Source organism: Vipera ursinii, assembly GCF_947247035.1.
Source record: "Vipera ursinii genome assembly, chromosome: 4".
Classification (NCBI taxonomy): Eukaryota; Metazoa; Chordata; class Lepidosauria; order Squamata; family Viperidae; genus Vipera; species Vipera ursinii.
The window spans coordinates 65041899-65186077 of record NC_139514.1 but is presented as its reverse complement, the minus strand read 5'-3'; the positions used below and the strand labels follow the sequence as shown (position 1 = coordinate 65186077).

Here is a 144179-nt window from a genome sequence, read left to right as displayed (position 1 = left end):
TTTAAATTAAACAATTCTTAAGAATGAAATATTCTTAATTTGGACTTTACTTTTACTGTTTGGACTGTTGTGTGTTTTGAAAAATAGATTATTTAGAATCTAGTTATGTTGCACTTCAGTCTTTAAATAATTAACCTAGTATATACATAACTATATATGATGTTTTCCATGGTGAGCTTAACATCAATAACAACATTTATTAAAAAGGCTAAAATAATTTCTGGTGGTATTATCTGTACATTAAAATTTTGTTTAGTCACAATCTTTCAAAAGATGTTACATATGTGCATAAGCGTAGTCAGTAGCATATGCCTTTTTAAAAATATCAAACATGCAAAGAAACAAAAAGAAGTCTAAAATATCTGTATTACATCCAGAAATGCCAACTTTGCAACCAATATTTCTCATCCATAACTATGGCACCCTAAGGATACCTGCATACATGCAAATGCTTCTCTGGGATTGCTTTTTCCTTGCAGTAACAGATTGCTGGGAAATACCAAACATGGCCTTGAGAATTCCAATGTTTGTTACAAATTTTTCTGGATGTGGTTGGAAAGAGGCTGTTTGGCGCCGGAGACCACTGCCACGAGGAACACAGCTCCGGGTCGGGGTTCGGAGCAGTTCCGGGTGGGGGCTCAGCACGGGGGGCAACTATGGGGAGGGGAATCCCCACAGCAGCTGTGGGGAGGGGAATCCCTGCAGCATGTGGCTCCGAGCCGCAGGGGTGGGGGTGCAAAGGACGAGCGGCGACGCCGTAGCCAGACACAGGCATCGCTCCCAGTGACAGCACCTCTGAGTTCCGGCACCTTTTTTTTTTTTAGAAAAAAAGCACTGAGTATAGGAGAGGGCAACCAAGCAAACAGGGGCTCAAACTTTGGTTTTAAGAAAAGACTAGAATGGATAGATGGAATTTGTCAAATAATAAATAACATTTAATCTTATCTTGCATTCTTAGAGAAGATAAAGACTAAAAGGGTACCACTTTTACATAATACTTTCTCGCTTTTTTTGTTGAACTATTAAAAACTATCAGGGCCTAGACAGGTAAAGACAGCCTCAAATTGATCTAATATTCTGATGAATGCATGGAAATATCTATGTAGGGGGGGGTGTCAAAAAGTACAAAAATAGTTTTCATTTCTTTTCTTTTTCCTTTATAAGAGCTGATGAAACTAATCTGGTGATATTCTGGTGATTTCCACCGGGTATGACCCAGATTTGATCCTGGTGCATAAGAGAAATATAGGAGACTACCTGGACTGTAGACTACAATGGACAGTTAAAAGGAAATTGCAAAGCCTTCAGAAAGTACAGGATTAAAAAAAATGTTAACTCACAGCCTGGAGCACTATTTACTCTTTCCTGCAAAGTTTATTTACACAAAACCCTATTAATTTGATTCAGTTAACTGCTTATAAGTCGATATAAGTGGCCTTCACCCAAGCCTATATAAGTTTCTACCAGACTGCTTAAGAGTTTGACCATTTTTCCTTTTCTACTTTATTACCAGGTCAAACAGAGAAAACAAGAGTGACAAGGTCAAGTGGATAAAGGAGAAGTTTGAGAATACCAAGAGCTGATCCTAATGCAATTTGAAATAGGACGAGGCTGGCTTAACTGTCTCCAGTCTAACTGAAGTTCTAGTAAATCACCTCGTTACCCATATATGTTATTGAAATATTAATGCAGGCATGACACCAATACAAATTTCCAGAATTTTCACATTGATACTGAAAAATGCTGAAAAATAATAATTGTTGTGAGAAACCACTAATTTCAAGTCATATTATCTAAAACTACCTGAAAAAGAGGAACATTACAAGCAGGGTCTCCTATTTCCAAGTTTCCCAGGAAATTCAGGATACATGGTTAATGGTATATAAAATCACTGAATTATGGATAGATAATTCCACTATCTAGTTGCTCTCAGAGTTGGAAAAAAATTCCTAATATTCAATTAGAATTGGTCTTCCTGTATTTATTCAGTGCTCTATATTCCAGAATAGAGAACAAGTTAGGGACTTCTGTGTGACAGCTCTTCAGGTACTTAAAAAGCTGCATACTATGCTTTCTTTATTCTCTTTTATTTACTATTTGTTGGAAGAATAAAATAAACTAGTCAGACAGCATGAAATAATGAAACATTGGAAAGCAGTTGCCAAGATTTCCAGTTGCCAAGATCTCCAGTTGAGGATTATTATTTTCAGTGATGCAAATTGTGAGAATAATAGATGTGTGGCTGGCTGGAGTCACAGTGATCTATATACCACTGCTAGGAAGAATGAGGTTAATCAGAAAGGGAGTGAGATGGTCATTTGGCCTTGGCCTCAAGCTCAAAAGGGAAAGAGGGTTAAATGCAGACTTTCTATGCTTTTGTTTTCAAAGTATTTAAATTCATTTTTGAAAGCCACCCACTAGAGCTAAACTAGACTTGCAGCTAGTTTCTCTGCAACTCATTCCAAGAAGTTGATAAATATGACCTTGACAGCAGCTTATCTCTTCCTTATGACTCCTGTCAGAACAGAATTGTCTTTAGTTATTCTCTGCCGTTTTTGCTTCCTATTTGACAATACAGTTTGATGTATTTGTTTCAGTTTTAATATGATGCAAACAGTCAATATTCCCCTGCTTCCAGTCTTCCCAAATGTTTATGTCTAGATTTCTTCATAACAGCCCGAATATTAAAAATAAAATGCTATGAATATGAAGAAAAATATGTTAGGTCCAGAACATGTTTGATGATACTTTCAGAGTGGTGAAAGTAGGGCTATACCATCTTGGAGAAAAAGTCTAAAGACTCTACAAGCTAAGGAAAAAGAACAGGATGGAAGAAGTAATGTGGAAGTTGCATGCAAGTTCCTTATCATCATCTAAGCCTGACAGGAATAATATTTCTCCCTGTAGGTAACTTTACCTTTAAAATCTAGCATAATCAGAAGCTACAGGACCCATTTCCTGGTTTTAATTTTTAATACATCATACCCTTTTCATAACAAAGTGGAAAATACTGTTATTTTAAAAGGGCTATCTTATTCTGTAGTCATATTCGTGTTGTAATTTAAATCAGGGACAGGAAACCAGTTTATCTATTCTTTTTGTGGCTAATACAAGTGATTGGAGCTACTCATAGCTGATTTGACCTTTTAAGTTGATTACGTTTATAATCTAAGATTTAACGTAGCATTTGCCTGGTTTTCTTCTTACTAGACAGCAACAGAAAATTGCACAGTGAATGGGGGGGAGGGATATTGGCTATAACTGTGGCTGCCATCTTCACTTTTTTGTAAGTCCCTTCCCCCCCACATACACACACACACACACACACACACACACACACACACACACTGATTACCAATGTTTAGGACCTTTGCTAATTGTTGAGATATTCTAAAAGATTTCTAAAGCGTGGGAAAAAAAGGGGAGGCACTTGGGAACACAGGTAACTTATACATTCCAGATTTAAGTGGTTTTTTTTTCTCTTCTTAGAATTCTGGTCTGAGGAAGGGGTGTGGATGTTAAATTTAATGCCCACTCTTGCAGTTTCTGCTTGCAAATTTTTTACTCGAAAGAGGAGAGATTAATTGTTCGACAATCTTTTTTGGAAAACTTTTAGTTTTAGTTAGACCTATATATTCATCACCCAAAAGAAATTACTCTGAATTGTTTTGCTTAGATTTGTAAGTTTTAACCTACTTAATGGAAATTTACTTCCATCTGATTGGAATCTGATTAAATTGGAATTTGACTAACTTTATATTAAAAGCAATACTTGAGTTTGATATAAAACTATTTCAGTGGCTCAGAATGTCTCATTGTGTATCTTTTGTGGAGGTTTTTTTTGTTATTTTTTATGTTTTTGTATCTGTGTGGAGGGTGATATCTGGGAGAATTGGGGGAATTGTGGTTCTGTCCTTGTTTGGAACAGGACAGGAGTTGAGAAGATTTTTAGGATTGTGAATGGCTATGTTGTTTTGACTAACGATTTGTATGCTAAATTGTTAGAAAAAGAGGCAGCCAGCAGCATTTTTGTCTAAAGTTGACATTTGTGGAGTCTTGGTGTTCAGTGTGGGTATTTTTTTTAAAAAATCAGAAAATCGAAAGGAGTTAAACACTTGTTCATAGATGACTTTATGCCTTACAGCAAGCTCTGAAGTTGTTAATAAGGGAGAAAGGAGAACATATACACTGACTCCAAGTGTGCTTATGGAGTCTTAAATATTTTGGAGAAGAGAAATGTAGAGGATTCATTAATAGTAAAGGGACACAGTTGGGTCATGTAAAGTTGATAGTGGAAGTAGAAAAAACAGAAGTTAGGCAGGAGTGGCAGAAGAGAAGGGAAGGAATGGATAATAGAAGGAAGAAACAGGAAAGTTGTTTTTAAGTTGGTTTGCACAGACTTGTGAATTGCATGCATTAAAATTGTTGGAAGCAGGGAGAATGCTACTAATGGGGTCAGCTCAAACGTGTGAATTGTATGCCTTCACACAAGCCTTGGAATGTTGAAGGAACAAGAATGTACTATAGAAATATGGAAAGAGAGAAACATGGGAAGTAGAAGAAAGCAAGAGGTGGATGTTGCATGATGGGAAATGGATATTGAAAAGACAGAAAGAAAAGAAAAAAGAAAGCAATAGCTAGAACACAGAAGCAGCCACTAACAAGGGGTAGCAAGGGGTAGCAAGGGATAAATGCTGATGGTACTAAGCAATGAACACTCAACACCTCGTAGGATGTGTAATAAATGAAAGACTGGTTTCCTTTATCAGAAACTTCTGGGATTTTTGCCATGAAGAATGTGAATTTCAAATTGTGTTGAAAAAGTGGAAATATCTGTATGGTATTTGTCATTCCATTCTTCGTTCACTGTTTCTCTCATTCCTACAATAGAAACTGTGATGCAACTATTAAAAAAATAAAAGTTTGGTTGTATTTATATTTTAGTTAAACAAATCTGTGATAAATACAAGTAAATAAAAAGCTTTGCAAAATTTGGCGGTGAGGCCATTTGAATATAGGCCTCAATTGGAAAGCTGTCTTTGTCCCTTTCAAATGATGTATGAGAGGCTTTTGTTACATGAAGGTTCAAGAATGTCAGTGAGGAAGAGAACAAAAGTTACTCAATATTTAATTTGGCACAGGTTTTGTCTCCTATCTCAGTACAGGCTGCCCTACCACCTGTCTCTGCCTATTGTTGTTCCTGGAGAGTGGGTTCAGGTGAAAAGAACTGTCACCTAGAAATACCAGTCCTGAGTGGTCTCAACCATGCCAAGTCCTCCTGATTTAAGGAATCAAGGCATGAGTCCATGGAAAGTCCCATCAGTCCCTCTCCAGTGACAAGCTCCACAGCTGGATGGCCTGAAAATGAAATTTCAACCTGCCTCACCTGTTAAACTGTTTCCATCTAAGTACGAGAAAAACATCAATGGATTGGACTACCCTGGAAATCGTGTTCCTGGAACCTGGACTATGTATTGCAATATTTTTCTGCTGCTACTGTTGTTTCCCTCGTACCTTCTTTGGTAGAAGGAAGGACCATGGGCCCAATATTTTATGGAAGAAAAGGGAGTTGTGTTTATAACAAGACTACACATTCCACTTGCAAAGGAGCAACAGAGTCACTTGTTATGCTCCTGTCAATACAGTGCAGCTTTACCAACAACTTTAAATCTGGACATATGGAGGAACATACAGACATTACCTTTTGGGGAAGAATAACACGAGACTTATGGACAAGTGCCAGATTATTTTTTTTTGATGCATGTAAAGCTATTGACTGTAATCAAGCTAAATGGACTAAGTGTGGAGACAGGCCTACTCATTAAATGCCAAATATATTGGCACATCCTACCCAACCTGGCATAATCAGAGGATTCCTGCAACCCATTGTGCTTCAAGATAACCAGACCAATGGATTTCTCAGCATCATTTGAACTTGCTATCAATTGAACCAGATACAAATATGGGTCCAAGTTGATCGTCCTGAACTGGAAACCACAACTGAGATTCCCTCAGTATTAAAGACACTTTTTTATTGATCTGGCCCAAAAGAATTTTTTCATTTTTAAATGTGAAGCTTGACAGAACATCACTTCTTATTTTCATTTGACTTGGAAAGAAAAGGACTGTCCAACCAAATGTTGTATTTCATCATTGTGGCCCTAAATTGTATTATTAGACCCCAGTCCGACATTACACATAACAAATATGTCAAAGAAGTCACTGACAAAATGCAAAAGTTGACTCATGTCCCTGTCCAGACATGGACAAGAGCACTGGATGTTGGAGGACGGTTTTTGGGACTGTTTGATAATTGGAAAAAGATATTGTTCATTGTGGTTTAAGCCTTAGGAGGGTTGTTGAGTTTATCATGCCTCATCCCATTTATTTAGAGAATTGTTAGATCCACTCAATCCGGACCAACTTTTGCTGCCACTCCTATCTATAATGATAAACCAGCTAAAGTGATGATTTTGAAACCTTTACCTTCTTTACCCCTCTTCAAGAGTCCCTAAACCTATTCGGCTTTTATATTAAAAAAGGAGGAATGAAGGGATTTTATTATGCTATTGATATTAATAGTGATACTTTGTAATCATCTTTGTTTATGTGCAAGCAGCTTTGTAGGTGCTTTATATTGGGAAATTAGTTATATAAAAGCAAATGTTTCATGCTTTAGGTACAGGGGATTGCTTACATGAAAAGAGCATGGTAAGGGGAGGGGGAAAGGAGTTATGGTAGAGCCTGGGTGGCTGTGTATGAATCATCATCTAGGAATTATTTTTCTGTACCTTTTGGTTCCTAGTACCAAAACCAGATCTCTTTGTTCTGGAAAGGTATAAAAGGTGGAAGACATCTTTCCTGGTTGTTGCCTTCATCTCTCTACCAGCCACGAAGAGAGATGTGGCCACCCAACTCTATTTTGATCAAAATAAAAGTTGTTTGCTTGCTGAAACCTCGGCTCAGGAGTTTCTTTTGGCTCTTTTAAATTTCTGGGTAATGCTGGGGCAATTGTGAGGCTAAGTGTAAAACCTTACATATGTGTGTATTTAAATGATGGTCACAAATAACAATCAAATTAAAAATATTATTACCCAATTAGACTTTTTAAAAAAATTCATACTTATTTTATTATGTAGCAACCATAAGCAAATCTCTGCACAGCCTAAGTTGAAATTAGAGCTTCAGTTTGTATATTTTAGTTGTTATTATTTAGAATGTGGGGAACTATCTGATAGCATTTTACCACCATATTCAAAGTACCACATTTGTTTATACCACAGGACAGGTATTATAATAAAATGAGCTTTATACTCCGAAGCTGGAAGCTATATTAACATTCCAGCTAATAGCTGTTATTTATAACATGTAGTCCTCAACTTACAACCACAGTGTAGTCTTGAATTGCAGTAGTAAAGTGTTGCTGTCATTGAGGAACCACATGACCAAGCTTGATTTTACTACCATATTTATTACAGTCATAAAATGAGTCACTCACTCAAGCAAATCACATGGTCATTAAGTGTGGTCAGCAAATCTAGCATATCCAATGGATTTTTTTTTCCAGAAACAGAAAAAAGTACCAAATTCAGGTCACATGACCACAGGATGTTTCAACAAGTCATAAATGTGACCCAGTTGCCAACCACCAAAATGCAACATGTGAGTGTGGAGGGGTGCAGCAGTTTCAAGGACAGGTTTTTAAAGTCTGTCATAACTTTGAACAGCTGTTAAGCAACCAATCATAAGTCAAGAGCTTACCTATATAGGGAACATTCAAAACACTTTCCCAAACTGCATAATGGAAGGAAATGCAGTTGTTTCCCAAATTGCAAACTGTGGTACCAATAGCTTGCCTGGAATTTAGTAGATGACAAATTGGTACTCTTCTGTGAACAAGATTTCTGTACATGAGCTTCTGCTCCCTTAACCTTAATTTAAAATCCATTAAACAGATTTGAATTAACCTATGGAAGATTCTAAGGTTTGACATGGAATGCATTTCAGAACAGACACATTTTCATATGGAGAATAGCCACAGAATTAAAGTTCCATAACTGAAAAGTAGAACTCCTGTCTGTGTTCTGTCTGGCAGAAACTTGGATTATATCTAAAGATAATTGCCTTTAGCAGAAAGTGCATTTATTCACAAATCCATATTTAGAATTCACATTTTCCTGAGTACCCTTTATTCTTCTAAGTTACATATTCACAATACCTGGCAAGATCTGGAGCAAAGTATTATTACATCTCTAGTAATAATAAGTGATCAAACAAGATAAGTGTATACAATACTCCAACTTACAGAAACTGAAACACTGAAAGGACAAAGTAATTATTTGATATAGCCAAGATTGTGTTAGAAAGTGGCTTTACGTAGAGTCCTACATACTATAGGAGAAAGTTTCATCCTCTTTTTAGTCCTCCCTTAATTTCCTAAAGCAATTGAGCTTCAGAAGTTTCAAAAAGTTGAGTAGGTCAATATAACATTTCATATATAAGCAGTGGTGGCATTCAAATATGTGAACAACCGGTTCTCTGTGTGGATGCCACTTCCAGAAGTCCATTCTGGGCCTGGGCAACAAAAAATTATCTACCGGTTCTACTGAACTGGTGCAAATTGGTTGAATCTCACCATTGTATATAATCCATTTGATTTTGCCAAATATCATCTTCAAGCTATATATAATTATAATGCCTTTATTGATTAGCCCTTGGGCCATATCAAAGTGCATAGTTCCAGCAACAAATTGTTACTAAAATTTGATAAAGGCAATTTAAAATGGAATTTGATAAAATACAATGTAAAATGGAATTAAAATAAAATACAATTTAAGATGAAATAGTAATAAAATACAATCTAAAATGAAATTGTAATAATGTATAATAATTTAAGATATAGATAAAATATGATAACATTATATTTCAGAGTCGCCCTTGCATTCTACCCCAATCAGTTCCACATATGCAGATCTCAACCGGAACATTTTGTTTAAGTACTGTGCTACGTTAAATGTTATTTTCAAGTTATTTTCAGGGTATGTGTAATTCTTGTCCTTACCTCCCAAAATTTGGATATTACCCTTAAAAATTAAGGAGACTAGGAGCAGGCCAGTGGCATTACTTTTACAGTCTCTCAAGAGCCACTGAGGATGGTTATCAAAGAACTCCCCTGGGATTCCGTTCTTCTGGGCAAGCTCATACAGAGACGGACCCAGTCTAGCGTTCAGATCTCCTAATAATACCACTATGGACTGAGGGTACAGTATAGATATATCTTCTAGGATAACTTCCAAGCCCATCCAATATTCGGAATTATAGTGCTGGGATGTGCTTGGAGGAATATACACATTTACCAATATTAACTCAAACTGGTCATATTCAAATTTGACAACTAGAAAGTGCGGATACTTATCTTTGTTATATAATTTCTCTCCCTGCCATTGCAACTCTTGCTTTATAAGAATGCATAGCCCACCAGAGGGTCTCCCTTTGTTCTTTGGGCTGGGGAGGCCCATCCCTGAAAGCCTGGCAGTTGTACTGGTTTGTCCACTTCGGTTAGCCAGGTTTCTTGAAAGGCTATTATGTCAAATCTAGAGAGAAAGCTCATTAGTCCACTATCAACCATCCCTTTCCAACCAGCTACGTTCCAGGTCATCAACTGTATGGGGTTCTCAGAAGCAAGGTGGTCTGGCTTGGTTGATTGGCTAGATGGTAAAAATGCCAGATGTCAACTTGACATTGGAGCTGGGTCGATATCATCTATGCTTCCCATATAAACACACTTGTTGTGAGGTTTGATATTTCTCCTCGTGGGTTGCAGAAGTTGTTGTTGCTCCTCTATATCTCAGTTGCCAGTGTGCCTCTGCTCTTGCTCCAAGAATGATTTTTTTCCAATGGGCAGGTACTCTGGCTTAAGTCTATAAATGTAGATTTATGTCCATTTTTGGAGGGGCATAGCTGAGGATTCATCTTGTGGAACAATGTTGTGGGAACTTCTAAATCAAATGAGGATGGAAGCTGGATTATATCATTAGTGTTTGTCAGCTTAGGGGGCACTGTGTGATGAAGCTCTTTGTCTCTCAGTTGTTTCTCAGAGGCTGGGTCAGTCAGTGCAGTTACCCCACTGTCAGCCTGTGTGACAGTACCTTTTTTACTGTTGAGGTAAAGGCAGATTAAGAACTAAAGAGATTCTTGTTACAGGTGAAGAAGGAGAGTGCAAAACTTGGGTAGAAACTTAACATTAAGAAAACCAAGATCATGGCATCTGGCCCTCTCAATTCCTGGCAAATAGATGGGGAAGAAATGGAGGTAGTGACAGATTTTATTTTCCTGGGCTCCAAGATCACTGCAGATGGGGACTGTAGCCAAGAAATTAAAAGACGCTTGCTCCTGGGGAGGAAAGCCATGGCAAATCTAGACAGCACACTAAAAAGCAGAGACATCACCCTGTCAACAAAAGTGCGTATAGTCAAGGCTATGGTCTTCCCAGTTGCAACGTATGGCAGTGAAAGTTGGACCATAAGAAAGGCTGAGCGCCAAAGAATTGAGGCCTTTGAACTGTGGTGCTGGAGAAGACTCCTGCGAGTCCCTTGGACCGCAAGGCGATCAAACCGGTCAGTCCTAGAGGAGATCAATCCTGACTGCTCTTTAGAAGGCCAGATCCTGAAGCTAAAACTCAAGTACTTTGGCCACCTAATGAGAAGGAAGGACTCACTGGAGAAGAGCCTAATGCTGGGAAAGATCGAGGGCAAGAGAAGAAGGGGACGACAGAGAATGAGGTGGCTGGATGGAGTCACTGAAGCAGTAGGCGTGAGCTTAAATGGACTCCAGAAGATGGTAGAGGACAGGAAGGCCTGGAGGAATGTTGTCCATAGGGTCGCGATGGGTCGGACACGACTTCGCAGCTAACAACAACAAAGGCAGATTGTTGATTAAATATATTGTCACAAGTTTGTGTGGTTAGTGGAGCCAAATTAAATAGAGGCTTTGCTGTAGATTGAGTTGTTGTCAGTGCCTCTTTTAGGTCATCCAATCTTTGAATGATGTTAACTTGCTCAGGTTCTGGCAATGCACTGAATAGGTCAATCAACATTTCTTCTGGCACATCCTCAGCAGTTCCTGCAGCTGTGGGTAACACAGTTTGTATATTGCTTCTTTGCTTTCTCAGGATCAGTTCGGTTGCAGCAGCCTCAGGCTTAGTAGTGTGAGGGCTGTTGCAGCCTGGATTTAAAGTGACAGTTCCCTCTTGGTGATGGTGTTTCAGGAGTGGGCACACTTTTTCTGAGCAAAAGACCCTTATTGGAAATATTGAGAAGGTGCTCAGAAAGGGCTTCATTCTGAAGAGCATGGAGGGAATTGTGGGCTGCTTGAACGATAGGAGAATTCTCATACATTGCGTTCTTGCTGGTAGCCACTCTGCATGTAGTAGATCTATCAGAGTGAATTCACAGCGGAGCAGCTGGCTGAGGGACAGCCTAATAGCTTCTCTATTACTCCAATGCCCTCTATTTACTCTCTTGTCATAAATTTGCAAAGTAACCTGGTTAGTTTGCAGACTGTAGTTATATTGGTCATCTCTTAGGCCTTTACCTGATTGTTTTCTCTATGGGTGTTCAAATTTTTGGGAGGAAAACAAGGTCCTTCTCTAGTTTCATTTTCTGAGTTAGCCATCCCATTTCTATCCATGGTTATCCTCCCAAATCCTTCTACAGTATTTGGGTGGCTTCTAACAAACTTTGCAAAAGATTCTTTCAGGCAGTTGACCTTATTTATGACAATTGACAAAAGATCATATATTGCATTTACAGTTTGAGCTCTAAGCAAACATTGTGTGGAGAGGAAGTCTGTCACATTTTCTCCCTTTAAATTTGTTACATCTCCCTCCTGTGCAAAGAAGGCTGCTGCTGGGCTCCAAGGAGGGGAGCCACTTTCCGAGAGGGAGGAGGACAGCTCTACACGCTGTTTGCTCTCCAGTTCAGTTTGTAAGTCCCATTCCGATGAGTCACATAAATTAAATTTATCTGATAAGGTGCCTGAGAATGAGTTACTTACTGGAACAGACAGTCTGTTTGCAATATAATCTTCCATTTTCTGCTGCTTCAAAGGCTTGGATAAACTCTCTGCTGCAGAGTGCTGTCTCTTTCTTCTTTTCCCTATTCAAGTTTGTTAAAACAGGCTTAAAAATAAGTTTAAAACTAGGTTTTAAAAGGTTAAAATGGGTTAAAAATGGGTTTAAAAGGTTAAAAGGGGGTAGGTTAAAAATACAATATTAAAAGAGGTTAAAAAGTTAAAAATAAAGTAAAATAAAATAAAACTTTTACTTTTGGAGGAGCTCTTTACAGCCTTTGCTGCCTGTCCACCATCTTGACTCCTCCCATATAATTGTGATAATAAATGTATGCTCTGTAAAGCTTTATCAACATATAAATAAAAGTTAGTCATTTACCATAATCAACTTGTCCAGTATATTCAGCAAGCAGGTAGCCTTTCTTTTCAATCATTGAAATTGGAAAGGACAGCTCCTTATTTAATTATCTTTCTTTTAAAAGGACACCAAATTTAGTCAAAGCTTGGCTTGATGTTGAAGGCAGGTTATTATAAAATAATTTGAACTGATAAGTAACTGAAGAGGTCAGGGCATAAAGAACATATTTTAAAATGAAGCAATGCACTTGCAATTTACAGATTGATGTTCCTGTGCATTTCTCCAAAGATTACACTCACAGCATGCATTGATTTCTTTTTCAGTCATTCTGTGATAAGATCTTCACTGAAGGATGTGAATCCTGTGAAAGATCCAAAGCATTTTAGCCATCTGATCTGTTCTGGGTCCAGTTAGTGAAAAATCAGGTTTTCTGTAGATGTCAGTCTGCATTTGGAATATATTGAATCTTTAGTTAACCCAGTTGACCATTATTAAACCATGCTATTATGAAAGAGAGGCAAATGTCCAGGAGCTACTAACAAGGAGCTCTGCCAAGCATCTAATCTCTCAAGCTAATTCTGCAGAATTATTATTATTATTATTATTATTATTATTATTATTATTATTATTATTATTATTATTATACTATTAGATGATTTAATTGAATTCTTTTTCCCTCAATCTATGTAAAATTTATGACATGATTACAGAACTATTTTGTCATTACTTCCTTGCATACTTTTTGTAATGTCCTAATCTTGCTATAGGTTTGGTAGTTTCTGGTGATCTCCTTTCCAGCTACTAACCTGGATCCAATCCTGTTTAAATGGAATTACCAGTTAGATGCTTGTCCATTAAGTTAATAGGAGTTTGACACAAATAATACTTTATTGCTTTTCATCTGTAACTCATCTAACAGAGATATTAAAAATGCACTTGAAACAAGATAAAAAGGTAAAGGTTTCCCCTGCCAGTCATGTCTGTCTCTAGGAGGTGGTGTACACATCCAATTCACAGTCAGAGTGTTGTCCAAAAATGGTCATGTAGCTAGCGTGACCATATGCCGAAGGCACATGGAGTGCTGTTACCTTCCCACTAAATGTGGTTTATCTACTTGCATTTACATGCTTTTGAACTGCTAAGTTGGCAAGAACTGGAGCAAGTAAAGGAAGCTCACTGTCACGCAGTACTTAAGTCTCAAACTCCCAACCTTCCAGTCAAGAAGCCCAGCATCTTGTTTGTTTGTTTGTTTGTTTGTTTTATTCGATTTGTATACCGCCCTTCTCCCTAGGGACTCAGGGCGGTTCACAGGGCATATATAAATAACGATACAAAAGTTAAAAGAAAATTAAACCAATGCCCAGTTAAAAAACAATAATACAATACTAAAAACACCAATTTAAAAACCCATAATCCCCCATCAGGCCAGACCAGCTAATTCAAATAAGTGGGTCTTCAGGCCGCAACGGAAGGTTCGGAGATCAGATGTCATCCGGAGCTCCACCGGCAGTTGGTTCCATAACTGCTCAGCTACTGCACCCCTACTTGAAACAAACTGAACTGTAGTTCTGTAATGCAAATTCTACCACTGTGTGACTCCAGAATTTCCAGATATATTCACTAGATATTCCATAGGATAAAATAGTGTAACATCTCTGTCAAGAACAATAATAATTACAGAATAATAACAAAAATATTACCATAGACTGAAATAGATTTTGGCATTTGGTGACTCTTCTAACAGATTATGTGATCGAAAAAGTAATGTATGAAATGACCCTCAAAAGCTGAACCTCAGAAGAGAAAGTAATAATCCCAAGAATTTGCCTAAATTGTAGTTATTAATCCACCTGAGAGCAGAATATGCTTTTTATTAACTTAAAAAAGTGTTAACTAGGACAGTGAGTTTAGGTTTATGCCTCAAACATTTTCTGCATTATTTCATGCATGGGCTAATTCAGCACTACCCACTGCATGATGATTGATTGCCTTTAATAAGTGCTCAACTGAATAAAGTGTACAGAATCTGGTCCATATCTCTGCACCTGTCATTGCTCAAGCTTCATTACACTGAATACTATCCAAAGAAGCATCTCAATTAATCATTCTCATGTATTAGGAATTATTCATTAATTTAGTAAATTGCCCCAAGCCTTAGCATAATCAGTCATGTCAAAGTCTTCAAAATTACAAACCAAAATGTTAAACACAAGCAGCCTGTCTTGAACTGATTTGTCATCTATGGATATTACTCATGACTGGACAGGTAATACTTCATATAAAAGCTGGGATAAAAAATTTGTCAAATTAATTGTCCAGATTTCCTTTCTAAATGTACTGCTCCATCATTCAGATGTCTTAAGATCCAAATAATATTGCGCTCTGAACTCTGAGTGGCTAACAGAAAAGACCTGTGAAGGAGACTAAACATTAACATCTAAATTTGCCCACAAATACTGCAAAGCAGAATTCTTCCTTATTGACAACTGATTATCCAAAATATTAAAATTTGTTTATGGTGGCAGATAAACTTGCATGAATTGGCATATACCTACATTCATCTTCTCCAAAATTCTATGGGCAGCATAAAGACATAATTTCTTGATCTCCTACTTTGCTAAGTGTCTCTTGTCAGTTTTATATAGAATTAAATGAGGCTGAACTTAGTGTAGTCTCATGGAAGTAAATTGTACTAAAAGAGATGAGGAATTCAGGTTATATGAATCCATACACAAAGTGACTTATTCCATGGCTCTGTAGTAAATGTACATTTCAGAAATTAGCTGTTTATAAGATGTTGTCCTTCTGAATGATAGGATGCATTTCCTATCAACTTCCATGTGTCAAATTAAGTACTTAAATACTTGTTTTGGGTAAAGCAGACATGTCAAACTTGCGACGTTACGTGACATATCAGAGACTTTTTGCCATTGCCAGAAATGGGGTGGACGCAGCTTCCATATGATGAAACCGGCCCACGGGCCAGCAGTTTGACACACCTGGTAAAGTGACTAAATGCAACATCATTAATATGGGAGATAATGAGAAAGAGCTTAGGAAAAATGTTACTGGCATCAGCATGAACAAGGCATTCGTATCAGATCAATAGTTCATAGAAGAGGCAGATGTATGTTAATCTCAAAAATAGCCAATTTCAAAGTTACACATAATTTCTTGCATGGCTTCTCTTTTGCATCAACCACAAAACTGTTTAAAGGCTCCAATATAACTGGTTCCGCTACTTTTTTAGCTAGCGTATTTCCTATTATTTGAGATAGAGCATGATCAAATCAAACTAAAACTTGTAATTATAAGTACAATTATGCTGTTTCTAGGAACAGTAAACTATTTTTTTAAATTTTATCAATATTAACTTTTTCAAGTAGATACAAATACTGAGATAATAATGACAAAATTGACGAGAATAATATAGGTTAATATATTGATAAAATTGTGTGCAAGATTGCCTGAGAGAGGGAGAGGAGAGGAGAAGAGAGGAGAGGGAGAAGAGAGAGAGAGAGAGAAAGAGAAAGAGAGATGAACAAAAGTTATTTTCAAGCAAATGAAATTAAGATAATGAGCAATTTTAGCAAACAAACAGTGTTTCCCTTTTCATAATATCTCAACTTAGTTTAGCCTTAAAGTAAAAGGTAAAAGTTCCCCCACACATGCGTGCTAGTTGTTTCCGACTCTAGGGGCCGGTGCTCATCTCCGTTTCAAAGCCGAAGAGCCAGCGCTTGTCCGAGGACGTCTCCGTGGTCATGTGGCCGGCATGACTAGACACCAAAGGCGCACAGAACGCTGTTACCTTCCCACCGTAGTGGTCCCTATTTTTCTACTTGCATTTTTACGTGCTTTCGAACTGCTAGGTGGGCAGAAGCTGGGACGAGTAACAGGCGCTCACTCTGCTATGCGGGGATTTGATCCACCAAACTGCCGACCTTCTGATCGACAAGCTCAGTGTCCTAAGGTCAAATACACCATGAGAATGAATGAAAGATATTCCTCACTTCAATGCCTTGTTGACAGTATTTTAAGACCTCTACACCAGCAGAGATTTATACAAGCTATGTCTAATCTAAAAGCCTATCTAAACAAGCTTATATACTATAAAACAGGGGATAATGGAGAAACAGGGTCAGCAGATGTACACATAATCTATGTTTTCAAAATAGCTCCTACAAATTATCAAAAAATATGTGCCAGGCTTTATAAAAATTCAAAAATGATAAAACAGATATGAACACTAATTCAGTCATTGCCTTGCGAGTGAATGTGGAAATCCCATGAAAGTAGAAATAAATCCTTTTTCACTGGTCATTCATTTCAGTAGAGTGTGCAAAATAAAAGTAATTATAGATTTTTACCCATTTGTTAAATGCACAAAAGTGCCTACTGAACCAATTTTTGAAAGTAAGGTTAGTCTAAACTTCTTAGTCTAAACTTCTTAAGTGGCAAATCTGGAATGAACCCACCCAGATCTCTCTTTTATATAAACTAAATTTAGGTAATTAAAAGAACAGAAAGAAGCTTCACCCAATGTAATTATGCTAAACTCAAACTAACAGATTAAGGAATTCACAAAATCTCAGATGCCCTCTTAATTGCAGCAGAGTTACAAGCACTTTCAGCCAACTAAAGGCTGGATGGTAAACAAACTGGAATATTTATTCTTTGCAGAAAAACTGCCAAGGCCAAACACAGAGGGTGACAGCTGTACTTGACACCATTTCTCCCATCTGCCATAAACATGACAAATTAACTGACATTTAAAGCTAGGATAAGGGGGAGAAATGTCTTGGAAAGCCATACAAAAATAAGTCATTCACTGTCTTTTTGAACATTGTGTGTGTATACATGCACACAAACATAGACTTAAATAAAAATACCATCTTTAAGTTCTGAGAAAAATGGACTTCTCTAACTGATTCTCCCTTATTGAAACCAAGGGACCAAATTCAGCAAATTTGAGCAACCTTTCTATTATTAACTTTCCTTTGTAAACTAAACAGTGAATCAAACTGCACATTTTTTTAAAAAAAAAGGTCCAGACATAAAAGTCATTGCATTGTCTAGAATATAACCCATTTTTGGCAAGCATGGCACAGCATGATTCCAATATGGGGCCTAATCTAGGAACAAATCATTTTCTTCAATTTGAAGCACTTGATGTGGTGGAGGACAGGTATTTATAGATCACGAGAAAACTGTTTGGTACCAGTACTTCATCTGTTCCCATGGTCTAACCCAGAGGTCTCCATACTTGGCAACTTTAAGACTTGTGGACTTCAACTCCCAGAATTCCTTAGTCATTATGCTGGCTGAGGAATTCTGAGAATTGAAGACCACAAGTCTTAAATTGTCAACTTTGGAGAATCCTGTTCTATCTAAATTCCCAGTAAACTGCCTTTTTTAAACTCTCTGAATATGTAGGGATACTGATACATTGATTTTTCCAAAATGCATCTATTTTTAACCATTTTAGCTTTTTTCTGTTCAGATTTTTCTGTTGTAACTTATTAAAATGCAACCTAGCCCAAACATTTTCTTTACTCAATATTCCCAACTTTGTATGCTAATTTTTATAAACATTTCTGGTCTACAGTTATTGATAATGGCAGAGTAGAAATAGTAGAGTTAGTTATCCCCATTTCTTTATTTGATATCATTTCTTTTGGTTTATCACATATTCCATTATTATATTTTACTCTATCCCATGTCCTGTCCAAGAGGAGAACAGGCAGAAATGCCAACTGTAGTTTTGTGCATGTCAATATATGCACCACACATTTCCTGTGTTACACCATGAGTTATTCCATGGTTATTCAACTTTATATTTGAAATGTTTTGCACAATGGCCTCAAACGTTTGCTTCCAGCTCTGGTCTTTTACACTTGACTATATATTTATGATGACTAGTTGTCCTATGCCTTGAAAAATGTCTGGGACCCAAATAATGTTTTCTTGTTATCATCCTTCCTGGCAACAAAGCCAGCCCTCTGTCATTATCTCAGAGTTGTCTACAACTTCTGCTCCTAGCAAGTATAGTAATTTATTTTCACCCTGAAACCAGAAGGTCTTCCTCAATGTATTAGATTTCACTTTTAGAAAGTGATCTCAGTCAAAATGTGGCATAACAATTGCCCTATTCAGGAGTTCAAGAACTACCGGTAGTGTGACGAGGAAAGAATCAACTGAAGGGTGACAGCATTCTGTATGTGCATGTGAATATTCCTTAGAGTGAAAATCTAAAGTGAATAATGACTAATTAAGCAGGCTTTATAATATAATAGAAAGAGTATTTATGTATGGAAATGCATTAAGATAAGCAAAGATCAGAATCTAGCTAGCTACATCCTACCAGGAGGAGAATCAGAGAACATATTTTTTTTGTATGTATATATATGCACACACCTGTGTGTGACTGGAAAAAAGGCAGGAGAAAGTGGAAGTAACTGCATAGTACCAGTCCCTTAAACAAAGAACAGGTAGCGCCAAGAGACGACACTCAGTAAATCCCAAGGAAGCATTGCACTGCTTTCTTGTGGTCAATAGATGAGAAAGTACCAAAGGGACAGGACCACTGAATTCCCATATTCAACAAAATGGGGGTGTGCATTCACAGACTTCATCCTTTCATATCACACCATGTACTGGAATACAGATACCTGCAATAGTCTCCTCTGTAGTATCTGAAACCCACCCATCTAAATCAAGGTGCAAGGGAAAAGCCAACCTCTTAAATAGTGCTTAAAGATGGATCAAGTTATATTGTTCTAAAGGGCAGGTACCATAAAAGAGTTGGCCAAAATTAGTACCACCAACTTTGCATTCAGACTTTTTCTACAACAGAAGAAATTTTCAGCAGCTTACATCCATCAGTACAGAATAGTAATACATCCATGGTACATGCAAATAAAACAAAGTGACATTATAAATACTATCAATAATCATGTCAACTCATACATCAAAGCCTTCCTTTAAAAGCTCACTTTTTAATAGATTACAAAAAGCTGATAGTGTAGGGGCAGATTAATTTCCTGGGGGAAAGCTGTTCCAAAGGATAGTCAAATCATGGCTGCAAAACTCATTCTCAATTATTGGAGGTGGGAGACCACTAGCAAATTTTCCCAAGATATCTTTATCAGGCAGCAGAGGAAGTAATCCTGCAAGTATTGTCTGCCATACCATACACAGTTTGCTTTCTAAATGTAACCAGATCTATCTGCCAAATCAAGAGCCTTCCAGATAGTTTGACCCAAACCCTCATGGTTTCTTGACCATTGGGCATGCTGTGTAATTCACAATTATGTTAGAAGAAAATGTCAAGGAATTGTGTAGCATCTGTCCAGATGAAGTCAGAGAAACACAAACTTGTAGTTTCTTTATTTACTTACAACAGTCTTTGTCATCATCCAGAAAGAAAGAACACAAGATATTTATCAACATTGGGATATCATGAGATAAATTAAACAGTATACACAACACAGAGAAGAAAAAGTTGGGGACAAAGAGAAACTCTCCCTTTATACTTATGGCAACCAATCATAGCATAGCTTGCCTCATGTATGAGTCAGCACTCTCTAGCTAATCAACTACAACTGTGTGTTCTGGTCTGTGGTACTTGTTACTGTTCCAGCTACTAAATTCAGTATCCTGACAGAAAAGATTAAAAGCAGAAAGCTGATTATCTACTACAAGGAATAATGTACTATGTTGGGCAGGAGGGAGAATCGAGGTTGAGAAATGTGAACCTTGACTTTAAAAAAATCCAAAATGCTTTTAAATCAGCCCTTCCTAACCTGGTATTGCCTAGATGTCATACATTATATATCCATTAGAAATAGCAATTTATAATGTTGCCTTATTTATCAGTGCAAACTGCACACTTAACTATTTGTATATGCAAGTAGAATCATAGTGATGGGAAAGGATAATCTTTCCCCACTTCCCTGGAAGTTTAATAGGATGAGATCATTTCCAGGGTTTGATAAGTAGCTTCCATAGATGATGACAATATTAATAAAACAGCTAAATATTTTCCCAGGTCACACAATGCTGTGTTTCTAGGCAGCTCCATGTTGCCATAGCTGCATGTTAGTTGAAAATGTTAAACAGTCAGTGTACAATTTAAACAAAACATATCACAACATGGCCAGTAGTGGATCATTGATTCACAGAAAACTGTGGGAAAAGACTAAGCTCATCCTCAAACTTCTCTGTTGACACTCTGTTGACACAATATGGCTTTCTACTTTTCACTTATGCTTATGAGACTAACTCATTTCACAGTTGAGCATTCAGAAAGAGCTATTTGGCCATCTCCTATCCCTCAACCTTATAAATAAAAGCATTTGGCTTTAAGATGGGTTTTAAAAAACATGATTGTTGATTTTCAGTAATATTTTGAGTAGGAAAAGCCATTACACCATTTTATCACCACACTAAAAGGTGATTTTATTTGCCCTGAGATGGAATGTTTATATAGTGCAACAAAATCATATGATCCTCAGGCTGCTGTCCTGTAAATCTTAATTGAATCCCAAGGTGGGAAACTTTAGATATAAACATTGTTCTGTATGTTATAGTAATTAAGGCAAAGACCTATGCACCTTTAAAAAAGCAGTTAATTCATTGTAGCCTGAACTTATGTGCATAAGAACTTATTTCATCAGATGCAACCATTATAAGCTAATCAAAACAGCATACATTCTTTGCACCAAGGAATAACAGAATTTGCTAAAGAGGGGATTAGTGAAGTACCACTTTTAAAGCCCTACAGCTAAAGCAGAGAGAAAGAGCTAATGCTCAAGGAAGGACCAGAAAAGAAGCCAGGGATTTAATATTCTTCACGCGTGTAATATATTTCTTGGAGCTAAATTATGTTGACTGAGTGGGATGTGTGCTTAATAAAGAGCATCAGGGTGAAAACCAATATCTGTCAGATCAAGCTTGAATAAAATAGTGGTCTAAGATTACTTAGATGTTACTGAAAGACATTTGTGGAAAAGATATCAGCAATATTAAAGAAAAACAATATCTTGTTATATGGGGAAACTTGATGCTCTCTGAGCTTGGTTGTTTTCTTGCAGACATTTCATTACCCAAATATAGGGGAACTGTTTTGAACCTCTTTTTACGAACCAGGGAAAGGGGAAAGAATCCACATTTATAAGTAATATAATCTTGTAATATGGAAATCTTCTCCTAGATATTGAAGTAAATTGATTGTCTATAGAACAAATTGCATGTGTCATGTAGCCCATTTATCAGAGCTTCTATAATTGCTCAGGGTTTAGAATAATTGGTTTTGTTTATCAGTGAAGGTTAAAATGCCTAAACAAAAAGGGTATCTGTGTAGATTTACTGTAGAATTGGCTCCCCTCTAATATCAATTACATAATGAATATTAAACAATACAAAAATCAAGGGCAGATTGGATTATCTGTTATGCTCTTAGAATTAAAAAATTGCATGTCTTTACACTATTTATTATATTCCTGTAACTTGAAAGTAAATATTATTTGCACTACAAATTTGAATTGAACTGATTTCACTTTTTCACTTGACATTCTGACAATTTTTCTAGATCAAAGAACCCCCGAAGAGAAATATATATACAGTATATATCATTCTCCAGATAGTTCATGAACTTTCATTCTTTTTCCTATAATTTTATTGTTTTTAATTAAAAAATAAAAAACGAACAAAAAGCTAATAGTGAAGAAAGAAAATAAAAAAGAAGTCAGGATATGGAAATAGCAGCTAGAAGTGCAAAAAGATAGAAAATATAGAAAGAAACGAAAATACATTTTAAAAAAGAACATATATAAGTAAAACTTGAGTTCATCTCTTGTTCTACAATTACAATGTACCCTCCATTTTTTATAATCTATAGAAATTACTGATAGTCAAATCCATATGTAACGATTTCATTTTTTTCTACTTTGCCCAAAAATCAAAAAGGGGCTTCCAACTGTATTAAATGTAGCCACTGTCTTTTATCTAATTAGAGCCATTAGTTTCATCATCACAGCCAATTCTGTCAGCATTTCTTCATTGTACGGATCATCAAATCCCTCCTATATTTGGGCATGTAGAAGTCTTGCCACTGTTCTCTTATATTAAGAACAAAACACCATGTAATTTTCCAGCCTTTTGTCCATCAGCCCTAACAAAAATGTTTCTGGTCTGAATTTTATATTTATCTTCAAAAAATGTTGAGTTAATCTATGTATTTCAATCCAATCACTTTTAGCTTTTTTACAAGTCCACCAAAGGTGGTGTTAGGTCCATTCTTGGTATTTACAAATAGTTCATTAATTTTCTTGAGAGAATTTTCTAAATCTATCATAAATAAGAATTTAAGAATATTCTTCTAGCAATTTTCTTGTTGAAACAGAAAACAAAATGATTTAGGAATGAAGCAAATTTATTTCCATTAACACAGTACCTGGCACAATATACTTTAGTTAGGCTCAGCAATTCTACCCTGTATGGAAAAGAGCCCCAGAACATGGCTGAGGTTTTACTTGAACATTTCTATCATTAGAATAAGGCAGCAAGGCAACAGATTTTAGATATTAAGAAATACATGCAAATTCTTAATTATTTGATTTGTTAGTACTATATTTTTACTTCTAAGGGAACACATCTATGGAATTTTCTACCTACTATCCTATAAAAATTTGGCTGCATTTTGACACTGTGCAATTTGCATAGGATGTAATGGTACCAGGAATCACTCCAATTTAGTCACAAATTTCAGAGCTGTCTCTGTCACTGTCTTAAGAGGAAACTTTAACTCCTATTCAGTATCTCATTAATAATAACGAGTCAATAATTATGAGTCTCAATAATTAAAATAAATTGAAATTTGTTCCAAAGAAACAGCTAGCACAAGCATTAAAATAACAATATTGTATCAAATATAAACACCATGTCATTGCAAGAAACAGAATAATTAATGTACAAAACAGCTGCAGTTATAACCAAGAACCTGGGATACAAAATCAACAAACAGGGGAAAAAGCCAAATGGCTCGAATTGCAAATTATAAGCAGAATCTCCAGTTTCAATCCAATCAGAAAAGTTTCTAGCAATCCATCAGTGAAGAGACTACAGTGAATCAGGCAACAGCTGACAAGGAAGAAACTGTACAGTTCTGGGCAAAGCTATGGGATAACCAAAAGAAATACAAGAACACAGTTTGATTAAAGGAGGTGGATAAGAATAAAAATAAGTCTGAAATGAAAGAACCTGTAATACAGCAGAAATTGTGGAGAAAAGGGCAAGAAAGATCAAGAATTGGTCAGCACCAGGTGAAAATGAACTACACGATTTTTTGTTCAAACAGATGACTGGTCTACACCCACTTGTCACCAAACAGTTGAACAACATACTGCAAGGAGGTGAAAATGAAGAGTGGCTAACGTCTGGTGAAACCTACCTGATAATGAAAGATCCAGCAAAAGCGACAGCACAGATAACCACAGAACAATTATCTGCTTACCAACAACTTTCAAGTTACTAACTGGTATGGTAGCTGATGTGGTCCAATAGCATCTAGTTGAAAACTAGCTCTTTCCACCAGAGCAGAAAGGGAACTACCTAAAGAGCAGAGGAAGAAGAGATCAACTCCTAATTGACAAGATGATTCTGGAAAACTGCAAGAAAAGGAAGACCAACCTGAATGTGGCATGGATTGACTACAAAAAGGCATTTGACTCCCTGCCACATCATTGGATAATCAAGTGCCTAGAAATGACAGGAGTCAGTAGAAACATCAGAAGTTTTGTGCAAAGATAGATGGCACAATGGTACACACAGTTGCTGGTCAATGTTGATAGATTGGGAGAGGTTAATAGCAACAGAGGAATGTGGTGAGACTATAAAATGGAGAAAGTAATAGAAAATGAAGAAGCTAAAGTGCTCTGGGACTTTAGAATTCAAACTAACAGACACTTACTACATAATACCCAGACTTAATTGTCAATAAAACAAAAAAGTCTGGATAATGGACATGGCAATACCTGGAGATAGCAGAATACAAAAGAAAGAACTGGAGAACATAACAAAATACAAAGACCTGCAAATAGAAATAGAATGACTGTGGCAAAAGAAAGCAAAGTATAGAATAATAGGTACATTGTTTGGGTGTAATTCCAAACAACTGAAGCATTACTTGAACACCATCGGCTTTGACAAATTCACCATCAGATGATTGCAAAAGGCAGTTTTATTTGGAACTTCTTACATTCAGCAACAATATATATAACACCATCAAACATCTACATCTGCCTATCCCAGGTCCTTGGGAAGGACTCAATAGATGGACAACAATGCAAAATCCAGTCTGAACATCTGGCTGACTGTGCAAAGAACCATAATAAATCAATTATATCAATAATCAATAACATCAATATATCAGTAATATCAATATCAGCATCTCATCATCATTTTCAGAATCTTTATAAATTGACATTTGAGGCAAAACTGTCTATATTCGACATTATAGCTCACTTTTTATTCACACCGTGATGCGTCTCAAAGCATATGCTTTTTAAAAAAATCTTCTCTATCAACATGACAGATATTCTACCAACATGAGCTGATATTCTAAAGCACGATGTAAAATCATTTTATCTCTGTAACATTTCCATTCAATTTTCTATATACATTACTATGCTTTCACTCTATTTTATAAGGGAAAATAGCTCTGATTTGCAATAGAAAAGATAGTACTGCTTTAGCAAAAAGGGTGTAACTACTGATTACTTTCTTCCTAAGAAGATCCATATTATTCCTTTAATGTTGATTTATATTTGTAGGAAATGCTATTTCATGCATTATTTTAAAAGTGTAGATTTTATTAAATTGACTGCATGAATATATAACTGTAGCAAAATATCTTTTCTGTGCCATCTTTTTGATTAAAAAATCTATTAAGGGTGATAAACTCCATTCTTCAAGGTCAAATATTAATTTTCACAATCAGTCATATTGAATTATTTAATCAAGGTATCTATAGATGATACTTCTTTTTATTTGATCTGCTCAAAGTAGACATCCAACAAGCCCTTGCTTTTAATTATTCATAGAATCTATAAAAAGGTGGTTTGAGCATTGCTAAGTTAAGACCCAATTCCTCTGTCCCAGGTTATACAGTACCAGCAATGTATTGGCATATTTAAAACAGTTATGTTTCCCTAACTTTGCATCCATCAGATATGTCAAGGCTAAATTTCCAGAATGCAAACATTTTTACTTTCCATTAAAGAATTTGGCTAATCTTATTTTATTTTTAAGCACCAAATAGTTAATGATATGGTATCTTATAAAAGCATCTGTTTTCACATAGCATATGGGGAGGGTAGCAGGATGGAGATTGAATAAAAAGCTAAGTTCCATGCTTTCATCAGAACTCCTGGGCTTCTGTCATTTGGAACAAGATCCCTGCCATCATTTTAACACTGAGAGTTTTTAGTGTTTGAAGCAACATCCTGCAGAGAACAGAAAGTACTTACTTAGATGTACATCCCTGTCCCTGGTAATCTAAAAACTATAAGGCTATCAGCGCATGTAACATAGATGTATGTTTGGACAAGAATATCAACCTTGCTGTCAAGCAAAATCAAGCTTTTAATAGCAGGTGCCACACAAAGTGCACTAACCAAATAGGTGGTAAGACAATAGGGGAACTCAGGCACCACACAGGTTATGTAGAAAGCAAACACAGGGTCAGTCATAAAGGACTGAAATGTCTATGCACCAATGCAGAGTATGAACAGCAAACAGGGTGAACTAGAAATTCAGGTTAATGAGGGCAGATATGATATTGTCTCCATTACGGAAACATGGTGGGATGAAACCCACAAATGGAACACACAGCTAGAGGGATTTTAATTATTCAAAAGAAAGAGACCAAATAAAAGAGGAGGTGCTCTCTGTATAAGAAATAACTACATCTCTACAGAAATAGAGCACAACAATGATGAAAATTGTAAACTTGAATGCATTTGGGTCAATATAAAAGGGAGAAAAAGTGATATTGTCATAGGTGTATAATATAAGCCACCCAACCAAACAGAGGTAATAGATGAACTTTTTGCTAGTCAGCTAACTAAGGTATGTAGGAAGCACATCACAATAGTAATGGGGGACTTTAACTACCCTGACATCAACTGGGAGACAAACTCTGCACCAAGTGGAAGATCAAACAGATTTTTCCCTATTTTACTACTTCTATAATCTAGCTTTTCATCTACAATTGCATTAAAATCTCCTATTAAGCAGATATTTTCGTATTCCGTTTCCACTATTTTCTTATGTAGTTTTTGGAAAAATTCTTCTTGTTTATTATTCGGTGCATAAATTGCTAACATCAATGTCTCTTTTTGGTTTATCATTATTTCTACCATTAGTATTCTTCCTTCTTCGTCTGAGTAGATTTGTTTGGGATTTATTGTTTCTTTAATATATAGAGCTACTCCTCTTTTTTTGTTGTGCTAATGAAAAATAAAGTTTCCCATTTTTCGGGTATTCCAAGAATTTATAATGTTGTCTTTTAATATGTGTTTCTTGAAGACAGACTATATTCATTTTTAGGTCTTGTAGTTATGTAAAAAAAAATCCTTTTTAAGGGGGAGTTCAATCCATTTATATTCATTGAAAGAATTCCATTGTCCTTCTCCATCTTCAATTATATTTAGGTTTTATTCTCCTAGTTGTTCTTATCGGTCTCTGTTCTTTCCCTTTTGCTCCTTCTTGATTTATATTTTCTGTTTCTTCTTCTTCCCTTTGCTTAGCCACCCATTCTATTGCTATCTCTTCCTGTTTTCTCGGTTCCCATTCTGGTTGGAATTCTCAATTTCCTTCTTCGAGGAAAGCTCTATATCTGTCATGAAATTCCATTGCTTTAAAGACAGAGCCCACTCTGTATCTTTTTGTATCCCAGTTGATTAGTATCCCCTACGGCATCAGCCATCTAAAATTTACTCCTTTCTTGATTAATTCTTTGGTTAGAAATTGATATTCTCTTCATGCGTCCCTTATCCTCCTAGGTATCTGCTTCAATACTACAATTTCTTTTTCCTTGTATTGCAATGGATCATCTCTCACTCTTCTCAATATCTCATCTCCTATTGATCTTTTAACAAATTTAACATGTACCTCTCTAGGGACTTTATTTCTTCTTGCATAGCTTGAACTAACTCTGAATGTTTGATCTATCTGTCCCTCCATTTCCTGTTTCCCAACTTCCAACGCTCCAGCCAACAGTTCTATCGTCAAATCAGCAAGGTCTTCTTCCTTGTTTTCCATTATGTTCTGAAATCTTAAAAAAATAGGATGCCTTTTCCATTTCCAAAACCTCTACTGAGTCTTATAATTCTTTATTTGCCTGCATCAGTCTTTGGTTTTTGTCTTTTATTTCTTCCAACTTTTGGTCAGTTTCTACTGACTTGTCTTCTATTGTCTGAATCCTTTGCTCATTCTTTGTAATCTTCTGCTGAAAGTTTTCTAGTTGGGATTTCAAGTCGTGGATTTCTTCCTTCATTTTGTCAAAATTCTCTTTTGTCTCTTCGTAAGAATCTCTATTCTTATAGACACCTGCTATTAAGACAGGTTGAAGCTATCTAAGGTTTTCTGACATTAATCCAATGGTAAAACCAAAAAGGATTCTCATCCAAATAATCGATAGCATATAGAAGAATATTCTATAGAAGTCAATGATCTGTGGGATCTGCTGTAGGATCTCTATCCCCTCCAGATTCTATTATGCTCTGAGTTTTAATTGTTATTTATCCTATAGTTATTAAAAACACCGTCTCTGAACATTGGACTCATTTTGGAAAAGGATTCAGGGATGGGAACATTAACCTTATATAATACTGAATGGAGTAGTATTAATGTTCATAGTGCAGATCAAACAGTTAATTTAACATCTCCTGGTACCCAATCTCTATTCCACATTTCCCACTGGTTTCCTTATTCCCTGACTAATTTCATTCTTTATTCTATCCCCTCTCCCACCCTTTTGTTTACAAAGGAGGAAAACAAGGGAGGAATAGAATGTAAAACTGACCAGGGTAGTTAAGACTGGAATGGGAATGAATTTGCTCCACATTGAACAAAGGGAGAATCTGACATCAGCCCTGACAGCCTTCTGAAAGGGGGGGAGAGAGAGAAAAAATGGGGGGTTTAAAGTCACAGTGTTCTTTTTAAAAATTCCTACCACAAGAATATTAAGCTCTGGATATAACTTTTAAAAAAGCATTTTGCAATTAGCAGCCCTGACTCATAAACCAGGATTTGCCAGCCCAGCTGTCCTTCTCTCACATTTCAGGGAGTAATTTGTAGGGAAGGGAGAGAAAAAACAGCCAGGAGCCCACCTATTGTTGTCCTGAAACTATTCTTTGTTAAGCTGTCTGTGTGGGCAGCAGCACTGAGTGGCCTTGTTGCCAAAGCAGTGAGGTAGGCTGTGAATGCAGTACTGTACTTTATACACTGTCAAAGACAGGAGGGAAGCATATTGTTGCTTCTGTGCCGATGGGTTCCTAAGGCTGAAGAGTGCAATTTTATCACTGTCAGATATAGATCTAGCTTTTTAAGATAAGGTTATTTATTAATTATTTATTTTATTAATTTAATTTATATACCGCCCTTCTCCCGAAGGACTCAGGGCGGTGAACAGGGCAATACATAATAAAAAACAAGATACAAAAATTAAAAAGTAATTAAACAGCAATGCCCGTAATAAATTAATACAGGCAAGCTCTTAATTCTGATCCTTCTGTTCCTCTTCCTTCTTAAATCAGGATTTGCATATATGAGGCAGAACAGGCTGTATGCACATTTATTATCAACTGGTGCTTCTAACTAGTGGAGCTCACATGGCTAGTAATATATGTAAGGTAAAGGTAAAGGTTCCCCCGCACATGCGTGCTAGTCGTTTCCGACTCTAGGGGCCGGTGCTCATCTCCGTTTCAAAGCCGAAGAGCCAGCGCTTGTCCAAGGACGTCTCCGTGGTCATGTGGCCGGCATGACTAGACGCCAAAGGCGCACGGAACGCTGTTACCTTCCCACCGTAGTGGTCCCTATTTTTCTACTTGCATTTTTACGTGCTTTCGAACTGCTAGGTGGGCAGAAGCTGGGACGAGTAACAGGCGCTCACTCTGTTACGCGGCACTCGGGATTTGATCCACCAAACTGTCGACCTTCTGCTCAACAAGCTCAGTGTCCTAACCCACTGAGCCACCGCGTCCCTTCTAGTAATATATGTAGCTTTACCCTAATCTATAACACAATGCTTAATAATGCATTGTCCTTATTTATTTCTCCAATTCTTTTTAAAGCAGCTTCAGGGGTTTTGTTTAATAACAAAAGGGATTTAAAAAATTAAATTTATACATTCCTGTTAGAGAGGGAAAACATTATTTTCCTTCTCTTTTGGATAATAAAATAGTAGTGGGATTTCAGAATTTCACTGTAGACTTCTTCTGGGGTGCAGAGAAATTTCCTGTAGATCTTCAGAATCAAAATGAAAAAATAATATTATTACAATGTTCCATAATGCCTACCTAAATTTGTTAAGTAGGCAGCAAGTCCTCAATTTACAACAGTTTATTGACCATTCGAAGTTACAACGGCATTGAAAAAAGTGACATGATCATTTTTCACATTTACCACCTTTGCAGCATCCACATGGTCACATGATTTACATTCGGATGCTTGACAACTGGTTCATATTTATTATACTTTTTTTATTATTCCATTTATATCCCGCCCTTCTCCGAAGACTCAGGGCGGCTTACAAGCTTAGCAGTAAGCTTAGCTTACAACTTGCAGTATCCTGGGATCAGGTGATCACCTTTTGCAACCTTCTGACAAGCAAAGTCAACAAAAATAAGAAGCAGCAAAAATAAGAAGGCATGGGACATTTATTAGTTTGATCTAGGGCTAAACATCTTTTGAATTTAATATTTTTAATTTTCCATTTGGATCAGCTGAGGATATGATGATCATTTTCAGTCTAAGACGCAATTTCATTTAATTTTCTGCAGCAATCAGGAAGGTAAAATTCCTTCATTCAGAAGTCTATATTTGAATCGGTAAGAAACCCTTTAAAGAAAGATTTCTCCCGAATAAAAGTAAAAAATAAATTTACTTCTCATCTCTAAATCTGGCTGATGCAGTGAAAATTGCATTTGACACCAAAAAAAAACCAGTAGACATCCATGCACCTCTGCAAATATTCTCCAAACCTCAATTTTAGCATTATGTGAAAAATCACCAGATCAGAATGAATTTCATAATTCTTCCCTTACAAGCTGGTGAAATATAGCTCTGTGTATTCTGGGGACAAATTAAATATTTTGGTCAAAAGCCCCATTCTGTGCTGCCTCCCACAGAACAGTGATGCTGTTAGATTTAAGTGAGAAAAGTAAATTAAAGGAGATTGATTAAATCTGTGCAGGAAAACAAAGCAAATTAAATATACTAGTCAAATTCAAGATAACCCCACCATCATTCTGATAAAGTGAAATGGAAAAACAGGCTCTTGAATATCTCCAAATGAGTCTCATGTACAGACACCATCCTCTTCCTAAAATTAGAACATCAAATAATGCTATTCCAGCAGTATTGTAAAGCCAACTGGAAACATGTAGGCAGCCAATCTATAACATGGTGATTCCTTTCAAATCTCAATGACCCTCATGTAAAACCCTCATTGGATTTCAATGTTTAAGAGTTTTGCAATGCTGAGAAGATTGAGATTCTGCTGGAGGGTTCATTGTCTGAGTCAGAGGACAACAGCAAGATTGAACACTCAAGCCCTAAATATAGAACACATTGTCCTTACCCAAAGGCATCCTGAGCTTCTTCCTTGTCTGTCTTTTGCTGCATGATGAAAAGTCATCAGGTCAGAGGTCATAGTGTCATATGTAAGCTCCTCACAGCAGTGGCACTGCCTAACATGTCATTCCTGCATGTGTCTGTGTAGTTGGCTCTTCTGTTTCTCAGTGTCTATATGGATATGTAAGGAGTTGAAAGACAAATCATCTTAGCAAATCAGGACCTTTGAGAGAATACTGAATTATTTGTGTCAAAAGTAAGATTGTCACAAAATGGTTGGCTAAGAGACTGTCTTGCTTGAAAGCTTCTAATAGATGACCTGCTAAGAGAAGCAATAGCCAAACTGGAGATGTGCAACTTAATTGTTTGGAGTACCACATCAGGTTTATGTATTCATTTATTTTTCAAATGTCTAAGTCGCCCAACTCCAAAACTTCAGAAATTTAACATATAAAAACAGCAAAAATTGAAACAATCCCCAAAGACAGCATCATTCAAAAAAATTCAACAAATTTAGGTAGGCATTATGGAACATTGTAAATCAGTCTCCCACCCACCACAGAAATAAAAATAGATACAGTAAAAGGATCCTCTAATCATCTATTGAATGTATGAGGAGAGATATACTGTTTTATCCCAAAGGTGCTTTTTCAAAAAGCTTCTTGGATGAGAAGCAAAACGTCTTCAAAGAAAAACAAGGAAATCCAATTGCCTCTTGAAAAAGCACCTTTGGAACAACCATGACCTGGATGACTGAGAATCTCCATAGATATCTACTATTTTAATGCTCTTTTAAAGGGCAGATTCTCATGTATGTCAAGGGCTACATTCCAAAAGTAGGCTAGATCAAAGTTCATGGGAGAGAGAGGTGGGGAAATTTAAAGGATGAAATGTGCATCCTATTTGTCCTTTAAATCCATCCAAGTGCCATTACCTTCCATTCCTCTTTTGAAGTCTGAGAAAAATGTTACTTATTACTCTGTTCCTCTATTTGCATATTGTAATATTATATAAGGTTGAAACCTCTTGCATGTTATTAAACCTACACATTTGCTGCCACAAGCAGAATTTATTTACTTATTAAATTTATATGCCGCCCATCGCACTTTGCAAACCAAATCTGGGCAGTTGATTTCTATAAATGGAAAGGAACAGATATGGTACTGTAATCATTATGAGGGATAAATAGTGTGTAGCTGGTATCTTGAATTTGAAAGAGCTTAATGCTACTAGCACAAGGGTCTGCTGACCACTAAAAAGGCAATGACATTACTAAACTATACTGCTCAAAAAAATAAAGGGAACACTTAAACAACACAATGTACTGTATTTAATAGTAGGATGTCTTATCTTGTGTTCCCTTTATTTTTTTGAGCAGTATATATTAATTTTTAAGGAATTGACAGATATTTGCAAAATATATTTCCATATTTTACTATTTATTTATTAAATTTTTATGTCACCCATCTCACCTATAAGATAACTTTGGGCAGATTGCAGATTATAAAAGAGAAATAATTAAAATATATTAAAATATTAAAAACTATGCAGATTGAAATTTGAGAACTACACAAAATCCAAAACTAAAAGTTGACAGTCGTGAAGTAAATAATAATAAGTGAATGGTGAAGTCAGATTCATTTAACAACTGCATTACTAACTTAACAACTGCAATGATTCACTTAACAGCTGTGGCAAAAACAGGACAAACCTCACTTAACAACTGTCTTGCTTAGCAATGGAGATTTTGGGCTCAGTTATGGCTGTAAGGTGATGCACCTGTATTCAACATACGGTAATTTTAAACATTAATATTTTATTGACCAACAGTTTTTAGAATTACAATTGAGATTCCCAGTCTAATTATCAATTGAAAAAAGGGGCGACTACTTGTCTCCATTTGATTGAAATTCTCCAAAGCTTAGATGTTAAATATATTTTCATTTTTTAAAAAAATCAGTCTGTTTCTGATTCATTTTGGCATGATCCTAATTTACAAGTTATCTGAAGCTAATGGATCTTCATGTAGAAGAATCCTTACTCAAGTCCAGCTATTCTACAACATTGTCTCACAGTTGATCTAGTGTAATATGGAGGGGGACATGTGATAATAGTGCAGTAAGATATGGTGATAAAGTAACTAACCTAGCAAGATTCAAATTCAGGTTTTATTTATTTTATTTTATTTTTTTATTACATTTATATCCTGCCCTTCTCCGAAGACTCAGGGCGGCTTTACAAGCTTAGCAGTTGTCCTAAGGCTTCCTAAGCCAGCCAGGGTAGCTCACTGGGTAAGAAATTTCTGGGACATAATGTCTCAGAGTTATTGTTGTAGGGATAAAATTAAGAGAGAGTTTGTTACATAAGCCATTTGAACTACTGAAAAAAGTCAGGATGTAACTTCAAGAGACCACTCATCCCTTGGCTGTTTCTTGAAGGACAAAGCACCCTAGCATGTACTCTTTAAATAGCCAGCTAGTCTACCACCTCTGACGGCTAGGATTAAAAAAAAAGATTGCTAGTGTGCCCAACCTTTGCAGATGAAATGATAGAAAGGGGAAGCATCATTTTGCATTCAATTGGGGAAAGGTGCCTTCGAGTCAGTGTTGAATGCTGGTGACTACATTGACTAATCCCTGCAGGGTTTTTGGCAAGGTTTTTCAGAAGTTTTATTTTGCCAATGCTTCCTTCCTAGGATTGAAAAGGAATGATTAATCCCAAGTCACCCAGCAGGCTTTGTGCATTGTCTTATGTCTAAGGATATTTATCCATGTAGTATGGTTATATTACTATTATCCTTCTCATCTTTTCTACCACCTTCTCTTATTGGTATCTTTATGATTATATTACTTTGTTGTTTGTATGTACAGTGAGAGTTATACACTGGAGACAAATTCCTTGAGTTTCCAATCACACTTGGCCAATAACATATTCTATTCTATTCTATTCTATTCTATTCTATTCTATTCTATTCTATTCTATTCTATTCTATTCTATTCTATTCTATTCTATTCTATTCTATTCTTAGCCTGATGTCTTAACCGCTTCATTAAACTGGTTCTCTGTATTTAATTTAGTCTGCAAGATATTTGGAACAATCTTGTCCTGTTCACTATGTTACATGAGAACTTGGAAAAGGAGACAAGCTTAGTTACAAAGAAAGTATTCAGATTTATTCCGATTGCAAGTAGTAATTGGAAAGGGATTGTATGTTGAATGCATTAGACCAAGGGCATTTTGAATGGTTGATTAGCCATGTAATCTAAATTACTACAGCATGTGCAGCATAAGCACCAATCATAAAGATGTTTTAAAAACATTTCAGATAGCCCATATATTCTACTCAAAGACATCTGCAGTAATTATGCCATATACAAGACAATTATTTGTATCTTGGATTTAGTGAAATAAAATGCTTTTAAATGTACAAAAATATAACCTTGAATGTTCATATTTCCTTTCTATTGCAATGAATTATAAAATGTAATCTTATTCAGGTTTATATTGGTGCAAAGCATTCTATTCTGGGTTTGTGGTTCATATGCTAAAGAAATCCATGCAGACTTTTATCAGACTAATAAATATTTTTGAAGGAAATAAGTTCAGAATTCTACTGCAGAGCTGTATGAACAAATTAATAGTTACAGAGAGACATACACAAACAAAAAAAACCTCTTTCTTAATGACACAAATATCTGAAAACTGGACTTGACCACCTATGGTCCTATGTAAAACCATTTTGCCAAATGTAAAAGAAAGTTTCATGTATCTAAGATATTGGTGAGATACTTTAGAACTTGGTCCTTGGTGTCCTCTTAAACTGCTGCTGCACAATAATCCCACAAGTTCCTTTAAAGTCTTTTATTATTTTTACCAAGAATTTCGATCTTCAGTTTTGCCTGACATATAGATTTCATTACCTAGCTTTTTGCTTACTGTAAATTATGTGAACCTTCACCAAATTTTTATGCTAGATCAATAGCAATATTTTTAGTAACTCGGCAGTGTTGAGAGCAAAATGCAATTTTAATTGTTTATGTAGTCTGTCTTTTAAAAATCAGTCCAGCAACACTATGTTTGTGATAAGTAGTTGTTTCGTTGCTTCCCCCAAGCACCCAGATCGTTGTTCTGCGTGCTACTTTCATCTTTTAGAAATACTGCAGTGTCTTACTAAGTCATGATTTTGGCTGTTTTGTGAAGTGTCACTGTGAATTTGGAGCTCCTATTTGCCCTATTAACCATGCTAGAAGGGGTAGATGACTTGATCTTAAGTAACTACATATCTTTAAAAAGCAAATAAAAATGTTCTTTAACAAAGCTGAAAATGGCCACTTAGGAATTTTAAGAGAAAGATGCCTTAAATGCAATGTGTGCTAAAAAATATATTCAGTAACAAGAGCAGGCACAAGGCATAAAGGAACCCCTTTGTCTGTAATGGTGTTTTTCAGATTTGGCAATTTTAAGACATGTGGACTTCAACTCCAAAATTCCCAGTCCTGGTCTAGCATGTAATTGCACTTTAAGGCTATCTGCCAAACTCTCTTTCTAGGCCTATTCCTGAAGATAAATATAATGACAGAAATAAGGAAGGGGGCTCAACTTTACAAACCCTTCAAAAGTGTATTCGGTATGTCAAGGTTAAATTGCTAAGATGCTTGCTAACCTCTGTCGCTACTCAATTTGCCATAGAAACACAGGGGAGGTAGAGCCTGGAAAAGAAATGGGAGTGTCAAGAAGCCGTCCGCTTCTTCTGCAGGAAAACTAGAGTTGATTTTGCTTCTTCAGTACCAAGATGTGCATTCAATAACGTTTATCTTTTATGGCATTTCAAAGCTGTAAAGATTCCTCAATGTTGAATTCCTAGTGCAGCCTACTCAGAGGATTCTAAGAGGACTGTAGTGTAACGATGTCAGAAGGAGAGAAGAAGACTGAGACTGTGGCCAAGCTGGGGCTGCCCCCTCCTTGAGAAGCATCAGTAGCAACCCAGCTGGACTATGGGGTGCAATTGGTGGTGATGCAGTCCAAGGTCAGAGCGGAAAAGACAGGGCAGCCACATGTCTGCAAAGAGGGAGCCCTGGCAGGACCCCTCTATGCTGGGAAAAAGACCCAATGGGTGGGCAGTGAGATGGAATTCTCCTAGAGCCCATTGGGGGTTGCAATAACCCAGGAAAGTGAGTGGAAGACCAAAAGAGCTGTGCACTGGGAGGAATCAACAGAGTGGAAGCCTCTAAACACCTCCCTCAGTCCTTCGGTGGAGCATTTGCAGGAGAGGTTTGGAGAATTGGATGTGCGAGGAGTAGAATGGGTGAGAACCCCAGGTTGGGGGGGGTGACACCAGGTCTGGAGGTGTGAAGAGCAGAACACATGAGGTCTCCAGGCTGAGGGGCAGTATTGAGGATGGCTTAAGTAGTGGCTTCATCCCCTTCCCCAATTCAGCCAGCAGGGGAGCAGCTGGGACCTTGCTGGTAGCTGTCAGGTGACACCCCCCCCCATGATTCCTGCAGTGGGGGAATCTGCAGCCCACACTGCCCCACAGGTTGTGGGGGTGCTGCCTGGCTTTCTGCTGGTTCGAGATGACCACCAAGTTCACCAAGTTGGATTTAAGAGAGGCATACTATCATGTGAGGATCAGGAGGTGGACGAATGGAAGACTGCTTTTAACTGTCCCTTGGGTTGCTATCAGTTCATGGTGATGCCTTTTGGAGTACAGGGAGCATCAGAAGTGTTCATGCAGTTAATAAATGAGGGGCTGCATGATCATCTGTACAAAGGGGTGCTGGTCTTCCTGAATAATATTCTCATCTACTCTGAGACAATGGAGGAGCACATGGAACTAGTGAGGGAAGTGCTATAGAAGCTACTGAGGGCTAAGCTCTATGTCAAACTATCCAAGTGCAATTTCCACAAAAGTAGCTTGGATTATTTAGGGTATTGCATATTAAGCAAGGGGGTGGAGATGGACTCTGGGAAAGTGACAGCCATATTAGAGTGGGAAACCCCCCTGAACCCGGAGGCAACTACAGAGCTTTCTGGGATCTGCCAACTTCTACTGACAATTCATCCCCTCCTATTACAGAGCCATTAAAAATGGGAGGGGAAGGGCTGAAGCCCAAAGCGAGCCAGCCACTCAGCTGGACTATGGACTGTCAACCAGCTTTTGAAAAACTCAAGGGGCTTTTTGCAGCTGAGCCAACTCTTAAGCACCCAGACCCAACAGTGCACTTCATAATCCAAGCAGATGCTAGCAGTAGGGGCTTTCCTGCTTCAAAACAACCAAGAAGGGAAACTCTAGCCATTTGCCTACACCTCTTGGAAGTTAAATGATACTGAAAGGCAATGGCAGTGTGGGAGAAGGAGTCTTATGCGGTCCATTGGGCGTTGCTTACATGGAGACAATTCCTGGAGGTTAGCAAAATCCCTTTCAAAGTGTGGATGGACCATAAGAATTTGGAGGCCCTGAAGGCCCTGAAAATTGTCCCCCAAGCAAGTCTAGTAGGCTCAGTACTTCACTCGGTTTAACTTTACCCTTCGGTACCTGCCAGGGGGAAAAAATACTTGGCAGATGCACTGTCATGCCTACCACAATACAAGAGCTCAAGGGAGTAAATAGTTAACTCAATCATTCCTTCAGGGTAGCTAGTGGTGTAAGACTCCATGAGGCCAATTCTACCAGCTCTCCCTCAGCCAGCTGATAATGAGATCACTCAAAAGCTGAGGGAAGCTCTGGAGGAGGATGACTGGTTTAGGAATTATAAAGGAAACATGACAATGAAAGAGGGTCTGGCTTGGGAGGGTCCCAAATTATATGTGCCACTCAACCTGAGGACCCTGATTTTGCAAAGGTGTCACAGCGTGAAGCCAGCAGGCCATTTTGGCTTTGTGAAGACCCTCCACTTAGTCAAGAGAGAAAATTGTTTTATATTTGTCTAGTCTCAGTACATACATTTCAACATTTTGTCCAAAAATATATTTTTTTAAAAAATCTGTGTTGTATTTTTTTCCAAATCTTCTGAAAACTAAAAAAGAAAGCTACATAAATCTTTGATATAATGTCTTGTGAAGCATTACTCCCTCACATCCTGGACATAAACTGTTTCAACCCCTTCCCTCAGGATGCAGCTATAGAGCATTGCATGCCAAAACAACTAGACACAAGAAAGTTTTTTCTCTCATGCCATCACTCTGCTAAACACCTAATTCCCACAGTACTGTCTTATATCCAGGGCTTTTTTTCTCATAGAACGCTCAGAACAGAGTTCCGGCACCTTTTTTGGATGGAACCTTGTAGGGTAGGCAAGGCGGGTTGTATGGCATGTGTGAGTTCCGGCACCTTTTTCTTTTACAAAAAAAGCACTGCTTATATCTAAGGATACCCATGTAGTATGACTGTATTCCTATTATCCTTCACATCTTTTTTATTACCTTCTCCTATTGGTATCTTATGATTATATTACTTTGTTGTTTACATGTACAATGAGAGCTTAAGCACCGGAGACAAATTCTTTGTATGTCCAATCACACTTGGCCAATAAAGTATTCTATTCCATTCCATTTGATTATAAAAATAGTAAAACGCATGTTTTAAAAATGTTACTAAGTAATTGTTCTTTTTTTTAAAATCAGTACCAGTTTATATAAAAATAAGTCCATAAATCATATCTACTGTATACCTGGTCATTGACTGTAGCTCAGAGTGATATTTTCAGTTGGAGGCATTCTAGATATACATAAAATAGCAAATGGTTTCCTGCAGGTAGATTCAATTAACTTGCTAACTGTAATAATAAACCAAAAAGAAATAAAAGAAAGATATCCTGCCATTTTCATAGTTTTCATTAAGAAATTATAACCCTGTTAATAGCTGGAATAACAATGTTGAAAGCATGGCTTTCCCAAGATGTCCAGACAAATTTCAGAATCATTAAAATGGGATATAAAAAGTCATTCTGAAACTGAAGTAAAGATTATAAACTACGCTTCTTATATTTATAGAACTTGGCCAGGGTGGATGTTTCTTTCTTCACTGCTGATAAGGATACAGCATTTTCAATTAGCAGAAAAGACTAAACCATATGGCATGTAGAAATCTGTTCTCCAACATCAGTCTCTGCTCCACTCCAACCCTTTTGTCTGCTGTCCAAAAAGGAATATGAATTGCAGTTATAACTTCAAATAAAAATATCTATTTTAAAAGGTCTCAATGGGAGCATAACCTAACACTTAACTTTAGAGATGGACTATCAAAACAATGACAACTGTCTTGTTATTTGTCTTCAATCATTCCTTGATGGGTTATGCAGATTGTCTAAATGGATTCTGCTGTATATAACAGAATCACTCTAATCCATTTTCTAATTCCATGTAATCACGCTTTTTTTCTTCCTGATTAAAATGACAGCCAGATAAGCAAAAAAAACGGGAGTACACAATTTTGTATTTGAGCTATTAAACTATTGTTAGCTCTCCAAGATAGACCAAACCTGGAAACCAAGGATGCTGAAACTAATACACTTTTACTGGTCACTAGACATGACTAATGAAAGTCATGTCTGAGACACTTTCTCAAATTTTATTTCTACTCCAGATTCAAAATTCTTTTACCTGACTGTTGTATTGTTTGTGGCTCCCTCCCATTCCTCAGGCTATTCTTCTTCCCATTACATCTATCAAGTTTGCAAAATATAAGTGACTTCTTAGAAAATATATCTAGCTTACAACTCATATAGACAAAGCTTTTTCTTTTCATTCATTCATACTTTCCATATTTGTGTTGCTGATCTGAAATTCTTTCAGATGAACATATTTTAATCCACCAACTGAATCAAAATTGTAACAAATATTTCCTTCTGTTGTGGTTAATATGTTGCTCTACCTTGAAATTTGTTATCTAAATACAATTCATCTGGAATGATCCTTTGGATTAAACGTCTTTTTTTGCTGCTGCTGTTGCTCCTTGTCATAAACTCTCTGATGTTGGACATTGGAGCTAGATTAGCAGATAATGTTTGAGAACAAAATTAATTTTGCCATTCCTTTCTATTTCAAAACCCCATTTTATAAGCCATAGTGGAGATCCATTGATAAAGAAAATCATTGTTCTTTGATAGCATTTTTATTATCTTCATAAAAGTAGATAATAATTTCAGATATGTACAGCCAATGTATTCTTAAATATAAGGTATTAATTCTTTGATGTCCAAGAACTTACAAATTGTGTTTTTTAATAAAAATTGTATATATAATAGCCACGTGACCCTTTGAAACAGGGCTAGGGGACATAGAATTGGAGGTCCATGTAAACCTCAGCCTAATTTCTTGTGGAACTTGGCCCACTTTACAAATACTAATTACTTTACAGAAGATGGGGGTTTTTTTGGTTCTAGTTTTCACCACTATTGGATCTGACACTTTTGATGTGCCAGCAAGTAGAGCCCACCAGGAAATAGCTCTAAATAGAATTAAATCAAGCTTCTCATCACAGATTTATAAAGGTGATCAGCCTGTAGGAATTTTCAAAAGCAGACTGTTTTCTTTTTCATTGTAGCTTTGAAAACTGCTTTCTTTTTTTCTTTTCTTTTCTTTTTTTTTTGTTTCATTGGGCTGTAGCCATAAAACAACTGTTAACAAGGGACAGGTTTACATCCACACACACATGCATAATATCACAAGCTATATACAAACACAGACACTTATTTATATGTAAAATCAATATAAAGCAAAGATCATTTGGATTAATTTATTTTGTGTTATGTGATACATAGAAAACTGTAAAATACTTCAAGTCTTTTAATTGAAGTTCTTTTTCTTTTTTTTAATTCAAGAACTGTGGAAGCAAAGAGCAGTGTTGAAATTTTACAGAAGGAAGAAAGCAAGAGGTCTAAAGAGAATAAAGATAACTTTCTACAGCAACTTACAAGATGTAGCAGAAATTCAAGGTAAGAGAATACTTTTCTTCTGAATAAAACATGACTTGAGAGTTTACAATTTTTCTCAGGGTGAAAACGTTCAGGCACAGGAAATGAGCAACTTCTGACTGAATGTTGAAACCGGCAGTTACCTCCAATTTGGTTGCCATGTTCTTAAAATATACAGACAAATTAAAAGACACCAAAGAGCTTTTCATTCACAACTCAGCAACCAAACTACAAAAGCCACCATATATCTCAGATTCTATATAAGAGAAAGAAACTGGAACACAAACATAGTATTCTGGTGAGCTAGTATATGCTCTGAGGACTCTTGAGTTTCTGAATCAATTTCAATGCACCAGGCTTCCTGCTCTATATTAATTCAAGTGCACCAGGTCAAAGCGAGCTGGCTAAGAATCCTGGGAGATTTAATTTGTCTTATTTTGACCACAAAATAAAAACAGATTTAAGAATATTTTCTGAATATATATTTTAAATCAACTCCTCATAGCTATTCACTTTACATTATTAAATCATTGATTGCCCAGGACCTCTTTTTATTTATATGTTGTTTTTCTTTTGATCTATAAGCTGTCCAGAGTAATCAACCTGTCAGTTGGACTTAAAATTGAATGAAAGAATCAATCAAACAAACAATCTGTCAGAAAGATCAGTAACTTAGAGGATCTTATACATCTGTGTTAGAGCAGAGATCTTTCTGGAAATCTATATTAAAGATTCAGACTAGGCTATATCAAAACCTAGTATACACTGTTATTGTGAAGAAAAGTCATAGGGGTTTAGATCTTCAATTACAGTATTTCTTTAGACCACTTAGGTGTAAAGTTGTCTCACAGAGGTAAACAAAGCCAGAGATGGTAATTAGAGATGGTTGTTTAAACAACAAAGGCATGTTAAGAGCCTGTGTAAAAAATAGACTAATTTCCAAGTTTAGCAGTTTGGATTCACATCAAGCAAATAAACTCTTCAGAAATTTAAACTGAATGGTTTTAAGATAGGTCTGAGAGCAACGGCATAGGTTAGATGATTTATACTGTTGCAGGTTATAATTGCTGCAAGGATGTGGTTGTTGTCATTTCGTGTTATGGTGCATAAAATGGCACTTTGGATTTTCATGGAAACTTCTCTTGGCTGTTTATCCCAAGATACTGATGCTGAAAAAGAAACCTCAAGGTATTTAAATGCTCTATGCTCATACCATTGATTTGCAAGGAATGATTATCTGTCATAGCATCTCTAGAGAACAAGACCATTTATTCTGATGAAGTTTTCTGTACGGTAGGGAGAAGTGCCCTGAGGCTTATTTTTCTGTATCATCATAATGTAAAAAAGAATGATTTCATCATCTTCATACAGGAAGATTGAAACAGGTCTATTTACTAACTAGGATGGGTAGAATTCAGATCCTCATGGGGTTTGCATTTATGTTCCATTCTGGAATCAAAATTTATAAAATTAATTACTAGGCCTATGAACTCAAATCAGATGGTTTCTTAACTATTGGCTTCTTGTGGTGATCACAGATATTTTTGCCATCCTTTCAGCAGAACTGTCCAATTGAATAAAATCCTTAAGCTCATTTTCCCCACAATAAGAAAGTCCTTACACTGTACACTCACTACAACCCTATTAGGGAAACAAGCTAAGGATAGTTATTTGCCCAAAGCCACACTGAATGGTCTTCTATGAACATTGCTGATGTATTCCAGTGATGGTTTAAAACAGGGGTGTCAAACTGCCGGCCCGCAGGCCAGATGCATCATAGCAAAACCACTCCCACCCCATTGCCGGCAATAGCAAAAAAGTTGCGATACATCGCGACACATCAAGTAACCTTGCAAGTTTGGCACCCCGGTTTAAAATTAGTATCCCTGCAAGCATAACTAAAGCAGCTGAGTATCACAATCTATAATATTTTATGAGCAATGAGAATGAGGGTTGATATTTGAGGAAACCAAAACACAATTTAGTTTACCGTATTTTCCGGCGTATAAGACGACCCCCTACATTTCCTGTTAAATTATAGGGTTTGGGCTATACTCGCTTTTTAAGACTACCCCTCTTCCAATGCACACCAAATAAAAATTAAAAAACATCAGATTTGATTTTAATATGGTAATTTTAATTCAAATGCTTATGACATGCAGGTACTTAGTAGGAAAACTGTCACTTATAAACATAAGGCTGTTTGTCATCAAACATGTAAACATAAAACAGTGCAAGTGGATTAAACTTTTCCTAATTCACTCTAAAGCTTTCCCTGTGCAGACCAAATGGGAGATCCGCTCCAGGTTTTCCAGCCAGCCCACCCAGTTCCTGAGTCAAATGTGTCCTTAGAGCTAAGCAGCTGCTCTGGCTGCTGCATTCCCCACCTGCCTTTCAAGTTGGAATAGACTGCAGCTGCTCTTCAACTTTAGAAGGAAAGACGCCCAGACCCCAGCCTGTAAAAAATCACAGACTGCAGCTTCTTCTTCAATTGGTCCCGCTTTCCCTGCGCAGACCAAATGGGAGATCCGCTCCAGGTTTTCCAGCCAGCCTGTCCCTAAAGTTTCAGCACCCGGCGTAGAAGACGACCCCTGACTTTTGAGAAGATTTTCATGGGTTAAAAAGTCGTCTTATACGCCAGAAAATACGGTAATTTTCACAAGTCCCTTGGGTGCATATTATTTGACGTTGGGGTAAATACTGAAGAAAAAGTAAAAATTGGCAGGAGTACCATTGTTCTATTCTTGATGATCAGCCATCTCAGTAGCTACTATGTATTTTTTCTAAATTACGTATCAGTTACAGCCAATACAGAACTGAATTTTTCTTGTAATCCTGATGCATCTATTTTAGATAAATTAGTCTATCTAAATGCATAGTTGTTTTCATACAAACGTATGTCCTCCTATAAAGCATTTTCCTTCAGCCCTCATACTCATGCCTGTTTAATAAACATCTTCCACAATGGATTGACTTTCAAACAAACCAGTTAATTCAATACTCTTTTATAACTTTATAGGGAAAAACTCTTAAAATATAATATGAATGTTCAAAATATTCTGGTCTTTTAAGAACAACTGTTAACTTCCCATATAATAGGATATTTAAAATAAATATAAAAATAAGGCAAACTTATTACTTGGTGTAATATTGTTTCAGTTAAAATGCTCTTTGAGAATAAATCATGAGTCATCAGATTGACTCATAGTCAGCAGTTATTTGCCCCAACCCAAAATGCTGAACACATATAAAGTAAACAACTTATAAGAAGAGAGGTTCTAAGACAGCCGTTCTCCAACTTTGCATACCACAAGATATTTGATGATAAATCAACTTCTATGAGTGCCCCCTCATAAACAAAATAAATATTCTCATCTGGATGGTTTGGGCAAAAATTAATATGCAACTTATTTTTAGTAATTAAAGTTTAATCTATGAATCCAGGAAATGGTCAAATTTTGCAGTACTGCACCTGTACACTTTGGACTTGCAGAAGCAAAATAACAAACAAAGTTCAGAGTAATCTTGACTGTGTTCCCACTTGTCTGCATAAATCTAATAGGTTTATTTTTATTGTGACCCTCCCTCTAAGTTGCTTGTTTGACATGATTTGTCATAAGGCATTCTTAATTAATTTACATTTTGCTTTGCATAAAGTCAAAGTTTGCCCTGCTTATTAATAGGATTAGGGATAATTATCAAAATAAGAAATTTTAAAGCTTATTATTATCGATTTCCTGAAATCAAGAAAAGGAAATTCACTCTACAGAAAATAAGTCAATAAATTATCTCCTAAATCAAAGAACAGAGAAATCTACCATTGGCTTATATCAATTCAGATTCTTTGATACTGATTATCACTGACAATTCAAAATGTCAGGTAGTAAGCAATACTAGACAGAATAATGTTCTTTTGTTACTGTTGTTTAGTCTAACAAATAATGCATAACATTTTTGCAGGATTACAAAGTGAAGAAATCTGCCCAAAGGTAGAAAAAAAAATCCAATATGAAAATATAAAAAGACACAAGGACAGGAAAGAAAGGCAACGGCTACACTTATTGAAAAAAGAGTTTCATAAATTAAAGATAGAACCATAATTTCAAAGTATCTGCACTGGAATGGAGGCCAGGAAGGGGGTGCTGCTGCCTGGGGCCCCAGAGGATGGGACCTCTGCCCCTCCATCCCTCTTCATGGCTCTTCAGCTTGGCTCTGCGGGTGGCACATGGGTGCAGGGCAGCCACTGCTCCTGACCTGGCCTAAGGGAAGAGGGAACAGTTGCTGTGTTGTGTTGCCTTCAGTTGTTCTGGAAGCTTCATCACTGGAGGCTTTCAAAAGAGACTGGACTGCCATCAGTCAGAAATGGTATAGGGACTCCTGCTTGGACCAGATGACCTTCAAGATCCCTTCCAACTCTCTCTTTCTAATCTTTCACAACATGGAGATTTTATGAAGTGAACCCAGGATCCTGGGAATACAGTTTGTGTACTTTACTACTGACAGTGCTTTTTTTGTAAAAGAAAAAGGTGCCGGAACTCACCCATGTCATACAACCCTCCTTGCCTACCCTACAAGGTTCCATCCAAAAAAGGTACCGGAACTCCGTTCTAAGCGTTCTATGAGAAAAAAAGCCCTGACTACTGATAAAGGGTATATTTTGGAGACATTTATTCAGGAAGGATTGAAGCCAGCTAAGACCATGGTTAGGCCGTTTTGCTACTCCAACTAGCCTTTGCAACTCCTGTCTTATAGAAAAAAAAGATTTTAAGGATGGATTTTCTATATCTTCAGAGCAGTTTGCATTTATATAACTGACAAGTTGAGGATTAATGTTTTTGGTTAACTTTAATTTTAGATCTTCAGTTTCCTTTAAGTATCTTCTTTGTCTCTTGATCACAATATAGCTACTTCTTGGTGTGTTCACCATTCTACTTAATATCCCTATTTGTTGTCTGGTCTAATGACCATGGATACATACTGTCAGGGCTTTTTTTCTCATAGAATGCTCAGAACAGCGTTCTGGCATCTTTTTTGGGGGGGGAGCTTTTCAACAAGCTGTGCAGCAATTCCTATTGGCTTTTGAAAGCCAATAGGAATTGCTGCTGGGCCCGCCAAAAGACCCAGCCAGCAAACTTTGCACAGGCAAGTTGTCTGCAGCGAAGGCTACTTGTCAGGAACTTTGCACCTCTCCCTGCTGCCCAACTACACCATCTCAACTAGGTAAGTAAGAGAGGGCAAGGAGTGGGAGGTGAGTTCTGTGGAGTCCATGTGCACTCCTTCCTTGTGCTCACCTGTCAGCCAGGCTGGTGGCCTACCCGGAGCTGGACCTGGGGGGTGGTTAGCATGCATCTCTGAACTACGTCCACGTTGGTCTTTCCCAGCTGTGTCTTGTGTGATGAAACCCAGACACAGAGCTGTAGCTGGCATCGTTGCTAGCAGGGGAGCTGAACCCCAGGGGCTGGGGAGGGGGCTCAGGGAGGCAGCTCGGGGTGGCTGTGTCAGACACCTCGCAGCCCTGCAGCCCATAAATAGCCAACATGTCTGGGAAGTCCCCCAGCAGGTGCTGAAGGCCAGTGTCCAGCTTCCTTGGCACGGTGGTGAAGGCAAGGGCTTGGTGTGCTGTAGACCAGGCTGCTGCAGGGTGCCACCACAGTCCCCATCATTCAGCCGCTGCCCAGGGCCAGCCCCAGCTGGCCGGAAGTCCTGTGGAGTGTGTTGGCCTAGCTGGCGCAGGCGGGCGTCCATCCAAGGGGCACCAACGGCCCTGGCAGGCAAGCAGGGGAGTGTCTGCCAGGCTCCTGGCCAGGCCAGGTCTTCCTTCCCAGCTGCTACTTGTAGTCCAGATAATTGAGCATATGGCGCACCTGGAGCCACTTGGCATCATCGAGGAAGGGCTGCTTCTGGGTGGTGTTGAGGTGCTGCCAGGCGGTGCCCAGCCACTTGGAGAGCTCTGCGTTGTGCAGTAGGGGCTGCTGTTGCACGATCCACCACCGCTGCGCGCACAACCAAACCATGAAGGCATTCATGGGCCGCTTCACCTTCTCCGGCCAGGCTGTCCAGGGCGGTGGTGGCGGGGCTGGGGCTGGCGGGAACAGGCTGCCACCCAGCAGCTGGCGGGCACCTCTGGGGTGTAGAAGCCCACGATCATCTTCCCACCCATCGGGGAGGGCCCAACTAGAGAGCCCCTATAGGTCCCTCGGCTGGAGCAGCCGGCAGCAAGCGAGCTGCAGAATGTGGGTCCCAATTTCTACTTTCCAAGGTCAAGAAGACAGTGAAAAACAAACTAGGTCTTGCCTTTCTCAGCAGTGCGGGTTGATCCCTTTCCATCGTCCCACCCTTCCGTTCCTCACACAGCCTGTTACTCAACCCCAAAGAGCTGCTGCCCAGCACATTAGATCACAATAAATTACTGGTTGACCTCTACTTTCTGGAGTGTTCAGTTTAATTATATAAATAAATATATAAATAAAATTATATAAATAAAAGATTAACAAGATAAGAGTTCCAGAACCTTTTTTGTTTTAGAAAAAAAGCCCTGCATACTATATAGGAGCTTTTGGCTGCCCTGTACTGACATTTCTCTGATAGACGCTCACTAGTTTCTTGTTCTTGAATATATTAATCTCCTTAGTGTCTCTACTTCATTGGCATCTGTGATTCAAAGCTGTCTGTGAGATCCATTATTTTCTGCTCCTGGTTATGAAAGAAACATTTTTTTTCTCTTTTGATCTAGATTCCAGGGTAACGGAAGACTTTTCTAGGAATTTTACATCTCTATTGAGAAGATCTGTGACTTCTCGACTTTTATTTTATTCTTCACAATATATAATTATATCATCAATAGACTTTAAAATATAAGCCTGTTATTTATCATATATCTGGTAAATAAACAATGATTTGTTTGCCTGGCATGACTCATTAAACAACATTTTACTCAGCCTTTCATTCTAAGCTTTGGTGCTCATCTGAAGACAAATTTTTCAAGGTTCTTTGAATTCTGGTTGCTGTTGCATGTATATGTTTCTCCCAAAGTCCCCCTTATAAGAAAAGGGTTTTTTTATTTATAATTATGTGCTAAATGTTATGTCAGTAGCTTTGTTGCAAAGAAGGTTCCTTTGAAGCGGGACATTCGGGTGCAATTATTGGCTAATGTTGTTAAGGCGGGAAAACCCGGGCTTGGGATTGGATACAGTTCAAACAGCTCGAGTATATAAGCCGGAGTTATTTTGACAGTTGGCAGTTGACATATGTGTATTAATAAAGCCTTATTGCTGTTAACCCTCACTGAGTCATTCGTCTGTCTGGACCAAACAACTGGCGACGAAGGTGGGATAGACGGCGGACTAGTGAAGGATCGGCGACAAACAGCTGCGCGTAAGGCGGTAAATTTAAAAAAATTCACAGTCAACCGCAATGGCGCAAATTGGTTCTTTAAAAGAATTCGACCCAAACTACCCAGAGGACTGGGAAGAATATGTGGGACAGGTCGAAGGGTTTTTGCTCGTGAACGGCATAACCGACGACCGAAAAAAGGCGGCTGCCTTACTAACTATTTGCGGCACACCTGTGTACCGGGTTGCCGTGGGACTTTGTCAACCATTGCTGGTATCAAGCATTTCGTATGCTGATTTACTGGCCAAATTAAAGGTACATTTTACGCCGAAAAGATCAGAACTCTTTTGGCGGCGCATTTTCGAAAAACGAAATCAGAGACCGGGCGAGTCAATAACCAAATTCGTTGCTGCAGTTAGAGAAGCAGCGTTACGATGTAAATATGACAATTTAGAAATAAGGATCCGTGATAGAGTGGTGCTGGGCTTGCGAGACGAGCAGTTACAAAATAGAATTATCGCTAAGCCCACCGGCGACTTGCAAGAAGTCCTCGATGAACTTTTGACGTATGAATCCACTGGGTATCGCGACCCCCCCCCGCAATAGCATGGCTGCTTCTTCCGAAATAAACCAAGAAAGCCTTGTGGACAGTGGGGAGGTGGACCAACAATGGGAAGCCGACATAGCCGAAGTCACCAGAAGGTTTGGGAAAATGGCGGCAAAACCATCCCACAGCGAAGGACCAGAACCGAGTCGCCGATTCCAAACAACAACACCACAACGACAACCAACAACACCACAGCGACAACCGAGAGATATTCCAGCAAGACCGCGCGACAGCGACAACAGATGTGGAAGCTGCGGGGGCAACCATCCCCGAGCAACATGCAGATTCCGCTCTGCTAGATGCAGATTGTGCGGAAAGACCGGCCACATACAAGCCATTTGCAGGGGTCGTGCACGCGACAATCGTCTACACGAAATCGACGTCTGGGCTGAAGGTAAGGTAACCCCTTACTATAGTGGCAAGGAGACCCCTAGACCTTGGGCACAATACCCCAACCGCGGGGAGGCGGCGCGAGTCAATCACATAGGGAAGGGAAAAATAAACCATATTTTGGGACCAAAATTAAAAATCTTACTCCAGTTGCAAGGAATTCCTTGCAAAATGGAAATTGATTCTGGGGCCTCAGTGTCCATAATTTCTAGCGAGACCCTTAAACAGATTGAACTTAAAAGTGGTCGCAAAGTTCCACTTAGTTCAACCAAAATTCAATTGGCAGATTTCCAAAAAACCCCAATAAAAATTAAGGGAAAAGTTACCCTTAAAGTTAAATATAAGGGGTTTAATGGATTCTTAGACTTAATAGTCACAGAAGGCCATAGAACTAGTTTAATAGGCCTTAACTGGTTCCCTGCCCTGGGAATTTGGGTCGGGGGAATAAACACCGTTAATAATAATAACACCCTCAAATCTGTCTGCGATGAATTCAGACGTATTTGATGGGTCTTTGGGTAAATATAAAGGGCCCCCAATTAATTTTAATTTAGACCCAGCAGTTAAACCCATCAGGCTTAAGGCCCGACGGGTGCCTTTCTCCCTTAAGCAAAAAATCGAGGCCGAGCTCGATAAGCTTGTAGGCCAAGGCGTTCTAGAACCAGTCGAGGGTGGCTTGTGGGAGACGCCAATCGTCACAACCCTTAAACCTAATGGGGATGTGAGGATTTGCGCTGATTACAAAGCCACCCTGAACCTCGGAATGAAAAAGCATGCTTACCCGGTCCCGACGGTGAAGCAGGTCCTCGCCACGATACAGGACGGCGCCATATTTGCCAAGTTAGACTTGGCGCAGGCGTATTTGCAACTTACTGTTTCCAGGGAAGCTGCTGAAGCTCAAACTATTGTTACCCACAAGGGGGCGTTCCAAGTCCACAGACTGCAATTCGGTATTGCAGCAGCTCCAGGCATCTTCCAGGAGGTGATGGAGAGGACCTTAAAGGGCATACCTGGTGTATGCCCTTACTTTGATGATGTTCTAATAGCTGGAAGAAATGAAGGAATTTTAGCTGAGCGTCTGGAACAGGTATTGGGAAGATTTAGGGGGGCTGGACTTAAATTAAAAAGGGAAAAATGCTGTATAGGAGTTAAATCCACAGAATTCTTAGGATTTAGAATAGATAAAAATGGAATTCACCCTACAGCTGATAAAATTAAGGCAATTAAATTGGTACCAGAACCAAAAAACAAGGCTGAATTACAAGCCTTTTTAGGATTAGTCAATTTCTATCATACATTCTTGCCACATAAAGCTGCCATCGCGGAACCATTACACAGACTATTAGATAGAAAAACCCCATGGCAGTGGCAAGAAAAACATAGAGTCAGTTTTCAAACCTTAAAAGATATTCTATCAAGCCAATCCACAGTTATTCATTTTATTGAGAACCAACCGATCTATTTAGCTTGTGATGCTTCACCTTATGGTGTGGGGGCTGTTATCAGCCACATGGATAGTCAGGGCATTCAAAAGCCAATTGCATACTATTCCAGGACGCTTACTAAAGCTGAACGGAATTATGCACAAATTGATAGAGAAGCATTAGCTATTGTGGCAGGAGTAAAAAAGTTCCATGATTACCTTTATGGTAGGAACTTTACCATACTCACTGACCACAAACCATTATTGGGACTGTTTACCACTGATAAGCAGACACCCCAAATAATGTCTCCCAGAATGCTGAGGTGGTCAATTTTCCTCTCAGCATATTTATTTTCACTGCAACATAGACCTGGTAAGGAAATGGGCCATGCGGATGCCCTTAGCAGACTGCCTTTAACCAACACCGAGGAGGACCCTGCCCCAGTAGGACAAATTATGTCATTACAGGAAATTCCTGAATGCCCCTTAACAGCTAGAGAAATAGCTGAGGCTACTAAAAAAGATCATATTCTCAAAAGGATTATGACCTGGGTACTAGGGGGTTGGCCAAGTACTAACCCTGATTCCAAGTACATCCCATATTTTAGGAGGAAGAATGAACTATCATCCCATTTGGGGTGTATATTGTGGGGTAACCGTGCTGAACTTCACAGAAATACAATTCTAACTGAATTACATGAAGGTCACCCCGGGATGGTTCGAATGAAGGCATTAGCCAGAAGTCATCTGTGGTGGCCAGGGCTTGATAAAGATATTGAAGAATGCGTTTCTGGGTGTTATCTGTGTCAGCGTTCTAGACCAAAGCTGGCACACGCACACACACATAAGTGGGAATTGGCCAGGAATCCTTGGTCTAGGATTCACATTGATTTTGCAGGGCCATTTCAAGGCCTAACCTTCCTAGTTGTGGTGGACAGCTTCTCTCGGTGGCTGGAGGTAGTGCCTGTTAATTCAATGTCATCTGGTAGAACAATACAGGTTTTAAGGGGCCTCTTTGCCACTCATGGGTTACCTGATGTGATTGTACCTGATAATGGGCCCCAATTCACCTCTGCTGAATTTCAGGGTTTCCTCAGGGCCAACTCGATTAGACACGCAACATCAGCACCTTTCCACCCGTCCACCAATGGCTTGGCTGAACGCAACGTGAGAACCACCAAAGACACCTTGAAGTGAATCATCCGTGGCGACTGGCACCGAAGACTGGCAGACTTTTTGTTGACTCAACACACAACCCCTTGCACGGCTACCGGAAAAAGCCCTGCGGAAATGAGGTGGGGCAAACGGCTAACCACTAAACTAGACAGGTTACATCCTGACAAACTACCCTCAAGTGCTGAACCTGACATCCCAAACAGGTCCTTCAACATTGGAGTCTTAGTTTGGGCCAGAAACTACGGACAGGGGGACAAATGGGTTCCTGGGGTAGTCACTGACATACTGGGGCCGTTGTCTTACACCATTGACGGGGAAGGGAATAGAGTAAGTAAAAGACATATTGATCAAGGAAGAGGGCTGCCGGAAGTATGCCAGTCGATGGGGGTCAAAACGTACACGGGGGCGATACTGCATCTTGGCTTAATCAAAACAATTTGCCAGTTAGTGGAGAAGTGGAAACTCAAACCAGTGCGGCTGCAGCAAACCCACAACATTGTCAAATTGATTGGGAGCTGTCCCCTATGAACAGGCCAGCAGTACCTGAGCAACAACAACAGACACAACAGCAATCACAATCTGTTAGTAGTGAAGCTTCAGAGCCTGTAACTCAAAATTCCAGACCCATAAATATCAGCCAGTCAATCAGACAGTCAGTTAATAATGACATAAGTAGCCAACCCAATAGATACCCATCTAGGGTCCATAGGCCACCCAAATACTTGAGAGATTACGTCAACAAATAACTTCAACTGGGGGGGAAGGGGTGTTATGTCAGTAGCTTTGTTGCAAAGAAGGTTCCTTTGAAGCGGGAGATTCGGGTGCAATTATTGGCTAATGTTGTTAAGGCGGGAAAACCCGGGCTTGGGATTGGATACAGTTCAAACAGCTCGAGTATATAAGCCGGAGTTATTTTGACAGTTGGCAGTTGACATATGTGTATTAATAAAGCCTTATTGCTGTTAACCCTCACTGAGTCATTCGTCTGTCTGGACCAAACACTAAAGAAGAACTCTTCTTGAAGCGCCAATGCCAATGATTGGTTTAATTGACATATATTTCATTACTGGTCCAAATGTGTCATTCAACTCTGCCAAATTTTGGCGAATTTCCCCCAAGTAACGCTAAAAAAAAGTACGCATTGAATGATTCCTTCTGCATCTCCCTTAATAACCCATGTTTTATTCTTGTGGAAGATTCAATCACTTCAGTGCTTCTAGGCAGTTATCAATGTCTGACGTTCCTTCTATATGTTGCCTTGTAGCCTTATGTTCTCCTCCTCTGTGAGAGAGTTGCTTCAAGGGTGATTTGAAAATACGTGGGGGGGGGAGTTTCTGTTAAAAAAAGTTATTTGCCAAATATTAAAGATATCTGCAAACCTTTAAATAATGTGATCCCTTCACATTTTTTTATTTGTTAAAAATATAGGGTTTTTACATGAAAAATGTTTTTCTTAAAATCCAATTTCCATAGAATACCACCACCACCACCCTTACTCAGTCGCCCATTTTCCCATTTCAGCATCCTTCCATATAAGGAACTTCCTTACCGAGGCCTCCAGCTTTTCCTACAATACATTTAAGTAAAGAAAGGCTATCCTTGGAATGAATGAATATCCTTGGTCATTACCTATAAAGCCCTACATGGCTTGGGTCCGGGGTATTTGAGGGAACACCTGCTGCCAGCATCAAGTGCCCTTCGTCCAGTGCGCTCCCACAGGGAGGGTCTGCTCAGGGTCCCACCAGTAAGAGATTGCCGGCGGGTAACACCCAGGGATAGGGCCTTCTCAGTGGGGGCGCCTGCCCTGTGGAACCAGCTGCCAGTGGAGCTGAGGACTGCCCCCGACCTCCGTTCATTCCGCCGGGGCCTGAAGACCTGGCTCTTCGAGCTCTCTGGCCCAGGCTGAGGATTAATTTATTTTAACTGGGGTTTTATTTGCACAGGGTTAAGTTTAATCTTTTTAAAACTGGTTTTAACTTTTGTATTGTTGGTTTTTAATTCCCTGTAAACTGCCCTGAGTCCTCAGGGAAAGGGCGGTATATAAATGTAATAAATAAATAAATAAATAAATAAATAAATACCTTACCTCATTTTCTTGTGTAAGCTACTTCAAGGCTGTGAACAGGGCAGAATTAGAAGGCCAACAAAATCTTACAAAACAAAATGAAACATGGTTTCAGAGTCTTAATAAAACTTAAATGTTCTAATAAAATGTTTCATATAAAATGTTCTAACATTTCATTTCTTTACAGACTTTGTGATTGTATCAAAAATAGTACTGCATATATTTTGCATCCTACTACAGACAATAGGACACAGTAGATGCAAGACAAGAAGAGGTAACAAAACCATTACAGAACAGATTTTTAAGTCCAGAGTAAGGGTGAAGTGTGAGAAAAAGGCTTAGAATACTTCATCTTACTTACACTCTACCAAATTTTTCAACTGAATTACTTTGATAGGCTTCCAAGATCTACTACCTTACTCTCCTAGCACTAACGATCTTTCCAGGTGTACTTTTTTTCTGAGATGCCCGCCTTACAGGGCTTGATAACATCCTATAACAATAGCTTCCTCACTTCTGAAATTTCATTTGCTATTTTTCTCTTTAATTAAATAGGCATATATACCTTGGACTCTAACCCTATACTTTGTTTTCCATTTGTTTTGACCTGTTCCATAGTTCAAATGTTGTGTTTTTGTCTTTTGCAAGGTCGCATTGCTTCTTTCAAAAGTCAACAGTGATTCAAAGGTGTGTGTGCATACGTGCACACACATTCACACACAATCAGCAGTTATAGAAACAGCAGTCAAGAAACACAGCACAGACTAGTACTTAGTAGAGTAAGCAATGAGGAACACATCAGATGCTGTGTAGTACTTATACATACATAAAGTAAGTATAAGTATTATTATGTCATGGGCTCTGATGAGCAGGAATGAAGACACGCAGTTGAGTACAGAGAAATTCATTCTTTATTTAAGCAGAAACTGTACTGAGGATTTGGAGTCACCCTGCCTCAATATATAGCCAGACCTGGTAGCAACCAATTGGATTGAACCCCTGTTTGCCACCCAAAGTTGACCAATTGCAGGACTGTAGACGTCCTGTGTGGGTTGCTGGAGAACTGTTAGTTCTCCAGCAACGCACGTGGTGATATTCCAAAAGCCTAGTACATAACAAATATAATCATGTAGGCAACAGTAATTTACTCCTTTTGCTGCATATGCATTCTCAATAAGGAATCATATTTAGATCCCACTGCTTTTCTGTTTGCAGAATGCCATTTGTTTTGCTTCTTTATGGTTTCTTTTGGCCTTTGTTCTTCCAAATGTTTACTAGCCAGACAGTAGTTAGTATTTTCTTTGGGAAAGGCCATCTTCAATTGTTCTGTCATTCAGAATCGCAATAGGGTCAGCACTTCCTCCTAAATTACAGGTAATCTAAATTCTGTGACCAATACTATTACAGTATTAAGGAAAATAAAATGTGATGCAATTGTAGTTCAAACACAGAAGATAAATAGAAATATAATTTGATTCTATTTCTAAACTTGACAGTTTCTAACATGATTCTACAAGCTTATTTTGAACAGAAAAGATAATAGATATACACATATTAGCTTGCAACGTGTTTTGAATGTTAGGTTCAAAGTGAAAGTAATCAAGAGTAGAACAAGCAAGGATTTATGAATGCTGTATTTTCCCCAATTCCAGTCACATGGCTGTCAGTTCAGAAAGTGTGTCCTCATTCACAGATTTGAATTTCTTTCAGAAAAATGACTGTCAGCAAGCAGGACTGAAAATATATAGAAAAAAGGTGTACAAATGCATTCAAAATCTAATGGATACATAAAAATATCATGCACATTTATTCTAGCATACATTTTTCTATGAAAAATCACAAAGGTTTAGACGTAATATCCAATCTTGCTGTTCGAATGTGGGAAACGTATGTGATAATATTCTGTGTTTTGTGAAGACTTATGTTAATTTATGTTATGTTAACTATGGAACTTAGAAATGTCTATAGTAGTGGAATCTTTGTTTTGAGCATTCCTAGAAGAATATTTAATTATATTATCAGGCCCTTGAATGCTATGTTTTTCATAACTGTTTTGTTTCAAAGTGGAAACTAAATACCATAATGTTTTCAACTATCAATAGAGTGGACAGATCTCCTGGTGGTCCAATAACTACTTATTATTTGGACTACACTTCTCCCTTCAAGAAGCAAATAGAGATATAGAAAAGCTATAGAATCTTATAGTTGCTTTTTTTTTAAAAAAAAGTAAAAAATATTTATTACATTTTACGTAGATATTTTTTTCTTTTAAAACAACTATTGCCATCTATGGTATTTGTATTAGTCACTCACCTCACTGACCAGAAATGAGCATAGGAACAGTGAGGGATAACCTACTTATTGAAGCATGATCTACTTTACAAGAGGTATGAGAGCCCTCATTCCATTTTTATGTGTTAATTGCATGCTGAATAAGACTAAAAGGTGTGAATTCACCACATTTATCATCCATGGGTGTTAGCTTTATAGCTTTAAGTCTGCTATCAGCATCTCACATACCTTTTAAAAGCATTGGTGTGGAACCTCATCTACAGTAAAAACTTGCACATGGCTCAGCTTAACAGAAAGATTAAAATAATAGCCATTATGTTCTTTCTCAAATGCTCTCTGTCAGTACAATTAGAGGATTTTCTAGCAGAACATGTATAGATAAAAAGTCTAAATTCATGCACATATCATAAAAGCACATGGGACAGAGGTAAAGCTAAAACTTCATTTTTTATAGTTTTTTTTATTTAAAGATTTATTACCTAACATTTTTTCATCTGATTCAAACAAATAAAGCAAACATCAAGGTCGCTAACAATATTATCATGTAGTTGAGCAATGGCAATTATATCATATATTCTTACTTACAGACATTGGCTCCACTCGGATTATAGTCACAGCCTACCTGTGTTTTTTCATTGGTTTATTGTGACTATAAACAATATCTTCATGAATGCTACATTAAACTCTGGGGAGGAAGAACCAGAGCAATATGTTCGAAACACACAACGGATTTCAAATTAACAACTTACTCTTCCTTCAACCTACTTCCCAACGTGTAGTTTATTCACAGACTTATCAGTTAGAATACAGCATTATCCCAGTGTCATAATACCTAGAAAAGAATTGCTTAACTGGAGTGCATGACTTTGTTTATATGCCAAGTTAAAAAGTGGAAGGTAATCATATATCATGTGAGCAGGTTAGCTTAGCAAAAGAAAGGCAACATATATTGTTTGGGGAAGGGAAATGTATTTCAGTGTGTGTTCTAGTAACTTTTTAAATGATCTATTAAAAAGTAAATTGAAGATAGGAAAAGTACTGAAGCACCATGTTAAAAATTGGAGCTCAAACTTCAATTCAAGAATATGTCTCTTCTAAAACACTGACATTTATTTAACAGCAGTTGTGGGATTCAGGCACAAAAAATTACTGATTTCCTTCTGGGAATAGCTTTAGGTGCAATTCCAGATGGTAAAATAGTAATTGTATTATCTGATGTGTAGGAAAGGAGAATATTAGTTATTTCTACAAGGAAACTGGTGACATACAGTATACAGGTAAATCATGTTTATTAGCAACCATTTACAATTGTGAAGCATTCTAAAATTCTGTTGGCACAAAATAACAAATTTTCAACTGCAAAAGTTTGGGTTTAAAAATGCAAAATTAAAGGTGATACAAGAATGCCTTTGCAAGGAACAACTACCACTACCATCGTTAAAACTGTCTTCTTCTTTCCAGTAATGTCACCAGGAAGCTAACTGTGGTCCACTGACTGGTCTGGATGTTGAATTGCCCTCCAAATATCATAATATGGATCCTACATTGCATACCATAGACTTCTACATTGGTGTTCACAACTCACAAATTTAGCTCCCAAATTGCATGTGACATAATTCAGCAAAATATACTGCAACTTCTATTAAGGACATCAGTTTAAAGTGGATGACATTTCCCTTTTTTAAAAAATATATCATTCAAATATACAGGTAGTTCTTGACTTACAGCCACAATTGAGCTCAAAATTTATATTGCTAAGTGAGACAGTTGATAAGTGAATTTTGCCCCATTTTACGACAAAACAAAACACTACTTTGTTTGTCAGAAGGTCACAAAAGGTGATCACATGAACCCAGGACACTGCAACTATCATAAATGCATACCAGTTGTCAAATATCTGAATTCTGAATGCAGGGACGAATATAATTTTTTTAATCTGTTTTTAACTTTTGTACCTTTGTTTTTTAATCACCCTGTAAACCGCCCTGAGTCCTTCGGGAAAGGGCGGTATATAAATGTAATAAATAATAAATAAATTCTGATCACATGACCATGGGGATACTGTGATGGTTATAAGTGCAAAGATTGGTTGTAAGTCACTTTTTTCAATGTCATTGTAACTTCAAACAGTCCCTAAATGATAAGTTGAACTGGCATCTCCAGAACAGCTAGTTGATGGAGACAAATTTGACATATATGTATGCATGTATAGTTTTCTTAATGAAATAATGTATCTGGAAATGCCCAATGTGCACCAAATAAAATTATGATATTTATCACCTATTCCAATACTTCTTAATTAAAAGATAACTCGGCATCTGAAGATTACAATCTATTTTTCTTATTTTTTTTCACTTGCCCAATTGTTACTTTACAATACTGGTTCATTAAAGCTTGGGATGAGCTACATTTTGCTCTCTTACAAATAAGTCTTTCCATATGTAATAGGGAAGACATAAGTTAGAATGCAAATTCCAGCTGCACAAGCTTCTATGAAATCTCACTCTGTTCAAAAATATCTGCACACAGATGTTCATCAAAGTAAACCAAGTGAACTTCCTTGTGCCTATAGAAATGTGCATATAGTAAAAATGGAACTAGCCCTGCATATTTACTTTCACATAAGACAATGTGCCACAATGTGCCACAAACACCATCCTTTTCTCGGAGCACTATTTTCATAATGTATAGGTTGACATTGCAGAATTCTGCTCAAAACTAACTGAATGAAGCAGCAACTATTTGCATATAAAAATGTGCAATGCTGCTCCAAATAGTGAAATCTAGATTCAGTCATTATCATCATCTCCATGGCTTACAGAACTAGTGATAAGAACAGCCTCTGATATCTCAGAGCTGTCCTCTGCCAAAACAGACAATATTGAGCTGGAGAGATAACCATTATAAGGCAAATCCTGTGTAATCTCAGCATATTTCTGGTTTAAAATTGACTTGAATTATAATTCAAGCCAATAACTATTTCTATTCCTGACAACAAAGGCAATTACCTTAGAAATTCATAACCATGCCTACCATGATAATTAACAACAGCATAATCAGCACTTCATTTAAACAGTCTTTTTATTTAAAGCACATTTAACCAAAACAACATCCTAAATTCATGATCATCTCAGACAGAAAAAAACAATATGCTTGACTTTTATGACTTTTTTCCCCAAATACGAATCTATTCATGATATGAAACTTATAAAGGTACATCAGCACAGAGTAGATAATGGAAATTAATTTGAAATAATTATGTACATTGATGCATAAATATCTAGAGTTGAACATCAGAGCCTATTTAAACCGCTGTTGAATAGGTGTAAGAAATCATTTACTGAAAGGTTTACTCTTTTTTCAGTGCAAAAGGAGAAAGTTTTGATGTCCATATAGGCAGACTTTTTTTTTAATCAAAGGTTGCAATGAGTGTTGGATTTTAAATACAGTAAGTTGCATTTCCATCTGCTGAAACAAACCTATATTAACCTATTTGATAATCATCATTCTATCATTTGTTGACAACAGTGGTTCCTAACATTGAAGAACTCCTAGGAAGAAATGACAGATGAGGCCAACTTGTCCACAAGAACAAGTGTGGGAAAGATATAAAATTATCTTTTCTATTTTTCCCCAATGTCTTTTCTCTCATTTTCTAAAGGCATTCTATTTTATTTCATGTCTATTTTTGTCCTGTGTTTTCCCCCTTCTCTCATCACACTTCATAATAACTTTCATAACTAAAATTCTATCTGTAGACATAAAAGCTCAGACCTCAATTATTAAAAGTAACAAAGTATACATCTTTTTTAAAAAAAGAAAAATGATTTTTTACAATAACAATCCTTAGTGCCTAGTGTACAGCATGTTGCCTTGGTTGATATATTTTGGGAAAAAATAGTAGTTAATTAACAGTCAATAATAATTAATTTTTGTAATTCCATAATTAGTATATTAATAGTATATTTCTTTGATCTTCCCTTCTCCCAATAGTATTCTCCTTCTTCAATCTTAAATAAATATAATTCTTAATATTTTCAGTGCATAAATGGTTAAATAAACATTTTTTAATGTTTGTACAAATAATATCCATGCATGACATTTTTTTCTTATCAACTTGTGTTGTTTTTATAAAAATCATCTTATTAGTTCACCCTATATCCTATTTTCATAACTCTTATTTAAGCTTAATTTCCCCTTAATATTCAAACAATTCTTATCAGTCATAATTTTCTCAATATTAATTATCTAAATATCCAGATTTTCCATTTAGATACACTATCCTAATGTTTTCATATTTCATGCATTATAAAAATACTATACTGCTTATCTATCTTATGACATCTACCTATAACATCTTCTCTGGTCAGTTTATATTTCACTTATATTTGTAAAAGTTAATTTGTTAAATCACTATATATCCTGTCAAAGTTCTTATTTAAGCTTAATTTCCCCTCAGTATTTCAGTCCTAATTAGTCCTAATTCTCTTCAATTTAATTTACCTTTAAATTTCAAACTTTTCATTCACATACATCATCCCAATATTTTTACATTTTATATATTTTGAAAAATACTATATTACTTATATCTCTTATCCCTTTTATTGTAAGACCCCTTTATTTCCAAAGCTATCTGTTCTTTTAACTGTATTCAAACAGGTGTTTGCTCATGTAATACTCCATCTGGTAGGGTGAGTCAAATCTCTTGAATCTGTCTTTGGCCTTCTTCTTTTGCCAAGTAGTTTTCCAAGTTGATATATTCCAATTGCCGGGAAGTTCTTGCATTTTTGTAAGTATTGTGGGGAGTGGAGAAGACAGGATGTATCTCCCAAACTCTAATGGTTTTCCTGGGAGTTCTACAGTCCATTTTGTTAAATCTTCTTTCTTATCCTCAGGTTTATTTTGACATTCTGATGAATAAAATATCTTTTCCATTTTTATTGTTATGTCAAAGTCTTGTAGGTTTTTTCCTGTTTGTGTTAAATTATAATTCTCTTCATTTGTAGCTTCACTGGTTAAATCATTTTCTTCTAGTTTATGTTATGTTATCTGATTTGTTTGTTCATTCTTTACCATCATTTTCAGAGTGATTTTTGATTGTGGGTTTAGATTAGAGATGTGCTCATTTATGTTGTCAAAGTTGTTTTTGATCTCCTCATGGTTTGAATCTATTGTCATTTGTATCTGTCATAGCATTACATACATTTCCTCATGGAAAGTATTTGTCTTATCTTGAAATGTTGCTTCTGGAGGTCTTTGATATTCCAGGCTAGGTCCTTCAGGAGTAAGTATTAAATGTGGTTTTCTGTCATTTTTTGGATAAGTATGCAATATCCATGTTGTCTCCCCCTTTCAAATAGTCCTTCATAAGTGCCATAGTCTCTATAATTAGCCTTATAAAACCAGCCAAACCCAGAATCCAAACAGCCCAATTTTGTATAGTTCTTATCTTTATATATAGTTTTTATAATCCACTGTATTTCAATTGTCAAGGCATCAGTAAAATCAGTATTTTATAACAGTTCTTTTATTCAGGGGTCAATTGTCAACCAATGGCAGAAAGTGAAGAGGAACTAAATAGCCTCTTGTTGCAAGTGAAGAAGGAGAGTGCAAAACTTGGGTTGAAACTAAACATTAAGAAAACCAAGATCATGGCATCCAGCCCTCTCAATTCCTGGCAAATAGATGGGGAAGAAATGGAGGTAGTGACAGATTTTATTTTCCTGGGCTCCAACATCACTGCAGATGGGGACTGTAGCCAAGAAATTAAAAGACGCTTGCTCCTCGGGAGGAAAGCATTGGCAAATCTAGACAGCACACTAAAAAGCAGAGACATCAACCTGTCAACAAAAGTGCGTATAGTCAAGGCTATGGTCTTCCCAGTTGCAATGTATGGCAGTGAAACTTGGACCATAAGAAAGGCTGAGCACCAAAGAATTGAGGCCTTTGAACTATGGTGCTGGAGAAGACTCCTGCGAGTCCCTTGGACTGCAAGGCGATCAAACCATTCAGTCCTAGAGGAGATCCACCCTGACTGCTCTTTAGAAGGCCAGATCCTGAAGTTGAAACTCAAATACTTTGGCCACCTAATGAGAAGGAAGGACTCACTGGAGAAGAGCCTAATGCTGGGAAAGATTGAGGGCAATAAAAGAAGGGGACGACAGAGAATGAGGTGGCTGGATGGAGTCACTGAAGCAGTAGGCGTGAGCTTAAATGGACTCCAGAAGATGGTAGAGGACAGGAAGGCCTGGAGGAATGTTGTCCATAGGGTCGCAATGGGTCGGACATGACTTCGCAACTAACAACAACAAAATTTCAATTCAGTATATTTAGCCACCTTGAGTCCTTCCTGTAAGTTCCCCCCAAAAAAGATTACCCCAGAGTCAAAGTTTTTCTTTTTCTGTAAACAATTCTTGAGTTTAGACAACACTCAGAGTATTTCTTTTCCTTCACACACTTTTTAATCTTATGGCTGGCCCAGTATGTATTCTTTCTTTGTTCCCACGAGCTGTCTTCTGAGGTTTATTAAAGTTCAAGGGAACAGATTATTCTTTGTTTCTGGGAGTCTTGCCAATTTCTGAGTCAGTGTTGTTAATGTTCTATGTTCTAGTTCTCCACTATGTGTCAGTAGTTGTTTGTTTTCCAGCTTTTTCAGACAAAAATATTACTATTATTATTGTTGTTGTTGTTGTTGTTGTAGTTTCATCAAAACCCTTTAAAGTATAATCTTAGCAGTTTTTTTAATTTCTAGATTTATCCAGACTGTAGTATTTTAACTTTGATTTCAATATATTTCTTTCACCCTTAAAAGTTATTTCCCCACTTCCATCTATAAGAGAGTGGGGGTATAGTCCCCTGCCTTCACTTTCGGAGGTTTTCTTACTTTGGGGACCTTTCCCAAGGACTTAGTTACAGAGTAGAGGAGAGAAGATTGATACTCTCACCAATTCCAAGCACACTGTTCACTGTTGTTCTGGTTCGTGCTCTTGGACTTTCGCTGCAAGTAGCTTGGGATAGACGCTGTGTGCAGCTAGCCTTTCTCCTGTCAGGTTAGACGGCTTCCCCTGGATTGAATGGAATGACCGCTGTCATTCCATGATCATTGGGGCACCCCTCTTTCTTTGTCACCTCTCTGGGACAACGTCAGACCCATTTAGGGTCCACTGGCAGGGCAAAATCAGACATGGGGTGTGGAGTACTGCAATCCCGCGGCCATGCACTACAGCACAAAAACCAGAAGTCCACAAAGTATAAATCTTTATTTGATAGAAAGCCGTATTGAACTCAGGAGATTATATGATGAAAAAAATATGCTTTTAATTGTCCTGCACCCAATTTGTGAATGACTGCTACTTCTTATATGTCTAGTCATGGTTTGAATACAGTTACATAGATTTCACAGGTTCTCACACTTTATTAGTACCTTATTCAGTAAAGAGAATACATAAAACATATGATACTTCGTTATCAGTTCAGTGGGATGCTATCCATTTCTCAGAGAAATGATAAAATGAAGTGAAACATAATTCAGATTAATAATACATTCAAGCAATCACTTCAACAAATTCAGGCACATGTAAACATTGGTCTGGCATATACTACAGTACCATTTAGGGAGGATGATTCAGTGCTATGTGATTTGCATCTTCATTGTTCAAGGGCACCTTTTGTCATGTAGAGGTTCACCTGAAAAGAAAGGTGCTTTTTCAAAAGGAAACTGGACTGTCTTTGTTTTTTTTTTCCTTTAAGATGTTTTGCTTCTCATCCAAAAAACTTTTTTCAGTTCTGACTGAATGGTGTGGAATGGAAGAATTTATATTCTTTTCAGTCATCTGATTGTTAGCACTTTCTCTGAGAGTCATTGAGGCCACTTGGGGATTTACAGTATCTGTGCCCTCAGAGTCACCTGAATCAGAGTTCAAATGGATGTGGAACCATTGGAACTGCTGAAAGGACTGTGCTGATAAGATAAGAGGTGTCATATCCCTCAATGTATTTGACCCCTCTTTCAAACCAGTGGTCTTTCCTGTCCAAAATGTGGACTTTGCTGCCTTCAAGACAGTAACCTTTGTCTTTCAAATGTTTTTGCTGAATCTTGTCCTTTGTCTTTCAAATGGATTGCTGAATCTTGTCCTGATGGGTTTGTTCTCCTGTGTTGTGCCATGCATTTGTGAAGTGATTGTTTTGTTGCATCAATGTATAGATCTGCACGTGTTTTACTGCATTGTACTTCATATATCACATTGCTCAGTTTGTGTTTGGGTATCTTATCATTGGGGTGGACAAGTTTCTGCCTTAGTGTATATTCTTGGATTTAAGGTGTGTGTATATATTGTATTGGTTGAAAATCCTCCCAAGCTTTTCAGATATTCCTGCAATGTATGGAATGACAACATTGCTTCATTTGTTGTTCTCTTTTTTGTCTGTTATGGAGAAGCTCTTGTTGGGTCCTTTTCTGGATCTGATGAAGCCCAGTTGGGATAGCCATAGGTTCTGAGAGCTTCCTTGATGTATTTTAGTTCTTTTCTTTTCCTTCTTTACTGGTAGGCAAATCTTCAGCCCAGTGGTGTAGGGTTCTGATCAGTCCCATTTTGTGCTCCACTGAGTGGTGAGAATCAAAATGTAAATACTGATCTTTGGGGGGGGGGGGTTCTGTAAATTTCAGTGTTAAAGCTTCTGTCTTCCTTAAGGTGTACTGCACAGTCCAGGAAAGCCAGACTATTTTCTTCAACATCCTTCTATGTGAACTTCATGTATCGGTCCACAGAGTTGATGTGTTGGTGAAGGCTTCCTCTTCGTGTGTTTTAATGTTGACCCAAGTATCATCCACATATCTATACTAGTGAGTGGGTGGAATTCCTGTAAAGGAGTTTAGGGCTTTGGTTTCTATCTCTTCCATGTAGAGATTGGCCACAATGGGGGACACAGGTGAACCCATGGCACAGTCTTGTTTTTGTCTGTAGAAACCTTCATTGTATTTAAAATAGGTAGTGATCAGGCAGAGGTCCAGCATGGCACATATGTGATCTGGACTGAGGTTGGTTCTATTGCCTAATGTGCTGTCTTGTAGCAGTTGTCTCTTCACTAACGTGATAGCTTCAGTTGTTGGAATGCAGGTGAAGAGTGAATTCACATCCTAAGAAACCATAGCCTCATCTGGATCCAATTTTATTTTCCAAAACTTGCTGATAACATCCTATGAGTTGATGATATAATGGGTGGTGTTGCTGACCAGAGGAGCTAATAAGGTTGATAGATGTTTTGCAATGTTGTAGGTGATGGAGAGGATGCTGCTGACAATTAGTCTGAGTGGAGTTCCCTCTTTGTGGGTTTTGTAGAATCCATATATCCATGGAGTAGCTTCCTCAGGGTAAAGACAGTAGTACTGTGGCTTGTGAATTGCATTATCCTTCAGTAGTTGTTGCAGGAAATTGATTACCTTTTTCTTATAACTACTGATAGGATTTATCTTCAGAGTCTCATATGTAGCCCTGTCCCCCCCCCCAAGTGGCCTCAACAACTCCCAGAAAGAGTACTAATGACCAGATGACTGCAAGGAGTATAAATCCTTCCATTCCTCACCATTCAGTCAGAAATGAAGAAGCTTCTTGGGTGAGAAGTGAGATGTCTTCAAGGAAAAAACAAAGTAAGTCCAGTTGCCTTTTGAAAAAGTTCTTTTGGAACAACCATGACCTGTATGACTGAGAATCTCCATCATCACCTGCAAAGAAACTTTCTTCATATTTTTAAAACTCATTGCAGAAACCACATCCCATGCCAATCTCCAGCAATAGGGATGAAATATGGGATGCATTTTTCAGGACATTTGTCTACTGGAGTGGATAACTATTCTGTACAAGTCTAGTCATTTGTAACACCCTTCTTAGTGAAGTATATATGTATACATGACTGAAAATTTTTTCTCTCCCCTCTAGAACATACAGTATTCAATCACAACATGATGGAATGGCAAGAGGAGTAGATCAAGATTGTTTTGAGATTAAAGTGGATAAATCCGCATTTATGTATATCCAGAAGATCAAAAGGTTTGTTATCTACCATTCCCAGACTGGCAAATGTAGTGTAACATGATAGAACCTTTCATAGAATCATAGGGCTAGAAGAGATCTTGGAGGTCTTCTAGTCCAATACCCTGCCCAAGGCAGGAGACCTTATTGCATCTCAGACAAATGGCTGTCCAAACTTTTTTTGAAGACCTCCAACAATAGAGTACCCACAACTCTGGGAGGTAAGCTGTTCCACTGATTAATTGTTCTTATTGTCAGGAAATTTCTCCTTAGTTACAGATTGAAAGTTTCAACAAGAAAGAAGATGGGCAAGAACTATAAATTGCTTGTCTGTTGGGGGTGAGTAGTTAATTAATATAAGAAGGGAAAATACAGCTAGAGAAATATGGAAATGTTTAGAGAGATTTAAACTTTAACCAGGAAAATTTATCTGCTTCAGAAACATTACGGATGGGGTTACAAAAGTCCCAGGATATGCAGGTACAGTTGAATTTGATGCTGGAGACAGGTGTGCAAAAGAATGGGGGAGGAAATGAAAGATAATTGCATAATGCTTTGTTGTTGGCTTCCTTAGGGAAATATATACCTCTTTGATAAATGCTCTAGAGATGAGACCAGAATGTGAACTTACACTAGACTGCGTAAGAGGCAAGCTGATTGACAAATGTCAAAGGAAGAGCGAGAACACAGAAAATAGACAAAAAGAGAGATGATAGCTCTCCTGACTGAGGCACCAGAGGGAAAAAGACAGAGCTTGGTAAGTTTGTGCTGCAACAAAGGACTCCCAAAGAAAGACTGCTAAATCTGGAAGGCTGAGTATTGCAGTGTACTGGAAGAAATGACACAGTAAAAGCCACCGCTAACGCACCAAAAAGAGATGATACTCAATAAACAGCAACTATACTAAAAACTTCCTCATGAAGCACAAGATAAAAGAAGAAACTAACTATGGCAGCAGTGAGCAGCAGATTATGGACCAAGGCAGTGACCTTCTAAAGTAACAAAACAGAGGAGAATATTTAAACTATAACTAAAGAAACAAAACATAAGCAAGCACCAGATTACAGGACCCAGGGAAAAATGGTGTGGCAGACAGAAAAGATAATTAGCCTACAAACAAGGTGAAAAGCATGCTGAAAAAACCCAACAGGTTCTGAGACAGCTGGTAATTTAGTCAGCAAACTGGAAAAGAAAATTATGCACTATAGATTATGGATTAAAGCATGAGATCTGAGTTTGCAATAAGAAAGTGAATCAAGAAGCTTAATGTTATAAAGCACAAAGATTTTTTTCCAACTCAACAGTTGCATTAGAAGACAATCCCGACTCCAATGTATTTATGATCTACTTATTGTGCAACAATAATTGACATAGGTAAATATAGGTATATCATATATTCTAGCATATCAGATGGAAAATCTAGTAGGAGGTCACATGGTACTTGATAAGAATAAGGGAAAGGTAGATATCTGAAGCCACCAACGTTTGTGGAAATGTACCCCCAGTGTAATTATCAGATCTGCCTTTGCGATGTTCTCACAGCCAGTCCAATTAGGATCTTGAGGACCAGTCTCCATGTTGCATTGCAAGCACATGACTAACTCAGACAGAAGCCTGGCGACACCAGAAAAACTGGTAATTTATATTATTCAGATCTGTGTCCTACTGTATAGTGCCCAAGCTACCAAACATCTTATTTTTAATCCCTTTGGCTGGCTCTCTTTTATTTTTAATGTTGGGGAGGAGTGGGAAATCATATGAAATTCATTGCTCCAAAACTAATATGGTAATTAAATATCTCTAAAATTGTATATTGGTGTGTGTGTTGGGGGGGTGTTTTATAATTTAACAAGCATGCAAACCTTCTCATTTAAAAATAATTTCAAAACATGAAGAAACATATTTTGCTTGATAGGATAGATCCTAAGGTTTTATTTCTCTAATAAATGTAATATATGACTTTTTTTTTGGGGGGGGGAATAATTACAAGACCTTTTTAAAAATGTCCCAAAGATGCTTTTTCAAGAGGCAACTGGACTGTCTTTGTATTTCCTTGAAGATGTTTCACTTCTTATCCAAGAAGTTACTTCATTTCTGGATGACTGAGAATCTCCATAGACGAAGAAAATAAATATTTTGCTTGATTGGATAGATTAAAACAGGGGTGTCAAACTGCCAGCCCGTGGACCAGTTTCATCATACCAAAGCCGTGTCCACCCCATTGCTGGCATTGCAAAAAGAGTCACGATACATTGTGACACGTCACGTGACATGGCAAGTTTGACACCTGTGGATTAAAATGTTTTATTTCTTTGATAAATGGCATATATACCTTTTGGAAAGTATGCTACTAGTTAAATTCCACAAACAAGAAGGTAGCCATTTCGCCACTAACAATTTCAAGAGCTGTCCTTTCCATTCTATCAGCAAAAAAGCCACTGACACCACAGGATTCTGGATGATTTGCATCACCATTTGGAGGATCACATAACTTCCTTGTTTTGAAATGCATTAACTGTTTCTTTCAATTCACTTCAAAATGTAGATTTTTTAATAAATGTTTTATTAATTTTCTATTTTCACATATAAGTGCTCAATAGACAACATGGTGACTGAGTCCATTAGTAATTCTGTGGTACGTATAAGCACCCCTTATTCAAAATTTTTAACATATTCTTATTTCCCTTTTCATACCAAGATATAATATTCTGATTACAATTCCTAGCTATTTAGTTATAATAATACTTCTATTTCTAACAATCTATTCTTAACCATATTCATACCTCTAATTAATAATATGGCATCCCCTCTAATAGGGCAAAGCTTATGTTTCCTTCAATCTTACTCTAGCTTTCTTTCTTTGCCAACTAAATTTCCAAGTCAGTGCATTTGGATCAATAAATAATTCTTCCTCTATTTTTGTATATTTTATTTGGAAGAAGAGAAACAAATTGGTTAAAGTGTTTTTGGAAGAGATAGCCCGTTGGTATTCATTAAACCACCTCCCTCCTTCTCCAGTTCCCCACAGTTCTGTTAACAACTTTATCTTCCATTCCATCAGCTCTCCTTTCTTGTCATCCAGTATGTTCTGAAACCTTGGTTTATAAAATGACTTTTCTGTTTCCAGTATTATTGTTGTGTGTTCTGAATTTTCATTTATCTGAGTCTGGTCATTAGTTTCTTCCTTTAGATTGTCAATGTTTGTGTCAGCATTCTCTAGTTTTCCTTCTATTTTCTGGATTGCTGGTTCCCACTTTGTAGTTATTTTCTGAGTTTGTAGATTTAGGTTAGAAAATTGTTCTTTTATCTGTGTTATTATTAACCTGCTCACAAGCTAAAGTAATTATTTTTTGTATAAATTTCATCATGGACAGAATTTCTTTCGTGTTTCATCAGTATTTTCTTGGTGATATGGCAAGTTAAGGCTACTGGGAACAGATGTTAAAGATGATGTTTTACTATTTAATGCTGAATATGGAACATCCATTTTATTTTTTTAATATATTTTTATAAGTAGTCTTTATAGATTTATCCAACCAACTGTCTGCTCCTGAGTCTTCCCTAGGGAGATATAAGTAAAATTCATTTTTTTCTGTCCAGTAAGAAATATATCCTTTCTGTCCAGGGAGAAAAAAAAACACTGAAGGTTGTTTAACGATCAAGATTTATAATCCAAAGTGTTCCATATGTTTCTTCTACAAGAAAATAATACCACAATACAGTTCTGAACAAACAGGAGGGCTACAGCCCCCTCTCTCAATCAACGAGCGTTCCCTTCTTGCTTGCTGCCTCTATGAGGTGACTTTCAACCCTTTCCAGGGTCCCCCAACAGGGCGAAACCAAACATGAATGACGGAGCCCCATCTTCCTGTGTCTGCATCACTGCGAGTCAAAACCAGAAGTCAAAATGTAGATTGTTATTTTTATACCCTAAATCAGGAGTGTCAAACTGGCAGGCTACAGGCCAGATGCGTCACACACAGGCCTGATGGGCATCTGAATTAAATTCACCCTGTCCATTTTAGTTCACTGATTCCTAAGATGTCGATGTTCAGTCTTGTCATCTCTTGTTTGACCACGTCCAGCTTTCCTTGATTCATGGATCTTACATTCCAGGTTCCTATGGAGAAAAATCTTTACAGCATCGGACTTTCCTTTCACCACCAGATACATCCATAGCTGAGCGTCCTTTCGGCTTTGGACCAGTCGCTTCATTCTTTCTGGCGCTACTAGTACTAGCCCTCTGCTCTTTCCCAGTAGAATATTGGACACCTTCTGACCTGAGGGGCTCATCTTCCAGCGTCATATCTTTTTTCCTTTTGGTACTGTCCATGGGGTTTTCATGGCAAAGATACTGGAGTGGGTTGCCATTTCCTTTTCCAGTGGATCACGTTTTGTCAGAACTCTCTGCTATGACCTGTCTGTCTTAGGGGGCCCTGCATGGCATAGCTCATAGCTTCATTGAATTACGCAAGCCCCTTTGCCACAACAAGGCAGTAATCCATGAAGGGGCTATCATAGTACTTTTGTGTTAAGCTAGTAGTATTGGAAATGAAATATCCATTCCAAAATGATAAGGATGTTTTTTATAGAATGCACTGCATATCTTATTCTTTTGCTTTTTCTGATTCACAAATGCATGTTCAAGTAATTGAACAGTCACTGTGCAGTTTATTTAATGATTCAGTATATTTGATAACAAGGTGCATTTTGTTAGACACATAGAATCATATTTTGCATCTCTGTGATCTAAGCAATCCAGAAACATATACAGATTCAATTTAAATCTGAAATGAAGCATTTTGTAATACTTTTCTATAGAGAATTGCATATTATCTCAATTAAAAAATTATTTTAATTTTAATTTGTTTAACAGTCATTTTATTATGAATTTAATGAAATCAGTTATTGTTCACAATACAGTATTTAAGCTCATTTGGATTTACTTTCAGCTAGATATCAACAACATAATGCATAACTAATAAATAGTGGGGGGGGTTCAAGACCAAAATAGTCACCTGTGGTTATTTTAAGGTAATTATGGGATTTAGTGAAACATTAATAAAATTGCTAAAAATATGATAACTGTCTTGAAAATCTTTTAGTAGATCATCAAGATAAACTGTTGATTAATTTATTTCTTATATTTTAGCAGCCGCAACAGTTACAAGAACAAATTACTGAATATGCCTAATATGGAGCAGAGAAAGGAATCTGTCCCTTTGGGAATCTTTAACTTTTCAACCACACACTGTCAAAATCTACAAATTTTCTCAAACAAGTAGGGTAAGAAATAGTGTATGTCTTTAATGTATCATCTTTTGAATCAAATTCCCAGAACGCATGAAAATGCATTCTTTGTAACTGTGCTTACCCTGAAAACTACACAGTAAGATCTGAATTACAGATCTCTTTAATCTGAAGTCCTAATCTAGGAAAATAAAACAGAGGGGATTTTTTTTCTCCAAATAGGAAAACCGTATCCACAAATTCAATTGTCATTTATCTTTTCTCGAAGTATGTATGTACGTATATCCTGCTTTTATTATCTTTACAAATAACTCAAAAGAGTGAGCATACTGACTACTCCTTCCTCCTCCTATTTCAAGGCTTTTCAACCTTTTCACCCATTGTACCACTTTTAGGATATGGCAACATCCGATCACCACCAGTCACCTAGCAAGGTGTCAAAAACTTAATGACAAAAAAAAGAAAACAGTGATGAAGTACAGGTAGTCCTCAACTTACAACAGTTTGCTAAGTGACTGTTTGAAGTTACAATGGCACTGAAAAAAGTGCCTCGCAAGCCACAGCCAAGCAAGACACCTGCCTGCCCGCCCAGCGGTGCTCTTCCTCCTGTCTGAGGTTTTCATTGTTGTGAACATTTCTGTTGAGGATTGGCAGTGGGGATGGGGTAGGGGGTATTTGGTTTTTATTTTCCCCCTCTGCTGGGTGCTTGCAGCAGGTTTTAATCACTTCACATGACCCTGGGACACTGTGACCATCATAAATATGAATCAGTTGCCAAGCATCTGAATGTAAATCACAAGACCCTGGAGACACTGCAACATTCCAGCTGATTGGTGCTTCTTCTGGGCTCAGAAGCGCCAGGATCACTGGAACCTGGTGCTGATCCTGGCACTTCTGCTGAGCCCTGACAGCCCTGCAGCTCCAGCCATCTCTGACTCTGGCTTGTGCGGTGCTGCCACCGGTTCAGCTCATTCCTCTCCCCTGCTACCACTTTTCTAGGATGGTTGCGTACCACCTGCCAGGTGCAAATGTACCACAGGTGGTACCCGTACCACTGGTTGAAAAGCCCTGTCCTATTTCCCCCACAAAAACCCTATGAGATAGGTTGGGCTGAGAAAGAGTGACTGGCCCAAGGTCACCTAGCTGGTTTCATGCCTAAAATGCAACTAGGACTCACAGTCTCCTGGTTTCTAGCTGGATACTTTCCCAAACTGACTCTCATTAACCTACTACGGAGCCCTACAACAGAGCAACTACAGAATTATTTCACTCTTTATTTTGCTACTAATTTCTCTTTCTTACTTATCTTCCCTCAAAAAATGTGGACATTTAAAGTGATCAATACCAGTGGTATGCCATATCAATCATACCTGTTCTACATATTTAGGTGAGGGTGACATAAGGGCTGCCCAAACTGGCTCCAGAGAATTTGAAAAAACCATGCCCCTCAAGACCCCCTCTCCCTCCAGGCCTAAGTCAAATAAGGTGGCTAATGATTATTCCTCGTAAGAAAATCAAGGAGACATTCTAATCATCATGAGAATAAGTGAAGGCTACAGCTATTCAATCTGGGCCATAAAATTCCAGATTACCCACAAAATGGCAGCAAAGAGAGAGGTTTGGTGCCTTCTAGTGGTTGTGTGAAATTATCAGCCCAGATGGAGCAGTCCTGATGGGTGATATTTTTCATAGCTATCAAATGTCAGTATCCTTATAGGATTTTGAATCTTTGAAATCAAATAATAAAATTTCTCAGTAATACAATGAAAAATGATAAGAGAATGAAAGTGTAAAAATTATATTGTGTTCTTTGATATCACCTCTTACATTTCATATCAATAATGAATTGATTTCAGCTTGCATGATGTTGTCTGTCAGTCTCTTTGCTAGAATCCAAGGTTACTAACTGAATCCAGATAGCCAAAAAAAACCTATTTAATACAGTAGAACTAGATGCTGAGTGCAAGTACTAAGAGAAGGGTTGCTAGAAGAGATCATAAAATTATCGGATTCTGTTATATAAGAAAGGACTACTTATATACCAACAAATTACCATCACATATTCCTAATACCTTCCACTCAGCCTTCAAATAGCCCAAGAAAAGCATTTCAAACAAATGAATGGTAAAGGAACCACTGCAGAGACATCCATACAATTGATTATTTTGCCACACATACACACACATGCTTGATGTCTTTGACCAGAGGCTATGAGCCACAAAGACAGAATCCAACTCACTGTGAACTATGTACTTCCTTGCAGCCCAAGCTGAAAATGGATCTCATTGCTATGGTCCCTACCTAACCCCATGTTCTTCCTTTATGCTTGCAGTTTGTCAACCAAGCTATTTTTAGACATGGTTTAGTGCTAGTTCAGAAGAACATTTGATCTGTGAGAAACTGCTTGACTTGAAAATCACAACAATTGAGTACAAGCATCTTACCTATTACAAGCATCTACCTACACTTATTAAGTCCCACTCCACTCCATGTAAGAAGGAGTTATTAGTGGCTGATTTCCCTTCAACGGATGATGTTCAGAGAGAATCCAATGATCACTTTCATTAACTTGTCCCAAATAACAGGATAGCACCAGTTGCTGGACCTGTTACCATAGCACAGTATGGTTTGGTAAAGCAGATAGTAATTTTTATGTTTGACATTCTTTTTGCTGCCTAAAGAATTGGGGGGAGGTACTTTAATGTAGCCATTTGGTGATACCATCGAGAAGAGCAAGCAAGCAAAAAGAAACAGCAACTTCACCCTGGTTCTAATTTGCTTTAGTTCTCATCCAGAATATGGGGAGAATGAGAAACATCTAACACCTCTTCTTGTTCACTTCCTCATTTGTGGTATACCCATTATCTCATAAACCTGTTTAGAAGCAACCAACCTATAATCTTACTAAGACAATGCTCATTATATGGGCAAATGATTCTGTAGCCCAAGTAAAAATGACCATGTCAGACTCTTATAATGGCATCCACAGGAAGGATCAATATCAACAAGATGGAGTATCACATTGTAAGCTGAGACACACATTCAAAAGGTGTAGGGCTCACATCATAACTGTCCATCTCCTGCAGACATTGCTGTGTATTTCCCAGAGACTGGAGAAAAGAGTGCATGCTAACAGCAGCCTAAACTGGCCCATACGAGCTGGACAAATCTGACTCCTGATGGCAACAGCAAGGAGATTAGGAATAAAACTTGCCAGATCATATCCACAAACATGAGAACAGGAAAAAATAATTTTAAACTGCTATGGGTTGGGACTGAGACAAAGACAATGTCATTGGGACATTGCATTAAAAAAAAACCAATTGCTGAGGCATGTAGTGATGCGCTTGATAGTCCCCTGTCACATGTCTTCAGTGAATTTGTTATCTCTGCCATGTTACTGCAAGGGTAGGGGTCTTCAACCTTGGCCCTTTTATGACTTATGGACTTCAACTCCCAGAATTCCTCAGCCAGCATGCCTGGCTGAGGAATTCTGGGAGTTGAAATCCACAAGTCATAAAAGGGCCAAGGTTGAATACCCCTGCTCAAGGGTAGTAAAGGTGAAATAAGAACATTGCCCACTTTTATATTTTCATATCTTTTTTTCCTTCCCTTGATCTCTGTGCTATGATGGACAGAGCTGAGCAAGTATTTGTTAGTAGGAGTGGTTGATGCTACTTTTGCCTGACCAATATCTCCCTCTCTGGCAAGTTCTACTCTATCTGCTCATTCAGGTAGAACTGAATCAAGGAAGATTACCTAGAGCAGGGGTAGGGAACCTTGGCTCTTTTATGACTTGTGGACTTCAGTATCCAGAATTCCTGAACCAGCCGTGCTGACTCAGGAATTCTGGGAGTTGAAGTCCATAAGTCATAAAAGAGCCAAGGTTCCCTACCCCTGACATAGAGCAAAGAAATGCAAACCGTGATTGCTTTATCTCAGCATGATGAATAATGCTTCTTCCTTTCCAGTTTCTCTTTTTGGAAGGACAGATGAGAGAATTGGATTTGCAGCTACTGTCCAGGGAAACTGCTCATTGCATAAAATGGTTGTGCACCTGCTTATTCTTGCTACTAGGATAGGATTTGGGGGAAAACCCCTCTAGGGCCACTAGAGAGATCAAAGTGGCAGCTGGCACACTCTTCATTTCAAACAAGCTGCTGCTGAACTTTCTGTTCTTAGAGAGATAGAATTTCTATTCTAACTTGTCTACTAGTTTGCTTACTCCTCTCTTGCTTGAGATGGTTGGGCTACTCACCCTTTCTCTTACTTGGACTGACTTGGAAGTAACATCTCACTAAGATATATTTCAGGAATTCCCTCAATGTGGAATTGTCTGCAAGATACTACACCAGCTTTCCTCTTTGTATCAAAGAGTTACAAATCAACCATTGGCTGTTAACATACACATAATTCTGTTGTGAGAAGGATTGATCTAGGCTCCTCTATCCAGATAAAAGATACTCTGCCCAAAAAATCTTTGATCAGGATTGTTGCACTGATTGGAGATGTTGTCCAATTTATCTGGAGGCTGTACTGCCTTCAGTCTCAAGCAGCGTTTCTCATGACAGCTTGAAGATGAGTGGATTACAGCTCCCAGAATTCCCAAGCCAGCATATTGTTGTTCCACATATTGTTGTTCCATATATCTTCAATTTGCCAAGTTTGGGAAATACTCACTTGGAGGGTACCTGTAAAAGCCCACCCTGTCTGGCAGGTTTTTCAATAAAAGCTTTCCTTACCTCATTTCAGTGATGGGATTCAGCCAGTTCGCACCAATTCAGCAGAACCAGAAGCTACTTTTTTGTTGCCCAGGCCCAGAATGGACTTCCAGAAGTGGCATCCACACAGAGAACGGGCATCCATATTTGAATCCCACCACTGCCTCATTTCCTGGAGGATAATAGTTTCTCAGCCTGCTCTCCACTATTCCTTTCCTATATTAATCCCCACTCACCTGTTTCTCTTAGAGATGTTTATATTGTTAGTATTATTGTTGATTTAATCTTCAATTCAATTCACAGTCTGGGACTGGTAAAAATTTAACAGTTCAAATCCTCACCAAGGACCTAAGAACTATTAAGGTAGCAACTGAGTATATAGGCAGTTCCAAGTAGGGTGGGTTTTTTTGCAAAATTAGGATATTCAGGACTAATAAGTTCAAAATTTCCATGTATCCACAACAGCCCTTTGGGTATTGTTGCTAGGGCTCCTATTAGTATTGGTACAATCATTGATTTCTTCCTCCACAATCACTCAACTTCAATTTGCAGATCACAGTCTTTTGCTGTTGTTTTTTCAGTCTGTTTCTCTTTAAATCATGTATCCCCTGATATTGCAATATCAATGAACCAGATTTTTTCTTTTCCACAATAGTGATGTCAGGCGTGATGTGTGTTTGGATTCAAAAGTCCCACAGGATCTTGACTTGCTCATTTTCAAGAAGTTTGTCAATTTGGTGTTCCCAAATTGCATTCGAACCCTAATTTCTGGCAAAGCTTCCAAATATAATTTTGGCAACTCGATCATGACATTGCAGATAATCAATCTGTGAGATTTTGCTGGAGTCACTGATAAGAAGATCCACTGTTTCATCTTTCTTGTTGCATAAGCAACATTTGCTGTTGTTGCTGATATGTTGAATTTTTGCTTTCATGGAATTGGTCTGCAAGTCTTGTTCTTGGGCAGCCAAAATGAAGCCTTCAGTTTCTTTTTTTCAGACAGCTCCATGTTACCTCTGAATCTACCTTTCCTTCAATGCTCTTCAGGTATTCTTTTTCCAGTTAAAAACCAGTCAATGCTCTTCAGGTATTCTTTTTCCAGTTAAAAACCCAATGCTTAATTGTTTCCATTCTATATTCTGCTTTCAAACTTATTGATTTCAAGAGGTTTCTCTTGCTCACCTGATTCAGTAGAGGCTATTTTGCTTTTTTAATGTATTCATTTAAGCTGTGTCCCTCCTCTTCCACAGTTTATTTCACCTGTAAGAGTCCTCTGCCACTCTGAAATCTTGGCAAATACAATCGATCAATTTTTGGATGCAGAGCATGGTGCATTGTCATTAGTTTTCTTGTCTTTCAATCCAAGCTATCAAGTTCTAGCTGAGTCCAATCAATTATTCCAGCCGAGTATCATATTACAGGCACTGTCCAGGTGTTAATTACCTTTATGATATTTCGTCCACTCAGCTTTGATCTCAAGATTTTCTGGAATTGCTTTATTTAGTTGAAGTAGCTTCCTTGACTTGATCGTGCAACAGGTCAGAAGCTCCTAAGTACTTGTACCCCTCTTCTGGTGTTACTGCTTTTACAGCTCTTCCTTATCAAGTCTGAATCCATCATCTTCAACAATTTTTCCTACCTTAACAGCAATTGTTGCACATTTGTCAATGATAAATTGGATTTCAGTGTCTCTGCTAAACTCCTCAGTGCTTTTCAGTAGTGAGCTCAATTCAGCTTTTGTTTTTCCAAACAGCTTTAAATCATCCATATAGAGCAAATGGGAAATTTTCAACCCTTTCTTAGCCAATTCATAGCCAGAGTTTGTTTTGTTCGAAATGCTTGTTCATGGTGCCATCAAAAGTATAAACAACAGAGGTGACAGTGAGTCACCTTGGAAGATACCTCATTTGATTTCAACTTTATCATGTTCTTCTCCATAGGCCAGGGGTCAGCAACCTGAAACAGTGAAAAAGCCACTCGGAACCGGTTCCCTCACAAAAGGAAAAACGGGGAGCCGCAAAAAATGTGTGCGCATGTGCGTACATGCGTGCATGTGCAGAACAGGGTTTGACTGAAGAGTGGAGCCAAGGTGAGATATTCACCTACTGTGCATATTTGAATTGATTGAAGGTTTTTAGTCCCACTTTTTTTTTGGACTGCACATGGCAGAGGACTGGGAGCCGCAGGAGACGGCTGAAAGAGCCGCATGCGGCTCCGGAGCCGCAGGTTGCAGACCTGTGCCATACGCCATCAGCTTAGTTTGCCATAACTTCATGGAAGTTTTCAGGAATTTCTGGGTGTTGCTGCTAATTCCAAAAATGTCTAAGCATTCCCATTGTGCTTCTTGTTGTTTTCCCACAAGTTCTTCCAAAATTTCAGAGTATTTTTTTTCCTTAGGTTTTTCCCTTGTGGTAGCACCACGTCCACTTTCAAGAAATGGTGCTGGTTCTTTCAAAATTGTGAATTTTGCTGAAACTGCATTATTTGTTTATCATATCGCTTATTTTTTCTGCAATAGCTATAATTCTTTGTTTCAGCTCTTCAACCACAGCTGCAATTTCCTTGTTTTCCAGATCATATCTTGTTGTCAGGCTAATTCTGATTTTTTTTTATTCTTCAGATTTCCTTGTCTCAAATTCTTCAACTTACTTAAATGCAATTGAATTTTCTTTATTTTTAACTCCAGTTGGATTTTCTACTTCGGTTTTCCCTTCTTAATTGCTTTATTCTTTTCAATTTTCAAGCCCAATTCTTTAGTAGTAACATAAGCTGCTGCATACATTAGCTGGTTTGTTTGAATTAATGTTTCTGTTGGAATAGTCTGGACAGCTTCATTCACATTCTTCAATACTTTAGACAAGCTTCTCTTACTAGAATAGAATAGAGCTGAAAGGGAGATTGGAGGTCTTCTAGTCCAGCCCCCTGCTTAAACAGGAGAACCTATACTGTCTCAGACAGCTGAACATCTAGTCTTTTCTTTAAAATCTCCAGTGATGGAGCACCCACAATTTCTGGAGGCAAGGTGTTCCACTGGTTGATTGTCCTCACTGTCAGGAAGTTTCTCCTTAATTCCAGGTTGCTTTTCTCTTTGATCAGTTTCCAACCATTGTTTCTCATCCTTCCCTCTAGTGCTTTGGTGAACAACCTGGCCCCCTCTGCCTTGTGGCAGCCCCTCAGGTACTGGAACACTGCTATCATGTCTCCCCTATGTCTTCTTTTCTTTAGACTAGTCAAACCCAAGTCCCGTTGTATGTTTTAGTCTCCAGGCCTTTTATCATCTTAGTTGCTCTTCTCTGAATTTTTTCCAAACACTCAACATCTTTTTTGTGATATGGTGACCAAAATTGGCTGCAGTATTTCAGGTATGGTCTTACTAGGGTTTTATAAAGCGGTACTAATACTTTGCATGATCTTGATTCTATGCCTCTGTTTATACAACCCAGGATTGTATTAGCTTTTTTGGTTGCTGCTGCACACTTCTGGCTCATAGTCAAGTGATCGTCCACTAGGACTCCAAGGTCCCTCTCACAGTTTTTAAGCCAGGTCTCACCCAATCTGTATTTGTACCTTTGGTTTTTCCTGCCTAGATGTAACACTTTGCTTTTCTCCACACTGAAACTCATTTTGTTGCATAGGGCCCATTGTTCAAGTTTGTCAAGATCTTTTTGGGTCCTGAGTTTGTCTTCTGGGGTGTTGGCTACTCCTGACAGTTTGGTGTCATCTGCATATTTAATGAGTTCCCCTTCAATTTCCTCATCTAAATCATTTATGAAGATATTGAAGAGTACTGGGCCTAAGATGGAACTTTGTCATACCCTTGTGGTACTAGCTTGATTCAGTTTAGGCAATCAAATTCTTTCCATTTTTTCCATCTGAGTCTTAATTTTCTACTTAATTTGGCACAGTTGTTGGTTCTTCAACATCTAATCCAGTTTTTGCTCCTCATCTGCTTCTCTGATTTCCTTCCTTTTTTCCACTACATGTTGCTCCACTTCTAAATTATCTCTATTATCAGTCACAAGCCTTGATCTTGCGCTGCTCTCCTTGGAATCTCTTGCTATTCTGCATTAGTGAATAGCTTGTGCTTCAAAATAACATGCCTCTGGCCCATAAGTCTTTGGTCTTTGATTTCTATATCCAGGTGATTCTTCAAATCTTGAACATGCATTTTTGAAATCCACGTTTTGTTAGTTCAGATCAATATAAGCTTCCATAATTGAGTAATTATCTTCCTTTGTTCAGTTTTTTTGCTTTTTTCATTCGTCTTACAGTCTCCTGTCAACTCCATGCCCTGGTTGCCTAGCAGAGGGAGCTGAGCTCTGTAGCATATTTTTCACTGAACACCCAGTATTTACCGTGAGTCTTGTTCATCCAGGCAACACTCAATCTGGCATAGAATTCACTTGACTTGTTTTCACCATAGTTAAATGGGTTGGGAGCAAGTTTAGTCAGAGCACACAAGCCCCACCACCACGACAAGATAAAGCTCCTTAGGGTTGTTGTTGTTGATTTAATCTTCAATTCAATTCACAGTCTGAGACTGGTAAAAATTTAACAGTTCAAATCCTCACCAAGGACCTAAGAGCTATTAAGATAGCATCTGAGTATACAGGCAGTTCTAAGTAGGGTGGCTTTTTGCAAAATCAGGATATTTAGGACCAATAAGTTCAAAATTTCCATGTATCCATGCAGCCCTTTGGGTATTGTTGCAAGGACTCCTATTAGTATTGATACAACCACCTTATTTCTTCCTCCACAATCGCTCAACTTCAATTTGCAAATCACAATATTTTGTTATTTTTTTCTAGCTGTTTCTCTTCAAATCATGCATCCCCTGCTATTGCAAAATCAATGAACCAGATTATTTTTTTACAAATTTTATTGATTTTCTAATATTACATTCACATATTTTCAATCACATAGAAAATAACTTTCTTACATATATCCATAGTCTTTAGTTTACACATATTCGAGTTGTTTTAACATACAATCTTTTAGACAATCAATGACCTAATAGATTTTTCAATTTTAATTTCCACTAACATTTAGATTTAATGTTTGATATTTATCATTACCAAGATTTTTAGTATACTCCCAATTCATCTATCACCATTCCTCACAAAATCTAATATTCAAAATACACATCCCATTTACTTTTCTCGCCCTCTATGTCAACAAATTAAGGATACAATATATCCTTCCTTTTTGCTAATTTTTAGTTGCTTTTAAGTAGTAATCAAAATTTCTTTTTATTTCAATACTTCCTCTCTTCCTCTTTGTATCTGCTATCTCTTGCTTAAACTGATAATTTTCATTTTTAATACTCCATATAGACCTATTTATTACTTTCAACCATAGGTTTTTAGCTTGTCTACATTATTCACCTTTACATGACCATTATGCACAAATCAATATTCAAATTAGCTATTAATATTTATACTGCTAAATTTTAATGACCAAATTTTTTTCTTTATCTCAGTTCATAACAATGTCTTGTGTTCAACATACACATCTTATCTATTTAAGTACATTATGTTTCAGATTTCAGTAAGATGGTTGAAACTCCATTCTTCTTGAGTCTTATTCTGGCTTTCTTCCTTTGCCAAATCATCTTCCATGTCCTTGTTTTTGGGTCATCGAACCAATCTCCTTGTAATATCATGTATATTAATTGTTATTGGCAAAACCATCCGATCGCCATTTTTTTAGAAGACTTGTAGGTCCAGTGGGTTGTCTCTTTGTTCTTCCATATCAACATAGTTGTTCTGAATTGTTTGTCTTCTCATTCAACTGTTCTTTTTCTAGATCCTTTAGTTCCTTCTGAGTTGTATAAGAAACCTTTTCCTTTTTCCAAGTTGTCAATGTCTTATCTGGATTTTCAAATATCAATATTTGTTTAATAGTAGATTCTTCTGTCATCGTACCTGAATCTTTCATTTTTTCTATTGTATTTTGTATAGATGATTCTCTAGTTGTGGTCAAAGTTTGGTCTTTCATATCTGGGCTGTCTTCTTGTTCCTTCACATAGCCTCTTAGTATTTCATTGGTTGTGGTAAGAATTTGGATTAGTGTTTCCAACATAGCAAGAGTTTGTTGATCTTCATCCATAAATAAATTTTGTTCCTGGTCTTCTTCCATATTGGTATTTTACGCTAAAGGCTTTACACTTAGAAAATCCAAAAGACAGAATTTTTTTTCTAGGTAGGGAACACAAAGCCTTTCACAGCTATTGTTTCAAAGTTCCCAAGTTTATGTATCTTATCTATTTCTCTGGGCAGTCAGCCAGGCCCCTGTTAAAGTTTCCCTGAGTTCCAAAGTTGTCTTAATCTTTTCAGTTTTTCTTTTTTCTTTTAATAAGAAAGAATCCAGATTTCCAACAGAAGTAGACAATGAAAAATAGGAAATAAAAAATCTTTCAATCCATATGCTTTGAGAAATAAAGTTCCAATTGGGATTCAGTTACTTTTTCAACGTTTAAAATGCTCCTGGGTATTTAGTTGCAGCTCTTTCTGGAGGGAGGGCAAAAGTCCCCCTTCCTTCACCACAGGGGGGAAAATGCTTAGCAGCTTAAGGAGGTACAGAAAGTAATTAGGGTGTAAAAGAGGTAGATCTCACCCAGTCTCTTCCACGCTGCTTTAAAAGTTGCATGGTGGAAAATGTGACTTTGGCTGTTCACAGCCTAAGGACGAGCCATAATGGCCGGTCCTTTCATCTGCTGGTTTGGAGGGATCACCAGGTCTAACGGGAGAGTTGCAGCTCTCCCGCAATCCAGCAAGCGCCCCTCCTTGCTGGTCGCCTCTTCGGGGCAACTTTCAGGACCCCCAGCAATGCGAAACTGGAGGGGGGGGAGAGCAAGTCTCCCAGCTGTCCATAGCAGCTGCGTGACAAACCACAAACCGGAAGCTTGAACCAGATTTTTTTCTTTTCCACAACAGTGATGTCAGGTGTGGTGTCTGTTTGGATCCGAAAGTCCCACAGGATCTTGACTTGCTCATTTTCAAGAAGTTTGTCAATTTGGTGTTCCCAGTAATTTTTGCGGCATTCAAAATAAATAAAAACACAAATAAAAGTAAAAATAAAAATAATACAGACAAAAATGTGAAATCACAGCTACCAGTTCTTTAGCTAGTGTTTGCCTTCACGCACACTGAGTTCTTCTCCAGAACATGGGATGTCACAATTTTTCTTTTCAACTAGTTTTTATTATTATGGTTCATTGCAGAATCAGCCAGATGTTTAGATTTAGCATTTTTATCCACCTATTGGTCCTTTCCCAAGGACATGGGATATTGTTTGGTGTTGGTGGTGGTGGTGGTGGTAGTAGTAGTAGTAGTAGTAGTAGTAGTAGTAGTAGTACTTGTTTGATAATTCTTAAGCCCCCGTTTCTACTGCATTGCTTTTGGACCCCTGCACGCGCAAAAGCGCCCATCTACACAAAGACTAACTGCCATTCTCCGTCCGCCTGGTAGCACCTTTTTGGTTGGAGGAAAAGGGGGGGGATTTTAAGGCAAGCTCCGGGCAAACGGTTAAGGGCACCGGCTTCTGTGCGGCGTCACCTTGTTAATGGGCATGTGCAAAGTATTCGCACATGCCCATTTAGGCAAGAGATTGAGCAGTTTTTGCTCTCCCACCAGCAAGACCGCTGAAGCCGCGTCGCACCGAGAGAGCCAGGCAGACAGAATCAGTGCGAAAAGAGGAGGGGGGGTGGGGGTGGGAAGCAGCAGACACACAGACGGAGCGAGCGAGAGAAGCAAGTGGGAGGGAAGTCAGGAAGGGGAAATCGTGGAATTGCCGAGACGTTTCTGATCCCCGGCATTTGAACCGCCGGATCCTGACTATGCGTTGACAAAGGAAGAGCAATCGCTTGAAACCAATGAAATACACAAAACTGTATCTCTGCGCTGCTCCGGTCGGGAAACAATGGGAGCCACGTTCGCCTGCGTACGGATAAGTCCATCTCTCTCAAACGGGCTTCTTCGGGGACTCCTGCAAAGGTGAGACTCGAAAACTTTGCCATGCCTTAGGAATCGGTTGAGTGTTCGCTCTCCTCTTTTCCTGGGTGATCTTCCGACGCTGATGGGCAGCAGCTAGTTCGCTTGGATGGGACGTGCTGGCGGCGCTGACATGGATCTCACCTGAAGAAAGATCTGGTCGTGTTTTTTTTAAAGTAATAACAATTACAGCCATCCCAGTTGCGGGATAGGTTCCTTGAAACTGCAACGCCGAGCGAACAAGAAGCTCCGATTTAGGGATTTGGGCATTGGCCATCGGTAATTGGCAGTCAACAACCGGGACTTCCAGCTAAGTTGCTCACATTGTGGAAGGGGGTGGGGGGGGTGGGGTTGTCTTGTCTTATTTAATATTAATTCGGTGCGACCCTCTAGATCACATCTAGAGGCTGGGAAAATGGGGCGAGAAGGCTTTCCTTCGCCTGGTCGCCTGTTCTGAGCCACCTGGGCATCGACAGGTCAACAACTGTCATGAGAAAGCCGGCAAAGAAACTGCCCCTGAACTCCGGCGGCAGCCTTAGCGGCGACGGGGGCTTTAAAAAGGCGAACCTCTTACCACTTTCGGGGTTTTGACTGAGGAAGAAGCGAGTCTCTTTCCTGGCCTCAATTAGAGGCGCGGGCGGGGGAGGAAAACCATTCATTCAGTTCTGCGGGTCTGTAGTCAGCCGTAGCCCCCTCGTCTCCTGGGGAGCTTGCAAGCCAGCGACGGCCACCGAAATCGCCAGCCTCCGAAAGACCCGGGCTCCCAAAGCTTAATTCTATGGGTGGCATTTTTAAAATAACATTGGCATTTTTATCCCCTCCCCATCTCTACCCCTGAACGCTCCGTTCTGTGCGGGCTGCTTAACTGAGTTAGTCAGCAAGTGTGTCTATCGACACTCCCCCCCCCCCGCGCGCGCCTACACACACACACACACACACACACACACTTCTGTATTCCCCCATATCTTTCCTGGGTAAACAATTCTCACCCACCCACTTGCTTTGGCAGAAAGAGCTGCCACCATAAAAAGCGGAGAAAAGAAATAGGGGTTGCCATCACTAAGATCTTGGCTTCCTCGCTGGCCAATCCTCTTTTCTTTTCCCCCCCCCTCCCCCGCCCCCTGCGCGCTATTTTTTTTTTTTTTTTTTTGGCTCCCGCCGTCTCCCTTTCGGAATCTCTTGTTGTTGTTTAAAGTCAGACAATGAGGCGCCGGGAAACTCCCTTCGGCAGCCTGGAGGTAGGCAAAGAGCTTTAGCACCCACCGCGCAGAAAGGGGGGAGGGGGGAGGGCGGGTTGCCTACTCGGTCAATTTCAGCCCGCAGGGGAAGCTGCTCCCGCCTGCCTGGGCTCCCCGATGGTTTTGCCTGGGCTCTGGGAGAGCTTCAGATTCCGTCGTGCGCACCTCGCCCTCCTGAGCTGCTTCTGCACTAGAATGTTGCGGCAGGTCTTGCACAGGGGGCTGAGAACGTCTTTCGCTAGACTCGGCCACTTCGTCGCCAGCCACCCGGTCTTCTTCGCCTCTGCGCCCGTGCTCATCTCCATCTTGCTGGGGGCCAGTTTCAGCAAGTACCAGATCGAGGAGAGCGTGGAGCACCTGCTGGCCCCCAAACACAGCCTGGCCAAGATCGAGAGGAACCTGGTCAATAGCCTCTTCCCGGTGAACCGGTCCAAGCACCGGCTCTATTCCGCCCTGCAGACCCCAGGGAGATACGGCAGAGTCATCATCACATCCTTTGTCAAGGCGAACATGCTGGACCAACATCACACCGATTTGATCTTAAAGGTAAGGGATTAGCCATTCCTGATGAGTCACCCCCTTCTCTCCACCCCGTTGCTGAAATCCTTTCTTGCCTTCCTGCATGGATTCTTAAAAATGTGTAGAGGTATCTCGCTAGTGGAGTAGCAGTCATATCTATGCCTGTTCGTGTAACCTCTGCTCTGGTCTGCAGTTCATAGTTCTGCAACAGTTGGGCTAACTATGGTTTGCAGAGGAGAATACCTGCACAGATTCCCTCTCCTTTTCAGAGGTGATAAGGGGGGGGGCGGTTGTGAATGAAAGAATGGCACTTCTCTCTCTCTCCCTCCCTCCCCCCCTCCCTCTCCCTCTCGTCCCTAACAAATTGAGTTAGTGACAACCACTTTTGCTAATTTGGAGTTCAACCTAAACTTCAACATTGATGGATAACACTTGTAGGTAACTCTTACCTTACTCAAGACCATCCTTTGATTACAGTGGCTATGCAAGTTAATTGAAAATTAAATGCAGGGGCCGTTTTATTTCCAAAAATATTTCTTTTATCAACATTCTAGTCATTTTAAAAATTGCTGCATGCTACTTTCACATACACAAATAATACAAGATTTGAAATCAGAAGAAATTGATTGTTTTTATAGTTTCTTTGTGTAGATATTTAGTGTGTAATGTAATGCAGCAAATTTTAGTCAGTTGTTCCTGAACTGTATAAAAGGTCCTCTCTATTGCAATATTTTTGTCAATATTTAGTTTGTTGTCTATTTTACAACTGTGTCATACTTTTCAGTACAGGTTTGAGATAAAAACATGAAAAAATGTGTGGATGGAATCAAGATGAATGAAGTTGATGAAAAGGAATTCTTTTGAGTGTGTTTGTGTGTGTAATATACATATATACACATACATACACATACACATACATACATACATACACATACAAAGAGAGAGAGAGAGAGATGGCTTTGAGCCTCCATATTTACTTTTTAGCATTAAATAACATTTTGATAAACTTTGGTGACATACTGCAAAGTAATCACAAACATTTGGACCTTTAGTATCTCTTGCAATGAGAAAATACATATTCATAGAGTCCTGCCAGTTCCACTAAAAGAACTTGCAATGGAATCCATGATATCAGCTTTTACTGATCTCTTTCTTTCACACACACAGAAACACACTGATGTAGCAGTTATAGCCAATGTCACATGGAAATAAATTGTCAACTAGGAAAACCCTCAGAAATATCAGTGCTTATATTTACTCTGAAAGATACTGCAAACAGATGTAGTAATGATTGATTTGGGGGGGGGGTGTGCTATCTCTAGAAACCATAACTACAATTGTAGCAATAACTATCTTTTTTCAAATAAACAAAATATAATTAAAAACAAAATTGTAATAACATTAATTATTGAAAAGAGAATTGATTAGTTGAGCCTAGTATAATATTCAACTTAATCTAAAATAGCTGTTGTTACTAAAATAACAGTCAACTATGCACCATTATTATTTCAATACCATCACCTCTTATACATTGAAGCCATCAGGTACATTAAATGTTATCTCTTGTTCTGTAGTCTTAATTGTCCAAAAGATTGGTTTAATTGCTCCTTTACTGGATTAGTGCCATGTTCTGCCAAATGTATGGCCTAAGTCTTTGAAAGATGCTGTAGATTGGACTTAAGCAAGCAGAGACAGAAAAAAATACTGTTCTTGATAAGTTGTAACAGTATGATACTGAATTGTGCAGTAAAAGAACATAGCAAAGAAAGATATGAACTAAAATTATAATAACTAATGCTATTAACTGGAGAGTAAGCCATGTAGAACAAAGTAGAATTTATTTCCAAATAACACGCATAGGGTTGTGCTACACTTGTAGCGATTCACATTATTTTTTTAGCACATCAGTGAAAAAAGATTCCTTCAGAAAAGATGGTCCAAATAGAAATTTATTGACTATAATATTAAGTTTAAATATAGCTGTCCACTCTATATTTAATATATTTGTATTTAGTTTATATTCCAATAGTCAACAGCCGTTTTCCCCTTTTTATCAATTTTCATGTCAAAAGAATTGACATTGGCACCAATGGTAGTGTAACCAAAATATTTGAATGTATCTGGAATATCTCAATTGTAAAAGGTGGAAAAAAGGTGGTAAATTTAGTTTACCAAAACCTGAAGTTACTAATGTTTCGCTCCCTCCCCCACTCTCCCCAGTATTTTAAATTTCAGAAGGAAAACTTCATCTCCCGACTTTTTAGATGTCAAGCCATTGTGTTTTCATCCGATTGACAAATTGTGCTATTGGTCCTATAGTTTTGCTTCAGGTCTGTTTCCTGTCAATGGATGTTAGTCTTGGGACATAAGAAAGAACTATTTTTGAAGTAATGAATCAGACTTGGCAGAGAAGTGAAAATGCATGAAAACACAAGCTAGACTATATCAGCCATTGAAAGCTCTCCCAGATAAAGGTAGATCTCAGATACTAAATGTTACACCTGCTGCTTATCCTCCAGTGTCAAATAAAAGGCAGTTCTGGAACTGTGGTTGTTAATTTTTGACTTCATTTTAAGTATTTCCAAGTATCAATTGCCAATTGTTTGAAGATGCAAGAGTAAAGAAATTCTTTTGCATTTATTTTGGTTTTGGGTATAAGTTAATGTAATTAATTTTTAAATGTTCATACAGCAATATAATATTGAGATACATTTTACACCTCCACTTGCAGATGTTTTGGGGCAACTTCTTGGCAGCTGATTCCATTTTTTGTCAGGCAAAATGCTAAAAAAAAGACACTGATTTTTGGGCAAATCTATCAAGTTACCATTTCTCCTGACAGAGCATTGTTCTAATACCATAGTTAAAACAATTGAGTTTGTTAATGAATGGCCATATTTCTTATTACAGATAGTCCTTGACTTATGACTATTTAACCATTTTTTGAAGTTTCAGAAAAAGTGACTTACGACCTTTCCTCGAACTTATGACCATTGAACTCCCCTCACAGTCATGTGATCATAATTCAGGCATTTGGCAACCAATTCACACAGTGGTTGCGTCATCTTGCAGTCATGTGATTGCGATTTACAAACTTCTGACAAGCAAAGTCGATTGCAGAAAACAATTACTTAATGACTGTATGATTCACTTAACAACCATGGGAAAAATGGTTGTAAAATCAATGCCAGTCATATAAGTTTCATTCACAATTGTTTACATAAGTCTGCTACCATTGTATGCATACTTACTCAGAGGTCTCATTGTGTTAAGCAGAATCTATTCCTTACTTATTAATTAGGGTGTACAATAATACATTTATTTTAAAAAATGGAATCTCAATAGAATTTATGAGCAGTAGCTTCCTAATGGAACCAAACAAGTTAGAAGGAAACTTTTTGTTGTTTTTGTTAGATGCAACTATTGTATGCTCAGTAAGGGTGAGGGGGCAGTTTTGTTTGTTTCTTGTTTGAAATGCATTTTAGGGTATTAGCATAACAACAAAGCATAAAAGGAAGTATAATCACCCCAAACAATAAGAGATATAATTTGACAACAGTACTTTGAAAGTAATTACCTTGTGTACCACCTGTCTGTCTGTCTATCAGGTTTATAATGTTTATTTTGCTTTCCTATGGATCTAAAAGCAAATAAATATTTTCACCCTTAAAAAAACCTAGATGAAGTTTGTTCTACCAGGTGGTCTGCAGATATGTTGAATATCAATTTCCATTATTAGCCTTCCAGCATTAACAAGAGTCACCTGCCATTAGGATCCCTTTGTTGGATTAGAAATCTTTATCAAAAGATGAAAGCAAACATATTGTCTATGGGAGGTGTATTAAATCTGTTCAATTGATTGTGCTGATTTTGGATCTTCTATCAAAGGTTAAAACCAAAATTAAAACAAGAACCCAATATTTACGGTAAGACTGAGCAGTTTAGTATCAAATATAGGGTGGATTCTTTACAACCCACAACAGTAAATTCACTTTTCAAAGCAGTGTTTTGTTTTCCTTTGCTTATTTACACACTTGTGTATTACTACCATGATTCATTTTAGCTGCTATTAAGAAGGGTATCGCAACCTTAGTATTTTTAGACAGTCCATTAGACAATACAATATTCATACATGACACAAAACCAAACTAATTTAATATGTTGTTATAAATAATTTGATTCAAGTGAGTAAACACGTATATAACAACTGGGTCTTTTTGGGGGGAAAATATTGCTAGACCAGAGTGAATAAACTGATGCTCAGTCTAGACAAGAGACAATTATTGGACTGTGCTGAAAAGAAAGTAGATTTTTTCCCCCATGAATGAAGACATACACTTCCTGTCTCAAAACAACACTTTTGCACTTTGAGTTATCTTCCTCATCTCCAACTTTATTATGAAACCAGCAGTTCAGAATACAAAAGCCTTGGTGGAGCAGTGGGCTAATGCCTCATTAAGTAACACCAGCTGCCTGCAATTAGTGCAGGTTTGAGTCCCACCAGTCTCAAGGTTGACTCAGCCTTCCATCCTTCCGAGGTAGGTAAAATGAGGACCCAGATTGTTGGGGGCAATAAGCTAAGCTAAGCTGACTTTGTAAAAATGCTGCTGGGGTGTGTGTGAAAGCCCTAATAAGCACGCATATACATAGAATGAAGGCTATTGCTAAGCACATTGATTTGTGCTTCTTAGATTGTAAGCCGCCCTGAGTCTTCGGAGAAGGGCAAGATATAAATGGGATTTTTTTAAAAAAAAAAAAGTTAGGGCATTAAGACCTGTTTCTTAGTGTATCCCAGATAATGCACAATGAACGTGCTAAATACAAAGCATCTTTTTATTACAAGGAAGAGTATAGGATCTCCACTTTAATTCAAAAGGTATTGGAGAACTGCAGCAAATGTGAATAGGCAGAGAATATTATATTCCCATGGTCTTTTCATCATAAAAGTACAGTCCAAATTTCTGGATGCTGGAATAAATGTTTAGTCGCAGTGGGCAAATTAAAATTAAATTTATAAGTTATAGCAATGATAAGCATGTTGGAGAAAGGGAAAATTACTCTGAGGAATATTGGGAAATCCCTATTTGTCACTCAGGTCAAGGTAATGTAGGAAATAAATGGAGACACCTGAGATAAAACAAAGTGAAAAAGGAGCTTCTTGAATGTTTTCTCCTATCAGTAAGCAAGCCCCATCCTGCTGCAAGATCTTTGGGAATCAGAGGTGTTTCACTTGATCTACTCTAGCCTGTGTATAAAAAAAATGTGGTACCTCATAAAATGACTGGCATATTCTCCTGTTGACCAGAGATGGATGGTGATGTTCAGTCTAAATTCTCAACCTATAATCCTCAGAATACCACCCTGAGATCTGCTGCAGGATGCTGTTCTGGCATTTATGAATGGTCCAAGATACTTTGCTGCCCAGGAGAGGAGAGCTGAATTCCACTCAAATCAAGATGGCAGAGAAGTTATTTTGGCACATGAACAGATAATTCCACAAGTACCTCTGGCAGTAAAAAAAAATCAATTAACTTGTTTTTGTCATTACAAGATGTTCATCTAAGATGGTTGATTCCATTAATCAATCATCTTCCTCAGAGTAACCTTTTTATACCTAGAATTCATCTTTAATCCAAGAATTTCTGAACAATTTTTTCATATTCATATTTATCACATATTTACTAGAATTAGATCCCAATCTACTTGCTATAGGCCAGAAATTTTAAGGAAAACAGCTTGGCAATACTGTACTTCCTGTGTTTTTGGCAACATATATATGTTTCAGTTTCATATATGTATATATATATATATATATATATATATATATATATATATATATATATATATATATATATATATATATATATATATATATATATATATATATACACAGAATTATTAACCACCTGAATTTGAACACCCATTTTTCATGCACTCAAGTGGGTCTGGGTAACAGCCTTTGCTGGCGTATAAATATGTGATGCAAATCTTTTTTCACACTTAATTGACATGAATGAATTGCACTTCACCCATGGAGACTTCACAATATAAAACAGATTTCTTGAGATATTATGTAGCCAACGAACCTTTGCCTTGAGAAAAATGTCTAAAAGATTTCTTGGGAATTATGCGTCCTCTTTCTTTTCATTATTATTAGCATTAATATTAAAATCTCAGTCCTGCTGTTCCTGAAGCCAGATCATTTATACATCATTTATACAACTGATTAACAAAAATAATTTTATGATTGTTCACAGGAACCTTTTAAAACAGTCAATATAATACATGGAAGAGAATAAAATGGTACAATAGATAACATTAAAATACTAACTTCATCTTAGACATTTAAATCATGTAAAGGAAATGTTAAAACCTTAATCAGTTATGAAAAACCTTCTAAACTGTGTTGTGCGCACTCCACAATTGGATTCTAAAAACTAAAATTTCTGTTTAGTAGCCATTCACCTTTACTGAATTAATAGAAACACCCATAGAATAATTTCTGTGGATCTTAAGAATTGAATAAAAATTTGTATAAATTTGGATCTTAAATGTCTACAGGAAGTGACAACCATCAGATAACCTGGTATTACATTTTTATGAGTTAGGAGGCCATGTAAATATGATACATAAATAAATAAATAAAATCAGTTAAGAATGGAAATTGGTGACTAGCAGATGTTACTCAACTACTGTCAGCAGCTCCAATCATTAAGGACTTTGGCAATTGTAGTTTTATCAACATCTCAGTGACAAGTTCCTCATCCTACTAAGGTTTAAAACAGGTTTTGTGACCTGGAATGCACTTTTTCTTATATATTTAATAGCTGTAATAGCTATTAGGATATCAGCAAATAGGACAGTATCATGCCAACATAAGGGACTTTTTTGCCTTTTCATCTTGTCTTTTGAAGCAGTGCTTATTTTATTTGTTTTCCCCATTGAAAATTGTTGAATGCAGAAGATCTAAGGTCCAATTTTCAGTATCTTTGCAAAAGGGATTGAAACTCAGTCAGTGTTAACTATACTGTGCTTAGTGGCCAATAATATGACATAATGTAAAGCTCCAGGCAATGTGATTAATGGCCATGTTTGATGAAGATAATGGATGTTTGATTTTGTAACTAATCATATTTGGAAAGTACTAACCAATATAACAAAGCACTCTGAAATTTAGGATTATAAATGCCTAAAATCATTTTTACACTGTGCTCTAAAAGAACTACAAAAAACCATCAAGCCATGCATATGCATATTTATACATATACAATATATTTAATGTATTGGAACATTTAATATATACTATACTGTAGATTGTGCCACATTTGGCAAGTGTCAGCATGAAAGTTTTGACAAACCTAAATGAATTTTGCGAATCATCACAAGTCTAGGCTATCACATTTAGGTAATACCATAGTCATTGCTTACCAATAGCTATGAATTTTCAAATATTCACAACATAAGGTTGCCCCGCACATGCATGCTAGTCGTTTCCGACTCTAGGGGCCGGTGCTCATCTCCGTTTCAAAGCCGAAGAGCCAGCGCTTGTCCGAGGACGTCTCCGTGGTCATGTGGCCGGCATGACTAGACGCCAAAGGCGCACGGAACGCTGATACCTTCCCACCGTAGTGGTCCCTATTTTTCTACTTGCATTTTTACGTGCTTTCGAACTACTAGGTTGGCAGAAGCTGGGACGAGTAACAGGCGCTCACTCTACTACACGGCACTCGGGATTCGACCCGCCAAACTGCCGACCTTCAGATCGACAAGCTCAGCGTCCTAACCCACTGAGCCACCGTGTCCCTATTCACAACATAGTTTATGCTTATCCAGACTTTTAAACATTTAAAGTAACTATTAGATGGTGATGCACCTAACAGGAGCAAACGTGGCCATCCAAAAATAGGACTGTAATATCTACATATTCAGAACAATACAGCTGTGTATATCCTTCTAGTTTGTAGTTTAGAAGGAGCAGATTTTAAAAAAAAACCTGTAAGGGTCCAAGATACATGGATGTAGAGGTAAACTCTACAGATTAAAGAAAGAAAGAAAATGCACCTTTATTTCAGTTTTTCCACTTTCCAAATATACATTCACTCCACTAGAGCTGAAAATGTTCAGATTATGGACTACCAGTCATTAACCCTTCTGTTATGCTTATCATAGCAGGAAAAAGCTTCAGGAAGTAGCACGGCGAAACAAGTCCTTTTCATCTTTTTTTTTACTAAGACTTTTTTCTACTCCACACATAAGTACATAGCTGAATAGAATTGTACTTCATTTCCAGATTGTCTGTAATTTTGCAATGGATTCTTTGATTGTAGCATTGGAGTAGATTTTTTAATATATTGCAGGTACTAGATATCCATACAGAATCAGATTTGTGCAAAGTCACTATTACAATAATCAGTGGATTTGTTGAACTGTAACACACTCCCTGTAAAATTGAAGCAATCAATCTATAATATATTCTCGTCATCTTATCAGTCACTTTTTGCATCCAGGTGTTTGCAAACCACCAGGGCAGAGTCGGAAAAATAGATTTGTTTTGAAACAACCTCTTAAATTTTGCTTCTGGGACTTGTGCCATTGACATTTGCAACATTTTCCCCCTCAAAGCCCTGAGGAGATAATTTTTCTGTTTAATGAGAGAACCTAAAGTCTTTCGGTAACAATTCTCATATAATGACATGGCTCCAGGGGGCTCCAGCTTCATGAAGAAAAATGTGTTCCATCATGAGAGTTTTTAACCCTGCCCACATAGAGCATCCTCTTTAGTTCTTCTAAGCACAGGTTGCTCTTTGTCCTTGGCCTCAAAGTCAGTCTGTAAACAACTAGAGGCAAAATTTATAGTTCCACAGGACTGTCACAAGTGTCAGGCTGTCATATCGGCAATGTTTTTCTATTCTTGTCAGATTACTCACACTGCTGGAGCTAAATAAATCCATCACCCCTAATTTTATATAGTGATCTATTTATTGCCACATGTCTAATGACACAGCATAATTTAGAGTAACAATGTACCATATTTCCCTGCAAAATGTTTTACACAAAGGACCTCAAAGCAAAAGCAAAAATGAACATACTTAAATCTCAAGTACAGATAAACTAAAAGAATGAGGACTGACAAGCTGTTTTTGAAATACAGAAAATATTTCCCATTCTACACTATTAGTGAAATTACCATAGAATAGTTCTATATTCATCATTAATAGCAGCTTTAATCATAACTGGGTCTTAATCCCAGACTTCTTAATTCTATACTTTAAATTTGGGAATTAGGATATAGCTTTAACTGTGCAATTAGTCTAGGACTACAAGATATGTGTTTCCTGTCCTCTGTTAAGTTTCCAGATATTTGGAAACACTTCAATGGACCTTGTTTCTTCTTTTCTTCTCATCGAACCTTTAGACCTAACTCAGTCACTGTCTTGGTGTTTTCAGAGAGAAAACATAAATAGAAACTTTTTTTTGCTTTTTCACTCTTGTTTCTTTATAGCCAGTCAGATGAACACATGGTAATAGTAAGATGAACAATACATTTGATAAGCTGATGCTTTAATGCTTGTAAAGTAGATGGCATCATGAGCTAATTTACAGCTTCCCATAACTCTGGCAGATTCACATGCGCTTTGCCACCTATAAAGCATTTCTGTTTTGCCTTTTATTAAAACATACACTTTAGTACTCTGAAATTCCATGGCACAGTTTTAATTAAGCTCCCAAACAATGCTTAGGATTTTTTAAACGTCTGACAGCCTTGGATTCCAAAATAAATCCTGGATTTAATCCAGTCGAACCATAATAATCTGCTTTGAGAACAAAGATACAGCTTGACATTACTATTGAAAAGAAACTTTCTGGATGAACAGAATCAGCATAAATAGGGGAAGTATTTATCCCCAAGGCACTGTCTTTCCTATTTTAAACAGGTATAACTACCTGCAGATCATGCATACTGTTCCCTTGCCCAACCCAGAAGAACTGGTCCAGATAGCTCTTGTCCTCTGTATTCAGCCTTTTCTGTTCTGTGGCTTTAACCTCCAAAGCAAGGCAAGTCCTCATCCTGAAGCCTTCTGTGCAGGGCTGTTACTTCAATCTCGATCACCCTTCAGGGACATCTTTGCTTGCTGCTGTTGATGATTCTGGCTCATCAGTTTTTTTCCAACCAGGTTGTCTTTCAATTCAGCATCCTTTCAGGCACAGATCCATTCCCAGTGTTGCCAACATTAACTAATTAATAGTATGAACTGTCACACCATTTCTCATTTCAAATTTCTGGCCAGATATGTTCTTTATAGGCTTCTAATTCACAGTTCAAATATACTGGTGTTTGATCGATCCAAGTGGTACTTACTCTCTCTAGTAAATGTTTAAATCATCTTTGCATTATCGATGCAAACAAGGTAAGGTTGTTATCTCATGTATAATACAAGAATCAGCTCTAAACTTCTATCCTGCTTATGTGTACTCATAATTCTGGATCTCAGGATTCTGGTGCAGAGGGCAGATACTTAATCATAAGAAGTGACACAGTGTTTTAAGAAGTTGCAGACAGGGTCCTTCTTTTAATTTGAAGTGCTACACAGCCCTATTATGCACAATAAATATGCATATTTTCTTTAGTACCTGGGACTATACTGGAGGTTCTCTTCTTCAACTTGCCAGCCTTTGCATTAAGAATACCAAATGAAACTCTTCTGTTAGCAATGTTGATTATTTGTAGGTATAGCTCTCAGATTCTTCCTCAACACTAAGCAGAGTGATGCCTGTGCCAGCCCAAGCAATTTACCACCAGTGAGACTGTCATCCATAATGGATAACAGGGTCATTGACAACAGTCTTTGCTACCTTCTCCATGCTATTGTTTGTTCTTTCTGTACTGCTCATTCTACTATGGCAAGGGTCTTCAAACTGGCTGAGGAATTCTGGGAGTTGAAGTCCATGAGTCATAAAAGGGCTGAGTTTGAAGACCCCTGTACTATGGTTTCAGGGGGTCTCAAGAAATCTCGTACAATATAGTTATAGACCTAGGAAGTATTTCTATGTAATATCCTTAAGCACGTTCTGTACTATAATTTATCCTTTTTGCGGGGGGGGGGGCAGGATTCAATCTGAGTCAGTCACCAGCGACCGACCCAGATTGGATCCTGCAACATTATCCTGGGACACATTAATTCACCTTTTGTGTTGTTCAGATCCTTCTCTCATTTTTTGCATGATATATTATTACAAATTGATGATGATCTTTATTTAGGCCCCTAGTATACTAAATAAACAGGTACAATGCCTTTTCATGCAGAAGAATTTCATAATAAGAATGGACATGATTTTGCATTTGAGGGCATTCGGGTAAAAAAAATATTTTGTGAGAAATGGGAAGAATTTGTGAGCAAAAGGAAACTGCTCACAAAAAGTATTTAGATCACAACTTGTTCAGGTTCATGAATGCTTTTCATTCTATCCTAAAACTCCTCACAGACAATCTGCAAGCAGCTTTCTTTTTCACCTATCTTCTCCCTGCTAAGACTTCGTTTTCCCAGCCTTCCATCCTTCCGAGGTAGGTAAAATGAGGACCCAGAATGTTGGGGGCGATAAGCTGACTTTGTAATAATGCCGCTTGGGGGGGCGAAAGCCCTAATAAGCAGGCATATACATAGAATGAAGGCTATTGCTAAGCACATTGGTTTGTGCTTAAATTGTAAGCCGCCCTGAGTCTTCAGAGAAGGGCGGGATATAAATGGGATTAAAATAAAAAAATAATAAATAAATTGATTGTAACTGATGGCTTGGCTTTATCACTGACATGTTCTTTTTCATTGGCTCTGTTCCTGAAAGAGGTCTACAATATGTCTCCCTCTTTCTTTCCAACCTTCCTAAATAGGATTTAACCCTTTTCAATATTATAAATTAGAAATGTATAGAACACTATAAATCAATCTGCTTTACAGCCTTAGATTCTTTACAGTGTATCAAGAAGCATTCTGCCCTGGTATATCCTTTCCATATTCTGTAATTTCCCCAATATAGACAGTTATTATATAAACATAATTTAAAGGGAAATTTATGTAATGGAGAATGGAAACAATATAATGTGCAGTGAAGTAAGAGTCTTTTGCTAGCCAGGGCCTATTATTATAGTCCTACTCTTGTCGTTCATTTCTCAGGGGTCATTGTTCCATTCCCAAGACTGACATTCAGTATTGGGAGTATCATCCAAATCTTAACCTGCCCAGGTACTTTCTAAGGACCATCATTCCAGTATCGGGCCTACCATCATCATTTCAGGTCTAGGTCTATTGATTTCTCAGCAGCCATGGGATAAGGGAATGGACTGACAAAGTCAGAAGCCCATACACTAGGAAAATGAAATAGCTAATGAAGGATTAGAAGGATAAACAGCACACTTTAAAACCAGATAAATCTCAATTATTATACCGTATCCATTAGTTACATTAGTATTACTTTACCACATCCTTAGTAATTTTATTTTAAACACAATTATTTTGTATTCGCTATTGTGCTTAATTTGCTTTTGTATTTAAGAAATCCCTTAGTATCATTTTCTTACTAACACCAAAAGGCTAAAATATTATTACAGGTGAAACTCGAAAAATTAGAATATCGTGCAAATGTTCATTTATATCAGTAATGCAACTTAAAGGGGGAAACTAATATATGAGATAGACTCATTACATGTAAAGCAAGATAGTTCAAGCCGTGATTTGTCATAATTGTGATAATTATGGCTTACAGCTCATGAAAACCCCAAATCCACAATCTCAGAAAATTAGAATATTACATGCAATCAATAAAACAAGGAGTGTACATAGAACAATATCGGACCTCTGAAAAGTATGAGCATGCATATGTACTCAGTACTTGGTTTGGGCCCCTTTTGTAGCAATTACTGCCTCAATGCGGCGTGGCATGGAAGCTATCAGCCTGTGGCACTGCTGAGGTGTTATGGAAGACCAGGATGCTTCAATAGCGGCCTTCAGCTCTTCTGCATTGTTCGGTCTCATGTCTCTCATTTTTCTCTTGGCAAAGCCCCATAGATTCTCTATGGGGTTCAGGTCAGGCGAGTTTGCTGGCCAATCAAGCACAGTAATCCCACGGTCATTGAACCAGGTTTTGGTGCTTTTGGCAGTGTGGGCAGGTGCCAGGTCCTGCTGGAAAATGAAGTCAGCATCCCCATAAAGCTCATCTGCAGAAGGAAGCGTGAAGTGCTCCAAAATCTCCTGGTAGACAGCTGCGTTGACCCTGGACTTAATGAAGCACATTGGACAAACACCAGCAGATGACATGGCTCCCCAAATCAACACAGACTGTCGAAACTTCACACTGGACTTCAAGCATCTTGCAGTGTGTGCCTCTCCATTCTTCCTGCAGACTCTGAGTCCTTGGTTTCCAAATGAGATGCAAAAGTTGCTCTCGTCAGAAAAGAGGACTTTGGACCACTGAGCAACAGACCAGCTCTGTTTTTCTTTAGCCCAGGTAAGACGCTTCTGACGTTGTTTGTTGTTCAGGAGCGGCTTGACAAGAGGAATACGACATTTGAAGCCCATGTCCAGGATCCGTCTGTGTATGGTGGCTCTTGATGCACTGACCTCAGCCTCAGTCCACTCCTTGTGAAAATCCCCAACACTTTTGAATGGCCTTTTCCTGACAATCCTCTCCAGGCTGCGGTCATCCCTGCTGCTTGTGCCCCTTTTTCTTCCACACTTTTCCCTTCCACATAACTTTCTATTAATGTGCTTTGATACAGGACTTTGGGAACATCCAACTTCGTTTGCAATTACCTTTTGAGGCTTTCCCTCCTTATGGAGGGTGTCAGTGATGGTTTTCTGCACAACTGTCAGGTCAGCAGTCTTCCCCATGATTGTGATTCCTACTGAACCAGAGTGAGAGACCATTTAAAGGCTCAGGAACCCTTTGCAGGTGTTATGGCTTAATTAACTGATTAGAGTGGGACACTTTGAGCCTAGAATATTGCACCTTTACACAATTTTCTAATTTTCTGAGATTGTGGATTTGGGGTTTTCATAAGCTGTAAGCCATAATCATCACAATTATGACAAATCACGGCTTGAACTATCTTGCTTTGCATGTAATGAGTCTATCTCATATATTAGTTTCCCCTTTTAAGTTGCATTACTGAAATAAATGAACTTTTGCACGATATTCTAATTTTTCGAGTTTCACCTGTATAATGTTTTCCATTGCTACAGAGAATACAGTTGAATTGGTCCAGGCCCTGTTTATCTCCCACTGGCCCATCTGTTTACCTCACAATTTGCAATGGAACATTTCTTAATTAACTGATCATTCTGGAAAGGCATTGCTGGCTATATCCAGGCTGACCATTTAAAAGGGAAAAGTCCTCTGCATTTGGTTCAAAGATGATAACACGTAACAAATATCTTTAAAATTTTATTTATTTGTGGGGCAAATAAACAACCGAGTTTGAACAATACACAACTCCCCAGTATGTAATTGAGATTAAAAGATAAATCAGATTAAAAGCAGCACCATATGCTATAATTATAGAAAACTGGAGCCAAGACAGTAAATCATTCAGAAAAATAGTCATCACAATGCAGCCTCCCTCCCCAACCTACTGAAAGCACCAGGCTTTCAACAATTTTCTTAGGGCCAAATGGGGGCTGGTCACATGTCAGAGGAATGCTATTCCAGTTGAAGGGAAAGTAGTACTTCAAAGGGCATGCCTGCATGGCCCCTGAAGATGGTAGTCTATAATCAAGTGGCACATAGACAGTGTGCCTGTTAACCCTTTTGGGCAAGAAGATGTCACTCAGAGAAGATCGGCCATAGATACTTGATAGTCCATAGCGAAGGTAGTCTGTAGATACTGAACTTTAATTAGCTTTAGAGATGGCAACCAGCACCTTGCATTGCACCCAGTAGCCAACAGGCAACCAACGCAGCTCTTGAAGTGAAAATCATGATTGTCTTAAGCTACAGTTATAACTACTTTAGCCATTGTAGACCAGCTGTGGCTTCCAAGTGCTTTTCAGTTACAACCCACAAACCGCACGTTGCAGTAATCCAAATGAGAATGATTGTACCATATACAGTACAGTTTACTTCTTTTTAACAGTGAAGTGAAAAACCAGCATTTAGATAAGAATGAAAGGAGGAGCCTCATAGAAATAACTTCATCCACATCAGGAAGTCTGAGAAATAAAAGTTTGTGAACGGAGAAGATTGAATACTTACTTATGTTCTTTTCCATATAGGGGCGTCAGCACTTATTGCCAAGGCTTATATTTTTCAGGAATTCTGTCCTGGGGTTACAGATCAGGTATTTTAATCTGTCTAGCCTTCAAATTATCCATAATGTTCATGGCACAAGGTGCTATCATTCATTTAAACAATGCAAAACCCAGTCAGATAAGCCTGGCAGGGCCACTGATATGTGCGGGTAGAACTACTGTTTTCCAGGACCTCTTTGAAAAACAGATGTTTGAAAAGACTGGAAAAGCATGAACTGAAGGATGGGGTGGGAAATACCTGTGGCAATGGGAAAATGAGAAAACTGAAGCATTGACATAAGAGCTCCCTTGTGAAAGAAAATAAAGCTTTTATAGATTTCTATCAAGTTACTATTAACACAACTCAGTGATTTCATGGGAGGTATATTTCTCTTGCAAGTCCTCCCCACTCCCTCCCTCATTACCGATACTTGGTGGCATTTCAGCCAACCCACCTCCACTCTTTTTTAGATCAGGGATAAAGAGGATTAAGAAGAAATATCTATTGGGAGCAAACTTGTACAGCATCTTGGCAGACCATATTCAGGTATCAGACTTAATTTCTTCTGCTCGTAGAAGAAAAAGAATGAAATAAGGAAGTATATTATACTTCAGTAATTGGACTTATAAATGCACTAACTTCCTTATAGCAAATAATCTCATCTATACAAGCTTACATAGATATGGTGTGTATGTGAAGGAGAGAATAGGCATATTTGATTTTGATAGTAATGGAGGCATGCTTCAGCAAGTTGGCAGCATTTTTTAAAGAACAAACAAATTTTATTATTTAGTTTCATTTAGCTCACTTAGTGACTGTTCAAAGTTACAATGGCACTGAAAAAAGTAATTTATGACCTTTTTTCACATTTACAACCATTGCAGCATCCCTATGGTCATATTATCAAAATTCGAATACTTAGCATCTGACTCATATTTATGACGGTTGCACTGTCCCAGGATCATGTAATCACCTTTTGCAACTCTGACAAGCAAAGTCAGTGGGGAAGCCAAATTCATTTAAGAACCATGTTGCTAAGTTAACAACTGCAATGATTCACTTAACAACTGTGGCAAGAAAGGTCATAAAATGGGGCAAAACTCATTTAACAAATGTCTAACTCAGCAATATAAATTTTGGGCTCAAGTCAAGGACTACCTGTACTTGGCATGCTTTGACATTACCCACTCTTGCTTTCTTTTCTACCCGGCTTACCACACTCAGTAACACCCAGTAGACATAATTCCTCTCTTTATAACATTTTGTAATGCTCCCAGCTTATCCAGTTTCAGAAATACCATGAAAAAATAAAAAAGTGGACCAGGTGGAACTTGTTATGGTTGTTACAACTGCAGGCAGATAAATCTGCCAGAAGCCAATAAAAAGGAAGCCTTAGAAATCTTAAAAGGCTGGGCTCAGCCTTTGGATCAACAGTCTTAACGGCAGCCTAAAAAGAGAGTACGAAGGGAATGATGTTAAGGGAAGAAGTCCCACACTGTGATTATTAGTGCAAATGGATTGGACTTGGCAGTGTTGGCCTTGAGAATTGCAGGAGTCCTTTATAGCCATGGGATCTCTGTGTTGAAATATTCTTTTCGATGACTGTTAAAATGAACTTGTCAACACAGTGGAGCTTGTAAAAAATGACATTTTGTTTTTGCTTACATATATAATATATTAATCTGTGTCAATCAATTATGCTAGAGTGCACCTGCAATTGTTACTACTCACTTAAGTCAAGAATGTTGTAAATGAAAGATTTTTTTTTTCAAAAAAAATAAAACTTTATTTTAATACAAGTTCAAATATTCGGTATCTGACCCAGGATGATATTATCTAACATTAAATTTCTGCCTACACAACTGGAATCTAGATAGTTTCTTTCATTAGCATTTGCAAAGTGAATCAGACACACAAATGCATTGACTATTTGTTACTTGCACTGGTAGTGCTGAACTTCCAATCATAATTGGTACTGGAACTTCTCTTGCTAAGTGATACAATCATTAAGTGAATTGTGTCTGATTTTGCAACCTTTATTGCTGCAGTCATTAAACAGATCTGGTTTCCCCCATTGATTTTGCTTGTCAGAAACCCCTGGGAAGATCATAAATGACAATTAGATGATCCCAGGATGCTACAGGTATCATAAATACATGCTAGTTGTTTAGTGCCCAAATTTTGATCACATGACCGTGGGAATGCTGTGATAGTTGTAAGTGTAAGAACTGATTGTAAGTCACTTTTTTCAACACCATCATAACTATGAATGCTCATCAAATAAATGGTTATAAGTTGAGGACTACCTGAAAACCAAACCAAAATCTTGAATCTACTTCAACTTGTGATTGATTGCAATCCTCTGCAGTATGAGAAGCACTATATTTTTGCATCTTGTTCTAATTACCCAGTGTCTACATGTATCATACATGTTAGTTGTTAAGTGCCCAAATTTTGATCACATGCCATACGGATGCTGTGAGAGTTGTAGGTGTAAAGCTTACTAATGGAATCTTGTTTTTCCTTCATTTTTAAGGAGTGTTTGCTTTTTAGAAAAGTTTCTTTAAAATACAGTGAAAGAATTACAATGGGTGCACTTAGTGGATGGAAAAGCTCTAAGAAACGTCTGCCACAAGAAACACACACATTTTATTTAGAGGTATAGGTGCAAGTGTAAATGGCATCCCATAATACACCGTTAAACTCAGATCTGACTAGAGGTAGGTTCTCATATTGGGACCAAGAACTCAGTTGTTGAACAAAGTGGTTGTCATGTGACTGCTTTGCTCAGTGACCGCAATCCCAATCCTCCCAGTTGCAGTCATTAACCTGGGTCATGAAAGAGCTGCCTGCTGAGTTCAGCTGCTCTCCATGGGTGGACATCCTCCAAAGTGCCGCAGGAACAAACCTGGGATCTTTGAATCTGAGCTCAGTTTCTCCACTAGAGGAGTTTGTCTCCCCTCCATGTGTGGAGGAGAATTTCTGTGAAGAACTGTGGAAACAGAGCTCATGTCTTTGGGATTTGTTCTTCATTTTTCCAGCCCTTTAGAGGAGTTCCTCCTACCACCCCCCCCCCAGCAAGTAGTACTTTTGTTCAAAAAAAGAGCTGCCTGCGGGAGGGGAATCTCGATCCTGTGGCAGGCAGCAACTTGTAACTTCCCCGTCAGTTTCCTTACTGACTTTCTGGGGAAGCTGCAGAGAACATTGCAAATGATCACGTGATTGTGGGGTGCTTGGCAACTAGCAGTAAATGCAAACAGGATGCCAAGCACCCAGATCCTGGTGAGTGGTATCCTGCTCTTCAACAGCCAGAACTGCTTTAACCCTTTTTAAGATCATTGTAACTTTGAACAGTCATTAAACTGGTCATTAAAGGTAAAGGTTCCCCCACACATGCGTGCTAGTCGTTTCCGACTCTAGGGGCCGGTGCTCATCTCCGTTTCAAAGCCGAAGAGCCAGCGCTTGTCCGAGGACGTCTCCGTGGTCATGTGGCCGGCATGACTAGATGCCAAAGGCGCACGGAACGCTGTTACCTTCCCACCGTAGTGGTCCCTATTTTTCTACTTGCATTTTTACATGCTTTCGAACTGCTAGGTTGGCAGAAGCTGGGACGAGTAACAGGCGCTCACTCTATTACGCGGCACTCGGGATTCGACCCGCCAAACTGCCGACCTTCTGATCGACAAGCTCAGCGTCCTAACCCACTGAGCCACCGCGTCCCAAACTGGTCATTAGTCAAGAACTAAGAGATCTTTTATTTTTTTCATTATTTTTTATATTATACAAATATAGAATTGTAGGCTTACGTTAATAGCTATACTTTGTTCAAAAAAATAGATGTGGCTTCCGTATAGGATATACGCTACTACAATTTATTGAACTGTAAAAAAAATAGTTTCCTTTAAATGACTGGAGTTAAAATCATTCATTCTGTTTCCATACATCCCCCCAAACTTAGTCTTAAAATTATGAAATTGGAATGGGACCTATTTTATTAATTCTTTAAATACTAATGTAAGTTTTTGTGACTGAATTGAGGCATTTGTCTAGATGAAATCATATTTAATATTAAGAGAAAATAATATAATGGAATTCTTGGGCTGTCTGCTGAAATAATAATTTATCTGGCTATATTTTTATCTATATTTTACAAACCACAACATACTATAAAATAAGCTATTTTTCAAATATTACTAATTAGTAATATTAGTTATGACAAGATAACTATCAAAACAACAAAATAATAACATAATGATTAGCAATGCAGTCACCTGGGGAGTTAAGATGCAGAGAAGTTTGAGAACAATTGGTTCTTTTTTTCTTTTTTTCCATTGCCTTATTAATTTGATGCTACTTTCCACTTGTATAGCAGTCTGAGTTTAAAATTAAAGCCTCTCTTTGCTTAGGTCAGGGGTAGGCAACCTCGGCTCTTTTCTGACTCATGGACTCATGGTTGCCTACCCCTGGCTTAGGTGATTAAAATAGAACTGCAAGCATTACATCTCTGTATCTTATTTATTCATTTTTTTCTACCTTACCTAGATGTTCCTTTGAATCAATAATAGTGTGTGAATGATAGGCCTGCAACTGTAAATGCATGTAATCTCTAGGTTTTCAGTTGCCCACTACTGGACAATGCCATGTTTACTCTTCAACAAGAGAAAAATTGTTTGTTAAAAATAGAAAAGGATTACCCTACTAGTTGTAGCAATTACCTCATCCCAAGACAGTATTTTCAATGTAAACATACCTTCTGTTGTTTTGTCTCCTAAATAATTAACAAAAAGTTGTTCATGATTTTAAGTAGGAAAAACAATCTTGGTTTAATCTGGGAACAAGGTGGAAAAGTTCTGGACATCCTGATAACTAGTAATACGAGAGTCTTCACTGCTGCAGTGCATTTAGTGAAAATGCAGGGTTCTTGGCTCTGAAGTTATTTATACTGTGCAAGCTCTTAAATTATGAACAATGACTAAGCAGGGCAGGCTGCTTTTTTCCCCTGTACTATTACAGTTACAAATTTCTCATGCAGATTAGATTACCCACTATTTAATCTATTCTCTCCAGATTTTTTTAAAAAAATAACTTTTGATTCATCATGATTATTCAATTTAATAAAATGTATCAATCAAATTAACATGCTTTTTCAAGTTAATCTACTTTTCTGCATCCTTTTTCAAATCTTACATTCATATTTAAGAATTCTCACTTGATTAGGCCTACCTTAAAATTGTTCTAATGAAGCATCTTTTACTGTTATTAAGTCTAAAAATTTCCTAGGGAATTATTTTAATGTACTGTGCCCAAATGAATTAACATTTAATATACTAATTCACATTTATAATATTTTCATGTTTTATCTCAAAAAATAGATGAAAGTATTACAATGAATTCCTTGAAAAATTAATTACTGAAACCAAAATAATGAAAATTAAGTAAGTATTACAGATGTGCACAATGCCAAGAAATTAAGGGGATACAAAAATAGCTATGTGAGTTTCAAATAATTTTTGGACATTTGTAGTGATAGCAAGGTCTTTGGCCACTGCTAGCAATAAGGATTCTACATATTTCTCATGAAACAGTCTTTCATACAACTGCAAATAATATACAGAGAAATACTGTAATTTATTGGCATGGGTAGAGTTTTGACATATCTATTTTTCAATGGGATCGTTTGAGAATGTGTCCAGCTCAAATCTAGCTGCTCAAAGGAGAAAAGGATGGAAAGGAAAAGACAAATTTGGACATGATCCTGTTTCTCTGCTCAGATGTTTGGTTTCCTTTCTTTGTTCCTCAGTTGTGACATGATTCTTCTGGGAGTATACACAGAAAGAAAAGTCACCCAAGCCAGGGGTAGGGAGTGAAAGGCTTCAGTAAGGCTACTGATAGTGAAAAAGGTACAGCAGAAGTGAAAATGTCCAAATTTGCTTCCTTCCAGACCATCTGATTTAGTCAAAGGAAGAACAAAGATCCTGAAGGACTGATCAGATGGTATAGGAGATATTTTTGGTGTTTAATACCCATAGGCTGACTTGTTCAGTATTGTTGACAGAGGAACCAGTGCAATAACAAATAGTGGTGATTAGAATAATTATTGTGGTTGGTTGCATAGTTAGCCAGATGTTTAAACTGGATTTAGCATTTTTATCCACCTATCGTCCTTCCCAAGGACTTCAGATCAGCATATGTTGGTGTTTGATGCTGTTAAAGATATTGTTGCAGGATGTGAGCTGTTACAAGTAAATCTGCCTGTTGCAACTGACTTGCAGTGATTTTGTCGATGCCAGTGGTGTTCAAGTGGTGCCCCAGTTGTTTTGAGATTGTGACCAAGGCGGCTATTACTATTGGTACTACCTTTGCTTGCTTTTGCCACAGTCGTTCGATTTCTTTTAATTATGGTTCATCACACAGCCAAATGTTCAGAATGGATCTGGCATTTTTGTCCACTTATCAAGTCCTTCCCAGGGACCTGGAATAGGTAGATGTGAATGTTTGATGATGTTGCAGATATCATAAACTGTTCCAAGTAAAGCTGCCTTTTGCAATTGACTGATAGTGAATTTGTCAATACTGATGATGTTCAAGTGGTGCCCCAGTTGTTTTGAGATTGTGCCCAAGACACCTATTACTGTTGGTACTAACCTTGCTTTCTTTTGCAGCAGTCATTTGATTTCTATTTGCAACTCTTGTGTTTTGTTATCTTTTCCAGTCCTTTCTGTTCTATTCTGTACTGCCATGTCCACTTTCCAGACTTTTTTGTTTTTCTTATCGCCAATTGTTAAGTTTGGGGTGTTATGTGGCAGGTACCTGTCTATTTGAATTCTAAAATTCCAGAGCACTTTTAACGTCTTCATTTTCTATGACTTTCTCTATTTCCCCATCAGTTCTAACTTGCAGGCAAATAGTATTTTTTGCGGATTTTGCAGTGCATCTTTCTAATTTTTCATGCTATTGCTGTGAATAGATTAAACTTCCTCTTGTTTTTTTATTGGATATTCTTAACAATATTATGATATTCTTAACATTTTGATTATATATTTATTTATTTATTTGTTTGTTTGTTTGTTTTTATATACCGCCCTTCTCCCGAGGGACTCGGGGCGGTGTACAGAGCAAGGTAGGTATACAATTAAACAATAGTAAAAACAAATGAAACCCCAAGAGCTATCAGGCCAGGCCGGACTGCTGAAACAAGTAAGTTTTTAAGTCGCGCCCTCTCTGTGGGAGTGCACAGGATGGAGGGGTGTTGACGTTGGCAGAAGGTGCTCCCGTAGGTAATCCGGACCCATGCCATGTAGGGCTTTGTATGTCATCATTAGCACCTTGAATTTCACTCGGAAGGCAACCGGAAGCCAGTGCAGCTCACGGAGGAGAGGTGTGATATGGGAGTATCAGGAGGCCCCCAAAAGTGTTCGTGCAGCTGCACTCTGCACCAGTTGAAGCTTCCAAGTGGCTCTCAAGGGCAGCCCCATGTAGAGAGCGTTACAGTAGTCAAGGCGAGAGGTCACAAGTGCATATATGGTGGATATTTTATGGTTGATTGTAATGGTTAACTACTGAGAGTTAATTTTTTATTTATTTATAATTTAGATTACAAAAGCTGCTCTACTTAGCATAGTCTTTGGGAAGCTTTATTGATGAAAGGGAGATATCGTATCTGAGATACTCTGTAACTTTTCAAATATACAAAAATAAACTTCCAACAACAAATGAATTACTATAAAATATTATGCTTTGTATATGATTTATGGCCAAACTAAACAAAACCTTTGATCCAAGATCTAACACAACGTTCCATGATTTTGATAGGACTTACTTGGAGAACTGTATATAGAATTTGAATCCGAAAACACTGCTAGTGTTCAAAAGAAACACGTATAAGCAGTACAGTAGTTACCATTAACGAGAAAGGAAGCATGCTTTATTCGTATAGGTTTCATGTAATCATCATCTTTAAGCAAGAGTAATTAAATATATTTAATGTTGTAAGATCAGTTGAGATATAAATATTCGTTTATTTGCAAAGCTCGTTATGCTAACTGAATGAGCTTCAACATAAGCAGAAATTTGAAAATAATATTTACCATTTCTGATTTTTGCACATTAGCTTTCCACGGTTATAATGAAAAACAAAATAGAAATCATTGCTGCTGCAGTAATTAAGTCTGGAGTATCTATTTCAACAATATCCTCTGTTTATTATTTGCATAATCCAAAAATAAAAAAAGTCTATAAAACATGTTAAATATATATATTTACCCAGGGCTTTTTTTCTCATAGAACGCTCAAAACGGTGTTCCGGCACCTTTTTTTTTTTTTTGCAAAAAAAAAAAACTCCCTCTGAAAGCCTATTGCAGGGCTAGACAATCTTGGCCCTTTTTTATGACTCGTGGACTTCAACTCCCAGAAATCCTGAGCCAGCCATACTGAGGGGAAAGGGAGATGTTTCCAAGCTGAGCCATGCTGGCTCAGGAATTCTGGGAGTTGAAGTCCTTGAGTCATAAAAGAGCCTGCACTAGAGGAGGAGGACATTAAAATTATTTACAGGGTTACTTCTTTAGGAACTAAACTTTTAGAATGTAAAACAGCTAATTCAAAAAAGCCAACAGGAAAGAACCTCACATTTTTCATCTGCTTCTGTCTTTTGGAAGGTAAAATTAGATAACAAAATAATCTATTTCCTATGTTAACATCTCTGCAACAGTATAACAAAGTTTTGGATGATGGAATTATTTTTTATCTAAGGATAACTAATGATAACAGCTCTTAAATCTGTTATTTTGTTTTATTTTTGCACAAAAAATTGTATAATTTGCATTTGCATTCATTTACAAATAGAATATGTTGTTAAAATGTATTGGTGTTGAAATAATTGGTGCACACATATACCTAAAACCAGTTTATTGCATTTGGCAATTGTACTAAAAAAAATTCATTGTCAACCAATATAATTCATTTAATTTGAAATCAAGTGAAAAATTGATTTAAATTATTTTATTAAAACAAATTAATGGAAATTCTTTTATAAGAAGTTGCCTCAAACAAAATGAATTTGACATGCCTGCTCTAAATAGTTGAATGCTCCAAAATAAATTCTAGACCAGGCCTGTACATGGAGCCTACCAAGCACCCTTGGAGAGAACACAGACTTTTTTTTAAAAAAAGTAATAAAATCACCACCACTGCCCTGAAAGTCATGTTGCCTAGTGCCTCCATGGCTTACCATGACCATGAGCTCCAACACTGTAGATGCTCCTCTAGTCACCAAATCATTAATTAGCCCACCAGCATTCCTTTGCAGACCACAAAGATTTTTAATTTATCAGTGTGGGCCTTTCCCTTCTACAAGTTGCACAGACCTCTTCTAGATTTTCCTCTTGCCTTTCCTAGTTAACTCCTTGGTCTGTCATTGAGCAAGAATTGACTTTGTAGGGAAGCATATTATCATTTGATGTATATTTAACATATGTTCTACCTTTATTTACCGATTATATAATATTTATAGCAAATCCACATGGCGAGGTTTGGGGCAACTTACAATATTTTTAAAATCATAAGAATAAAACATAAAAGCAGGGCTTTTTTCTGCATCGCCTGGCCCGCACTGCCTCTGCCGCCTGCACCGCACAGCCCTGCCATATAGAGCGGGCCCCGCTGCTCCCACAGCACCAGCCATGCCAGCTCCGGCCCCAGGGGGCAGCCCGCCACCAACACCTCTCACACCCATGACTGCAGCAGTGCCGCCCTCCCCCACCCCGCCTCCTGCACCCGCCAAGATGAGAGTTCTGGCACCTTTTTTTAGAAAAACACTGTATATACCAGATGCAACGATCCATTTTCAAAATGCTTCTAGTTCTTTGTATTCACATTTGAAATCACATAGTCATATAACCAGTCTTATCTGGTTAGTACTGAGTTGGGAGACCATCAGAAACTGCAAAACCCTGGGTTGCTCTATATATGTCTGTCCAAATTCATTAAAGGGAAATCAGTAGAGATTTGGAGTAAGAGCGACCATTTCTAATAAAAAGTAGTCGCTAGCCAATCATGCTGCTCAAGACTCTAGGAAGCTTTAACTTAGTAGTTCATGTCTGCCTTAGAAACCCAACAGCTCTGTGAAATCTTTTATAGGTCATATAAGAACCATTTGGAATTATGACGACCTTGAAAAGGATGCTTTTTAGGGACCATAAAGCAGTTCCGGCCATTATGTCATTCTGCCCTCTCCCACAGTCACGTGACCCCATTTCAAACACTTGGCAACCACTTCACATTTTTTCAAATGGTTGCAGTGCTCCACAGTCACATGACTGCTATTTTCTACTTTTTTGCTGGTTTCCAGCAATAAATGCCTATTTGAGAGAAGGCATTCAAAATTATGACTGCATGATTTGCTTAACAACTGTGTGATTAAGAATTACAATAATATGATTCACTTAACAACATAATAGTCATAAAATCAGGTCCAATCACATAGGTTCCTCAACTTGCAACTGAAATTACTTCCCAATTGCAGTCATCAGTCAAGGACTAACTGTGTCTTAAACGCGATGATCCACCTTCAAAGAACTTAATGCCTCTTTGGGTTGCATATTGGTTAATCTACCATAGTAATGCAACCACTGGACCTAGTTAGTCCTTGGATGGGAGAGTATCAGGGCTGTAGACTAGACTGGAGAGTCACAAAACATCTTGGACAAATGAGTATATTGTTACCAAGAAAAATACATGGATGTGATCATGCATTAACCAGGAATCTATTTAAACTCAAAAGACAATTGTAGTTAAATGGTATGGGAACATTACTGCTTTGTTTCATTTTCTTTTAGATAAGAAAACAGTTTTGATCTGATTGCAACAAAGTTCTTTCTTTCTCCTAATAGAGAGAGAACTTCTGCACTGAAACCTGTTTGCTTTCTTAAAGGTGGGAAGAATCTATTTGGTTGTATGAAAAGACAGAGCAACAACTGATACCCATAGTGTTTCTTTTGCCAGAAGAAGTTAATTAAGTTGTGTGAAATAGTGTTGGGGAATGATAACAATACTTTAACGCATTTTTTATTTTCAAAGGTTACTTATTATTACTGCTTTGGTTATTAAATCCTGCTTGCTTGGGTAGATAAGAAAAAACATGTTCTAGTTGCCGCTGCTGTTCTGCTGCTATAATGCAAGGTTATCAGATGATAAATAAGACGTGTGATTTTTTTTTTCTCTTCCTTGTAGTTGCATTCTGCTGTGACCAGGATCCAAGTACAAAGACCTGGTTTCAATTACACATTTGCTCATATCTGCATCCTAAATAATGACAAGTCCTGCATAGTGGATGACATTGTACATGTCCTGAAGGAACTGAAGGCTGCTCGCTTGTCTAATCAAACTAATTTTGCTATCACATATCCAATCACACACTTAAAGGATGGCAGGGAAGTATACAATGGGCACCAGCTTGGTGGAGTCACTGTGCACAGCAAAGATCGGGTAAAGTCAGCCGAAGCCATTCAGCTTACCTATTACTTGCAGGCAATCAACTCCTTAAATGACATTGTAGCAGAAAAATGGGAATCCAACTTCTGTGACACAATAGAACTGTTCCAGAAATCCAACCAGAATGTCACAATGTATCCTTTCACTTCATCATCCCTTCAAAAAGACTTCCAGAAGACAAGTAGGGTATCGGAACATTACCTAACCACAAGCCTAGTCCTTGTGGTGATCTTGGCAATGCTCTGTTGTTCCATGCAAGACTGTGTCCGCAGCAAACCTTGGCTTGGCCTCCTTGGCTTGTTAACTGTGACTCTGGCCACTCTCACTGCAGCTGGAATCATTAATCTGACTGGTGGGAAATATAATTCTACCTTCCTGGGAATTCCTTTCATCATGTTAGGTAACTATATCTCATTCTGTTATTACTGTGGATTTGTCTGCAATATTTATTTGATATACTCTATTATGGCAAAGTAACAAAGACAAAAGAGGATATTGTGAAGTGCTCTAGCAAGTGCGCTAGCCCTCTCATTTTGTTTAATCATTAACAATCATTCAGATTTGGGATACCTTATTTATGCTTATTTTGCAGTCAATAAATATTCAGAAATTGCTGTTTATCAGTATCTTTGATTACTTTGCTATGGCATATTCAATATTAGTCCCTTCAAAATACAAGAAGTTTAAGGGGGGAGGGTGGATATACAAAGGCCATCCAGTCTAGCTAAGTTCAAGCAGAAGGTTTGTCTAATCCATGCCATTCTAAAAGTTCTCCAGTTCACTTTAAAACTCAAATCTGAATTAAGTTTGAAAAAGCAGAGTTCCATTCGTTGAAAGTATAGTATGAAAAGAACACAAATGCTATAGTTTTATTTTTTATAAGCAAGCTGATTGGGATGAAGCATCCCACTTTCGTGACAGATGTGGGGAGTCGTGGTTTATTTCTTTAAACATTTTTTTCTAAGTACCTCCAATTATATTGTTTTAAGGAAGACTGTAAAGTACTTTGGGTTGAGAGTTTTTCCTATGTTGCCAAAACACTTGCAATAGATTTTCTGAAGGAAAGTATATTCAAAAGGGCTTCCTAAATGCTGTAAAGTTTATTGCTGAAACATTTATTAAAAGTATAAAGGAGTAATTGTCTGCCTTTTCCATAAAATAAATCAACCATTCAACTAGGTCAGCTGTTATATATTCCTCAGAAAATACAATCTCACAAACCCTCAACTGTAGAACAGAGTATCGCAAAGGTTATCTCTCAATACCAAAGATATGCCCACCCACAGAACTCTCTGAGAAAAAAGGAATTGGTGGATTGGGGCTGTATTATGGTAGAAGCAAACATTGGAACTAGACATGTTCTTTGGAGCCCTTGGTGCTATCTAAGCTTGGTTGTTTACTGAGATATTCATGAACCAACTTGGTGACATCATCATCACACCATGGTGTTACTAATTGGGTAATGAAATGTCTACAAATAAATATCCAAACTCAGAAAGCATCAAATATGCCACAGTTGAACCCCAAGCTGCCACAGTTGAACCCCAAGCTATGTATATTCTCTTCCAGTAATTCTGATCACTGGAAACTGAAAGGTGGTCAGGTTGTTGTTGCTATATTGTTCTGAAGACTCAATAATATTCTAGATTAGTTGTGGATTAGCTGTGGATTTATTTCAGACCTGTTTGGAACATAATGTAATAAAAAATTGAAATGATGGTAGTGTCTGTGACATACTGTATGTAATAAATGAAGAAATATAAGTAATGGACTTGTGCTAATTCTACTTCAGAACTTATAGTTACATTAGTTGTGGATTTGGATATAGGTTTATTGTGACAATTTGGCAGATTATTTGTGATAGAGGTTGGAAGCTAGCATTGCATAGAGAAATTTATCAGTTATGAAGCAGGTGGGCACTCTGTAGACTGCAAGGAGACACTCAAGTGTGGAGTATATGCTGTTGCAAGTATTAGAACTTGTATTTCCCTTCTGCAGCTAAACAAGTATTTCTCCTTGTTTGTTTGACCATCTATCACCTGGCCAGTAGCAGCTGCATATACTTTAAAACCACCTACCAAATCAAGAATTGGAAAGACTGTCTCAGCTGGTTATCCAACACCAACATTTTGCCTATCCTGGTGGCAATGTGAATAGAAATTGCCACCAAGTGAACTTATAATTTCCCTATCTAGTGTTCAGTTTATTCAAGAGTGGGAGAAGAAAAAGATGAGAAGAAAGGGCTATTGTCTCTCCTCTCCCATAATGTTATCTCTTCTGGACTTGTTGCCTCTATTGTTAGTAGCAGCACCTGTTTTTTCAGGCCCAGCAAATTGCTAGTATTATACTAATCTGCCTTCTCCCCTGATATATCACTACTTTGAAATGATTTAAAATCTTACTTCTGTTGCCTAGTCTCTTGGCAGCTGATCCAAGAATGAGTCTGGATTTAACATGATCTGACATACTGACACTGAAGACAATAGCATTATAACTTGGGTGCTGGTACTCCTCTGCTGGTACTGTCAAGTTTCCGACATATGGACTTTTCAAGTGACTCTGAGGCATTGTTTACCTTAAAAGTCCTTTATTAGCCTAATACACCAGCAAATGCTTGCTCGAAGGAATCTGAAATCTCTGCCCCCTTGCACAATATATTAAAACACAATTCTCCACCTTTCTAATTTTGTCAATATTCTCCTATTAATTTAAAGAATCAGTTTCCCTTCCGTTAGAAAACCCGCCAAGCTCTTATCTTCTTTTATTTCAGATGGCCTTGAAATCCTCCTCTTCCCCCTCCCAATCTCTTAAAGCAATACAGAAGTTTAACATATGAAACGGCTACTTCTTCATCTCTTGTCAAGCAATAACATTTGATGTTAGCAGCGTTGACATCCAGCCCCCATTACAAAAAGGACTGATCCTGTAATGTAAACAAAACACAAGTTAAGAATTGGCTTTTGGTTTGTTGGGGTGTTTCTCGTAAAACCTTTCGATAAGTCTGTCAGCTTTCACATCAGTAGATTTCACCCAAATGGCTTCAGACAATGGGTATCCCTTCCGTTGTACTAGGTACTGCAATTTTCCCTTAAAGATTCTAGAGTTAAGAATATGTTTCACTTCATAATGGGTCTGGCCTGCTACTATGAGGGGTCCAGGTGCTTTTTTAGGGGGAGGTCTTAAAGTGGAGGTTCAAAAAGGTTTCAGCAAGCTACAATGGAACACCGGGTGAATTTTTCCCAAAACTCTGGGTAGTTTCAATTTTACTGTGACCGGGTTGATGATTTTCATAATGGGGAAAGGTCCCAAGAATTTCAGTCCCAATTTCTTATTGGGTAGTTTAAGACATAAGTATTTGGTCGACAAATAGATCTTTTCCCCAACTTGGAATGTTCTTTGGGGAGCTCTCTTTTTGTCAGCTTGCTTTTTGTAGGTCTCAAAAGTCTTTTTTCAGGCCACATTTGCATTTTTCCAAACTTCTTCCCAACCCTTCACCCAATGATCAAGAGTCTGGGAAGTGGAGGGTAAGTGAGGGTATTCCGGTATGGTGTTGAATTCTTTCCCTGTGGCTACACGGAAAGGAGTGTAGCTTGTGCTGCTATGTACTGAATTATTGTAAGCCAGCTCTGCAAAGTCGGTCCAGTTGGTTTGTTGGTAAGAGATGTAGCATCTAAGGTATTGTTCCACCATTTTGTTGGCGTATTCTGCAGCTCCATTAGTAGCCGGGTGAAAAGCAGTTGATAGGCCTTGAGATGATCCAATTAATTTAAGAAAGTTTCTCCAAAGTTTTGCTGTGAACTGCACCCCTCTGTCCGAAATTATTCACTTAGGGGTGCCATGTAGTTGATAGATATGTTTTAGGAACAACTTAGTCAGGTGTTGAGCTGATGGAAGTCCTTTGAAGGTGATAAAGTGAGCCTGTTTTGAAAATAGGTCTATCATAGTCCAAATGACAGTATTTCCTCTACTGTCGGGTAGGTCTACTATAAAGTCCATAGCTATTTCTTCCCATGGTTGAGAAGGTTCGGCCACCGGTTGCAGTAACCCAGGGGTCTTTCCTGGGATTCTTTTCATGGTGGCACATACAGTACAGCTCTTGACATAGTTTTCTATGTCTCATTTTAATCCCAGCCACCAAAATTGCTGGCAAGTGAGATGTAGAGTTTTTAGATATCCAAAATGTCCAGCCTGTTTGACATCATGGCTGTGTTTGAGGGCATTAAGACAAAGAGCTTCAGGCAAGTACAAATTTCCCCCCTTGTACGCCAGACCATCCCTGCATGTTAGGGATGTCTGATTGTCTTTAAACCATTGATCAGTGAGGAGTTCTCTCTTTATTTTCTTTACCCCGGGGTTATCAGGATTAGGGGTCCTGTGAGGTGTGAATTGGGCCACAGTTTGTGGTCTGAAGATAATTGCCTCGTGAACTTCTCCACGTTCACTTTTGTACTGTGGCAATCGGGAGAGCGCATCAGCTAGGAAGTTTTTTCTTCCTGGTATGTACTTTAGAGTAAAGTTAAAATGGTTGAAGTACTGTGCCCATCGTACTTGTTTTGGGGACAATTTGCAGGGAGTTTTTAGTGCCTCTAAATTTTTGTGATCTGTCCATACTTCAAAAGGCACCTTGCTCCCTTCTAAGTAGTGCCGCCAGCTTAATAGCCCCCACCTAATAGTGAAGGCCTCCTTCTCCCAGACTGTCCATCTCCTCTCGCTTTCAGTAAATTTCTTAGAGGTGTAAGCACAAGGTTGCAGGACCCCACTTTTATTCTTTTGCAGTAACACCACTCCGACTGCCACATCGCTGGCATCTGCCTGAATTACAAAGGGCTCCCCTCAGCAGGGGTGCTTTAGGACCGATTCAGCCGCAAATAGTGTTTTTAAATTCTCAAAAGCTTTCTGACAACTCATAGTCCATGCTAGCGGTTGGCCAGGTTGCAGTTTTCCCCCTCCCTTGCCCGTTTTGAGTAGTTCTGTAAGAGGTAGAGCAATCTTGGCAAAAAAGGGAATAAATTGACGGTAGAAGTTGGCAAACCCTAGAAAGCTCTGGAGCTGTTTGCGGGTCTTTGGGGGCTGCCATTCAATTATGGTTTTTACTTTGGCTGGGTCCATTTCAATACCCTCATTGGAAATTCTATAGCCAAGATAATCTAATCGGGTTTGGTGAAATTCACATTTCAACAATTTGACATAAAGTTTGGCATTCAATAGTTTCTTTAACACTTCTCTGACCAGTTTTATGTGCTGTATATCAGGATGTCATCAAGGTATACTAGGACCCCTTTGTTTAGGTGTTCATGTAGGACCTCATTAATCAACTGCATAAATACGGCTGGGGCCCCCTGCAGTCTAAATGGCTTGACTTGGTAGCTCCCCAAGGGGCAGTTGAAGGCTGCCTTCCACTCATCCCCCTCCTTTATTCTTACCCGGTAATATGCTTCTCTCAGGTCTAACTTGGTGAAGACGCTCCCCTTCACCAGGTGGGTTAGCAAGTCTTTCAGGAGGGGAAGAGGGTATTTATTTTCCACACTCACAGCATTTAGGCCTTTATAGTCTACACAGAGACGTAGAGACCTATCTTTTTTCTCTTTGAACAACACAGGGGCTCCCGCAGTAGACTTGGCCCATTCAATGAATCCCCTCGGTAGGTTTGTATCCACATAATGCTGCATCTCTTCCATTTCAAGGGGGGATATAGTGTACATTCTTGGTCGGGGGAGTTTGGCCCCTGGTAACAGTTCAATGGAACAATCATTGGGACGGTGAGGAGGCAAGGTGTCACATTCTTTTTCACTAAACACCTCCGCTAGGTCCTGGTACTCGCTGGGGATGAGCGGCTCGCCATGTGGCTGTAAGGCAGCCATGGGCACTCGCTCATTGGGTGGGCTAAATTCTCCTGTAACATCTGTTGAATCAATGGGGGGATTGGGCCCTATGGGTAGTCTCACAGTTCTCATTCCCTTTTCCCACCAGATCAATGGCTTCCCTTTGTCTAGCCAGGCTAGTCCTAGAATCACAGTTTCAGACATCTTTGGAGCTACCAGGAAGCGAATAAACTCCCAGTGCTCACCTATTTCCAGGTGTAAGGGCTCTGTTAATTGTGTGACTAAAGTCCCTCCCATTAAGAAGCCATCGGCTTGCTCAAACCTCACAGGTTTGGAGAGCGGCTTGGCCCTTATGCCCAGTCTCAAGGCACATGACAGGCTAATGATGCATTGGGAGCAGCCGGTATCGAGTAGCACTTTCAGGTCTACTTGTATCCTTGACTTAGGGATTATGAGTTTAGCAGGCAAAAAAAAGGTAGGATGCGTCGACTCACCAATGGGTCATTCTCCCCTTCCTCGTCGCTGTCAAAATCAGGTAGAGTGGAGGTGGGTCTGGTCGGTGGGCCAGTGTCCTCCTGGGTGGGGGACATAACTTAGGTAACGGGCTCCTGGGTGGCCCAGTTGGATTTTTCTCTTGATACTTGGTGTGCGGGTTTCTTCCTCGTTGTTGGATCTGGTCTACTCTGCTGTTGCGAGTAAGGAACTGGGCAATTTGCTGCTCGATGTCCCTGCTGTCCATATCGAAAGCACTTGATTGGTGGACCTGTAGGTGGTCTAGGTCTTTCGGCAGTAGCAGTCATTGGGGGTTTCCAGGGGGGTGGTAGCCATCTGGATCCTGGTTTTGGTGCAGCTTCAGGTGGGGGAGGCTTTTTATAGCAGGCGAGCTGGACATCTAATTTCACCGCTGCCTGGTACCATTCATGCAGCTGGTCGGGTACAGCTTGGTAGATACATGCCTGAGAAAGGTGGTTGTCTAACCCTTCTCTAAAAAGATGAATTATTGATTGCTCAGGCCATCTCTCTATCCGACCTGCCATCTTTCGGAACTCCCGCACGTACTCTAGGGCAGGCCAGCCAGCTTGCTTTATCTTATGGATTTGTTCTTCTGCTTTGAGGGCAATGGATGGGTCCTCAAATCTTTCCCTCAGCTCCAGGAGGAAAAAGTGGGGGTCCTCCCATTCAGGGGCCTGCTCGTTATATAAATTGTTCAACCATTCAGATGCTTCTCCCTCTAGGTTGGATGCAGTCACATCGACCATCGCACCCGGGTCTGGGTAAATGTGACCCCAGCGATTCAAGTGAGAGTGTGCTTGGTTGAGGAAAAAAATCAGTTTCTCTGGGTCCCCATCGAAGGTTGCTCTGAGGGGTGGGCTCATCATTGCTTGCTGGGGCCCCCCATTGCTGCTGGCCCCACCCTAGTTGTTGGTTCAATGGCTGCTGGGGCCCCTATTGCTGCTGTTCCCCCCCCTTGGTTGTTGGATCAACGGTTGCTGGGGCCCACACTGCTGTTGTGCCCCCAGTTGCTACTGGCCCACTCCTGGTTGATGATTCACCGGCTGCCAGGGCCCCCACTGTTGTTGTGTCTCCAGTTGCTGCTGGCCCCACTCTGGTTGCTGATTTAATGGCTGCCAGGGCCCACCCTGCTGCTGGCCCCACTGGTCCTGCTGTACACTCAGTGGTTGCACGTTTGGGTCCTGTTGCTGCCACCCTTGCTGTTGTCCTCCCACCAGCTCCTGATCTCCAGGCTTCTGCACCACCCCCAGCTGTTGCAAGGCTTCTATTAGCTGGAGCAAGCTCAGAGGTTGTTGGCCTTTCACTTGTGGGGGCTTCCCAACCTCCCATTGCAGGAGAGGCCCCAGGCTGGGGTCCTCTGTCTCTATGGTTCTGGAGGGCTTGGCAGGGGCCTCCTGGGTCTGGCAGGCAGTCTGATCTGCAGACAGGATTTTCCACTCACCCAAGTATTCAATCTCAGCTGGCCTGGCTGGTCTGAGGTGGCTGGAGTCTCCACTGGGCTTAATCCACTCTGACAACCAGACCAATTCTCCTGGTTGTTTGGGTCTAGCTCCCAGCTGGGAGGATTGCTGAAATTCTTTCCCTGCTGACTTCTTCACTGGCCCTTCCCCCACTGGAGTGGCTGATGGTGCCAGGGAGCTGGCTTCAGGCAATTTTTCTCCCTCCATTATGGGATCTTCCCCAATTCTTTGCCAGACTGCCTCCCAAACTTGGAGACAGCGATGGGAGGTCGGGACTCCCTAATCAGTTTAAAAAGTAGTGTGGATTCCAGCTTGATGTCAGGTTTCTGACGTATGGGCTTTTCAAGTGACTCTGAGGCATTGTTTACCTTAAAAGTCCTTTATTAGCCTAATACACCGGCAAATGCTTCCTCGAAGGAAGCTGGAATCTGAAATCTCCGCCCCCTTGCACAATATATTAAAACACAATTCACCTTTCTAATTTTGTCATTAATCATATTCTCCTATTAATTTAAAGAATCAGTTTCCCTTCCATTAGAAAACCCGCCAAGCTCTTATCTTCTTTTATTTCAGATGGCCTTGAGGAACAATCCTCCTCTTCCCCGCTCCCAATCTCTTAAAGCAATACACAAGTTTAACATATGAAATGGCTACTTCTTCATCTCTTGTCAAGCAATAACATTCGATGTTAGCAGCGTTGACAGGTACTATGGCTAACTCCCTTGTGGGAACCATTCCACTTTCAAAAAGATTCTTCTTTTCTATCATTTCCTCAATAGTAGACACCACCTACTCTGATGATGGTGTAGATATGAGATTTTCTTCCTCTTCATCTTGCAGCGTTAGAACACTCTCATCACTGCCAGTGTAGTCTTGGGTTTCTAGCCCTGTTATTCAATGAAGTCTTTTAAAAGAAACAACTGCTTTAACATTTTTTGTGCTTTATACCTCCTATTCTTAAATATTCTAAACCACTGTTGTGAAAAAATTGCCCACTTCTGATTTATATAAATAACAGGAAACTGGATTTTGTCCTTTGTTCCATTTTAGGACTGCTCCTCCATGGCAACTTGTATTGTTTAAATGTCACTCTGGCCACAGATTGTGATTGGGGTTTTGTAGAAACCCAGAATTAACAATGGCAATTGTATTCAGCCCCTCGTCTTTTGCCAAGAAAATTGAAATACATTCCAAATTGCCACATTTTGTCTCAGGATAGATAGTTGATCTGAATTCAGTGTACACTCCATTATCATTTGTAAAATACTGTTTCTGCTGAGGAGGAAAGTTGACTTCCAATTGTATGATTCTATATAGTCACCATAAAACTTCGTCTTTATTTAGTAAGTTATAAGGAAAAGAAACTAAGCTGATCCATAGTATAATTTTTCCCCACAACTATGAACAATGTAAGCAATATCTGAGAAAGATATGATGGAGAAAACCATATTTCACTACAAAAATTGTGGTTGGCTCACATGCAAAATTTTGCACAGATTTTCTTACTGGAAGACTTTTGTTTCTATAAAAGTAGTGCAGTAATCACCATACTTTAGCAAAATTGCTATTGGCTTTTATTTTAAACAGAGCTTTTTTAGGGAACAATAATAAATAATCATAGTTTGATATTTTTGTTGCAACCATGAATTTGTTATGAATAACATGCAGAAAAATATTCTGCCAATTTGCAGTTGTTTACTTCCAAAAAAGAAAATGTGAAAGCTTCATATTTGCAACCTAATTTAACTCTGAAAGCAGATTCTAGGACTGTTTTCTATAATCTTAGGGGAGGGGAGGGAAAAGTCCATTTTCCCTAGTTTATTAAAAGGTAAAGGTTCCCTCGCACATGCATGCTAGTGGTTTCCGACTCTAGGGGCCGGTGCTCATCTCTGTTTCAAAGCCGAAGAGCCAGCGCTTGTCCGAGGACATCTCCGTGGTCATGTGGCCAGCATGACTAGACACCAAAGGTGCACAGAACGCTGTTACCTTCCCACCGTAGTGGTCCTATTTTTCTACTTGCATTTTTACATGCTTTCGAACTGCTAGATTGGCAGAAGCTGGGACGAGTAACAGGCGCTCACTCTGCTACGCGGCATTTGGGATTCGACCCACCAAACTGCCGATCTTCTTATCGACAAGCTCAGCGTCCTAACCCACTGAGCCACCGCGTCCCTCTAAGTTTACTACAGAATACCATAATTTTAGATTGAAACTACTAAATGTATTAGAATTCAGTTGGACATGATTCAGAGGTCTGTCTATCTAACTACTTGTGGCAAATGCAAGCATATGCAATAGAAAAGGTTGATGAATTGTCTAAGCCAAATGTTTTCTCTGATAATGCCTGCTATATGCCTCTCAAAAGATACTTGACACAGCAGAAGAGTGCATTTCATAATGACTGAAATATTTCCAGCATTAGAAAAATTTCTCTAGACTTCTATAAATGAGTAATTGAAGATGTCATCTGGAGCAGGCGTCCCCAACCCCATAGACCGGTACTGGGCCACAGCATGCCAGCAACCAGGCCACACTAACAACCAATCACCATCCGTGGGATGCAGACAGCACACAAAACCACACCTCCGGTCCATGGAAAAACCTCTCTCTCCCTGGTGCCCAAAAGGTTGAGGACCTCTGATCTGGAGAAATTAGAATCATCATGTTAAATATGCTATATATGCTGACAAATATATATAGATTAGACACAAAGTCACAAGAGATAAGAAATTTCTTTTGATACAAGGGGTTAAAACAAGCAGAGAGTTCTAGGATTAAATAACATTTTAAGGTTACTCAGGCTATATTTTGTAAATCCCATACCTTAATTTTGCTGCTTCTCATAAATATTAGAAACAAAAACCTCCAAGAATCTGATGCATCTTTTGTCAAGAGCATTATTCATTTGCAGCAGATTCAGTGCACTGATTTTATAGAGGCTTCAGAACTGAGATTTAATTTGCAGTGAATCTTTATGTTTTAGAATAAGGTAGCACATATTTCTTTGTCACATCTTGTACTGTGTTATACATCTCTCAGGTGGGTTTTATGACTTTTTAAAAATACATTCAAATTAATATATGCTAGCCATACTTACTTCTTGCTTTTAACTGAAAAGCAGTTCTAGATTCATCCTTTACAGTAAGTATCTGTGGACCTTAGATGTGCTTTGCTTAAAATAAGGAAAGCAACCCTGGAGGTAAACATTGTTTTATACCAATTCCATATTATATCCAAACTATAAGAGAAATATCACATGGTCTAAAGGAAACATACTACAAGGTTTTGTTGTTAGAAGTCTGATGCTTACATGACTTCCATACGTTTGTCTGAATATAACGTGACCATGCTTTGATCAAAACTAAATCAGCTATATAAATCATATTATTTTTCCCAATCTGGATAAGGAAAATATCTACAGATATAAATTACATTTTATTAATTTTTGGACTTTATTAAGTACAGATGTTTTAATTGCAGGGTAAACAGAACAGAATTTTGGTTATGGCAGTTAAGTGATTAATTGAGCGATCAGTTGGTTGTGGGAGTAAAGGAAGGGTGCCCAAAGTGAACAACAGATGGGTCACCAGTATCACTTTTTCAGACTCCACTAAAATAAAGGTAAAAAAAGGAGTTCCTGCGGATTTTACTCCCCTAGTTGTTGTCGACCATAGGGGGCAGTGCTCATCTCCATTTCGAGACCATTGAGCCAGCGCTGTTCAAAGATATTTCTGCAGGCATGTGGCCAGCATGATGTCATGGAGCTCTGTTAGCTTCCCACCGAAGTGGTATCTATTTATTTACTCGCATTTGCATGCTTTTGAACTGCTAAGTTGGCAAGAGCTGGGGTGAGGACCAGAGCTCGCCTCATCACATGGTCTTGAAGCTGGGCTGCTGGCTTTCCAACTGACAAGCCGAGCATCTTAACCACTGGGCCACTGCACCACCCACCCCTCTAAAATAAAGGTAGCCTGAAATACCAGCTTTTGCCTAAGTTCCTTTGAGGAAGGCAGAGAACAGTTGATTTCTTGTTTGCACTTTTGGAACATAAAAATATTAAAGCACAAAATAGATGTCATAAGGATACTTAAGGATTTCACTCCTTAAACTCTCCTACCCTTTGAAACAGTGAGCCTGGGCCCCACTCATCTTTTGCACATCATGGGGGTTAATGGATCAAAATATGTCTCCTAAGAACATCTTTTCAAATATTTAATTGACTGACAATGAATGTACTTCAATGTTTACTTTTTAATGGACTAGTGTTAACTTTGTCAAGGCTTTAGTTTTAAGCTTTCCATTTATTCACCAATAGAATCAAGCACATTGTTGTTCCCTCCAGGAATTAGTTTCAACTAAGCTGTTCAGTGCTCAATAGGTCAGAATAAAATTGTCCAGTTTATTCAAATCCTCCCAATAGTTTGCATAGCTTAATAAAAAAAATGATAGAAGCTAGATTGTAAACTAGCACATAACAAATACAAAGAATCTTTTATAAAAATTAGTTCAGCTTGACTTACTAGTGACAAAATATTGGCTTTCTCTCTTAAACCAATATGAAATATCTCGTCCTCTCTTGACTTCCCACATCTTTATTCAAATACCTTCAGCTGTCGTAAATTCCTATGTTTCTCCTCATCGCTCATGTGTCTTTCTACTCTTACAGCTTTCCAGTCCTTTTCCCATGGCCTATTAATCCCCAATTGTCCTGAACATATGTCACATTTTCCTTAGGTAAGATTTTCTCCTTGACAAAGAGGCTTTTATTCACTGCTTGTAAAGTAAGCCTGTTATTTTTCTCAACATGTTCCACTAAAATAGTGCCTTTGACTGCAGTGACACCTTCCACAAATTGAATCAATGCATGAACAATTCAGCAAAGGAGGGAAATAATTATGAAAAAAGCTAACAATAATTGGGCTTTCAGGCAATTTCATTACTTCTGAAATGAACATTAGAGTCTAGCATGACTCTTAGGCCAGTTCTGTGGTACGTGCCATACTGCTGGAGGGATCTCATAAAGTAAAACCTCTTCTGGATTCAGTTCAACTCCTGGTGGACTCTGTTCTCTTTTCCACAAAATACAGTATAAGTAATTTGCCATTGCCATCTTTTACGATAATATTTCCAGGAAGTGTCCAGTCTAAATATTAACCAGTCCAGGCCATGCTTAGCTTGCAAGACCACACAAGGTCAGCAAAATGCTGCCATCTACTGAGAGGAACTGCCTATATTGTCCTTCACTTTAAAATATTATACTTTGCATTTGATTATAATACCACAGTGCTTTATTTGCATTGACACAAAATCAGTTGTAAAAAAAATGAAACTCAAGAGACAGTAGCAAGAGAGCAGGGGATATGTAGTAGCTGAATACTTGATGTACTAAGAGGAAAGAGACTGCTTATTGTGACTTGTTAGAATCCCATGTCTGTCATCTTTGTTTGTCATCCACATTAGAAAATTTATGAGAAAATTATGCTTCATTGCTTGTAAACAAAGAACTCATTTCATCAGCATTCATGCATGAACACCTACAGTTAGTTAGACTCCTTAAGGAAAACAATCCCAAACTTTCAAAAAAAAAGTTTGAAATTCCACTTATTTTATTTTCACAAGAAATTATTCTTGTTCTCATACAATGTACGTACTTTACTACAGTGAAGTTTTATCAATGAATTTGTTTGACATGATGATTGTTCATTATGTCTCAGTATTAATCTCTGACCTTGTCAATGAAGAGGAATCCAAACAACCAGAGTAGGAAGGGGTTTTTTTATTGTCTCAAATCTTGCTGGCTTTGGCCACTTGGACTCAACAGGACTGGACTGATCAACCAACATACCGTATTTTTCCATTTATAAGACGCACCCTTATATAAGACCACCACCCCCCAATTACTGGTACTTATCAGTACCATCATACAAGGGAGGCAACTTCCTCCAATCAGATGGCGCTCTGTGCACTTAGTCCCACCCACCCCTCGGCCATCAATCACTACTGAGGCGGCTTCCTGGGGCCTCTTGCAGCTTTAGTCCGAGCTGTGCCAGTGACAAACGGGTCATAGAAGGCAGCTTCAGTGGGACCTGCAGCATCCTTGGGGCAGCATGATCCTCTGGCACCTGGCAGCATCTCGGTCCAGCGGTATCCTCCTGCACCAGGTGGCATGGCAGCGGCATGTAAAGAACTCACACAGGCATGCCCTGAGCTGCAGAGGTTACCATTATTTTTTCATGTATAAGACACTGCACTTGTATAAGACACACCTGATTTTTGAACAGGGTGTTTAAAGGAAAAAATAGCGTCTTATACACATAAAAATACGGTAATGAAATCTGAGCCAATTCACTGTATTCCAATTGCAAATGGAATGGAAGGAACTGAAAAAAATCATCCACACGCAGAAATAGAACAGTACTTATAAATATTTCCCTTCATTCTTGCAACAGAACCTGCAAAAACAAAGGGGGGAAAAAACCAACATTAAGTTTGGGTAAAAAGAATGGATAAATGAATAGGGAAACAAAAAAGGGAAATGTCTATGGAGATTTTCAATCATCCAGGTCATATTTGTCTCAAAAGTGCTTTTACAAAAGGGAACTGGATTGTTTTCCCTTGAGGAAGAAGAAGAATCCTCCCACCATACAGTCACAACGGAGGGAGCTTCTTGGATGGGAGGCAAAATTTCTTCTTCCTCAAGGAAACAAACTTAAATGGAAGTGAGGTAAAGAGAAGATTTAACTGGTGAAGAAAGAAAATTCTTCTTACCAGAAGGGTTAAAATTCATTGGGCAAATAAACTTCAAGCATTGGTTACCTTTAAGCTAAACTAAGCGTTCATGCTTTTCATGCTTCATCACTATCCCCTTTGGCCTCTTTCTTTTTTCTGAAGAGTCTTATCACAAGCCCAACATTTTACTGAGGGAGAGAACCTCATCCTCCTATATAAATATGGTATTGTGCATTTCATTTCTTTTTCTGTTTGTTTTTCTGCCATTTTTATCTCATACATGTTTCTGTTATTGTCTTAGGGTCCTCCTGGTCCTCCTTTTTTGTGAGCGTCTTCTCCCAGTTTTTCTTTCGGTTTCATTGATCTTTGTTCTTAGTTTCTGCTGGAATCTTTCTAGCCTTCTCGCTCCCTCCCAACCCTGCCCCAAACTCTCATTATCTTCAACCAGGATTCTGGGTTTTCTTTTCTTCTGTACTTCATGTTCACGTTTTCTATGCCTTATCATATTTTCTCATATAATTCTCTGGTTCTTAGCCTTCCTTATCATGTCCCCCAATCTTTGGTAAGGCTGATATCATTCTCGCTTTCCCTTACCCCATTTTCTGAGCAGTAATCTACCGTATTTGTCTGCAAGTTATAACAATCCTCTTTTTTTTCCCATCCTGAACTCTGTTCCTTCTTTCTGATACTTTCTTGACATTTCTTCGTACACAATCAATATTTTTCTCCTATCTGTTTGCTTGTTGATATCACCGGTCACCCTTAGGGAGATTAAGCCTGCTTACCTTTCAGCTAGGGGCACAGAGGGCATTCTTGGTGAGATTTAAAACATTGCTGGGCTATTTTCTTCATTGCAAGATGCTACATCTACAGCCCTCCAAATCATTTTTGAAGTGCAGAAATAAATATTATGCATATATTAAGGATATAAATACTATTCCTATTAGCTGTGCCATCTAAATCAAAATGCAAGACTACAGTCTTTCTTATTGCTCTTCTTCACAATATTATAGCCTCTGTGCCTTCACACTTTCCTCAAGTCTTTTAACTCTCATGGTTTTCCTTTGCAGTAGCCTTCCTCCCGATATTAAGACATACTTTCTGACAGTAGAATCCAAGTTTACTTCAACATGTAAAAATAAAATTTCAAGACATGCAGGTAAAACAGAGCTCCGTGCTTTTTCTTGTCCACACATTTTAATTAAACCAGTGAAGTTTTACAAATATTAAAAATCCCATTGTAATGGTTTCAAAAATAAATTAACGATTCATCTCCTTTTTGATTTTCTTTCCTTTCAAGCATGGTATTTTATTTTACTTTAGTTATCTATTCTCAGACATGCCCCCAATATTCACAGTACTATAAGTCACAAGGAAAAGATCATAAAATGTAAAGGTTGAAAGGAAGCTTGTAAATCATTACTTCCAATTTACAGTGATGAAATCCAAATACTGTCTTTCATCCTCCGTTCTGATTTACTTTATCTTACTGCTCTGGTTTGCTCTATCCAACAATGGATAATTTCCTTGTGAGGCATTATATACTTCAGTCTTCTGAACAGATATGATCTGCATATTTTTGCCATTTTTCCATGTTTTACTGATTAACTAAAAGTTTGAAAATTTTGGAATAATTGAAGATGCCAACAAATAGTATTTTTTTAAAAAGCTGAACTATTGTAATGGCAATGGGAAATAAACGAGGATTGAAGTAAATGTTTGCACTATTATAATTCAGCCATACTTCATCTCACACTTAATTCTGAATAGTCTGCTTCTAAGCCATTTAGCTAAGACCAAGTATTTCTGTACGAATAGAAATAATTGACTTGATTGTACGAAAACATTATTTTTTCAGGTTTACCACAGTGTGATCTAAAAATGCCAGGAATCTTACTTATGGTAACTTACTTAGGTAATTCCCTTAACTAGTTCTGCCTCTGATTTATTGAAAGTTTAAAGAAACAGTAATATCAGAATCAAATTTTACAATGTTATGAAAAGAATTAGAATTAGACACATCTTTCAGAACTAGATAATAATTCTCAGATACTAGGAAGTTATACTCCAAGGATTAGATATACTAGCAAGTGTCCACAACAAACTGCAATTAATACCAAAATGATGTTTCATATGTAGTGATATCATCAAGCTAATGCTACCATTCCGTACTTATTTCCTGACATAATTATGTCACATTTGCAAGTTGACATTGTCTGCTTTGTCCTTCCCACAAATGCCCACAGCTATAACTCTAGGAAAGACTTGCAGAGAAACTTCAGGAAAATAAATAAATTAAAGATCTTTGGTACAAGTTGCATTTGGAGAAGAGTCTGGCTAAGCCCTCAGTCAATTAAAATCTTATTTCTGTTGTAAATTAATTCAATACAAGTAAGACTATCGGGAATCATGCAGGATAAGTATGTTAGCTAACTAAAATGTATTTACATTTCTAATCTTCCTTCTTCCCAAACCTCAGGGAACAAAGTAGCTATCTAAAAATATTCAAAAATATAGCATACAACAAAAGACAAAGATCCTAAAATGAGCTGCTGCTGCAGAACACCCTTGTATTACATTGGCAAGTTAGCTACACAAACAGCTCTAATGAAGTTCCATGACTGTTTGCCTACCTATAGACATCTGGACCTTCCAGCACTTGAGCTAGCACAGACTTCATGCCAGAGTGACCTTTGTGTACAGCAGTTTATTCAAGAACATTATCAGAAGCCAGAAATAGTAGTAAAATATGTTGAACACTGGTTTGTGATTAGGTTAGAAGTGAAATGTAGGACAGCTACAAAATATATTTGAATTTGAATATATTTGAAGCACCTGAATTGCTTCCATCACTGCAGTATAATTTATTGTTATATTTATATATCATATTTACTAGGAGTTGTACATTTTTCAAAATATTTTGAAGCATCAGCTTAAAAATGTTGATGCCACAATGAATCAAATCATTAAATCAATCTAATTTTAATACAACTTTTAAAAGCAGTAATAGCTTTTTTTCAATGTTGTATGGAAGCCTGAAAAAATACCTGAGATACAGTGCTCATAGAAATAATACAATATCCAATGGCATCCCACTTGATACTTCATTGTAATTTTGTAAGTGATTGATGAGCATTTGGAGAATACCATTTTCAAGCCAACTATGTATCCACTTGATTTTTATTCATCAACCACATATTTGTTGATCAGAATATGAAGTATGTTATTAAATGATTTGGTTAAATCAAAATATATTACATTTATAGTATTGCCACAATCTATTAAGAACCAAATAAAACAAAGAAGCAAATTTAAACTGGCAAGACTTGTTCTTGACAGATCTGTGCTGTCTTTTTCTGGTAACTATGACACTGTTTCGAAGTGCTTACAATTCAGTTACTTAGGAACTGGTCTAAAGTATTTCCTATCAGGATATAAAAATGACTATAGTTCCCAGGATTCTTTCATTCCAAAATATGGCGGGGGGAATACTGTGTGGTGTTCATCTGATACTTTGAAAGTTCTCCAGTGTTTATCAAAATAATATATTAAAAGGATCCTCAGTTTTTTCAGGATTCTATGATTTAAAGGGAATGTGTGGATGGCCTTGGGAATAACTTTCAAGAAGCTTTTAATAAAACTCCTTGACAAACACTCGTCAGTGGCATTAGCTATCACATAATAAACATGCAAAATATTTAGCAGATGTATGAGTACTAAATGCAAAACTGATAATTCTCATAATGAACCGAAAAACACTATTGTTTCCCCAAAGCTTTATTGGGGCCAATGCTATGTAATCATATTTCTAGATGAGCAAGGGCTATATTTGCAGCTATCCAGAATCAATAAAATAATATTTCTTTCCAGGACAAAAGATGAAATTTAGATGTTGTAGTTTACTTTTAAAAAAAGTTTTGATGGGCAAAGACAATAAAGCAGACGTTAGCAACATTTTCAGATAACAGGAATAATTACACAATGTGAACAGAAAAATATACTCCTAATCATAAAATTATCCCCTGTTATATAGCCAAACTAGGACAGTTCTTAACAGAATAAGTTATATCTGTGAAAGCAAAATTGAGCGGAAGTTAATAAGGTCAAAAGGCATACCGTAGTCTACCATTCCACTCCCTAGAGATTTTATGGAGATAAATCATCAATACAAAAAAAGTCACAATAAATAGGATGGCAGTTTCTATGCATATGTAAACTACCTAAGTTGAATAAGTGATATGTTTATAAAGAAAATATGTAAACATGAACCTCACATGAGCTTCCTGAAATTCTCAGTTGGGAGACAGTGATGAAAGTAGGAAAAATTGAACAATTACATTGCTCAAGTTACTAACATCTTAAAACAAGTAAGTTTGAGCAGAATAAAAGTGGTAACAGATGTGGTGCATGTTCTTTTTTATATATTTATTGTTTTATAATAGAGAATAAAATACAAAACAATAAAACAAGCAAAATGAAACAAAACAAAAGCATACATTCAACCCAAACAACAAAAAAGAAAAAAAAATAGTGTACAAAAAAAGTAATCAATTAAATTTAACATTTAACAATGTATGGGAGTGCAAATACTACCATAGTTTGTGACTCATTAAAGCATCTCCACCTATTTCCATTATCATGCAGTTTTCATGCTCCTATGCATTACAAAGCATGTCTTCTATCGTATTAACACATTTGCAACCCTGATAGAGAACCAATTCTACCATATTTTAGTCCAGGTCACGCTTTCTGATAGATACAGATACGTTGCAATTGAATATTAATCTATCTATAAATGAGGATACAGTTCAGCAAGAGGAAATTCATCCTCAATTATTGAATCTTATTAGAGTCATCTACATATTCAAAACAGACAATTTAAACAATATCAAACTCTTTGGGGTTGCAATTGTCAATTAGTTTCTAACACAATTGTAGGCAAATATATTTTGATTTTGATTCATGGAAAAATAATGTTCTGCAGAATTTACATTTGTCTGGGAAGAACTGTCACTCTAGAAATATGTACATCTCACCATTGAAAACAAACCTACGCTGAGAGTTTGGTACCTTTAGGATTACTTCTGAAACAATTATCTGGCTTTGTGAACGTTTTTTAGCTTTTTTAACTCCAGTTCCAACTCTTATAAACAAATATTGTTTGCATATAAAAGCTTTTAGAAGACAATATTTAAGAATGTCCACTATAAATTAATTGCTTTACAACACAGCCTCCACATTCATGAATAAGTTCAGGAAAATAGCTGTGTTTGATGTAGTCAGCTATATGGAGCTGGGCATCCTATAGTAGACTGCATGTTTATTAAAAATGTAAAATTGGACTGGTCTCTGAAACCCTTCGGCTATGTTTTACTGCAGCCTTAGGGCTAAATCATGTTCTTATTCAAAAAGATTTCAAATCTTTAGATACTTTTCCTCCCCCCTCCCCATACCTGTATGAAAGACATTCCTTTAAAAAAATCCCTAAATGTCTCAGTAATGCTATTTGTTCTCTTTTGTATTGGTTAGGCCTAAATTATTGATGGCTGAGAAAGAAAGATGTCATTGAAGACAAGACCCACAAGGAAACCAAATGTGTCAGATTTCCAAGATTTTTATCCAAAGCTGCTGATTCCTCTTCTCGTATTTTTTTGATTAGTACATGCTCATCACAAAATGTCCATCCCATCCCATTAATATCATATTTCTACTTCTCTAGTGCTATCTTTTTCAGACAGGTCATTTTATATATTCTTATAAGAACTGAGGCACTGCAGAAGGGTTTTATGAAGGAAATATTTACAACATACTGAATCAGTAGTTTCCAGTGATATTTGAAAAAATGCTATATGAGGTACACCAGCTAGACATGAATAATGTAGCACACACAAAAGCATATAATATTGGGTCTGAGCCCAACTGTATCCCACAGTCTTAGCTAAAGAAGGAATCATAGAACTCTGCTTTAGTCCAGGGAATCAAAGGTAGCATTAATTCCATTTCTCTGATCCCAAATCCATTCTCTCCCATTAGCTACTACAGAAGCAAAGATCGATCAGTCTCTTTTTGAGGTGCTGAGAAAAACAAGTTTAATTTTTTTCATGTTCAATGTGAAAAATCTCTTCTAAGCTTGATTCCAACATGATTTCTTGCAGGTGAGGAAATGAAAAGCTGTGACATATGTTTCTCAGGATTATGGGCCAGTTCAACATATCGCTGTATTATTCCCCAAGAGAGGTGATATAACCTGATTGTCAAAGACAGAGACATAGTAAAAGGAAGGTTCTTTTTTATAAAGAAAAATGAGTAAAATGAAAATCCAATAGTTTATACTGGTAAAACCCAGTATAAAACAACAACAACAACAATTGGTGGGCACTGAATGCTACTGTACTGCCCCTACGTTCTGTCAAATTAATAAAAGAATCCTAAATACTTTAGAATTAGTTCTTATTGCTGGGCTGTCATTTCATAAAATTGCTAGGATTTGATTTTAGAACAGTTGGCTGAATAAAAAAATTGCATCTTTGAGTATGATACCAAAGTTTAAGACAACTTTGTCTACAGTATTTAGAGGAACTATAAAATGTGTAGGTTTCTACACTGGCAAGCAATCTGTTTTATTTTTATTTTTGCCTCCTTTTCTTTTTTTAAAAAGGTCATTTTGTCTTTATGGAGGCAGTGAAAGTGAGCTTAATTATTTTCCCTGTTGAGAATAGACCATAACTATTTAAAACACAATTAACAATAGGATGTCAGTCAGTGGCTGTACTTTTTTGATAGTTTTTATGCCTGGGGAGTTTAACTGTTCCCAATTAGTTTTAATGGGGGCACTGTGCTAGTTATCAAATTGACAGTCATGACCTACCCAGCGGAAGCAACCGTAAAACAATTTGGAGAACAAAGATGAACAGCAGACATCTGACCACAAATAGATGCCAAATATTCTGTACACATCTATTCTAGTTTTGTATGATAGGATTGCAAATGATGTCCCATTGCATCCAAAATGCTCAGAAATACAGTTAGAGATCTTATTCTGCACTTAGCGGGTGATTATAAGGAAGGATGCTGGAAGGACCTTTGCCTTCTTCCTGTTTCTTTGCTCTTCCAGATGACCTTTGAGGAGGTGAAATTGCTGTAACTATAAAATAACCTCCTGAAAGGGAGATGGTTTGCCATCTTTTTTTCAAGATCCATTTCCTTCTGTTTTAAAATTGGCTGTCTCCCATGCATGTACGTGTATGTGTAAATATATTCTTGCATGAGTGATAAGAGAAATGGAAGTTCTTTAATAAATAAATTATTTTAGTTCCCTTGTCAGAATCCATTTATATCATATTCATAAATGTATGTTTAAAACATTATTCCATGGATCCTGCCATCTCCCAAGGAGGAGGGAACGGATGTGTATTGAGCCTGTATTAGGCATTTCAAAGGAAAAAGAGAAGCCTTTTGAACTGGGGAAACAAAAGGGGGGGTTAGGGTAGGAACATCTGGCTTGTGTTACGGAAGAGAGCAATAAACATAAAAGGTCCTAAGTTCCTTTATCCCACGAGAGGGATGATACGAGGTAAATGATGGGGGACTGACCAAATGGGGTTAAAGGGGGGGGGTTGAACTGGGAACTCTTTATAATGGTTTAGTTTGTGGAACAATATTAAGTCCTGTCTTGTATTCCTACAAACAAGCATGTCATAGTAAAGATTTCTTTTGGACTAAAATTTGGCTCCAAGAGTTTTGTCTTCCTAAGACGTGGTTTGGGGTGGGTCCTAACATCCCTGTCCAATTGAAATTGAAAGAATTGAAAAGGCCCAAGGATGTGGGCAGATTTTTTACAAGGATTTACATTTCAGATAATTAATGAACACTTTTTTTCAGCCTCCAATGCACCTATTTTCCTTTGTAAAAAAATCAAATAAAGCCAAAAATATGTGTGTGGAGGGATGCTTCTGCTTCTCTGTGCTATCACCAAATCATTGCCATTTCCCTTCAAAGCATTTTTTAAAATGTATATATCCTAGGAACAAAAAGGGTATCTATTTGTCATCAAAGCTGCAGGCAATTCAGCTGCTTAAGTTCTAATAATACTGCAAACCCATGTATTAATGATTAAACTTAAATCTACAAAGAGTTATCAATATTTAATATCAGGAATTTAAACTTGAGCAAGGTGTCCCCAATGAATTATTTGGAGATTCTTTCTTCCTCTGCTGTCCACCCATATCCAACACCCAGACCTCCCTTTATAGCCAAAAGGCTTTCATAGTAAACACGGCAAGGGAATTCTGCTTCTACCAACCCAATTGCACGTGGATTAATATGATAGGACATATTATAGTTTATTGCTGCAGAAGAGACATTTAATATAATGGATCTCCTGTGAAAAACTACACAATCCTTTGACATTTTAAAAAATTTTTAGTCCTATTTGCCTTATGGATAAATATGATTTGTGAATAACTTCATGTGAAGGTTTGAATTTTGGCATGTTGTTTGTTTGTTTAATTTACAGAAACGTATGCAATAACTAGAAGGAAGTTAAAAATTAAAAATGTAAGCATAAGCAACCAAATTTGCTTTCCCCCCTTAAAGATCTTACCACAGTTTGATGATAGGTTATGAAATAAAATTTAAATGTGAAACGGTATGGCTTAAAGCAAGCTTTCCAGGATGCTTTTCTCCACAGATGTTTGATTGTAGCTTCCAGAAATCTAAAACAGCCTGGCCTAATAATTAAAAAAGCAAATTTTGTGAGAAAATGGTTTAGAAAGGAAAGGGTGTATAGTCCTTGATTTACAACCACAACTGCAAATTTCTGTTGCTAAACAAGTTGTTAAGTGAGTTTTGCCCACTTTATGACCTTTCTTGCCATAGTTGTTAAGTGAACTACTGTAGTGGTTAAGTTGGTAACACGGTTGTTAAATAAATTTAGCTTCCCCGTTGACTTTGCTTGTCAGAAGATTACAAAAGGTAGTCACATGTCCTTGGATGCTGCAACTGTCATAAATATGAACCAGTTGCCAAGGGTCCATCACCATGTGACCATGGTGATGCTGCAGCAATTATGAATGTGAAAAATGGTCATAAGTCACTTTTTTCAGTGCCATTAAAATACTTGCTACAGGTAAACCATTATAAAAGTTTTTAGATACAATATTTGGGAATTAAATTGACATTTGGGGTGTTCTTTACATAAATGGCTTTTTAATTTATTTTTAAAGTGGCACATGTGGGAAGATAAAATTAAATTATCCTACCTTTTAATATGGAATTGGTATTCTGTTTAGAAATATTTTTACCTAAAGGCTTATAATATTGGCAGACTCAGTACTTGCATCTCATTAGCTCAATCAAGCCCTCTAGAAATAAACTGAACGTATCAGTCAGAAGCCAACTAATTTATCAATGTGTGCCCTAGATGGCATCCCAGGAAGAATGGGCATTCAGCATGAACCCAGAAAGATATTTGTAACCTTTTGCCATCATTCCAGATTAATTCTATGAAAACAGACCTATCTGAGAAAGCCCATTTTCTTCAGGCATTGATCTTGAATTCATTACAGTAGCACACAAACCCCAACATTAATGGCAACAGTGTTCAATCTTATTTTCAGTAGCCCATTCCAAGAATGCATGAATACTGTAGTAATGTCCTGTTATCTGCAATAAATGTCATCGAAGCAGAACCTCTGTACTGATTCTTGTTTACCACAGGAATGGCTTTAAGTACCCAAGCATCTAAAACAGGCTATCTGTACCAGAGTGCCATTAATTAGGAGGCTGTGATTAATCAGTTCAGCTCTAAAAACCTGGCAAAAATAGTAAGTATAACAATGTTAGGACAAGAGAAATGACTTGCAGGAAGTATTGATTAGAATCCCTGCAACAATCTCTCTCGATCATTTTTAGAGGAAAATTTTAGCCCGTCATGATTGCAGAGATAACATTCTGAAGCTTTTAGCAAAGCAAATGCAGAAATGTGTGTTTAAATGGGCAACAACCCAAAAGAAATGTTCTGATTTTCTGAATAAGTTTAGCTTTCAAAGATTGGTTTTGGTGGTATAATATAACAGTAATTTAAATAAACACTTATAGGATTGCACTGCATGAAAACAAAGTATATTGATTAAACCTTTGAAGTAGAGTGTTCTGTCTGTTCCAGGTAGGATTTATTTTGCAATGAATATATAAGCATTTGATCCAATTTGTAACATTTTGACTCAAACTTCTGTACTGGCTATATCAAGAAACAAATACTGCAAAGTTCAGTGCTAAATGCAAATACCAAAACAGAAAGCAGTGCAATTACATAAAATTATATGAATGAAAAACATTCAACATAATCTTCTATAAATATTCCCTCAAACTAAACAAACACAGTCCAAGACTCAATCAGAAAATAGTGGGTGAAGAGATGCTGAGTATTTTTTATTTTTTTTATTTTATTTTAATCCCATTTATATCCCGCCCTTTTCCGAAGACTCAGGGCGGCTTACAATTTAAGCACAAACCAATGTGCTTAGCAGTAGCCTTCATTCTATGTATATGCCTGCTTATTAGGGCTTTCGGGGGGCCCCAAGCGGCATTATTACAAAGTCAGCTTATTACCCCCAACAATCTGGGTCCTCATTTTACCTACCTCGGAAGGACCTTGTGTGACATTCTGTAGGTTACACTATAATCAACAGAGTTCCCCTGATGCACGGACCTGTATCAGTGAAGGTAAGCTACAAGTACAGGTAGTCCTCAACTTACAACCACAACTGAGCCCAAAATTTCCATTGCTAAGTAAGAAAGTTTTTAAGTGAATTTTGTCCTATTTTATGACATTTCTTGCCATAGTTGTTAAATGAATCACTTGTTAAGTTGATGTTGATAAGTTAGTAACATGGTTGTTAAGTGAATTGGCTTCCCCATTGACCTTGCTTGTCCCAGATTTGAAATTTGTTGGCATTAACACTCGGATTTCTCAGCAATAGTCAAGTGATTAAAGTCTGTCCAGCTGTTTCTGAGGGAAAAATCATTTGATGTCTGAGAACAAGCGAGGGCTTATCCCGATCCTCTATCCTATTCAAAGCGTAGTATAATTACAGTAGCTAGGTAAATAGAATAGTGGTAGTTTTGGAGGACTCTGGAAAACTGAAAACTGATTTACAAAGATGACATAATATTCTGCAGAAGTAGTGCTTCATAAAAAGGGCATGTGTAGGAAATGACCAGGCTCATACCCGACTATAGGGGTTGGCGCTTAGCTCCATTTCAAAGCCAGAGCTGCACATATGGTACATAGGTGTATATCTTCCATTGTTAAAATAACTGTATATGGGGTATCCTTAAGAGCCAAAATTTTATAGGGAAATAAAACTCTAATTTTTGCTATGATGCTAAATCAGTTATTTAGACTGGATCCCCATCACCACCTGTCAACCGTCCCCTTGATAAATGCAGCAAAAGAAACTCCCGGGACATTATTTTAATAAGAGTATAACTTTACTGATAATTCCACATAGGCACAGAAGTAGCAAAGCCAGTTCTAAAAGTTTTCTTGTGAAAACCACCCTAGGTAAAATCCCCTTTTTCCCCTGGGTCTCCCCATGGTTCACTGTCCACCAATCAATTGTATTCATTTTGTTTTGGGAGCATTTGGAACACCTCAGAGTTTTCCCAGCATTTGACCTTGGGCTGCATTGGCTTACTTGAATTCCTCGGTTCTTTCTCAAGCCTTGCATTCCAATCCTTTCCCTCCTGCCTCCCTGTTTCTGTTGTCTGATTGTGAGCCGGACTGAGTGGAGAATCAACCATGACACCATTAATCCCACTGAATTCAGCCACAAAAACAAATTGGATTTAGTACTGATTAGTTACTTATAGAATCAAAACTGATATACATGTAACTAGTCTAGTGAAACAGATACCTAAAATTTTCTATACCTTAAAAGTTTAAATATAGTGGTCAATATACAGTATATTTGTACCATAGCTTTATTCATGACAAAACTATAATAATATTTCAGTTCATTCATGTCTATCATCTAGATTATTGTCTGGGCTAGGCAACCTCTTGATTCCACGCATATAGAATTTTGCACAGAATTATGAATTCAATGCATAATCAATCTAACCTACTTTTGTGACTTTTAGAAACAATTCTAGCCTTTTTGTTTCACAGTGTTGTGACTGAATCAAGCACCTTAATCTATTTTGAAAATAAATATCAGGATATCATAGTTACCTAAATCATATGACGCCAAATCCATTTTCAAACGTTAAAAAGGATGCTCTTGCTTTAAAAATAAGCATTTCCATTGTGTGAAAAGACCCATCTGTACATTTTCACAGTATCCACAAAGGCTTTTTCTGAGCATGTTTTATCAAAGAAAAAAATAAGAAAAAAATACTTGTGCCATGGTTCAAATTAATCTTAATTGCATCCCACATAACATAGACTTCATGTTTAAGTTTTTTGTTTAACTGCAGTATTGATAAAATATTACTGAAGTTTCTTTAACTTTGGTTACTTTTCACAAAGTAAAACCATGGCATGAAAAATGCATAGTTTAGCTTTAACTGGATAACTGAACTTGTTCGCATAATTCTTCTTGGCTACAACTTTTCTGGCACAGATTACTTACCAGCAGCAATTACTGTAATTCCATCTTTTAAAATAACTTGTCAACGTATATGAACATCTGCCTACACCAGGACAATTTCTTCCTAAATTACCCAGGTCGTGCAATGCACAATTAGCTATATCCTCATTTGTAGGAGCCACCTGACTTTCTCATTGTATAACAGCATTACAATTGCTCTTTTCTTCATTCTAGGGCACGGATTATATGGAACTTTTGAAATGTTGTCTTCCTGGAGGAAAACTAGAGAAGACCAACATGTAAAAGAGAGAACTGCAGCTGTGTTCGCAGACTCCATGCTCTCCTTTTCTCTCACCACTGCCATGTATCTGGTGACTTTTGGGATTGGTGCCAGCCCTTTCACCAACATTGAAGCAACCCGGATCTTCTGCTGCAATTCTTGTATTGCAATTTTCTTCAACTACCTCTATGTACTCTCCTTTTATGGTTCCAGCCTCGTGTTTACTGGCTACATAGAAAACAACTACCAGCATAGTATCTTCTGCCGAAAGGTACCAAAACCAGAGGTATTGCAAGAGAAGCCTGCTTGGTATAGGTTTCTTCTGACAGCCAAATTTAGCGAGGATACAGCAGAGTCAGAGGAAACAAACAGTTATGAAAGCCACCTTTTGGTGTGTTTCCTCAAACGTTATTACTCTGACTGGATAACAAACACTTATGTCAAGCCTTTTGTAGTTCTCTTTTACCTTATTTATATTTCCTTTGCCTTAATGGGCTACTTGCAGGTCAGCGAAGAGTCAGACCTCAGTAACATTGTAGCAAGTGCAACACGAACCATGGAGTACACTACTGCTCAGCAGAAGTACTTCAGCAATTATAGTCCTGTCATTGGGTTTTATATTTATGAATCAATAGAATATTGGAATGTGACCGTTCAAGATGACATGCTAGAGTATACCAAGGGGTTTGTAAGGATATCTTGGTTTGAGAGCTATTTGAATTATCTGAGAAAGCTCAATGTATCAACTGGATTATCTAAGAAGAATTTTACCGATATGCTGAGGAACTCCTTTCTGAAAGCTCCCCAGTTTGCCCATTTTTCAGAGGATATCATTTTTTCCAAAAAGTACAATAACGAAGTTGAAGTGGTGGCCTCTCGAATGTTCTTGGTAGCTAAGACCATGAATACCAAACGAGAAGAACTCTATCACCTCCTGGAAACCTTACGAAAGCTCTCTCTCAAATCTAAGGTGAAATTTATTGTTTTCAACCCATCCTTTGTCTACATGGATCGTTACGCCTCCTATGTGGGGGCCCCCTTGCAGAACTCCTGTATTAGTGCTTTATTCCTGCTCTTCTTCTCTGCATTCCTGGTGGCAGATTCTCTCATCAATGTATGGCTCACACTCACCGTTGCCTCAGTCGAATTTGGAGTTATAGGTTTTATGACCCTGTGGAAAGTTGAGCTGGACTGTATTTCTGTGTTGTGCTTAATTTATGGAATTAATTATACAGTTGACAACTGTGCACCTCTCTTGTCAACATTTGTCCTGGGCAAAGATTTCACAAGAACTAAATGGGTAAAGAATGCCCTGGAAGTGCACGGGGTAGCGATTTTACAGAGCTACCTCTGCTACATTGTTGGTCTGATTCCTCTCGCAGCTGTGCCTTCAAATCTGACCCGTACACTGTTCAGGTGCTTGTTTTTGATAGCGTTAGTCACATTCTTTCATTGCTTTGCCATTTTACCTGTGATACTAACTTTTGTGCCACCATCAAAGAAAAAAAGGAAAGAGAAGAAAACTCCTGAGAATCGGGAGGAAATAGAATGTGTTGAAATGGTAGATATGGATAGTACCCGGGTGGTTGACCAAATTACAACAGTCTGACTAATTGGTTTGTTTTGCCCTTTTTTTTAAAAAAAAAAAAAGAAGAACCACCACCCCTAAATATTGCCAAGACAAGAAAATCATATTGATTATAACAATGGGATTTGGATGGCTGTTTTCAAATTAAAACCAGGAGCATCCAGAGCAGCATGTGAAGGGGGAAATGTGAAAGTTTGTGGATTGGCCTTCACATAAAAAGTACAGTGACATTTACATTCACCCAATACAATGAGTGTCAGCTTGGGTTGCTATCTGAGATAAAGACAGTAGGGATGGGTTACTAAATAGCATACTGCCGTGTCTGCCCTGCCAATGCTGCTGCCCCTGGGGCAGTGTGCCCACACATTGAAAGGTCAACTGTCAAGGCTGAAGAAGCAGTAAGTGTACATTTGGACACAGAGGCTATATAAAACTTTCAGTACAGCAATAACTCAGTTCCATGAGTCAGCTATTGTGGATCTTAGCCATTACATCTAACTTTTATTTCTCTTGCTTCTTTTTTTCTTTCTTCTTTTTCTTTTTCTGAATAGAACCATATATGCAAGCTGTTAAACAAAAGCAAACCAACGATGGCCAAGAAATTCAAATTTACGCAAGGCTAAATAGAGCTATCACTGTTAATTTACGGTCATTTCGCAGTTGCCTTCTTTTCTGAATTAATAAATATTTTAAAGTGGAATTAATCCCCTATATATTTTAATATAACATAATTTTCTAGCGTTTTTAAAGAAAAAAACAAAATTACTAATACATATAAACACATTCAATTATCTGTTATCAGTTTTTCAGTTGTTGTTGTTGTTGTTGTTGTTGTTGTTGTTATTATTATTATTATTATTATTATTATTATTATTATTATTATTATTATTATTATCCCTGCTTTCCTATGCTAGATTTGATAGCATTCTCTTATATGTTAGGAGATCTAATGGCAGGTTGGGAAAGGAATATATTTAGCAAATCCTATCAAATCCATGAAACAAGCCTCAGATGCCTAAATTTTGTCTCACAAATGTGAATGTTGTATAATGTCTTAAGCTACCAGACGTTGTTACAGGCTGTACACTATTAGTATACAAAAAGAGGCTCAATGTGCTGCTATACATAATATGTAACATAAGTCACAATGTCCAACTAGAATTTCTGCCTCTGGAGTCTCTACTATAAACTATAAATCAAGGAAATCAGTTGAACTCTTCAAAAAAGTGGTTTTGAATTCTTAATGCTGCACTCTTTCATGAGGTAATGTTTAAAGGAACTGTTCTAATATCATAAAACCTAGTAAACAATTATCCCTTCCCTCTTGAAAGGTATCAGATGTGGTGCCAGAGAAGACAGAATCAAACAATTTACAATTTTGCAGTGAATTAGGCCAGAAGGATCCATAAAATGTGTTCCCATCATCTTTGGTGTATCTACTTGTTATATCCCTGATATATGCTAAACAAAAATATTGCCCTGTGATATGGAAAAATACCAAATTTGCTTATAATACTGACAACTCATAAATTCTAGAAAATTTCAGTTGATATTAGCTACTTGTCACTTTAGTGCTGGGCATACTATTAGACTCATGTAGGTAAAACCTGTACTGAGCAGATGGAACAGAGCAAATTATTTCCATTTCTCAAAGTTCTTTCTTAAGTAGGGATGACCTCAGTGAGACTGGTCGGTCAGATCTTGTACCTTTGGCCTTCCAGAGTTCTCCTTTCTCTTATTGTTTGCCCTGAAGACACTGGCAAAGTTGAATTAGAATTGTGCAGCGGTAATAATCAAATTACAATATTTTTATCTTTATATTGGCACAGTCCTGTTATGCTAAATCCTCCATACCATTGCAGATAATAAGATTGGCATGTTAATGTAGCAGATGAGGAACTAAACTGGTTAGCCCCTAGAGATTATTTTCCAATAGTACTTTCACTGCTGCTGCATGGCAGGATCAGTTCCCATCATTCACTTCAGCTCGTTGACGGGGATGTGAAAGGAGCCCCCAAGGGTATCCCCCAGGCAACTGTGATGTCACTGGCTAATCCTTTCAACCTGGAAGCACCTTCAAAGGTGCCTCTGCCATGAATGAGATGGGGGGAGTAGAAGACAAAAACTGGAGCGAACTTCTGTGTGACTACTATATGTAGTCCATTCAAATAATGTATAAAAGGTATATCAAGACCCTGAC

At 38.0% G+C, this 144179-nt stretch overlaps 1 protein-coding gene across 1 annotated transcript; it reads left to right on the top strand.

Moving 5' to 3' along the window:
• The first annotated feature begins 85889 nt into the window (after positions 1-85889).
• PTCHD1 (patched domain containing 1) lies at positions 85890-142156 on the top strand. Its single transcript, XM_083361908.1, has 3 exons — positions 85890-86255; positions 112734-113394; positions 140346-142156. The coding sequence occupies exons 1-3, from the start codon at positions 85905-85907 to the stop codon at positions 141998-142000; spliced, it is 2667 nt and encodes an 888-aa protein (XP_083218034.1). The 5' UTR covers positions 85890-85904; the 3' UTR covers positions 142001-142156.
• Positions 142157-144179: the final 2023 nt, after the last annotated feature.

Excerpts from the sequence above, each read along its gene's own strand:
- PTCHD1 (XM_083361908.1), top strand. The coding sequence starts at position 85,905 with ATGTTGCGGCAGGTCTTGCACAGGGGGCTGAGAACGTCTTTCGCTAGA. Across the intron at positions 86,256-112,733 it reads ACACCGATTTGATCTTAAAG|TTGCATTCTGCTGTGACCAG; the intron begins GTAAGGGATTAG and ends TCTTCCTTGTAG. Across the intron at positions 113,395-140,345 it reads AATTCCTTTCATCATGTTAG|GGCACGGATTATATGGAACT; the intron begins GTAACTATATCT and ends TCTTCATTCTAG.